The sequence below is a fragment of the Anser cygnoides genome, chromosome 1 (assembly GCF_040182565.1).
Source record: "Anser cygnoides isolate HZ-2024a breed goose chromosome 1, Taihu_goose_T2T_genome, whole genome shotgun sequence".
Lineage (NCBI taxonomy): Eukaryota > Metazoa > Chordata > Aves > Anseriformes > Anatidae > Anser > Anser cygnoides.
Window position 1 is genome coordinate 101,090,030 of NC_089873.1, and position 130,625 is coordinate 101,220,654.

Below are 130,625 nucleotides of genomic sequence, written 5' to 3' on the forward strand. Positions count from 1 at the left end.
TGTGGGGATTGCATCAAGGACAGAACTTCTTTCTGCTTAGTGCCACCAAAAGAGTCCTAGAAAGGAGGTTCCTGCTGCTACACCTCTTCAGGGACTGAACACCAGCAGCCAATAACATTTTTCTTTCTGTTATTGCTGTGAAAAAAAAAAATCCAGAAGGAAATCTAAAAAGCCAGGAAATGGAAATGAATGGCTGAACACTGTGGGATTGCTACAGGCAGCTCTGGTTCAGTGAGCTTTGCTGGGCTGCTGCTTTACTGGCCTGGGAGATACATTATAAGATGATATTTAGAAATCATAAATAATCTCATTATATTGCAGCTGCTAGTGTTCTGGGAAACATGGATAAAAGCAGTGGAGAACTGAATTAAAGAACCCCCCAGCGGCACAATTGTGGCAACAGCTGAAGGGAGAAAAAACATAGGTATTATGGATGAATGAACCTAGAGAATTTTTTAGGTTTGGATTCAAGCTCAATTGCATCTCAGCTGCTCTGAGAAATTGTGAATTCCTCACTTTTCCTCTTAGGAGCAAGTCATAGATGCTATATGTTGCATTGTAGAACTCTTGGACTAAGAAGTGGAAAACAGCATTAGCATTGGGCATCTATCTCACAGACCACCCAGGACCACTCCTGCAGTACTTTCCTGAGCTTTAGAGCTGTGACAATTCCACAGCTAAATTCAGCTTGTCAAGCTACTTTACTTGATATTCTCCCTTTCTTTCTTTCTTTCTCCCTTTCTTTATCTATTTCTTTCTTTCCTATTTTTTGAATGTTTAGAGTATTAATACAACAAATCTAATAAACCATATTATTTGATTACAGAGAGAATGTTTGCTTTCAAAGGCTGATTTTTTTTGCTGATATGATTTTTATTTTTGCAGTCAGAAGCTGAAGAATCACCGTTTCCTTTGGACTAGTTCATATCTTCCATTCAAGAGGAAGAGCAGTTTATTATATGTTATCCATAGATATCTGAGCTACTAACAGATCATCTTTCCAGATTCTATGTTGTCACTTCTCCTATGTGTGCATGTGTGTGCACTAGTTCTTTATCTTTTTTTTGATAAGTGCACTTTATTTTTTCTTTTCTGTGTAAATTTCTTCAGGCCAACAACATCCTTTTGTATAATCTTTTATTCCCCCACCCCTCCCCCCTCAGTTCACTAAAATTTTGTGTTGATATTGTCTGGTCTTCTGTAAACTTTGAGACTGCTCCCATCTTCATAATATTCAAAAAGTAAGAAGTTCAGAGTATTTTATGGATAATACTACATGTATAAACATGTTACAAAACTGAGCATAAAAGTGTATGGAAGTGGAAGTGATTTTTATTTAGTTTTCTAAAGGAGGTAACACTGCCAACTCACACAGCAGATTCATGAGCTCCAAAATGTGCACCTCCAAGTATTATGGGCAGAATCACCTGCATACAAGGGATGATTACCATTGAACCTTCCCTTCATCTTCTGGCTTTCTTCTAGACAGGTCTTTTACACCTTTCAGAAGCCATGCCCATCATAAATCTTAGATGACATTGCCACACTTTGTCTTCTCCTTCCTCATTTTGGGTAGCTTGCTATTAAAGCTTGTCTTCTTCTTGGTTTACAGGAAGATAAAAGTCACACGCAGTGTGCAGTAGTCTTGTTGCCATCCTTCCATGGCTGGATTGCAGGTTTTCTGCTGTTAAGTCATTGGTGCTGTGATGCTGGTGAAGATGACACACTCCTCAGTGTTTACCAGTTTCACTGTTGTTGATCATGTCCCTGACAATCAGTGTAGGTCATTATCTGAATCTGTGCTCTTGTACTTCTCTGGTTCTTTTTTATATATGCATCTACATTCGTACTTCCTTTTAACTAATCTTAATATTTCCATATATAGATCTTTGCATAGCAACCTAATATAAACTGTGGAGTACAGTGCTGGCCCTGCTTTGGATGGTGCTGGCAGGCTGTACTTAAATTTATGCTGAGTTAATTGCACCACAGCTTGTTCCAGCTTTACTGGGAGAGGCAGATGCAGGTAATTACATCAAGCCTCCAATCACTAGACAGTATTATTTATTTAATATATCAAATTGGCTGCAGTTTTTCTTTATGTTCGTTTCTGAGCCAGTAACACCATCTTAAAATGCAATGGTATTAACATGCAATTACCTGAATGCACATTAAGTGAAACGTTATAAAACAGTTCAGATAGGAGAGAAACTAGAGACCATGTCACCCCTCCTGACATCCTGACTCTTACAAAGGAAATACTGGGAAGGCAGTGAGTGCTGCAGTATGTCCCGAGGACTGTCATTGGTGTGATCTGGAGGGGAAAACCCATCTTTTAGTGAAGGGACCTACACTAAGATCTTGTACAGGCAGCCTCGCCTGAACCAGCACCACCTTCCTCATCATCCTAAAAGGAGGGCTAATGCTTTCTTCTCACAGGCCAGCTCTGGGTCTCTGCAGTATTGCTGAGTGCAGTCAGCTGGAAATAATGCCCTGAAGTATGCTCAAGGGGATACATGAACTAACAAGAGCCCTGTTTGTGAAAGTGTCCAAGAGGAGCCCACGGACGTCACTCAATATCAGCAGAGAAGAGTATTATCCAGCTGAATGGCAGAGCTTTCAAAATGCTCTGCAAATTTAGAACATTACTGGGATAAGAACAGCATCTGTAGGAACTTCAACCAGTGTAAAATTACACAGGCTCCTAATCCTTCTCCCCCACAGCATGCAATGAGTTCCATATTGAGACAGAAAAAGACTAGCTTCCAGAGATAGACTATTGCACAATTAGCCCTGATGTGGAGGTTTATTGCTCCTCCCTGAATCAGCTGATGCTGACCACTAACCAGCACAGGAGCAATGCTCATCACTGGGCTGTCACAAAACAATGTCAATTGCATGCAGCAATATGAGCTGCTGTTTTCCAGTCTAGTCCCCCATTCAGGCATATCAGAGTTATTGGGGATTTTTATTGAGGACAGGAGTTAATATTTAAAGAGGTGTACGTAGCATATTGCTCACACCATCTATTTGAGAGTTTCAGGGATCCTGACTGTATTCTGTACAGGTTCCTAGATAACAATTACAGAAAAACTAGAAGGAGCAGTCAGAAAACTGAGTGAGCCACAACCCCAGCAAAAGTTTTGTGGGCCAACAGCAGGCTACACAAATCCCTCCCCAGCAGAGAAATACATGTATTTGTGATTGTGTTAGAAATGGTCCTGTCAATGGACTCAAAATGCTGGGTTAAAGACCTGGCCAAAATGCCTGGGCCTGGAGGCTGACTCTCTAAAGAAGAAAAAATGCTGAAGGAGTCAGCTGTTCCTGGGGTTGGAACTGGCTTATTTATAGTAAATAATCCCTTAACCACACCAGCACACTCCTCACAAAGTTCTGCCACTGCTGTTATAGCTGCACTCCTGGTATTCCTGTAGCATATAATTGGCATGCTCAGGAATTCCTCTGACTAGTCCTTAGGTGCACTTTCATGTTCTTGTTGTTTCATTTAGAATGATGTCCAACAAGAAAAGTCCAAAAAATTCATCTCCTAGTGCAGGATAGGGTCTAACATGTTCTAGGTGAATGTTTCTAACTGTGTTGAAAAACAAAAACAAAATCAAAAAAAAAAAAAGCTGAATATGTTTTTATTATTATTATTACTATTATTATTATTATTATTGCAAATGACTGTCTGTCATCCCTCACCTACATCAGTAAAGTTTCGATTGGTATGCAATAAATCAACTGCACTAGCAGATAATCTGCTGTAATTTTTGCCATAGTATATTTAATTTATTGTCACAGATTGTGTACCTTAATTTATTTTAATGTTTGTGCCCTGAGTATCTTGCTTGAGTACACAGCACTCACATTTCCTCCAAGAACACTATGTTGCACTGGAGTGCAATGTTCACAGCTGCACTGACTGTGCTCACAGTAATATTTCTGTCCTGAGCCTGTCAGTGTGTTAAGGAATGGAGCTAAATAAGTGTTCAAGGCTTGCTTACAAACCCACTTCGATTATTTTTGCATCTATCCTCTTCATTTTTGTAACAATTTGCAAGGTTTGCATTTGGAACAACCTGTGCTGTAGAACGAAGAATCTCCTATCATGGATATTTCCACTATGTTTCTTGGCATTTGGATTGGACTTTTAGAAAAGGGCTCTTCTTCCAATATATACACGAAGTTTTGCCTTTTAAATCTGCAGTATCTAACTGGGAGATGCAGACACTTCCCTTCTGCGCTGGAAGCCAGAAGACTGCACGGGCTAAGAACAAATGGGTGGGACCCGGAACAGTGGAATAAAGACCTCTGGTTTCTGCAGTACTTGGCCTCTTGGTAGATCCTCTGGTGTCTAACAGCATGCATGTGCTAAATGAAAATTGTTGGGAGTGCATGCAAGTTTTTTGGGGGTTGATGAGGCCTTAAGCAGGTTGTCTATTCAGGAGAGTGTTATGCTGAGAGGATTTCACCTGTGCACCTGTGCATAACACTAGGTAATTTTTTTAATGTGCTTTAGCCTGTTATTTTTATGCTGCACTCCGAACACTGCTCTGCTTTTGCTTTGTTGAGTGACAACCAAGGAAAGAGTTTATTACATTTTTCCCCATTTCAATGTTAGCTTGGTTTTAATCCTCATAGAAAGTCCGTGTAACTTTCACACAGTCATATTTGTGTTATAACTCTACATCACAAAACATACAACCCTTGCTTAGCTTTTTTTCCTATCCTGTTTCAGTCTTGATGCTGAATATTCTGGTCCTGGATCAGCAAAACATATCTTCCATATACTAAGATGAAAAAATAACTAAGATGTCTTATTTTTAATGTCACATAGCTATATAGGGTCTAAATAAAAAAAAGGCTGTAAATACAGTCAATAAACACTGACCCTGAGGTCAGTAATTTTTGTACTGAGGGCAATTGGACAGAGTAACATTACCTCAGCATGCTGAAGAGCTTGGTAGGATCAGGGACAGCCTGCACAATACCTTGAAGGATCATATCCTTGAAGAGTCTAGGTGACAATTTCAAAGCTCTCCCAGTGGGTTCCTATTAAAATGCATGGAAACTGGGAGTCTAGTTCTTCATGCTAATATTGAGGGCTGTGCCCTACATCTGTCTTTTGCTTTTTTACGTGACAATTTTTGATGGAATTCATTCTTTGTTTTAATGAAGATTAGAAACATACATTTTGATATTGAGAAGTATTTTAATTTTACTTTAATTTGGTTTATGAGGCTCACTCATAAAGACTTAAATGGAATAAATAAGAAAAATCAATACTTTGGTCTTGAACAGTATGATTTCTTTCCCTGACACTCAAAAGGCTCCACCATCCAGATATATGAGAAAGTTTTTCAGCTAACTTACTAGGCTGAAAGGCAATGAATCAAATGGGGGTAAGGAAGGCACTTGAGTGATAAGCTGCCAGCAGCATGCTGGTGTTGCTTGTTACATATTTTGATCACAGCAAAACATTAACACTGGAGATCAGGTCATTCAATAACAGCTTCAAAGTTAAAAAATGCTTCTACCACTTGAACAAGAATTGAGCAAACAGCTCAATCAGCTGATTGCACTTGTAGGAGAAACCAAGCTGTAAAAGTCAGCTTTAGCAAAATTTGTTAGAAAGCTCTGAAAGACTGAGCCAAACAAAGAGAACAGGCAATACGACCGTGATGACATAAATATGAAACAATGGATACTGAAAGAAGACCAAATGTCTCATAAATCTATCTAAAATTTTCTTTAGTTTTGTCTGTTCAGAGGGAGTCTGAATGTGGCAGGGTATACCTCACTAATGACCTAGCCCCAGTGTGAGGCAGCAGTTAATCAGTGAACAGTTCTCCCCCTCTCCCCCAAAAGTCCCGAAGAAGTGAGGGTGAATAAAGGAGGGTTGCAGGTGCCACACCATGCCATGTGATAAGTGAAAAATTCTCCTGTATGCCACATGCCAAGATTATATGTGTTCATGGTACCACATCTCCAAACAGACACTGGAATCAAAGAAAAAACTGCATGGGGCAAGGAAAAGCTATTTTGAAAAACTGAGTGTGTCTTGGTGCCCAGGTTGTGAGACAAGAAACAGAGAACTTCCTGATCTGCATGTGTGTTTCATTCATTATCTTTAGCATTCATGGTCATGAAATCTTTCACGATCACGGCCTTCATACACGACTCTCTTATGTAATGCAAGTAGCCAGAAGAAGGAAATATTTGTTCATACTACTGTTAAACTGTAGAAATTGTTGCCACAGGATGGAATCAAACCCCAAATCACATCAAAATTCAATGTGCAGAATGAAGAGTATTTCTGAAAGATTCTGAAAGGATTTTAGAACAGTTTTAAAACACCCTGTTTCTAGTTTAAATCCAGAGTCAATTAGCAGGAGTAAACAGAAGACAAGAGGAGGGATGGATTCTCTCTCATAAGTAGTCCCTCCAGCTTTTTTCTGAAGCCTCCCAGACCAGACAAAGTAAAAACCACAATACAGTCAGACAGACTGGGAATGGTATTTATATATTTATTTTCCCCTGTAAAAATAAAAATGAAGAAATGTTGCAGAATTTATCTTTCAAGGTCTTTCTACCTTCCTGGTGTTGGTTTTTTTTTATTATTATTATTATTTTTATTTCTTTTTATTCAGAAAGGAAGTTTATTGACACAAGGAAAACTATAAATTCTACAGTCATAACTCTTACAGCCAGGTCTGTGGGGCTTCAGCTTCCCTACTACTTTCAGTATTAATGCCTCAATCTCATGTTAGAAATGCAATGCAAGTTAAAAGATGACAAATACCCCAAAATGACATCTTAAATGAAATAAAAATTATATGATTACTTGTAACTATTATTTTTATATATTAACTGTAAAAAATAGCTCTGAAGAGCTTTTTATTAGAGTTTAACAATCAAGATAACAACTCTAGCTGTCCTTAAGACACACTCCTGTGAAGGCAGGCACCTTACATATCCCAAGCACTCGATTTAAAAAAAAAAATAAATTGAGAAGACAGAATTTTTACTGTAATAGAGCTCCCTGGGAATGTTTGCTCATTTCTGAAGCTGATCAGATCACTGAAAAGTGTTGTTTTTAAGAGAAGTCTGATTGTGAACTGTATCGGGGGTTTCAGTTGTGTAAAGTATCATGGCTTTAGTGAAATCTTCCCAGTAAACAGATTTCTGGGCTGGTAGCTGCCGAGCAGTATTTCTGACTGCTCACACTCCTCCTGAATGGTCGGCTTACAACTTCCCAAACACACATCCATGTACATGCTTGTGCTCCCTTTAAGTGTTGTACCTGGACTTCATAATTTTGTACCATTTCCTCTATGATGTAAACACGCATGGCAGTACTTCGAAAATGTCTGTCTTTAGAAGACCACCAAGGAAGCCTCACAGATAGGAAAGAAAAAAAAGAAAAAAGAAAAATATAAAAAAAGAAAAAAAAAAAGAAAAAACCACAAATGGAATAATTGCAAAGATTTATTTAGCGCATTCTGTGCTTGGCACTTAGAAACAGAGTTCCGTGCATAGGGCAAATCTTTATACACCTTTTTCTTCATACATATTTTACATACCATTTTTATTGCCCTCTTTTATATTCATAATATTGACTCCCCCACTAGGCATATAAATACATTTATCTACAACACCTCACAACAAATCTCAATAATATCTGTATTCTGTTACTTGGTATTTGCATTTTCACACAACTTAAATGCATAGCTTGCACCAAGCTACAATTGTTTTCTTATTTTTTAAGGATTTGAAGAAGAAGAAAAAAAAAAGGAAAAAAACAGAAACGAAAGTTGTCGAAAGGTAATGATCTATTTTCTATTTGCTTAAACAGAGGTCACATGGCAGGCAGGAGGTTGGAGAATACTCAACCTCATTGTTACTGAAATGCTAATGGTTTTCTATGGCAACTCTTGCATGCAAGGTAAGGGAGGCCAGCTGTACTGCTGTAGAGCAGAGCTCTCACTTCTCATTGCTCTTCCCTGTGAGCTCAGTCTGGAGAATTTCCTCCCATTGAATTGAGTGCTAGAGGACACATGTTCCCAACAGATGCTGTCATTCTTTTGGTTTGGATGCATCCCTTTGGGTAATGTCAACAAGAGCTGAGCTCTCTCTCCCCCTGTGCATCTTTCCAAAGATGCTTGTGTGAAGCTTCCAACTCTGCTTATGTCTGAGGTTCACTTAGAAGTTAAAACTTTTCTCTCTCCTCTCTCTCCCATCTCTCTCTGCAGGCTGAGTGCTGGTAGACTTGACCCTCACAAAGAAACCAGCTGTCAGGCAGAGCTGTCATGAAAATACAGAAACCTTTTTGGGAGGAGAAGCTCCAGTTCAGCAGTGCCAATCCTGTGCTACAGTAGGAGAAGGGGTCACGGGCTACTGATGGCTTCAGAAACAGGCTGAGTGGCTCCAGCAGTGCGGAACAGTTCGGGAAGGGAAAGGCCTTTAAAGCTTTGGCCCCTCATGAGCACTGCTGCTTCGAGAGGACAAAATCTTGGGAGACTGCCTTTGTTCAACACCCAGAGAAGGCAACACGAGGACACAGCTCCCTCCACACCAAGAGCTCACACTAGAGTTAATGCATAAACTGTATATTTGGCTGCTTCACTCCAGCTTCTCACGAAGTCATGCCCTTCTCTCTGCAATGTCCAGAAAGAGCAGATGCTCCATGGCAGCTCCATTGGCCCTGGGTTACAACAAGCTGCAATGGCTGTCAGTGGAAGCTTTCCACAAGGTTTGGTGGTGCATATCTAGATGGTTGTGTTCTTATTTATCATTACATTAGTTCCTCTATAAGCTTGAAGGCAAAAAGGTACTGGGGTGGGTATGCCCATGGAAGCAATGAAGGTCCAACTACCTTCGATGCCATGGAGAGGCACAGCTTGTTAGACCATGTGCACAGACATCTGTGAGGAGGAGCCCTGAACAGCACCGTACTGTCTGTTGTCGCAGGCATTGGCTGTCTGTTGATTGCCAGAGGGGGGGCTGATCATGTGCATCCCATGCTCCATCCCTGTTGAAAGGTATTGCCTCTCTCCGAAGGCCCCCCCAGATGGGGAAGAGCAGAGTAAAGTGCTTTGGGAAGTGGTGAGTTTCTCTGGACTTGCCGCCAGCCTTGGGGAAGCTGGGAAATTGTATCCATAGAGGTTGTAGGGATTGTGCAGGGAGAAGGCATTGTAGGAGCTCTGCTGCATGTGGCTGCCACCAAACATGTGTGAGGAGGAGGAGGTGGATGCAGGGTTGCCTGCTTGCATGACATACTGAAACTGGGAGCTGGGGAAGGACCCCAGCTGGCTGCCGTAGGCCTCCATCTTGCTGTTGCTGGGCAAGGAAGAAGGAGTAGGCATTCCTGAGATCAAAGATGGAGTCCTCTGAGGCATGAAGGTTTCGGAGGGCTGTGAGGCAGAAGCAGTGCCACTCTGCAGCCGGTTGTAGCTGCTCTCACCGAGGCCCGGGTAGCTTTGCAGGGCAGCCATGTTGCTTCGGGCACACGGGGGGTAGTCGGACAGGTTGAGGTTGCAGAGCTGACTCTCCCGGCAGCCAACGTTGAAAGTGTTTGGGGCCAGATGAAAGGCTGGAGGGGAGCAGGATGGAGAGAGAAGGTGAGAGGAAGCAGAGGGTGACGGAGTCCCTGTGCTGGAGGTTGTTGGGGAGGTGCCTGTGCTGCCTCCTGCAAAACAAAACACATGGGAGTATGTTCAGAGCCTGGGATCACATGTGCAAAACAAGACAGTCTCATTAAGAAACAGCTTAGTTTAATAAAGAAACAAGGGTGGTAAAATGGCCGCTGGAAAACTCGGGCTGTCTTGGCAAGGGCCTTCATTTTATTAATAGCATCCCTTGGTCTTTCCTGCTGCTTTTTTTGTTATGATTTTGCTTTTCAATGGGGTTTTCTTTCCTTGTAAAATAGGAGAAGGAAGCAAGCAAGCCACAGAGCATTACAAGCAGGGGGGAAATCCGCAAGGAAGTACAGCTCCATCAGTCAAGAGATCTGCCTTGTCTCCTCTCCTGGTCTCCAGGAAGACCACCAGTCAGCAGACTGTATGGCCCCGCTACAAACATGCTTTATCATCTGCTCTGGGGGCTTGTGGCAGGAAGTGACTGAAAACATGTTGGACTTCTACACTGTTCAATAGCTTTCTTGGATGGCTCATGGTGCAGCGGTACTGATTTAAGCCAGAAGTAACACTAAAATGAATGGACACGGTTTCGAGCTATAGCCTGTTCCACGGAGCCAATGAAGGGGATGTGTCAGGATTTTTACTCTTGTTTTAACTTTTAAATGGATTCCATATGATGTATCACTGATGTTAACAAAAAATTGATATATATGCTTGTCTGTGGTTTCTATGTATATATATAAAATACATTATTATTGGTAGAGTTATAATGGTAGAGTTAATTATTTTGCACAGCAGGGATGTTCACGTGTTCTTAGTTGGGGAAAGCAATAGTATGTAATACCACCAGTAAAAAATGGAAGGTATGTGATATGAAGAAGCTGATGTCACAATTCTGAATTTGAGAAGAGATTATTACAGCCAAGATTATGAGTTAAAGAAAGTTTCTTTGGCCAAGCAGGAAAATCAGTTCTCTGCTTAAGGGAATGATTTCTGGTATGAAACTTTTTTTCTTTTTCTTTTAATTTTTTTTTTCAGTTGAATAATTCTCTTTGTATGAGTTTCCATTTCTGCATTACAGCAACTAACACTGAAGGTTCTTGTAAAAGGAGCAAAGAGGTGCTGGTGAAGTGAGTTGACTGGTGGATCAGTAGTATCAGGGTAACTAGGAAAACAACTGGTAAGACAGCATTTTGGGTAAGGCAGCATTTTGGAAAGGCTAGAAGATGACAGGTGAGAGACTAAGGGATTAGAAAAGAGTGGGTGACTGAAATTTAACCAAGGCAGAGGTTGCACATTGATGGTCCATAGTAAGGGGCAACTTTATCGTGGGTTGCCTTGTGGAAACAAAGCAGGATTTTGAGACCAGTCTAGGTCTGATGCAAAAAGGGGGAGGAACTGAGAACAATGGTGTGTGATGAAAGGAGACGGGGTGATGGTTGGGATGAGATGCACTAGAAGGACAGGTTCTGTGTCACTATATGGTGGTGAGAATTATATCTGATTCTTTCTAACACTTCTAGGATAAAACTTAATGGGTCATTAGGGTGAAAATGTAGCTTTCAGAAATTAATATTTTTTTTTTTTTTGAAACGAAAGCCGTAAAGAAGAAGAAAGGCAGCCTTGGGTAAGCACAGCCTGGACTGGCTGCAGTGACACAGGTAGCATCAAGAAAATGCAAGTTTCTGTGCTTCTGAGTCAAAAGTAATCATTCCCATTACCAGCCATAGGGATGAATACTTATTGCTATGCCACTGACTCTTTTGTCTTCTTTGTCAGAAGCCTAAAAGAGAAACATTGTGTCAAATCTCTGGTAGAATTAAAAAGAAATTTTCAAATTTCAAATATCATCATGAATTCTTTATATTCTCTTCTTGACAATGCTGAAATGCTCGAACCTGCTACTGCATTATAGCTCCAGAGTTCAAAGATGTTTTGTGTGTTTCTAATTGTGTATTGATTATAAAAGGTACAATTCCCTGGTTAATTTAAAGTCTCTGACAGATGATCTCTGATTAATTTTTTTTTGTGGTAGGTTAAGAGAGTACCTCCTTCAGCCTTTTTCCCTGTCTCTCTGTTATGGATGTTCAACACTGCAACAGGGTCGGCAGAAGGGAATGTGTGCCCCTACACAAGCAGTTTCATTATGAAGTCTATTTTAGTTCTGGCAAGAGGGAGGTAAAAAGGAGAGCATCAATGCCAAGGGAGTCTGAAGAAATTGCTCATGGAAAATTATCTGGGATTTCTCATATGAATGACACCACACTAGTCAATTAACCCACAACTTATCCCAAACTCCTTTGTCTGAAAGGTGCACATAAACCACACTTTGGACTCCACCACAGTGTACTTTCCTTGCTAATATTTCCAGACATCAGTTGCTATCATCATCTGCAGAGCTTCCTCCCTTCAGGGACTCTCATTCCATGAAGTCCTTACTTAGTGCACAGGAGGTGAGCAAGCACAAGCTGAAGCTACTTCAAGGCCATGCCCTGTACAACAGCAGAATCTCATCAGACAACTGCACAGAAGAGCTTTAGAGTAGTTTGAGAAATTACTGCCCTTCAGCTGATTGCAGGTAACTGCACACATGCCCAGACGGTTAGAAGAACAAGCGAACCCAGTCAGTTTAGCCTGCCTTCTATGAACAACTCTTAAACCTAAACATTGGTTAAAGAGCTTTCCTTTTAGCACCACTCACACTGAGCTATGCAACACCTGGCTGCTGCTCATCTCAGCTGAGTTAGCCTCTCAGTCCTCTACTCCAACTCGATCACTGCCATTATCTGACTGTATCAGCTGCCTCCAGCTGTTGGTATGGTTGGGCTCAGACAGACATAATTCAGTATTCCCTGTCTCTGTAAGGACAGGTGTGGCTGAGGGTTCTCAGAGCCTGTGCCATAACTTTCTAACAAGTGTGGGAACCCCAAGATGCTTTGTCTTTAGGATTTTACATTTTCATGTACAAAGTGATTCTCTCTTTGAGTGTAAATGTTTCTTAAACAGCTCAGCATGCTTCCACGTACGAGCTACTTTAGCCTAGCAGGTCTACAGATGTGGGTGGCAGGTTCAGCATGGCCAGCTTAAAGCCTGGAAGCTATATTCAGCCCAGCAGGACAGTGTTTGGCACACAGCCTCAGCTCCACCATCTTCTTCCCCCCAGATGTGAGCACGGCATAGCCTGAAGGCCAGACAGTTGGGAGCCATCAGTGCTGCCCTAGAGAAACCACAGCCCCTTCTCTGATACACACTTGACCGGCTGATATCTTTACCACATGATAGGCATGTGCCTGAGCACCTGATGGTGCAGGATAGTGGCTGTAGCTACTAGTCATTCATTTGGCTTGCAGTTCTCCTGGCACTTTGCTTGAGCTAATAAGCCCTCCTGAGAGGCAGCTTATATTCACTTGGGCACAGAGCCATGCTAATACAGCTCTCCAGCTTTCCAAATGGAGCTGGCTGGGAGCTGGCATGTGTCTGGCCAGCATGGAGCACAGACAGGGGAGCCTGCCCATGTAGATGTACCCTAAGTTACTCCTGAAATGTCTGGACGTGTACTTATACATAAAGTGTTTTTGTAAAGCATAGGAGAACTCAACTCTTCATGGGTTTTCACAATATTCTACTCCTGGACACAGCAGTAAATTAATGTGGTGGTATGCATGCAGGAAAAAAAATTTGAACAAAGAAGTAAAATTCCTTTCCCATTCTGTGTACTCATGTGTGCGTGCACTCTAAGTATAGCTTACAAATCTTTCTCTCCATCTTCCAAGTTCCTGTACCTTTGGTGGAAGAACAAAAATTAAGTTATTTGTCCAAAGATGGAAATCTGAGATTGTTATAAAGGAGAGATTGTGTAGATTGCCAGGTGATCTGACAGACTGATAGATTACGAGGCCAGAGGGAGCTACTATAAATCAACTGATCTCATGTCCTTTAAGATCCAGGCCTCATACTAGCCTGGATTTAGTCCTGTTTCATGCAGCACATGCCTCAGTCCTGGTTGATGCCTACTTGCATCTCCAGGTGTCTAAATACCACCAAATCAGGTGTCACTCCTGCTCCCATGTTTCCTGACAACTTTTGTCTTGCAAGCATAACTGACACTCTGAGGTCTTCCTCCCATTCCTGTCTTTCCTGAACTCCAATCTAAAAGCCTCAGGAGGACTGAAAGGTCCTTCTTATGCCACCACTACCCTTTCTGATTTCCCCTGTCACCACTTTGGAAAACTAACAACTTTGATGTCTCCTCCTAGGTCTCTCACTGAGGAATGGCAGGGCCACCTGGTACATGACATGCTGCAGTCTCCTTTCATTCTTTCCCAGTATCAAGGACTGAAAACTTCCCTCTTCCAGGGGAAGGAGAGCCATTTCTGTGTTCACAGTGTAGCTGCCTTTTTTCTCTCTAGAGCTTTTGGCGAATTATCAAATTATGAAACTGCTGGTAAAATCTTTAAGAGGCTCAAATGAGACCCAAAAGCAATAGCATGTTAAATTGTTGTGTTGGTAGGGGAAACAAAGACTGCTTTGTACTTCTTTGAGATATATCTCACAGAAAGAATGGTTACAGTGATAGAATTAAAGGGGAAAATACGTATTATATGGGACAAAAGTCAGGAATGAAAGGAAACTTTAAGTTCAGTAAATCAGAGAAGGATTTTTTAATAAATTTGCCTCAAATTATGGGAATCACTGGAATTAATGGTAAATCTAGAACAACTGAGAATTATATTTTACTTCTCTTTAGCTGTTATGGTTTCTGCAATACAAACTGACCAGTCAGCAAGTTAGAGATAAGACTTGACTCAGACATTCTCCAAAATAAAGTACTTTCAAGATCTAATAGTGAAAACCAACACTTTTTTCTAATGTGGACAAACACTATGAAAAGTTACAATTCAGGATTTCTGTTTTCAATTCGCATTTATATCCAGAGCACCAAGACAGTTTTCCCAAGAGCGAAAACATCCCTTTCCAAGTACCCACAGGCTAACTTTAGCACAATGGTTTCTCATATAAATATAGTTCGTGGGGCCAGCTCCACACAGTCTCAAAAGACTTGTTGGATGTGACTTTGTCTTGTGCATAGACAGCTTTAGAGCAGTATACACACCATCTTTCTGAACTGAACATCAGTTCCTACCGAAACATTTCCTGTTTCTTTTCTTCAGATACAGACAAATCAGGACTGGAGAATGATGAGCCCCCCAGTTTAGCAGAGAAAATTGCTCACCAGTGATAAATATGCACCGTTTCTCACCTGTACAACTGACATCTGGGCAGACATTGATATGTGAGTCACAGAATGGAAGCTATCCCAGAAAATGACTTTGAATTAAAAAGGATGATGAAAAGGACTCCTTATGACACACACCTTTCAGAAAATCACTACAGTAGCAAAGAACTTTGCAGAATATGCTGCAAATTTGCAGCTGAGATTAACTGACATCATGGTGATTCCTTTGGTGGTAACAAAAGTTATCTTAAACTGAATTGAGAACCTCTTCCTCCATTCTTGGTGGAGTCCACGTTGGTCCAACATAGGCCTTGGAAGCTCCAGCACATTAGATAATAAAAAAATTGGTAAAAACAATAAAACCCTGGAAGCATAGTGGATCAAAATTTCTGAATAGAGAAAAAAATGTCATGGCGCTGTGTCAAGCTCAAAGCACATACCATATTCTACTTTTAACAAAATAACATGCCACTCTGAGGAAATGGTGCAAACCTTCAAATTACCTTTGTCCTCCTTTGTTTCATGTGAAATCTGATCGACATTCATGGAATAACAGAGATTTAGGCATCAGTAATTAGGCTTCAGGGTAAACGCCTCTCTGGAATAAGAGCTTGCTTCAGGCTCCTTTCAGGTCATCATGGAGTAGCACAGACTGACTCACAGACACTCATGTCACAGCTGGGAAGGTATTTTAACTTATTTTCACTGTGAAAAATGAGATCTCGGAGCACCAGAAACACCCTTTCCCTAAAGAAAAACTGTCTGCATTTCTACCAAGATGGAGCTGGAACCATTTGTTCCCTGTTGCTTTGTTTAAATGAGGCAATCTACTAGCCATGTGAAGTATGCAGCAAAAACCAGCACTCCATCCCAATAACTCTGGCAACAACTGCTGTTTTCAGTCTCCTCTTCAAGGTCAAAAGAATCAAGAAGATAATTGAGACCAAACCCATACATCTGACCCCTGCCAATAGCCTAGACCATTCACAATTGATTTCAAAAAGGAAGCAGCATCCAGATTGTCTTGGTGGCACTGCTGAAAGAACTGATGGCTGCAGTCAGGAGGCAAGTGGCCAAGCAGATGTATTCATGGGCTTTTCAGCTTCCTTTGACATCAGCAGTTCCACTCTCTTGGGAGACACTATTTTGGGGATCTGGGGTCTCAGACAAAGCCAAGAAGAACTTTCTGCCTTGAAGTGCCTCTGATGTCAAGTTCTGGAGGGCTCAGGCTTACCTCCACTTTACACCAACACACGTTTGTGCATTCATGGTATTGTTTGCAGATGGGTGCAATTAGGGCAGCTCTCTGAACACTACGCCAAACAAGAACAATATACCAAAGGAGAAATGAGTAACAAGCAGTACAGACAAACGTTGGCAAGACAGTGGTGATGCCTGCAGAAACAGGGTAATGTTTATAGACAGAGAAGCTGGAAAAGCAGCAACACCTCAGCTCAGATTATCTGTCTCCCATCTGCTAATACATCATGCAGCCTTAAGATCTGTCTGAAGTGACCACTACTACAAGAAAATACTGTTCTTTTCCAGAAGCAAATAGGTGAATTGAACCTCTTCCACATGGAGGAGAGGGAGCCTTTTGTGCATATCCTTGTTGGCATGAGACTGCAGCATTACAATGTTCTCTCAGAGGAAGACCGTAGGAGCTGTCCTCAAATGCCAGTTTGTACACATGTGCTGCTGTATCCTACCAGAGACATCAAGAGCTCTCCTATGAAAGAGGAGCACACCCCTCTTTGCCTCTGCTCTGCCCTATTAGACATATTTCAAGCTTTAGATGCTAAGCTCAACAACCATTAATGATTTTACAGACTGCCTAATGGGTGGCCTACCTACCTGAGATCTCCAAGATAAGATCAATGTAGATGCTCAACTTGATGGAGAACAGATTGAATGTACTGAAAGCAAGCAGTAGAGGGGCATCAGCAAAGGCAAGTGAGGAAACCCCACTTGAAAGAAAAGCTGCTTTGAGAGTTCAGTAGTTGGAGCTAAGATGTTTGACTCTCGTGGATTTGGTGTACATGTATCAAAACAGTGGTTTAATGGATAAGTTAATTTTATGTTCTGTAAACCTGCGGATATACCACATCATGTGACTCTCATACTTGTCCTGAAGTCCTACTTAGGATGCAATTCTTCTCATCAGTACTTTTAATTTTACTTTTTGCCGAAGTCATCAGCTTTCATAGGAAGGATTGGATACTGATCACTATTCTAATATTGTCACAGTGTCTATCTGGTCTCTATGTCCTGGCAAAACTTATAGTCACTGATAGTGATCTGCTCATCTCAACATCGTGTGGGAAACTGTATATCGTATAGGAGCCAGCAATGTCTCTTTTTACTCTTGGAAAGTGACACAACCCAGAGTTACTGGAACTCCTATTTTCTTTTTTCCCACTCTCTCTCTGTCTTTTTTTTCTTTAATGTTCCCTGTTAAAATCAAGAAACTGAGCCACATATTTTTAATAATGAGAATCTGGATGAGGTTCAATCTAAATTTTGAAAATATATTCCAATTAAAGACTTTAATAGATTCTTGGCTTTCCCCACATCTCATTGCCATGTGTATTCAATAATCCCAAGCCCCCTTTTTCCCTAGTAATAAGTAGTAGACTGCAGAGCGGGTGACATCATTCTCCAGAAGGTCAGTCTCTCCTAAACTGCTGTTTTCTGATCATCTGTAAGGTTTTGTTTGGGGGGACTTTTATATAGACTGGCTGCAGCTCTGCTCTGACTGTGTCAAACATGGTACTTGTTCTAGTAAACCTGTGATGACTTCTGCATTGCATGCTCCAAAAGAGAGGTTTGGTGCTCAGGAGGGTTCACTGACAGAAATGATATTTTCTCCTCATTGGTAGGGTAACACAGTGACTGCAACGACCACAGACCTGCAGAGGCTTGCTGATGCTCTTGGCTACACCAGTGAGAAATGGAAATAAAGTTTGTGGACCACTAGTGCCAGCCACACCAGACATCTGTGTTACTGGTTGTGGTATCAGGCTCTCCAGCTTGTGCGGCAGCTGAAACCTATCATTGTGTAAATTAGAAAGTTATTTAATCCTTGTACGAAACAGCTGCATACAGTGCTCTGAGTATCAATTCTCTGTGTCGCTGTGGCCCTTGCTCAACATATAGCTCAGGCCAAATGAATGAGCAAAACACTAGGATGCATGTTTAACAAGAGAAAGGATAATGTGGAAAAAATTATAATACCTTTAGATAATTGTATCATGTGGCTGCATCTGGAATATTCTGTGCAGACTTGTTTTTAAAGAAACGATTAAGGACCTGGAAAACCTCCCAATAGAAGAGAAATGAAATGACTGGCTCTATTCACTGTGAGAAGCACGGAAGAGGGACATAAAAACCTATAAAACAATTATATTAAGAAGGTGGATGGGAAAGAACTTGTATTCTGCTTATCTCATTACATCCCATAAAAAGGGATGAATATTCAATTACAGTAGAAAAATCAGAGTCACCTGAATGAAGTGTTTCCCAAAGTTGTGCTATAAAAACATGGAAACCTCAATTACAGGAATCTATCAAGGATGAGTGACACGCAGCTAACACATATTCTTTACTCAGCAAGATAATATAGGCCACGAGGGTTTAGCTCTGATCTTTTTGATTAACTGTGCAAAGTGAGCTTTCATTCTCAGGCATATTCTCTAGCCAACACATTATTCTACCTTTCTTTCCACTGAATTAATTTCTTTCCATCCTTTAAAAATTCAAATGGTAGAAGACCATAGTATAACATTAGTTCCCAGCCAGGAAATTGTCTCCCAGCTGCTTCCCACTTTTTTTTTTTTCCTTCTACACCAAAGATTGCATGTCCCTTTTCATCACAGTGTTACATACATTGTACCTTTGCCTGTGCAGTGTCTTATCCACCATGACCTCCAAATTCTTGTCAGTGCCAATGCTTTCCAGCACACTCAGTAGATATGTACACCCTACGTTTTGTTCCTAGACACTTGATATTGTATCTGGCTGAACTTAAAGCCATGCTTTGTTTGAATATGTGCAGGTTACCAAGCTATCCCTATTGCTCTTCATACCCCTGTCCTCATCATTACTGATGACTTTGCAGTCTTTATGAGATTTGCACTTTTTAGCAAATGCAGTTTTATTTGGCTCTGGACCAGTTAGTCCAGGAAACAGTCTTTGCAGAGAAACACTGGGACTGCCCTCACTGGATGGTGTTTTCATGTTTATCATCAGCTTTCACATTTATTCATCAGCTTTGAGATCAGCCTGCCACTCATTTCTTCAAATACACTAATGATAACTTTTTCAAGCTGGCACACATGGCATTAAGTTAAATGTTCTCTAAAAATTCTTCACACCATTTATTTCTAACAGGCAAGTCAGATAATCAAATAAATTATATTTATTTGACAAAACTGTTTTAGGAAAGGCAGATAATACTTTTTATTTCATGAAAAAAAATATGGAAGGGGAAAAGATAAGAATCCATAGCAATCCTCAGCATGTAAAAATCCATCTGGAAAGCAGCAAAGTCACCATATCTATACTTCTGAAGTCCCAAGCTTCTGCCCCAGAAAGCATTATTTGTCCTACCACAGTAAGGGGGACTCTCCATCCCCCTTAATCAGGGCTGAATTCCAGAGTCCCTGCAGGGAATCTGTTCCAGAACTCCACTAGACTTCATGTAACTGGAGCCTGTTACTTCTTCTTCTATCCACCACAGGCAGCATTTTATTTCAGTGCTATGATGTCCTCCCCCACCCCCTCTCCAGCCCGTACAGCCATGACTTTCTCTTCATTGGTAATGTTTCCTCCTAGGCACATGGCCATTTTTACTGCTCTCATCTTGGCTCGCTGCAGTAAGCATGCACTCCTCTTGAGTTGCAGTGGACAGACACATCTAGGCTTCATGTATTTATGCTGGCCTTTGGTGGCTGTCCCAGCAGCCAGGTATTAAAATAGGGTGTGTTTGTACCTTGGCTTTGCACCGATTGCTGAGACCAAGGGTCAGCATGGCACGGCAGCCACTGGAGAGGGGAGCGCTATGATGCAGGGAGCATTTCTGATGCACTATCTTAAGGTTCTTTTGCTTGGCTAAACGCAAAGCTCAAGAGCACTGTTTTGTAGTAAGTTATTACGTTTTGAGACCGACCTGTGGACACAACCTTAGTTAGGGGCTGCCCTATTCCTAGTGGTCTGTAGTGCATTGGTGGTGGTCTGCACTGCTCTGGCTGGTCACAGGGTACTGGCTTGCTTCCTGGTTTTTCAGCTGCCAAACTATATTAAAACAAGCTAAAAATACATTAAATATTTTCCTTTCCTAATATTACCTTACCACGTAAGCAAGAGCTGGACTTGCCACTAGGATGTTATCTGATAACCAAAGGGAGGGGAGGGGAGCTGTGCAAGCCCAAATAGGAGGTGAGACAGGCCGGCCAGCCGCCAGAGGAGGGAGGCTGCTTCAGCAAGGGTGATCAGAAGGAGAGGCTGTTATGTTTCTATTTAGGTGGGTGATGAAAACCTTTCTGAATCCCTTCTTTAACCCATCTCTGACCACAAACCCCACCACAAGTGCTCCTCTCCACACATTCCCCTGAGATTCTGCAAAATATCTCCTGCCCTATGCTGTGCTGGATCTTCTCCTGATCCTGCCTGCCCAGTGGGCAGCCCCCAGCCTCTCTCTGGATTAGACCATGTCATCCCCAGGTGGATGCAAGGTCTGGAGGGAAGCTTTAGTTTGATGTCCAGCTGATGCTGAAGAGGCTGCAGAATGTGCTCTGCTACACATGGCACCCATTTATTTTTGACTCTTTAACCTCACAGGTGTTACATCTAAAGACACTTCGGGTTTGTTTCTTTTGTTGCATTTATACTGGGGGAAAGAAAAAACAAAACAAAACAAAAAATATGTTGCACCAATACTCTGCTCACAGTGATGACCGTGTTTTGAACTAGAAAGAACTGCAATGAAGTCAGTGAGTAAATCCTATCAGCACAAAACAAAAATGGTATTGCAGCCTGAAACTAGAGATGAAAGCCCTGTTTAAGAAATGAGAGATACAAAGGGCAGAAGCTATGAAAAGACACAGTACGAACAACTGGAAAATACTTGGCCTACCCAATAATTCTTCCCAGCCTCATACTGACAGTCTTTCCAGCAAGGCCCCTGGGTTTTGAAAGCAAGGCAGTGTGATCTTGGTGGGATGCGTACAGGGCACATTTCTGGTCTCCTGAAGCTTCCAGAGGACATACATTCCTTCCCCTTGGGTTCCCACTCAAATGGCAAACTCTAATTGTAAACGGTGAACAACATGCCTGACATGCTGGAACATTGCCTCTGTCTCTCTCTGCTCTCTTTGTGCTTATCTCAACTCATGCCATGCATGTGGACTGGTTCACCCAACACTGTGCTCCTTCCTGCTCCATGTTTGAGCTCTGAGGACACCAGGGAGGTGATGCAGCTGCATCACACCTTACAATGTACAGCTTGTCCCGCTTTTCCTAGCTGACATCCATCCTCTCTGCTCTGTGTCCTTTCACGGCCATTAAGAGCTCAACGAGGTGTGTGACCCCTCACCCCAGCACAAAGAGAGCTCACTGCTCTTGCACCCTCTTCCCCTGCTCTTTTTGCAGCTCTTTGTGCAGTTCTTTGCATGCCCTTTGTATGCTCACCTTGCTGCTTCTGCATAGTAGTGAAATCTTCAAAGGTGAGGGTGCGCACAGGGGGCCTCCAGAAGGCGTAGGTCTCCATGATGGCCTCCAGCCCTGTCCTGTGGAATGGAAATAAAGTAAGGAGAGAAGAACATCAATCAGCTGGCAAGGATATTGGCACCGGGGAAGGAGGGCTCTCATCTTGCTTGACAGGCTGCCAGTGGCCACCAAAAGGCCACAGTGGCATCTGTGAATTTCGCAAGCAAGCCTTCCCACACGGGTGCTGGCTGCTAGAGTAAAACAACATTTCCCCAGTCTAAGATTTCAAAAGCTCCTAACAGTCTTTCAGTGCCTTTTTCTTTTTAAAAGGATCCTAAATTTTCATTCTGCTTTGCAGGTGACAGCCAGCTCCACAAGGCACGCTTTTTCGCAGAACTGGCTTCCACACTTTATGGACGGAAGCTGTCGTACATGCAAATGTGGGAGATCAGGGATTCAGCCTACAGAATCAGAGTGTTTTTGTGAATAGCCTTTCCCTGTCACTTCCCACTTCGGGACACTGTTCTGAAGTGCTATTGGAAGTCGTCCAAAAGGGAGTCTTGTTGGTTTGGGATTTTGACTGGAAATGAAGTAAGAGGCTTTTTGTAAAAAAGGTGGTGACATCTCTGCTTTGGGTCTCTAACTCACTGTAGATAAGGTACCAAAGAGAAAAAGCCAAAAATCAAGTGAGAACAAGTTTTCCTCTTAAAGGTCCGGGGTCTTGGGTTTGGTTTTGTTTTCACTGCAGAACGTTAGCTCTGCTGGAAGTGTCTAACTCCACAGGCTCACTGAGGACATAGCTGCGTTACCAGAAGATCCCCATGTTCTTTATGAGACAACACACTGTCTCTTCTTCCCAGGAAAGGTTCTTCTTTGCAGACACTGAATTTTGCTCTGTTTCCCATTCCTTGCCTTTCTCTGCATCTTTTCCCATAGGAGGTTATAGCCCTTGCATGGGCTTAGCACAACTAGAGATGCTTTGTCAAATACGAGAACATATCCTCTTTCAATGCAAAAGTCTCTAACATCCGCAGAGCCGCCCATCAGATGTTGAGCTGATACTGGAGCTGTCTTTTGCTTCTGAAAATGTCTTTCTGCACGTGCCTCTACTCACTCAGTTAACTTTCCAAAGTCTCCCCGGAAGCTCAGATGCTTTAAATACATTGGAGTTGGCAAACCAAACTCTGTATTTTAAGAGGAGGTTTAGAAGTGAGGTTGTTGCATGGTGTTTATTAGCTGCTAAGCTGTTAGAAGTAGAAACAGAAGACATCTCTGCATAGCAGTCTCACACTAGCACTGAGCACATTACAACAAAACTATTTGGTTAATACAGTGGCCTCTGCCAGCTCATGGAGCTTGGAGAAAACAAGGCAGTGCAGAGCGTGAGCCTGTATGCTAAGCTGGGCTCTGTGTGCAGAAGCAGCTCTCAGACTACCAGTACCACCCCCAGGATTTCCTCTGCTCCCCAAGTAAGGAAGCTGCACATGTGCAGGCTCCAGCTGCTTCTTGACATGCACAGCCAGGAAGAGACGGGTACCGATCTGCATCCTTTTGAAACAAACCCCAGCCCAAATGCCGAGGGAGGATTTTCTGGTACCATATAACCCTTGAGCATAAAATGCCCTGAGCAAGTCAATGTAGCAAGATCGACTGCTGAAAGAATCTGCCTTGATGGTTAAAAAGGAGTAATCTGTCCTGAAATGAAAGCTGAAAGCTCCAACCCTGCAAATCCAGCTGTTCTGCATCTGCCACAGGGGTGGTGCAGGGGAGCAGAGAGGCCAGCTCACCAAAGCCAGTTTGCACAGTCTGGTTCAACCATGGATCCCTGTGCACATAACCTATCACTGCACCAGTAGCTGACTTCTAGCTCTGCTCTCATCTAGATGGAGATATAAATACACCTTTCTCTTTTGGGTATAGGTACAAACAATAGATACAAACACCATTAAACTTCTTGGCCTGGTTAATGGTTGGACTTAATTATCTTGAAGGTCTTTTTCAGCCTAAATAATTCTGGTATATGATTTTGCTCCCTTCCCATAAAAAAAAGCCCCTCATGGGCTGTGGCTTAGGGAAACAATAAGCTATTGCCCCTGCCTCTTCTTGGAGCCTGCATCATTCACAGCTCAAATTTAAAATTCCTAGCTCTCAGTCTACAGCTTTCCCTTGTATCAATACAGTTCTCAGAAGAGAACTGTATTTCTAAAAGAAAATGAAAAAAATAAAAGTCAGGAGATAATAAAAAGAGATAAAAGAGTAAATGATAAATAATATACTACTTTCAAGGATCAGAATCCACTCTTTCTATTCCTGCACAGGATGCCAGGGAAGAGAGGGATGCCACCTGGGACCTATCTCCTACTCCTGGACCTCCAGGGTAGCAGGTCTGAAACAGCCCCTGTGCCACATATATGGCTACTGGCCCCCCACATCCCCTCTGTAGCTGCCAGCCTCACCAGATTCATAGCTTGCCCTGCAATGCTCTGGGCAGCTCTACAGCCACCAGTATCTGAAGAATGGCCGCCAAACTCCACAGCAGGCTTAAAGACACCTCTTTACTCTTCCTTCCCCAAGTGAGAGCCCTTTGCTCCCACAGAAGTGTGCACAGGATTGTACATCTTGAACACACATGACAAAACACCCCAAGTGTGTGGGTGACAGCTCAAAGTTATGTCCAATTCTCCTACAAATGAATTTAAGCCCCTCTATAACTAGATTATCTTTTTTATCTTTTCCTTTGTGCAGAAGAAGTGTTGTGGGTGTTTTTGAAATATTACCTGAGCAGAACACATACATACTGAACTTTCAGATTCTTCCATGGATCAGACAAGATCCAAGAGTCAGCAGCCTCATGTATTGACCTGCTATGCACCTATCACCCCATTTAATGGAGTCTTGCAGCAAAGGAAAGCGCAGCTGTACAAAAACTTATTGGGTGAGAGTGCACACCACTTTAACACAACTATTTTTGCAACTCTTCAGCAGCAATCTTAGCAGTTTCTTTTGGGCTTTGGTGAGAGCTGCTGGTACCAAGCGTGCTGAACATTATCCATGTGGCATCCACTTTCTCTTCCAAAGAACTGCACTGAAAAATTGACTTCAAACTGTCTATCAGGCCATAAAGCTTCCCTTCTCACACCATCTTTATGAAGGAAGTAAAAAAGTATCAGAAGAGGACTCAGTGCCAGCTTTATTTTAATAAGGTCAGTCCTTTAAAAGGTATCCAAAATTTGCTCTTTTTCGTTCATTTTTTTAAATTTATTTTTAGTGCTATAAAGTTTTAATAATAGGCAATAAATGAAACAGTTCCATTGTCTGAAAAATGAAAAAAGATGTACAAGCTATCTGTGCACTTCCATAATCCATCCCATACGGCCGACCTTGCCATTCCTGCTGCATGCAGGATTCAGGTCATCATTTCATAGTTCAGTGGGGAAGCCAAACTATTGGCTCCAAGCATCCTCCTCACTCTCCTACCCTAGACAAAAGCTCTAAAAGCACTTCCAACACAAAAAACTTTTATTCACCTCAGCTGCCCACATCTGAAAGGAAAACGCTGTTGCTTGCCTTCAGCTTACTTTTTTTTCTTCCATCACCCTGCTGGGTTTTCAGACTGTTGCCCCTTCTGGCTTCCTCCTGGATAAGGAGCTCTCCTAAGCATCCCACTGTCGAATGAACTTTACTCAGTCTCCAAAAATAGGCTCTGGCATTAAACCTGCACCCCCACTACCCACACATTTGGCTAGCTGATCCCCATATGTCAAAAACACTGCTTCTCAATCTCTTGAAGTTCAGGAAAGCAAACAAGTAATACCTGGCTTGTAAGTACATTGCCCCCTTAAAGAAATATCTCTTTTATCTAGGCATCCTTTCACCACCAAGACCAGGTCTCTTGCTTTACTTTTACAGATGCCTCATCCAATAAGAGGTAACTGAGACTAGGCTTTCTCACACAGGCTAGCTCCCTAACCCACCAAGGCTGATGGCTAAGTTGCTGAACAACATTTGTTAGTCTTAATTAGTTTTATAAACAGTATGACCCCATAATTTCTGCATCAGGCAACGACAGTAAAACAGTATCAGAATAAGAAACGAGTGAAGGAAAATCATTCCTCTCTGTTTCATGGAAAAGCCTCACCACAAGGAAGAAAGGCAATGTCTTAGGGAAGAAATAGCCCAAGAGTTCCTCTTCTCTCATCATGCTTTGTTTTTCCCAGTGTTTGCGTTTCCTTTTAATTTGCTAGCAAACTCTAACCATGGCTCTGTTTCAGCAGACCAATATGGCTGGGATAGGATGCCCTGGAGCAGTCTCAGGTATTCTGTGGCCCCTACTGCTGCCACACTGTTTTTTTAAACTTATACAGAAAACCTTCTGGACATATACACCACTTCCGTTCTTCACAAATGGTCCCTTTCTCAAATTACCCTGTTTCTTTTTCAAAGGAGGCCTACACTTTCAGTGGGATTTTCTCCAGCTACAGTCTGATGCTCTGTAGCTGACCAAAGTTGTGAGGATGCAGGAAGCTGCAGAGCATCTTGATGATTACTGTAATTGACCAGTGATTCTGATGAGATAAAAATTCATTAGGGGAAGAGGAACCATCCAGCATAGCTAAGAAAAATCCCATTTAGTGAAGCCTTTCCACACGCAGCTTGGATCCTAATGATTTTCTCCCTCCTATGTGTACACCGACATACATGTGTCCTCTTTAAAGGCAGCAGCTGAATGTTACAGTGTCCTCTGCTAGCTGACAGCAGCAGTGCAGCCTTAGCCAGACCACTGCTTGTGAGGCAGGCGTCTGACTGCTTATATATGCTTGCAAATACCTTTGCCTGTTTTTTCTTCTGAAAGCCTCAGGCTTCTCTCTTTGATGTGTAATACCTTAAAGATTTTAATTCCTCTTTACATCAGCAGAGAGCCTTACTGAGCCCTCCCCACAGCTGCAGCCGTGTAGCAATTTCCTGCCCTTTCTTAAATCAATGAGCTACAAAGATCAGTAATTCCCAACCTTTTCAGGAAACTGTCCAAATTCACTGGGCTAGGACCTTATTAATGCCTTCCATGTTCATCTAGCCCACCATGTACCTGGAACTGCATCAATCCCTCTTCTAAGCGCAGCTTCCAGTGCAGCTGCATCTGCACACAGGGAAGACCTTGTACAGGGGGCACACGCTACTTCCCCCACAGAGGGAAGGAGAGCAGCGTAAAAGGCACATGTGCCCAAAGTATCAGAACTAATATGGCAGGGATTAAATAAGGATGGTTATGTCTTTTCACATAGCTGCTTTGAGATGAGAACAGAGGGCTGACACAGGAAGTCGCCTAGGTCAGTAGGACATTCTCTTTGTGAACATGGACAGTGTACTATTTAAATGGGTGATTGGGGGGAATTGCCCACTCACTGAAGGCTTCCTATAGCAAACCATGAATGAGGTAGCAGTCCTGGTGAAAGCACTCAAGAGGACCATGCAAGTAAAGGCTGAATTATAATGCCCCTGGGGACAGCAAATGAAGGCTGTACACACAATTTGCACTCTTGTCTGCGTGCTCAGAGCCTTGCTTTACAACCCTAGTGTTCTTGTAATGTAGTCATATATGCCTAATTTCATCATTAATTTAATGTTTAAAGGCTTCATCATGCTGATTTAAAGGATGCCCACAACATTTGTAAAACTGAAATATTTAGATCTGTTGCACACTGTTGGAGTCATGAATGGCAGAGAAAGCTGAAACTTTTTGTTTGGGCTTTCTTATTCCTTTTTTTTTTTTTAATAACACCATAATGTCTTCTAATAATATAAAAGCTTTTTCAATTAAAGTTCCTGCTTTACTATTGTGTTATTAAAATACAAATTATTCTAATAATGTTTAAGGTATTCCACTTAATCTTTTCATAAAAATCCTGACAAAATTAAGCAACACAAAGTGAAAAACTTTGACATCACAAGAGAAAAACTGAAATGGTTTAACACTAGAACATTGTTGCCCTTTTATCCCACAAATCTATGAGAAAGTCATTTTCAGAAAGTTATTTTTTCTTCTAATATAAAGTAAGCATTTGTGCTCCAAGGTTGGGAATTTCCTGTGAAAATTAACATATAAATCTGCCTTTTAGCCAGCATTATGCATAAAGGAAAAAAAAAAAAAAAGTAGAACCCCTTCCTATGGCCTTCCGTATTTTGCACAGTATTATCCTGAGACCTATTTGTTTTCCGGTCTATGGTCCCCCATTTTTCCACCTCTATTCTTCATTTTATTAACAACAACAACAACAATTTCTGAGAAACACTACAGTATCTTCACAAGTTCATTCATTTTTCCTAATGTTATAATAATGTGTACTGTAGTGCCATACCAGTAATACACGTATTTATAGCTTATCAGAGAAGCTAAAGAACATTTTAATGATGTTCTAAACTACAAATGGGAAAGTTCAGAGGAATGTGACAACAATAGAAATGAGCATATATAAATACATTATTAAGCTAGGAAAAAAAATCAACAGAACATATACAGAAGAAAATAACCTTAATAGCAGCGATTATTGAAAAGATATAGAGGTAAAAGTGAACATATAATTAAATATCTGACAACAAAAATACATGGTCACAGAAAAAAAAACAATGTTGTAAAGCAGGAAAGCAGTGTTATCTTGACAGGTATATTGTTTAAAGAGTATCTAAAATATTCTCTTGGGGTTTTGGGAATACAGGTACAAAGTTTCCCTCTGCTTCCAGGCAGAGAGAAGAGTAGCACTGGAGGAGACTTCTGAAGAGAAACAGATCAGTTCAGCTGGCTAACCTGAAAAGTATTTTCTGAGGAAGCCATCGCTACATCCTGTATCTGTTTAGACAGTTAGGCAAAGTGAAACAGTTCTGGTTCTTCTAAGAACCAGTCTATAGCAACCTGCTCCTGTAAAACTGTCTTAGTACTGAAAAACACCTTCCCTGGCCTTATGTACATTCCATGTATGATAATCAGGGGAAAGAAAGAAGATCATTAAGGACACACAAGTTCTCCTTACCTGTTTCTCCCAGAATCTCTGAAACCTTTAGCAAAAGGGTTTCTGTCAATTTTTAATCTGGTGATCTATAAAGGAAGAAAAAGAAAATTAGTAGATCTCTTTTTTTTTTCCTTCAACAAATGAAAATTATGGATGATCACCACTCTTTCTGAAGCCACCTGCACATCTTCCACACTTTTTGCACCAGATTCATGTTAAAGTCACCCTTCCATTGCGCATGAGCAGATTATCCATTTAGAAAATGAGTGGTGCCACATCGGAAAACCTGTCTTTGCTCTGGGCTCTGAGAACCCGCTGGGTGCTGGAACTGAAAAGCTGTTCCTGAGGGAGAAGCACAGGGGACCTAGGACAAAACCCTCGGAGCTACAACCCATCAACAGTCACAGGTTTCAGGAAGTAGGCATACTACTCAGGTTTGCCTGATATCTACAATATCCCAGCACTCCCAACACTCCCAAATCCCAGCAGCTGGATGCACTCATGGACCTTCAAACAATGCTGAGGAGAAAAGGCCGAGCAAAGCACAGGCTACAGCCTCCAAAAGACAGCAGCTGGCCACCTGGTCACGTGCACAGCTGCTGTTCTGCTCAGCATCTGGGTGGCCCTTCAAGAGTTTTCTGGTCTGGAAACCATTTTTTTTCCTCCTCTAAACAAAGAAGATGGCCAGACTTAGTGCTTATTGGGGGGGGAATCTTCCTTCCTGCTTTGTATTTTAACATAAATTCCATGTTGGCAAGAATGGAAAATAGTACTGATGTGTTGACCTTGCAGCCTGTGCTATCATGCTCTTCCTCAGCCACTACTTAACCTGCTACAGCATGACAGCTTCCCTGTGTCAGCCTCACCTCATCCCAGATACTCTGTCTCTGGGGTGAAAAGGGACCAAGACACCCCAGATCATGTTGCATTTGAGGTGATTTTGCTGAAACTGCTCAAAAGGGACGAGTCTGATACAGACTGATTTGAAGTAGATTTGCAGGTTGTTTGCTTCTGTCAGAATAAAGCCCTTACTCCTGGATATTAGCCTCAGATCTGGAATGCAGCTCCTATTTTTGCAGAAGCTTAATTTGTGAACTTAATTTCCGCTAGCCTGTCTTTGCAGCTGTCCAGGGACTTGTGTGTACAGAGACAGATATGTTCTGTGGAGTATGGAATTACAGCAGAGGGAATCCCTGTGGTGGATTTGCTAAAATTTTATGACTGTTTCCAGGGACACTTCTACCAGTAAGGCAAAGTTTTACAACCACTGGAGGACATGCATGTGGATTCAGGGGATTTAAATTGATTTTTAATAAAATAGTTTTTCCAACCTATCTGAATCTCGTTTACTGATGTCATAAAAATGCCACCCCAAAATATATTTTGGAAAAAAAAAATGTCAGTGTTTTTTTACAGTAAGGTGTCTTACAGAGATTCTTCCTTTAGCATCCTACCCCTTGCCTGTGAATTTTGTCTTCTAGGTCTGGTTATTAGGGAAGAATTACAGACTTAAAAAGGCTGTCCTTTTTTCTCCTTTCTCTATCCTTTTTCCATGTCTGGTCTACAATTAAAAGTGCTCAGTATTTGTATCAGAGAGGGGAGAGGAGGGGCAAAAAATTACACAGTGCTGCAATGACAGCAAACCTCCCATTGTAGTAAAATACTTTTTTCTTCTGCTTGAATAATGTATTCCATTTTGGATCCTGACTAAAGTCAGTTCAAGGGGACTGAGAAAAATTAGGAGTAGGTTGAAGCAGTCACAGAAGCACCATAAGCATGTATGCTCTCTCTTATATGCAACAAACTAAAAACTCTAACTGATTAACTGATAAACTCTAACAACTCACTGATTAAATGTGACAATCTGCCCTGAGCTCACTTGACATGGCTCTGTCCAAGAATATCAAGTACAATGATGTTCACCGAACTCATGAGGGCATTCTACAGAAGCTCAGATGCTGTCATGTAGAAATGTTTACCTCCCTATTTTTGATTCAAGATTCCTGTGGAGTTTGTGGCAGAAAACTGTATGAAGTATTTTCCTAGCAGACTTGCTAAGTTATTTTTCTTCTAAGCTGGTTTGTGCCATCATTCCACCTCATGACAATACCTTGCGCAAACTGGACACTACATTATTAACACAGCAAAAAGCTTCATCAACTGAGATTTTGTTTGAAATGGCTGGGAAAAAAAATCCTTTACACAAACCTTATAATGCTGTCATAGCCTCCCATATGGAGGAGGATGGCAGGAAAGAGAAATGGGATGTGCACAGCACCTCTCACCTGAGGATAAGATAGACAGTATGTATGCACAAACAAGATAAGAGGAGCATGCTGAGCCCAAGGCATGGCAGAGGTGGTGTGAAGACTAGGGGAAACGTACAGAGGGTATGTGCGATTATGTGGATATCTGAATATGTACAATTCTTACAGAAACAATGAAGCAGGCCATGTCCTTCAAAGACCAGGACATCTTTCAAGAGGCCACTGAAGGAAAAGAGGGAGTAAACTTGTGTAATCCACACAAACCATTTCCCAAACTTCTTTCTTTGCTAGTATCTCAAATGCTCACATTTTCCTGACAATTGTTTTCCTCTCAAGGATATATTATCTTTTGATAAGATAAGGATAGACAGGGAATTCTGTAAACTAATGCTAGCGTGGACTAAATTTACATTTTGGGTGCAAAGAAGTCTAGTTCAAGAAAAAGGGCAGATCAGTCACAAAGATCAGTAGCCAGTGCCTCTGCAGATAGGATCCCACTGTGGCAATATCTTTTCCTTACATCTATAGTCAACAGTAACACTCTCCACTGGAAACTGTGCAGGATCTGAATCAAATCTGAATTATGCATGAGAACTTCATTTAATGTGCAATAGATAGACTGCTCTTGCTTATGTTCAAATGTTTTTTTTGTCAGCAAACTGATGACACTCCTTCTTTAAAACTTCTACCTTTTTTTAAAAAAAAATAAAAAATAAAATATTTTTCTCTGTGAGATAATGGATCTGGACTGGTAGTACTATCATAAAATTGCAGTGCAATCAGGACACCGGGGTTTGTACCACAAGGAAAATTAGCAGCAAGGAAAAGCAAACACAATGCACCTCTTTGTGAATGTTCTCACACACTTATTTTGCAGAAGAAACATCAGTCACCTTACCTCCAGGATGGTTTTCTGGCTAGATACTTCATGTCTATTGACTACTCTACAGCAAACATTTTCTCTTTGTACAGAAAAACATAATGGGCTTGTGAAGTGGACAACGTAACTCACTTCTTGAGCTACATTTCTCAGAAAAAGTTAATGTCTCACAAACACAAAGAACACACTGATATCTTTATGAACACCCAACACAAAAGGAGCTTGAAGGCACACAACTTTACCTGTTGATTTTGGTAGGCTGTCACAGTGGTGAAGACAGTCTCTGGGAAGTTGAAGGTTTTCACCCCATCTCCTGAAGGAACTGGCTTTGTAGGAGAAAGTTCACTGCTGAAATCCTTTCGGATGACATGAACACGGGGCTGGTACTTATGCATTGAATGTAAGATTATCTGAAAGGGCAAAAAAAAAAGAGGAGGAAGAAGAGGTAGTGGGATATTTGTTTGCTTTTTTTTGTTTTTGTTTTTCTAAAATTTCTGCACTACATCCAGAAGTATGAGGAAGCAGGGGAGGATTAAGAGCTAATGCAAAAGAAGTTACTCTTGTCTTACAAGTACGTATGAGACAAAGTTCATGCTATGTGCAGATGCTGCGTCAAAGCGGACCATTTGAGAGAGAAAGGGAATTTACTGCTTTAGAGGGCCAAGCAACATTTTAAAGAAAAGCACTGAAATAGGGAAAAAAGCTCAGCCATGGAGAGTATCTACAGCTATGTGTGGCCATCAGGCCAGAGGAGCATTACAGCAAGAGCAGCACCCTTCTCAGTCTGAGATGAGTGAGGCTGGGGCAGGAGGTGCTAAAATTAGCTTCTAACTTACATGGCCTTGATCATCAAGTTCATTGTTGGTCAGCTTGAGTTTGTCAAAACTGACCACCTGCCTCATCCAGGTGTCTCCAGAAGCCAGCGAGTCAGGGTGGATGTAAACCCTCGGGGGCACTGGGGAGTCAGCATTGCCAGCCACCATCCACTTGGAGCTGTGGTACACATACCTAAAAGAAAAAGGGGTGATGGCTAAGGAAAGTTGTCACTCACTCACTAGAGGAACAATTTTAGGGCTTCTCCTCCCCTGCCACCTTACCACACACACCTCAAGCTCTCATTTGCAGTCAGGGGGGAATGTGTTTTATTGCAACCTCCTACCTTCTAAATGAAAGCCAGATTACCCCTGAGCCACTTGTTCAGACCTGATTCCTTATTAAAACCATCTTTGCAGTTATTTTCCCTGTAAAACTCTGCCACATGTGCCTTCTCAACTCCTTAACCCTGTCTGATCCAGAGGATAGAGAATACTGGTAAACAAAGTCCTCTCTGAAAATATTAATAAATGCCTCGTAATTTCTGGAAATCTGCACTGGCTGCCATGCCAGAGTGTATAAAACACGTGTGTTCATCCAGACAGGACAAAATCCTATGGATACCACAACAACAACTGATAAAACAGAATTTCTAATTTAAAATGTTACAAAATAGGAAATTCCATTTAGTATTGCAAAAGTAAGGATTAGAGAAAAAAAAATTAAATGATCTTTTGTGTTCCTGACCTAACCACCATCCAATATGTGCCATAAATTACTTTCCTACAGCTTTCTCTGGAGATTTTGTTTTTCCTTCTGTCCTGTGGCTCCTTCAGCTTAAGGTATTTCACAAACAGTCCTGCTAACACTTCTAGGTCGTGCCCTATGCTGCCCTTCCTTGGGTCTCTACTCAGCTCTGTGAAGCTATTTCAGTCCTTACCTACAAACAGTGACTCATTTCCTGTATTTTCAAAAGAAATGCAAAGAAATAAATCCATGCCTCTCAGTGCTAGCTTGTTCAATGTGGCTGAATAAGCTAACAAGGACAGAAACAAAGAATAAGACAATATACACATTTTCAACTTTAGCACTGAACCACACTGAAAGGAAGAGACAAAAAAAAAAAATGTCTGGGCATCAGGTACCACCCTCATACCTCCCAGGAAAATCACTTTCCTGAGAAACCCTCTGGATGATCTGAGAGCAAAATGCAATATTTAGCATTTGAGGCATAGTTCTTGAATCTCTGAAGTTTGGTACAGTAAAGACTATTTGGGGAAAAGACTTGCTCTCAAGAGTCTTTTAATGAGTCTAGATAAAACACCTCTGTCTGGATAGTATTCTGGGATGCAGACCACCATGAGTTTTCCAGCATACTTTTCTATGGTGCAGAGTCTGTTAATACCAGAAAAATCTCCTCATCCCATCTTTCAGTTCTGTGGTGGCAATTCACCAGAGGTTTTCTCAACAGCTCCATGCTGTAGATCAGGATCTTCAATCCCAGTTGCTGCTGTGCTGGACAGTAAATGCTTTTAAAACAAAAATCACCCAATTTGGTTCAGGCTAGACCTGAGGTGTCCCCCATTTGTTCACTGTCCACTTGCCCATTCTTTCTTGCTGAGGTAGGTAGTTTTAGAGGATCCAGACTCCAGTGACCAAGCCCCTCAGACAGTCACTGTTAATTGTGTTATTAATAATTTCCCATTAAAAACTGATTACTATTCAAAACCACAGAGCACGATCATCTAGTTCCAAGGCCCCTGGCTTAGACAAGGACACTTTCCACTAGACCAGGTTGTTCAAAGCCCCATCCAATCTGGCCTTAAACAGCTCCAGGGATAGGACATCCACAGCTTCTCTGGACAACTGGTTCCGATGCCTCTCCACACTCATAGTAAAGTCTTTCTTCCTAATATCTAATCTAAATTACATTGCCAGTTCGTATTCTGTTTTTCATCCACCAATACCCCCAAGTCCTTATCAGTAGGGTTGTCCTCAATCTACTCATCTCCCAGCCTGTATTTGTGCTTGAGATTACCCCAGCCTAGATGCAGGACCTCACACTTGGCCTTGTTGAACTTCAAGAGCTTTGCATGAGCCCACCTCTCAAGCCTGTCAAGGTCCCTCTGGATGGCATCCCCTCCCTCCAGTGTGTCAACTACACAACTCAGCATGGTGTTGTCACCAGACTTGATGAAAGTGCACTCAATCCCCCTGTCCATGTCACTGACAAAGATGTTAAACAGCACTGGTCCAGTACAGAACCCCGAGGATCACTGGATCACCACTCTTCACAGGTCATCAAGACCTAGACATCAAGCTGTTGACTGCAACTCTTTGAGTGTGACCAACCAGCCAATTCCTTATCCACCTAGAGCTGTATCAGTCTCAGATATCAGTCCAAATGTGCAAGAGAGTATATTAAACCTCTGTTTTTTTGTCTTACAATTCTGGCCAAATCAATTAATCGTGTAAACAAACAGCGTGTCCTCCAGCATACTTTTGCAATAGTGTGTAATGGCATATGTCTTTCATATGCTTTCATTGACACTGATTCATCACAATGTTTCTATCTTTACACCTAAAAAGCTTACCTGTATCTCTTGTTATCCACAGGCACAATATCCATGGCAATATAATACTGCTGATGGGGATCCAAACCTGTAATTTTCACTCTCATGGCTGGAAACATTCTCCTAGAAAAAAAGAAGAGTAGAAATAAGGAAGAAAATTGTGAATAAAGAAGCTGAAGGGGCTCTTACCCCTCTCTGACACCAGGAGCACACTACTTTACAAAACCCACTTCTTGGCATGACTCCTCTGGGTTTGGTGTACTTAGCAAAGATTGTGCTGGTGGTGCTACGTATCTTCTTTTTTTTATCTTTTTTTTTTTTTTTTTGCATTTAAGAAAAGGAATAGCAAGATAACAACCTGTGGGTTACAATAAATCACTCCCAGTCAAGCAGTCTCTGCTCCTGACTCCTAGCAGACAGCTCTGTTATACTCCGCACAAATTGTCCCTCAGGTCAGGCCTCCTCTCTAGGTATTTCAGTACACAGATGGGCAATATACATTCTTAGTGCTGCTTTTCTATCTAGAATTATGCTTTCATGTCATACTAAATGCAGGATCATTTTTGTTCTGTGTTTTTGAGAAAATCACATTTCAGTATGGACTTTGACAGCGCTAGAAAGCAAAACCATCATCCTGAAAGATCCTCTTGCTTTTATGCTTACAGATACTTAAAAAAAAAAAAATCCCTTAAATGAATCTGCTTATTAGGCCTATATTTCACACTTAACAAAAACACCGGCCTTATCACCGTGGTTTCCTTGAAGTCTAGTCAGTATTTTGTGAAAAATCTTTTGTAAGTGCTGTCTTTTCTGTGACATATGATCCAGTTCTGTCTTAAGATTTTTCACTTGATAGGTAAGTTATGAAAATTTTCACCAGCAAAAAATTAGTTTCCAGCCTTTCTTTTCTTGTCTGAGCGCAAGTTTAGCTGTGTTGTGTATTGGTCACTGTTCCAGAGGTGTGTATTGCTAGACAATTATTTCATAAGACAATAGCCAAGAACAATGTTAACCTCAAAATATATCAGTATTGATGTAGCTATGTCATAATTCCTTATTCTTCAGAATTCTCTGGTTGCCAGTAATATAGATGCCATTCTATACTCCTCAACCAGCATGGCGAGTAAATCATTTATGTCATGTGTTAGGAGTTAGAGATGTACACATGCCTGCAGGGCTATGACCCCATTGACATTATGGAGACGCGGTGGGAGCATGATTGATGTGAGGCTCCTGTGATTGAATTCCCATTTTTAAAAAGGAAAAAAAAAAAAAAGAAAGACCTAGGGAATTACAGGCCAGTCAGTCTCACTTCTGTACCTGGCAAGATCATGGAGCAGATCTTCCTGGAAACTAAGCTAAGGCACATGGAAAATTAGGAGGTGATTGGTGATAGCCAACATGGCTTCACTAAGGGAAGATCATATCTGAAAAATCTAGTGGCCTTCTTATGATGGAGGTACAGCATTGGTGGATAGGGGAAGTGCAGTTAATGTTATCTACCTGGACTTGTGCAAAACATTTGACATGTACCCCATGTCCCCACTGTCTCTAAATTGGAGAGACATGGATTTGATGGATGGACCACTCAGTGGGTAAGGAATTGGCTGGTTGGTCACAGTCAAAGAGTTGTGGCCAACAGCTCAATGTCCAAGTGGAGATCAGTAATGAGTGGTGTTCCTCAGGGGTAAGTATTGGGACCAGTGCTGTTTAACATCTTTGTCAGTGACATGGACAGGGGGATTGAGTGCACCCTCAGCAAGTTTGTCAATGACAACAAGCTGTGTGGTGCAGTCGACACACTGGAGGGAAGGGATGTCATCCAGAGGGACCTTGACAGGCTTGAGAGCAAAGCTCTTGAAGTTCAACAAGGCCAAGTGTGAGGTCCTGCATCTAGGCTGGGGTAATCTCAAGCACAAATACAGGCTGGGAGATGAGTAGATTGAGGACAACCCTACTGATAAGGACTTGGGGGTATTGGTGGATGAAAAACAGAATACGAACTGGCAATGTGCACTTGCAGCCCAGAAAGCCAACCCATATCCTGGGCTGCATCAAAAGTGTGGCCAGCAGGTCGAAGGAGGTGATTCTCCCCCTCTGTTCTGCTCTTGTGAGACCTCACCTAGAGTACTGCATTCAGGTCTGGGGCCCCCAACGTAAGAAGGACATGGACCTATTAGAGAGAGTCCAGAGGAGGGCTACAAAGATGATCAAAGGGCTGGAGCACCTCTCCTATGAAGGGAGGTTGAGAGAGCTGGGGACGTTCAGTTTAGAGAAGACTCCAGAGAGACTTTATAGCAGCCTTCCAGTACCTAAAGGTGGCCTACAGGAAAGCTGGGGAGGGCCTCTTACTCAGGAAGTTTAGTGGTAGGACAAGGGATAATGGTTTTAAACTAAAAGAGGGTAGATTTAGATTGGATATTAGGAAGAAATTCTTTACTATGAGTGTGGTGAGGCACCAAAACTGGCTGCCCTGGAAAGTTGTGGATGTCCCATCCCTGGAGCTACTTAAGGCCAGATTAGATGGGGCTTTGAGCAACGTGGTCTAGTGGAAGGTGACCCTGTCTGTGGCAGGGGCATTAGAATTAGGTGATCTTTAAGGTCCCTTCCAATCGAAACCATTCTATGCTTCTATATTATATTTGTGACTAATGCAGTATTTCAATGTCTTAATAAAATCTGTGGAAGAGAGTTGAGTGATGTGCAAAAGGAATCAAGAGCCTCAAAGTAGAGCACTGAAAGAAATCCTGTGTTGTTTCACTAACTGTTTACTCAAACCTGAAGTCTACCTTATTTTCTTCTCAGTCCTTATCTGAGAAAACCTTGTGCTGAGGTCCCACAGGACGGTATTATTCAATCGCACTACTTCTGCCCAGAAGATACAGAGCTTTGATATGAGAAACTGAAAATACTGAATGCTGATATGTAACTATGTTCTGCTCCTCTGGTAAGTAGATGTCTCTATAAGTAATGAGGGTAGGTTGAATGGAAGCAGGACATTAAAAGGGAATTAAATATCATTAAAGTCATGATGAAAAAATCCAGAAAAGTGTACAATAAATCTTTGTCCACTGTTTCTAGGGGGCCTCCCTAGGAACCATCATGACATTTTTCCTTCTATTTAGCAAAGAGTAGTGAAATGTCTGAGAAGATTTACATCTCCTCCCAACATTTTTGTTTCTCAAAGTATGGACATAGCCTGGAGGAAGGAAATGGGAAAGTTTGTGAACATCTCCAAACATGTCTTTCAAAAATGTACTCAAGGGATGCAACCATGAGAAGTTATTTTGTTCTTTCCCATCTGGACCACATGCAACCACTTGGAGAAGGGGATGGGAAGGAGGAGGTCAACGCTCAGCATTCACCCTGCCCATAGCTCTTCCTTTTCAGGCCATAGAGAAGCAAAGTTCTGATCTATTAGTAACTGAATCTGCCTTGGAAAAGGGCATTCATTGAGGGGGCAGTGAGAACATCACCCAAAGCTGCCAGCACACAGCTAACCAGAGTTATGAGAGACATAAAACTGTCAGAAAAATTGTCTGCAGAAAGCTTTCAAAGAGAGACATTTGTATAGCTGATGGTGTGAGTTTGCTAGCGGAACAATTTAGAGGGGAAGAAAGGAATAATGGATTAGTCTTCAGTGGCTTGAGGACATTACCTTGTTTCTACCACAATGGCTCATTAAATCTACCAAGCCAAATGGGTACAGGATGTGGCATTTTACAATCCAGCTCTCATTAATTGGATGGAGGTGGCTTGGGAGCAGCTTAAGAGGTAGGTCATGTTTCAGAGGACTGATGAGAAATCCAGGATTAATTCTGAGTCTCTGTGGGTCTGTGTACTATATTCGGAAAACTGAACACTGTGTGTTCCCAGCAGCTCTCTCCAAAACTGCAACCCCATGTAATGTTGCAGTATAGCTTATGGGGTTGTTCACTTATGAAATACCTTGTAAAAGATTACCACAGACCATTCAACAGGCTTAGGGGCTAATCTCTAAAATGATCAGAGAGAGCTCAGCTGATCCCACTGCTTTCTCTAATGTTTAAGTGTATTTTAAAGTTTTCTAAAAAATTGCTGTTTTGTTTTTCTGTGGGTGTAAAAGTAACTTAGGTTTCTTTGACATAAGAGTGTGGCCTGGAACTACCACAGCAGGTTTCCAGCAGCGCTGCTGTGTGGAAAGGGAAAAATGGAAAACACAGAGATAAAGAGTAGTGACTGAGTGACATAGGTGGAATCTGGGGTAAGTCCTGGTGCTCTGTTTCCTGTTGGCTGGCTCTTTGTCTCCCTAGGCACCAACCCTATAGAAAATAGAGGGTTCAAAGATCTGGGAGGAATTCAGGTCATTTGAATATGGCTGTATTCATAAACAGTCAAGAACCTTTCATCCAGAATAATATCAGTTGTCTTTATAGTCAGCAGCTCAGACACAAAGGCTGTTAGTTTTCACAGGGAACACACGACATTTGATACAGTTCAGGAGGAGGTTTTATATCAACAGCAGTTTGGGATGGTCAAGTTATTTATACATTAGCTTTACCACTCAGCAGGAAAATTATCTTGCTAAACTTAGGCTGGAAATCTGTACACATACATGCAGCACCCATTTAGGGGAAATATGACATGATATGAAATAAGTTATTTCAATTGATTTAGAAACACTTAGAAGAGTTTTAAAAAGCATTCTTGTAAGAACCATGTGTCTCAGCCTACTCAATTCCTTACTTCTTCTATAATGAGAAAGAGGTTTATTAAACTCTGAATGCAAAGAAAATTAATGATACATATAGATCTTTTCATTAAAATAGTAATTGCTAGCACAGCAGTGCACTGATTTTAAAAACTGTTTGTGAACTTGCAGAGATAGAAAGAAGTTGGATTGCAGCAAACAGCTTTTTTTGTTGTAGTTTAAACTTTTTATTTAACATGAAATCATAGTTTTCCTTTAAGGAAACTGTTCAGAGAAGGAAATTTACATGTATATCCCCAAACTGGATTCTTTTTCCCAAGAAAATAATCATTTTCTAACCCTTAGGACTCTCAAATGAGACAGCTCCTAACCCTGCCCCTGGAACTAGTACATGTAAAGCTTTTGTCAAGTTGAATCTATCTACAAAGTTGGCATGCTCTGAGTGGGTTCACGGGCAAGATTACCTCCAAGTATCCTTTCCAACATAAATTCATTCTCTGTTTCACAGTTAAGTTTTAGAGAGGGCATCACTCATTAAGTGGTAAGACATTAATGGGTACCTGGATGGTTGTCTCAAAATACAAGTGCAATTCCTTGAAGCTGTTCAGACACTGGAAATACACCTGTACAGACAGCTTAGTGAGCTGAAGTCAGATGACAATTTAAAAGGATCAACACAATTTACTTTTCAGTTTTCATGACTGTTCAGCTTAATGGTTTACACACCATGTAAACAAAAACTTAACTTAAATGGGATTAAATTTGCTTAAGGGTGACATCTGCTAAATGTAAACCATAAAATGAAGATATATATTCTTCAGTTGTACTAAAAGACTGTTTGTCTTTTGCTACAGACTTATTGACACGAACAGAAAGATTAGTCACTTCCCAGTCATAAAAAATGGGATTAAGAAACTCTGAAAAATATTCAGACTGTTTCAGGCTTACAGATTAAGTGTGCATAGTGTTCATGCCTGAGTTTACAGTGTTACCTGAAGTTATAGCTATTTTATACCTCATATTTCCTTGTCTTTAAGTCTGGTGCCAAATGTATATTTGTTTATAAAAACAAACCTGCGGAAGTGAAAGTGAGGGACAGGAAGGGAAGGGAAGGCAAGAATGCTTCCTTGTTTCCCTCTGCAGTGTGAGAATATGTAGAGAAGATATTTGTGTTGAGAGGAAAAGCTGATGCAGGGCTGGGAGAAAAAGGATTTATTATAAGGCAGAGGGAGTCCAGCAGATCTTCCCAGCAGCTCCCCAAAGGGACGTTTTCTAGAAGCTGGAGAAAGCTTATCTGGTCCACTGGGCCAGGGCCTCTGGGCAGCAGTCTGGTAGTTGCATCCTGCCAGCCCTTGCTCTGAGAAGTCCTCTCCACAAGTCCCTTTAGCATCAACAAAGCTTTGAAACAAAATCACTGGTTTTTACTCTAACTGAAGAGGAACATGGGGCCCTTCCCTCCTTCCTTCCACTGGAAATAAAACAGCCATTCAGTAGTGTAAACAGCCCTAAGTACATGTTTCAAACAACTCTGGCTCATAGTTTCTGGGAGGGAAAGAAACTTCAGTCAAAATACCATTTAACCTACCAGGAGGCACTGAAGAGTCAGGAGATAGCAGGTCACCTCTTCCATTCACTGCTGTGGGGTTTTTTTCACTCTTATTACTGAGCCTGGCCTCAGCACCCAGGTTTGAGCCATCCCTCAGCACAGATATGATAACTTTGATAAGACTCATGTGTTATTTCCCTTACTGCTGAGAAGAAATCCTGAATTTGCTACAGGCAGAACCTATGTCCCCAGAGGAATACCTCCCGTCTGTGTTTGTGTGCTGTCAACCATCTCCATAAGAGGTGGCATTTCCCTTGCAAAGCAGTACTCCAAACATTCACTGCAGTGGAAGTGCACCCCTCCCTCAATAATAATTGCACATTTCTTTCCCGTTTGGGCAGCACTTCTATCAGCAGTTAACTGTTGGACCTGCAGCTCAGATGACCATGGTCTTTAGCTAGAGAATGTGGGGAGGGATTCAGATTCCTCTGCTAATGTTGCCAGCAAGCATGCATGCATGGTGGAGGAGAGTAGAGAAAAATAGTTAAATATGTTTTTAGGAATAGTTGCTTTAAATCAGTATGACCTGGGGCTTAAGGTGAGTTCATTTTATTTTGTACAGTCTAAGGATGCATTTCAAACAAAAAATAGGTAAGAAATTGCAGTTTTGAATGCACTGAAGCTGACAAAAAGCCATTTGCATCTTTCGCACAAAGAAAAAAAGGATTCTTGTTAGAAGAATCTTTTTAAATTCTGAATAACAGAGTTATGGTAGAAAGAAAGAAGGGAAAAGTTCTAAGAGAACTTTATGAAAACAGAAAAAAAAATACAGGTTTATAGAAGCAGATCAAAAAAAAAGGCATCTATAAATACAGCATCAAGAAGGAAAAAAATGAAGCAGAATTAAATGTGAATGGGAGTGGGAGTTTGAAAGCTAAAAAGTGTAGTATGCTGGACATAAGCAGGATATAGCTCCAGAAATATGTTTGAAATGAAAATGTAGGTTAGAAACTAGCATTAAACAGTAAGAGTAAAAAGACAATGTGAGGTCAGGCAGGAGCCAAACAATGCCTTACCAGTTACATAAAATTAAGGAGCAGCTGTAGTCATAGGCAACTGAGTCTGTAATTATAAAGGCTTTCAAAACAAGAAGGTCTTGCAGGACTCAGACAGGGTTTCTGTAGGGAAAGTGGCAAGAACAGAAAAATATTCCCTTGGGAAGGAAAAATTTGCAAAGAAGCTGCACATCTCTCACTATTTCAATAAATAATAGGAAATCCTCGGGAGATAACAATGCAGCTCTCTTTGCCAGAAATCATGAAATCTCATCTATTGCATGCATCATGAATCATGCATCTCATATGGAGAAACAGGACTGCCAGACAGCTTTCATCCATCACAGACACATCCTCTCTGAAAGAAGGTTTAACCAAAAAAAATTAAACATTTAACTTGTGCATTTTTTTTTAATCTATAAGAACTGTCACAAATAAATAGATGTACTAAGTAATGAAATCATTAAACTTTGTGATGGTTAAATAAGAAACGTAGTCTGCAGAAAAAAAAATCCCTTCCCATACTGTTAAACTAACCTCTGGAGAAGAATATCATCAAACAGAAATATATATATATGTTTGGTAGCTAACATAGAGTTTGTGTGGGCAGCCAGTGATGAGCCTGATGTCCATGAGGACTAAAGTAATGATAAACATCTCCTTTCACAGAGAAAGAATATGATTTAGGATTGTAATGAATATATTATTTGCTCTGTAAGTTAAGCTCTGTATTATGCTACAACTTTTTTTTGTAAGTGGAAAAATTGTCAAGACCGGAGCTTGAAAAAGCTCTCAGGCTTGGCACTTGAGAATGCCATTAATGGTGTTAAAGAAAAAATTCTTGAAAAGATAAATATTTCTTGCAGTTCTTACATATTTCCCTGCATCTATTCCCTACCTACATATATATATATATATTTTTATATGTATGTATTGTTTTGGACTTCTTAAAATAAAGTTAGTGTCTCTGTCTTCCCTAACATGTGCTGTTAAACATATCTGAAATGTGGCTAAAATAGAGACTTAGATATTTCATCAGAAAATGCAACTAAACAAGACCTTCCCCAGAGCTTGTAAACTTCTCTTCAAAAACATGAAAATCAAAATATTTGAGCCAAAAACTTAGAAAACTAAAACAAAGTATCTTATATTGGACTAGTTGAAGAAAAAAAAAATCAGGTAGGGGAAGCGAGTATGAATATGAAGCGAGATGCTTCTTCACTAAATGAAAGCATTTTTCCTGGTGTGGGGAAAATGGAATTGGAATTGCAGTTAACTGGATCTGTTTTTCAGCTGCATCATGTTCCCACATGGAAGGAACTAAGTACATCTCACAATAATCTTTAATCAGCTTCCTGTTATTACTGTGCAATTAGGGATATGTATCTATTGTTCATTATGATGATATGCAATGTGGGAAACTGTATTTTTCAAACAGAAAGGCAGCATGCATGACAAGTTCCATGAACAATTGCTGACATGAAGCATCTCAATTCATAAATGTCAGAACAATAGTTTTATATCACAAGTGTCAAAATATATACTTGAGACTGTTCCAAGCAACAAAATAGTGGTTTATAGCTTGAAGACAGCAGAAGAAGAATTTCAACAAAAATGTTTTTGCTTTTTTTTAAAACGAAAACAAAAAGACAGCAATTTATTCAGTACTGTAATTTTCTAAAAACTTTGTAAGAAAATATATAATCTTTTTTTTTTCATATGTGTGTACCAATCAGACCTAATAGAAATTCTTCTTTTTTTTTTTGAACTGATCCAAAGCATTTAGTTTAATTATTTGATATCTCCCCAGAATATTTCAGTTTTTTTTTTGTTGTTGCTGGTTTTTTTTTTTTTTTTTTTTTTCCCATAAATCCTTCCTTCTCTATAACCTCTGCAAATACTCTCAAGGCTTCTGCGAGAAGATGTTGAACAATTTGTAAAACTGCAGTGGCATTGATGTTTCAACTTTTTTGGTTACTTAAAAAAAAAAAAAAAACTGTACATAGCATATAGCTTTTTAAGTTTCCAGAAAGGTTAACTACTTCATTCAGAAATGTATGAACTGCTGAACTGCTGAGGTCATTTTAGGGGATGATTAGGAGTCTGAAACACCTGTCATATGAGAAGAGGCTGAGAGAACTGTGCCTGTTTAGCTTGGAGAAGAGAAGGCTGAGAGAGAAGCTTATCAATGCATATAAATATCTGAAGGAAGGGTGTCAAGAGCATGGGGCTGGACTCTTTTCAGTGGTGCCCAGCAACAAGACAAGAAGCAATGGGCACAAACTGAAATGCAAGAAGTTCCAGATGAATATGAGAAAACACTTTACTGTAAGGGTGACAGAGCAGTGGAACAGGTTGTCCAGAGAGGCTGTGGAGTCTCCTTCTCTGGAGATATTCAAAACCTGCCTGGACGTGATCCTGTGCAATGTGCTCTAGGTGATCCTGCTTGGCAGGGGGGTTGGACCAGACGATCTCCAGAAGTCCCTTCCAACCTCAGCCATTCTGTGATTCTGTGATTCTATGACCTTCATATCACTAAGTTCTGGGTATTTTGTTGTGCGCTGGTGTTGATGGGATTTGAGATATTTATGCTGCTCTTAAGCCTGTCCACTCCATTTATTGTAAGAGAATGAACTATAATTAATCCAGCAGGTAACAATGTATTCTTTTCATCTTCAGATGCAGTGTAGTGCAGGCAACAGGAAGGAGGGAGGTGATTGTTTCCCGCTACTCTGCCCTCGTGAGGCCCCACCTGGAGAACTGTGTCCAAGTTTGGGGCCCCCAGCACAAGAAAAATATGGACCTATTAGAGCAAGTCCAGAGGAGGGCTACAAAGATCATCAGAGGACTGGAGTATCTCTCCTATGAAGAAAGGCAGAGAGAGCTGGGTATGTTCAGCCCGGAGAAGAGAAGGCTCAAGGAAGGCCTCATTGCGACCTTTCAGTACTTAAAAGGGTCTTACAGAAAAGATGGAGAAGAACTCTCTACTCAGGTAGAAAATTATAGGACAAGGGGAATGGTCTTAAACTAAAGAGGATAGATTTAGACTAGACATTAGAAGGAAATTCTGCAATGTAGGGGTAGTGAGGCACTGGAACAGGTTGCCCAGAGGAGCTGTGGATGCCCTATCCTTGGAGGTGTTCAAGGCCAGGCTCGATGGGGCCTTGGCCAGCGTGATCTAGTGGGTGGCATCCCTGCATATGGTGGGGGGGTTGGAACTAGATGATGTTTAAGGTCCCTTCCAACCTGAGCCATTCTATGATTGTATGAAAACAAACTCAGAACCAATAAATTTGGTTCTTCCAGTGTCATATTTAATGATACTAGACAGATTATTTAACCTGTTAAGTCTCAATTTCACCCTCTATGAGAAAAATGAAAATTAGTAGTTTTCTTCCCTTCTGTTTTGACTTCATTAGTGAAAAGATGTTGGATAACAGCAAGTGTTATCGTTTCTGTTACTTTGCCTTTTCCATTTGAAACAAAACCAGCAGCCCATTCTGTATTGATTCAAAATGTTTCATTTGCTAATGAGACGACACATAAAAAACCAGGAGCTAATCTGGTTCTCATAATCTTTGGGGATATCTGGGTTGTTCAAGAAAACTTTCCTCAAATTAACTGAACTTCCTGGGGCTTCTGAACACTAGTGACCACTTCACAAGAACATAAAAGAGTAAATCCAGCAGTTCTGGCAAATTCTGAGATCACTGACATGAAACTTAATTATGAACAATCGAACACTGAGGTTGTTTTTTTTTCCCCACAAAACTACGGAAAAGTTGCCTTCTGCATTTCTGTGGATTGGTGGGAAAAACTCCTGTGATAGACACATGGTTTGCTCTCGTTAATCAGCCCTGTCCATGGTGCTGACTTTCTTCGTAACAAGATTATTAGGAATTAAAATCTCATTAGGTGGAGGTAAGGATCTTTACATTAATGCAAACATGACTAAACAATTTGGAATCTTTAATAGCTTGAGGGATCTAGAAATTTTCAGTTTTTTTCAAGTTGTATTTTGGTAAGCAGATTTCTATCCATCATTTAATAGTAGAGAGCAATGAGGATATTATACTCAGCTAAACATGGCAGAGTGAGTTTTATTTAAAAAAAAAAAATCTGGCTTATTAGTGACTCTTCCTAACCGCAGCTGGCATGGGATTAGTTGCAAGAGCAGAGGGAAACACTAAACTTGCACATTTTTGATACAGGAAGTCATTAGCATTTTATCTATTTAGAATTGCAGGAAGACATTCCTTTGGTGCAAAGGTGAATTTGAATTAAGCTAGGCATGAGATTAAATCAACTGGCTCATGAAGTGCTATGGGAACTTGAAAGGAAAATCAAATGGCTCTCTCCCAATTCATAACTCATCTAAAATTCAGTACAGCCAGCAGCACAATGATTATTTCCTGTTTTATTTGCTCTAAGGAGAGTCTATCCTCAACTACTTCCTGCAGCTGCCAATTCTCCTTTGGAGATACTGATTTAAGTAGTAACATGGAACTATTTTATCTTTAAAAAGATGGTAGGACATACAGCTGTGAAAATGTGACAACCATTCCCCACTCACCCCCACCCCCCATATTTATTTCCATGGACATATCAAGAAGAAAAAAATCTTTCTTTTTTCCTCAAGGAAAAAGTTGGTTTTTTTTTACTTTTTTTTTTTTTTAGCTAGACAGAAAGCCAGATATCTTACCTGCCTGCTTTCGTGATAATCATCTCTGTCCCAATGTCATGAAATCTTTTCCACAGGTCAGCACACTGCAGTTCTACCTGGATCTCTTCCATGGATGAAGATGGAGGAGGCTGAGGACCTGTTCCACCGGATGTAAGGTCAGAATGGGAGCCAAATGAACAGGATGTCCTTTCTGCCAACACCTCTGTGTCTGACCCAGTGCTCTGCTCTGAGTCTGTAAAATAAACATACCAGGTAAGACACTGTGATTCTACCTACTGTGAGTAGAAAAGGGAGGGAAGAGGAAAGCCAGTAAAGGAAGTGCTAAAGAATGGTACAATTGGCTTTGGTATATATATATATATACCGTATATATATATATACGGTTTGTTGTGATTTATGAGCTGATTTTTGTCTTTGGGTTTCCAACATGACATCTGGCATTTTTATAAAGTTTAGAAACAGCTGAAAAAAGACCCTCAACGTAAAATATAAATAGTAACAAACACCATCACAATGCCAGGAATGGAGCACAAAATATAGATGAAAAAAAAAAAAAACAAAAAAAAGGACTGAAAAAAATAATAATTCAACCCATAGTTTTAATCCAAGATTAAATTGTCTCACTGGAAAGCTACATTCCATTTAATTGAACATCCTCCCACACTACTATTGAAGAATTGGTTATGTTTAAATATTTTTCCCCTTTTAATACTCTTGTCATCAAAAATAATGAGCATTTTCTATTTTGCTATTTGGCAATACCATTTTGGAAATCTGTTTTATTTGCTTTTATAATATTTTTTTGGAACAATGACATTTCCTGGGAAAATAACCATGCAGCATTTGGTGAGGAAAATGCTCTAGGCTATTGAAGGACAAAAAGGAAAGATAGTAAACATATGGAATATGTTACCAAGGAAAGTAATTGAAGCAAACCACATAAAAGACCACATGAGACAACCACCTCCCTTTATGGGGGAGAAGAAGAGAAAGGCTTGCCTAAAAAATAAGCAAACAAATAAAAAAAAATGAGGTCAGACTAGTGTAAAAGCACAGGCATGTTGAGCCAGGTAGCCATTTATTTGCCAAAATCTCTCAGATATATATTTTAGATAGGTATGGTATATATATAAATATAAATATATATATATATATATATATATATATATATATGGTCCTAGATCTCATATGATAGGGCTACGGTGGAATTTTGCAAACAGTAGTGTTACTTTGCAACAGGGTGCACACCTGAATTACATCATTATTCACAATACATTCTGCAAAGCAATGCGCTTACATTTGGAATTTGAGTTTTAACAAATTGGCACCAGTATTAAATAGATGATTGATGGAGCAATAAAATGGTGTGAAGTGCTCAGTCAAATGGATCAAGAAGAGCTCTGTAGCTTTCAAAAATAGAAACAATGCCGTAGAGTGTCCTCACTGATCACCTGAACACAAGCATCACAGTGAATGAATAGAACAGCTATCATATAGAAACTTAGGGAGATAAAAAGTAACAATCTATGTTACAAATGTGGTGAAATCACCCCGGCTAAAATTTCTTCCATATCAAACAAGTGCCAGAGACTGTCCACTAACCCTGAGGTCATGCAGGTTGGGTCTCAGATTTACAGAGTTTCTGAGAGTTTCAGTGAAGAGTGCCACAGCTAAGAAGCTGGTGAAGATGAACCCCTGCAGAACCCCAAGCCCCAACTCCTGCCATGTAGGAATGTTTTTGGAAAATTTGTACTGCTGCAATGGCATGGACATAAACTATTCGGCTGAAGATATTTGAGAAACTTACAGCCCCGAGTACCACCAGGAAGCCTTTATCCTCTAGAGAATCCTAGGAGAATATGACACTGGATAATGGACTTGCTTGAAGGATACTTTCAGTAAACTTTGACAAGAAGTTTCTGCATGTATAATGTAGAAATTCTATAGGACATTAGAAAGGTTTGGTATGCACTGCTCTCAATCCATTTTTGAATATGTGGTCCTTTATGTCTCCCACTGACATCTAAGATGGGCTGAAGCTGTAAGAAGTCCACCCCTTTAAAAGAGTAGCCAACCAAGAGAGGACTATTACATGGAGACCAGTACTCCATCCAAAACTGATATCAAAGACACAATCTAAGATAAGATAATATGAGATAACCTGCTGGGGTTCTGTGCCCACAAGCTAGAGGATCAATCCAAGATTAAGGAGGCATTAAGATATTTGGTGCTTGCATAAGAAGCCCAGTGATGCGGAAGCAAAGTTATACTTACCTGCTTCCTCTAGCTCAAATGATTCCTCCTCAAAGGGTTGAAGGGGATAAGCCTGAGTATGTATCACTGCACTAAGGACATTAGTTTTAGTAGTAATGGTTAATCACTTTATCCTTTAAGAAGAAGCAAGATAATACTTCTCAAATTACTCTAAGACCTTTTTGTATGATTACTCATGAAATGAATCATTAACAATTGTCTTATATCTTCTTTAAGCTCCTAAGAAAGTGAAGGTAAACTACCATGAGGGTCTGAAGAGACTGAACCTAGGGAAAAGCTTCTATTATGGAGTCCTCCTCCTGCAGTGAGGTACTCAACTAAGGGTTTGCATACAGAGAGTCTATTTTAGGCTACACCATCTGTGCTTGGTTCAGGCACTCACAAACTCTGTATGTCCTCTGAAGCAGTATAGTAAATGGCCAACAGATGGCACCTGGCTAGATACTGTATCAGAATCATTTCAGCATTTCCCAGACAGCCTTTCAAAATGGGCATGTGGATGGAGTCTCAGGGATCCCTGAGAATTGACTGGAATTGCATGCTGCAGAAAACTAAACATCACAGACCTAAGTCCCCTCTCACTGACTTTATGCTGACATCACTAAACTGACTTCAGCAGTCTTGGGAGACATTTTTGACAATGATGGAAGTGAAAGAAGAGGCACATCCTTGAATATGAATTGCCCTGTTGGCACAAGTCAATAACTGCAAAAGGAATTGCCTAATTACTAATATGCCAGTATCTACCCAACTCTGCAGTACCACACAAAGGAGGGGAAAATAAAATAAATAAATAAATAAATAAATAGAAACTTTTGTTGTTGTTGTTCCAAGGTTGATTATTTTCTGCCTTGAAACGTGATCTATAATTACTTCCAGATTAATGCTCAGAACAGCAAGTACCCCACTTTACTCCAATTTTGGAAATGAAAGAGATGGAATCTCTAGCATTGCTGCTTTTAGTTCAGTCTCAGTAGCTCTGTGGCTCTTAACTGGAGTCTCTATGTAAGTTAGGATTCAAAACTGATGAAGAGACAGGTAGCAACATCTGTAAGTGAGCAACATGCAGAGGGGTGCAGAGTGAACCAATCTCAATGCCTCATACTTTGTGGTGGCTGGCAGCTAGCACAGCTCAAGCCACTCTGCTGCACTTGCAATAAAGCAAGACAGGAAGAAGATCCGAGTTTTGTTCTGACAGTCAAACTTGGAGGTTAGTTTTCTTCATGCATCACTTTCAATGGGATGCAACTTCACTAAACTCAAAGGCACTACTTTGACTTTATATTGGTGTAAGCAGGGGGGAAATAACGAATAGCTCCTGAAGTTAAAAAATAAAAATAAAAAAATAATTTAAAAAAATTGTCTGTGAACTCACTGAGGAACAGGCTGTGGCTGGTACTACATATTGTGTCCAACTGAAGGACAAACAGAAAAAAAACTGAAGAAGCTTTCTATAGCTTCTTCTGGCTCCAAAGGGACAAGATAATATTCCTTGACTTTCCTTAACAAAGTGCCTTGTAAAAAAGGCCATATTCTGAATCCAAAGTCTAGCCATAGGGAAATGCAGAACCAACATGGACTGGTTCCCTTCAGAGTTAGGAGACCTCTTCTGACTGCTGCCACAGGAATTCTGGTTCTCTGGTGCCGTGTTAGGTTGCAAACTTTGTCACTTTTGGCATATGTTAGGGAAATGATGTTTAAAAGAGTTCCACTGTTTTCTCTTGCTAGGATAGAGTACAGTCCATGAAGAAGGATGCCCCAAAGCCAAGCTCTTCCATTGATTGCAATTAGCAAAAGTGGGAGTAGATGCAGCTGAGGTTTCTAAAGCTACGGTATTACACTGGACTTTCAACTGAAATACTCTCAGGTCTATATGTTCCTTATTGCTTTTATGGGCATCCATGAACTTCCACCTTCTGATCTTACATACCTTTCTCTACCAGCTCCTTCCTCTCACCTGAATGTTCGAAGAAGGACCCTTCCTGCTGCCCCATAGCTGTTGAGGTGAACATCTCCAAGCTCTTGCTGACTGAACAGTTCACATCACTCTACCACTTTCATTTTCCCCTTGTTATACATCTCTTTCAAAAACATCCATCCATTTCCATTCCTGCTGTTTTTATTTATTTATTTATTTATTTCTGATGTTTCCGTCATTTATTTCTGCTCTTCTGTGGAGTGGTATGTAGCCAGAAGAAAACACAGCCATTTTGGTCTGTGTGGAGAACAATCCTCTGATCACAAGGGAATGCCAATGATCAACCCCTCCAGACTATATCACTCTCCCCAGAGGTGATACAGAGTAAAGTTTATAAAATTTTGCTCCTTGTTACAGGCATTTTGCTGGACAAACAAGCTGACCAGATGGTTTTGATTGTGGGACTTGGCCTGATCTGTCAAAAAGAGACAGGTTCTAGCAGGCACTATATTTCAAGGAGCTTCAAACTATCTAGTGTGACACTACTAAAAAGTTAGGGGAGAAGACTCATGGTTTTTGGAAATGTTCAAAATAACTTTCTAAGACCTGAAGCATAACTTTCTCTCACTGCCACTGTGCTCAAGGCTGTTCGCTTTCTATTGCCCTGTTGGATGGCTTCTTGTTATCTCTTGTTACCTCACTAACCACATATCTATCTGGTGCAGTTTAATAGTGCTGAACCTAGAAGAACAGAAATTTCTTGGCACTTTCAGCAACTTGCAGTCTATCAGCAAGACCCTAGGGTCACTTTCAGAGCTTGTAGGGATACTGTGGCCATTGCTGAGATTATATAGGAACAGCCAGTTCAGATTTTTCTTTCTTAATCCCTTTCCCATTTCTGCTATCTCCAGATCACCCTGGGAACCCTCAGCTCATGATTTCTTTTGTTCCACAAATTCCCAGGCTTCTTTTTGGCAGATAGGAAGGAAAACACCATTCTCAAAAGCATAGTGACTCTAAGATCAGCTTCCCCATTGAGTGTCCCAAGATGATGGCCAATAACCCCAACCAGCTTCCTGCACCAACACTATGTGTCCTGGGATAAAAGCTGTCTTATACAAAGCAGCAAGCAGCTACTGACTGCCTTATTTTTACAGTTCAGCTGCCTAGTATTCCTCATGTGAATTCGCTCTCTTTTCATCAGTCTCGTACAAGAGGCAAACTGGTATGTGAGACATTAAAGACATTAATTTTCTAAGCAACTTCATACTTGGATCTTCAGCAGAATTTTCTCTGCAGCTGGAACACAGCAGGGATACTGTGCCCCATATTTAACCACTAAAACAAAAAGAGTTCAGTTTAGTCTTTGACCATATCATGCAGCTCGTGCACTCAGCACATATTTTACTCCAAGGTATCAAAGAATGTAAACTACAAGAGTGAGAACAATGACAAAAACTTTATATACATAAAATACCACCTACCCAGAGAAGCCCAAAAGTCTTATTTTCTTTCTCTGTTTCTCTGTTTCTCTCTGTTTCTTTCTCTCTCTCCCTTTCTCTCCCTCTCTCTCAGTTCCCCCCTCCCAAATTTGTGTGTAGATATCTGATGTAGATCCTGTCAGATTCCATTAGCATAAAGATTTCTCTTGAGTGGAATGTGGCAGCTGTTACAAGCTGTTAGAGGTTTTTTTTTTCAACTGTTTATTTTAGTTTGCAAGGTTTGTGAACATTCAGTACAACAGGTGGTCCTTCCTTCATTCCTGCAGTCAATTTTCTGGCAACCAGGATCTGCAGACTACAGAGATGGTACAAAATCACGAACATGCAGAGCCAGATAAAACTTGGGGGTTGACACTTTTTTATCTATGAAGTCAGCAGAAATATTAGAGAGCTTTGCTCTTGCAGATGCTGCTGCTACCCAACAAAGTCAGTAGCATGGGAATCATGCATATAGATGTATGAAATTACTGGGATCTGGATACAAAATGTAACAATCCTATGGAAGTGAAAGTGTAGAAACACTAAGTCTGAACAGTCCAGAAGAGTGGAGGTTGGCCCGGCCATGGTGTGGTGGTTGCTGATGCAACGACTTCAGATATACAGATGGCTTCTCCTTGATAACTAACACTTGGGTGAAAGCTAAGCAAAGCCCTCAGTAACCTCAAAGTTACACTAGAAGCTGTGCAACAGCAAAGGCAGCAGGAGCAGCCGAGGTGAAGCAGGCTGGGGTTCAACAGAACTATTCAGATTAACACGATTGCATTTTACAAAGGTGGTCCAGCAATAATATTTGCTGCAGGCAAATAATTCTAAACACTTTCTGGGTGATTTTAACCATATGCACGTGCTGCACTAAGCAAATAACAAAGATAATTCTGCAAGTGTCCTTACATATTGTCTTATCCCCCTCAATTGTTTTCCAGTCCTTCACCTCCCCTACCATATTAGTTGTGCTTTCTTTGAGCATTAGGTTTGTTAACTACATGCAGCTAGAACTTGTAACATTTTTATTAGTGATAATACTAATTTTTTATTACATTATTGATCACAAGTTGAAATGAATTTCAGGATTTACCGGTCTGAGGGCGGTACAAGCATGTCCAAACTGAGAATTTCATTGATGCTAATGCTACATTGCAATCTCAGACAGCCTAACACTGTATTCAAATAACCCATTTTCAGCCTAAGACCCTTTTATGAAACCACAGCAAGACAAAATGGCCTTAACATCAGGAAAAAAAAAAAAAGCACGCACACACCAAGTCAAAGCTAGAAGACAGAATTATTTTTTCATTGTATGGATGGGAAACTGTGATATAGATAAATAAAGAAACCTGATGTGGTCAAAAATGAAAACAATTAAAGACAAGCTAGTTCTTAAGTGAAGAGTTCCTCTGGCATTTTGACACTAAAGTTTTCTTCATCCTTCTAAATCATAATTTTAAAAGGTGTTTTCATAAGACGGCCTGAACCAGTGAAGCTTGTGAAATATACTCAAGCTGATGTCTCTCCTTACTGAAATAAAGACTGAGTATAAGGCCTGTATGACAGGGAATGATTACATATGTATACGTTTATCTATGGCAAACACTACTAGTGGAAGACTATAAAAGCAAACACAAAGACAAAAAACACAGTGGCTTTGGCTCTAAAAGCAAGTCTTGCATCAACTTGACTTTATACTGCCAAGAACAGACTGCCTCTGCCTTGGCTTATTCCAATTAAGACTCAAAAAAGGATACAAGCCCCAACAAAGAAAAAATCACCGTGATTCACTAGTATGCTCTGAATGCTCTACTACACTCCAGCAATGCAAAACAGCTGTAAACCTGGTTTAACCAGCAAGTTAAATTGGGTTTATGGCTTCTCAGTATTGGCAAAGAAGTACAAAGCAGCTGGAGTTTACTAGTACACTTAGCCCTGGGGGTTCACCCTCTAAAGTTAATTCTTACTCCAGCCAGGAAAAGGAACATCAGTCACAGTTAAACTTTAAAGTGATTTTTAATCTCACAATCTATTGTTTTGTTTTGTTTTGTTTTGTTTGTATGTTTGTTTTTGTTTTTGTTTTTTAGGATACAGAGATAAATGGGACTTGCATATTTTGCCCACATACAGTTTAGGACCAGGCAGTCAAAAGTCCAGCTCCAGTTTCAAGCTTGATCATCTAAGGATGGAGATGTTGGCTGCTGGGCTCTGAAGTCATCCTTGACAAATATAAATTCTAATTAGTGAAGTGTAAGCTAGGTGACCAAGACTGTTCTGAGTAGTGTCACAGCACAGGATTTCTTTGAATACTTCTCACCCAATCCAAAGAAATTCTCTTAAGAAAACTGCCAACAACTCATCAGTCTGTGCTTTAGACTGTCCATTACAAGCAAAATATCTCATTGAATGGATGTCAAAAAAAGCCTGTTTTATGAAGTCTCCTATTTCTGGATTGAGCTATCTTGTTTGCTTAGAAGTATTTCATAAGCATAACCTTTCTCCAGCAAAGGTTTCTGGCAATCATGTGTCAGGAGAACAAACACCAGTAAGTAACGAAACTTGAACTTGGCATATGTTGTTGTATTATTGTCTTCCAGAAAACAAAAATTAGCTTAGGTATTCAGTATCTCAGACTATTTTTGAAGAAAATGTAATTTGAAATTTCGGTATAGAAGAAACCAAGAGAATCCTAAAAGTCCCTGAGGAGATTTTCTGCAGCTGTCACTCAGTATTTCCTTAGGACAGGAAACAACCAGCACAGCTTCACTGAACACTGCTCAGTACCAAACATTCAGAAAGGCCATTCATAAAATGGAAAGAAAAAAAAAAAAGTATGCAAAGAAATAAGATTCAGCTAAATCAACAGATAAAATAAAAGAGCATAAAATTCAATAAAATGCAGAAGAGCACAGAGAATGGCAACTTTAAAAAATGTAAGAAATACTAGGGAGAAAGTGGGATTATTAAAAGAAGAGGGAGGTGAAACCGATGACAACTTTAATCTGGACAAGATCCTGAACTGTATACACTACAAAGAATTTGTCTGGCCAATGTCCAAGAGTTTGTGTAAAATTAAAGAGTGAAAATGCACTTGAAAGTTAGGGAGAGCTAAAATCATGAGAGACCAGGCATTAGATGTATTATATGCTGCGGCCTGTAAACATAGAGTCATTATTCTTATAAATAAAACCGTACAACAAATGTTTAGAGACCAGCCTAAACCAAAATGTTGGCCCTAAATAACCACAAATTGTGCAGGAGTTTGAAACTAGATCCTAGCCCTGTGTCAGGCCCCTCCCTGATGGGAACAGGCACAAGCTCTGGGACAGTCTGTTTCTGGATTCTGTGGCTTGGACTTCTCTCTTCCAGCCGGGAAAAAAAAAAAAAAAAAAAAAAAAACCAAAAAAAAACAGAGAGAGAGAGAAAAAAAAAGAGAGAGAGAGAGAGAGAAAATCATTTGTGGGGGAAAAAAAAAAAAAACACAGCTCAGGGCACCATTAGCACACAGAATTAATGCTTCAGAGGTATTGATTCTCTCTGAGACCAATGTGATATTGCCAAGAAATCTAAACTGACTGTGAAGTCCCCAAAGTATTGCCATCTTTTTTGTAGGTATGAATATAGGCCCCCCCCAAAAAAAAATGAAGACTAACATTTTAAATATATGCTAGCTGAAGGTATTTTGTGGCCTACAAACCACAGAGAAAGAGACGTTACATATGTTTCCCGATACCATGGTGGTTATCATGACAGCAGTATCAGGGATCCAGCTGGCAACTTCATAATGAGAAATGTCCAACCCTTTCCTGAGTCCTACTGAGCTACTGGCACTGTCATCATACAGCAGTGAGTTCCACAGTGTAATTATGCACAGAAGAAGAGAAAGAGTCCTTTTCCACTTTAAAAATGTATTGCCTTTTTAGTTTGAGTGTCCTTTTGCCCCAGTGTTATAATGAGATAAATACCACTCTATATATTTCTTGTATTGCCTTTCAGGAGGAAATAATTAGGAAATTCCCATGGAAATGGTTTTGCAAAATGCAGCTTCATTAAGCTGAAGTTTTGAGTTTAAATTGTTTGTTTTGTGCACAATCTAGAATTTTCTTTTAGGAAAAATAATTAGCAGACTGGTTCTGTTGAACTGATGTTTGGATTTGTAATAGTTCCACAAATCATTAAACTCATTTTTTTCATCCACATGCTACTTTATCCAAGCTTTCTTTCAGACCACTGACCCACCCACACACTCCTTTCTGAACCAGACTTGGGAGACTATCTGCCCTAGTGCAATTCTGATTACCCTCTATCTAAACTTCTCAACCATAATCCAATATTTCATTCATAAGGGAGCACTTCCATAGCTCTTAGTATTTTAATTGTCCACTCTCTGAATCCATTCTATACATACACACACACGGAGACAGGTAAATATGTGTATGGGGTTGGTTCTTAAAAATGCATTTGGCTTTTAAGTTAGTGACCTGCCACTGGCTCACATAGCAGAAATTATAGTATTTTCATTGTACTTTCTGTAGGGATATTTCTTGCAACTTAGCATTCTGTTCACCGTTTTGATCACTTCTGCAGAGTGACCAGATGTTTTCACTAAACTATTCACAATGAGCCTGGGTTATTTTTCACAAGTGATAAACATATTCTTCCTTTCATTTGCTTCACGTAGAACTGACTTGCATCCATACCAGATAATTTTCCTTCTTCTGACTCTGTAGCTGTGTAGGTAGGGTTGAGAGAGAAGTTTTTCCAGAAACACTTGAGTATAGTGCTGACTTTTTAATATCTATGATTTCAATACCCATCAAGGAACAAAAATTTCTTTACAAAAGAAAGTGACAAAACAGGGAAAGGAATTGGTACCATTTTGTGAGAAACAGAACCACCACAGAGACTGAACAGGTTACAGCACTGCATTATGACAGTATGGTGCACAGATTTTGGCATTACGTGTTAGGGCCTTCAATCCAGCCTGTGTTATGAAAGGCAAACGTGTCATATAAAAACAATTTAATTTGAAATCTGAAATACACGTGGCAAGACATAAACAGAATTTTCCCTTCAACTATAAACAAGAAGGTATCTCATATCAGTTTGAAACAATTATCTTAGTAACTTAAAAATAATCAGGGATCTTGCAAAAGTGAGCAATGCTTGTGAGGATGACATCATTCAAAAAGAGAGTTAAAACTGTAAACACTCTCAAGGTTGCAAAAATTGATGCTTCACTTCATGTCTAAGGATTGGTATCAGACAATGATGTTAAAGAACTTCTTAATGGTTAAATTGATGCAGGGATAAGCGGAAAGACAGATGTAAGCAGCACATCAACAGCAGCTGTAGTTGGTAGAAGACAGGTAAAGGGATGCCAAAAGTGACCTTGGGGTAAGAGAGGGCAGATGAGTTGACTTCCATACTGTGCAATTTGATCAGTCAAAATAATCCCATGCAATTCTGGGCTGCGCATACAGAGACAATGATTCCACGAGAGCCAAGATGTGGCTCCATTTAGCAACCAAGATGTAAAGAAATCCTGTAGCTAGAGACTGCCCTTTCATGTACAGCAGAGGAAGGAGGCACTGAGTTACATTCCTCCTCAGTCCAACAGAAAGGCAGGAAGAGAAAGGGAGAGGGAACAAATAAACTCAGGCCTCATGCCCATGCCCAGCATGCCAGACTGTACTTCTGAGGTGAGCCAAAAGCAAGTGTAATCTGTTCCCCAATAGAGCCACAGCGCAATGAGGTCATGGCTGAGAGAGACTTCAGGCCTGCCCCAGCTCCACTACAACAAGGGCTTGGAGGCAAAGAAGAGAAAGGAAATAAAGTTTCTTGCAGTACTGAAGTAGAAAACAAGGTAAAGTTTCATCTCTCGCATCTGAGCACCTTGTGAGGTAGCACAAAACACATCACCCACACTCAAAGATTATCATCTCCCAGTCAAGCCTTCGATGGGCAACTATCCTTCGCAAAGCACAGGGGAGAATCAGGATGGAGCACTGCATGGTTTCTGAGTACTTTGCTCATAAAAAAGTGGGGAAAAAAAACACAAATGTTAAGAACAGAGGCAGAATAAGTTTTAGGGACTAACCATAGTTATTTTCATAGGAAACAATTTAAGGAATTAAATGTCCAAAATAAAGCTGGTTTATAAATGATTGCCATGCATAAATACTAAAGGAAAAGAACACCAAAGGGACAAAGAAAGACCAAGACTTTTATTTAAGAGGCTATAATCATATTGGGAGTGTATGCCTACACTAATGTTTCAATTCAGATCAGGAGAATGTTTTTGAAGCCAATTTCATGATCATTCCCAGTCACTACTCTTCAGTTCACATTATGGAGGAGTCTTGGAGCACATGATATTAGTTCCTTCTGGGTGAATCTAAACAAAAAGAGGTCCTTCAAAAGTACCCAAAGCATCTAATGCTAATTTGTACCCTGTCCACAAAAACAATTAGAGACAGTATAAATTAACCCTCCTCAAAAGTCATACAGCATGGATATCAGGTCTTGAACACCAAGCATTTCACCCTGCAGATCTGCTCCTCTCTGGCTGCATGGGTTGTTAATGCAGACACTGCTAGTAACTGAGTTATGTAGAAGATCAAATTCTAAAATCCCATAGCTTCCATGTACTTCACTGGGGAAGGAGCAGCACAAAATTGGTGTTTTATCCTGGAGGATAAGTTCATGCAGTCTTTCCTTTTCCTTTAACATCCGTGCTCCTTGGATGTGTATTTGTGGCTTGGCTTTTTGTCTTTTCTTTTACTGTCTTCAACCCAAACTCCTTAAGTCACATCCTGACATACTCTGCCAACCGCAGTCCCACACATCAAAACCCCTACATGCAGTGGAACTTACTGATTCCAGGAAGTGCACACGGCTGTACTTTGCTGACTTCCACTGAGCCACCCTGATTTACGCCTGCTGAAGTTATGGTCCCGAGAGTAATAACACCTACACTGCACAGTTGTCCCCCATGTGTATATGCTATTATCCCTACAACAGACGCACTATCGTGCATGCACACACATATCCCAACATCTGGCAGTCACAAGCTAGCTGTAATAACTCCATGAACACCATTCATCTTTACAAAACTCACAAACACTTCATCTATATGTGCACTAAAGAGGTGCATAACCTCTTCCACTTCTCTGGAAGAACTATGTGCTCTTAACCTGGCATTCACAGTCACACATGCAGAAATACAACCAAGCACTTGCACTTAGTCCTGAAGCACACGTTTAATCTTTCTGAATAACATGGTATGAATGGCTCTTGACATAAACACTTCACAGATGTTGCACATAATGTACATATATATATACCTCCTTATTTCTCAGCCATACCTGTACATGTGCCTACATGACCTTACCAGCTATGAGGCTCACATTTCCACTTTCTGGCTAGAAGTCATGTCAGAATAAAACTGATAAAAGGAAATGAAGAATCAGTTGCAAACATCCAGATGCAAATTAACTTAAAAACATCCCACTGCTTAACACTAAAACTGGTACTTTCATTATTCAGCATTTCTGGATGTTGGATATTTCCAATCTGTTTTACTTTGCATCTCTCATCCAAATCTAACCTAAATGATATATTCAGGGAGAATGTGGGCAAAAACTTCTGATAGTTTGGGTTAGTGTTTTATTAAAAATACTTTAATTCAGAATACCTTTGCCTGCTTAGATGTCAGTTCTCTGGACTGGAAACAATGGGATGTTCCCCTGTGATCTTCTCAACAAACTCTAAGTTACAGCAAAATAGGCTGGACAGCACACAGTCTGGAAGCAATGAAGTTGTGTAGGTCTCAGGTTTGCCCAATTTCCCCACCACCAATGTCAATGCGTAATAACCTATTGGCTTCTGTGACCTCAGATAGTATCCTTTATGGATGTCACAAACAGGGATAGTAATTTTCTGTGTGTATGAATACCCACACAATTTCAACCATGCAGAACTAAACTGTTTCAGAACCCATTCTTTTAAAACCTTTAAAAGCATGTACTACACTTCGAAAATTATATGCATATTTTGAGTTTATTGAGTTTTTTCCCAACCATCTTCTCTCTAAAAAAGTTACTCTTTTTTTCACAGTGGGAGTAGCTGGCTGTATCTTACTGCAGATGAAAAGAAATATAATACATTTTACTGATTTTTTTTTAAATACTGCTGAGAAAATGAGGATGAAGTTTTCATGTGGAAAGGAAAAATTCAAAATTCTCAAAATGTTTTATCTCAAATACAGATAAGAAAGTAAATATTCCATTTATTTATTTTTTTAGAAGAAAACAACAAGAATTTCTGTCTTCATTAATTTCTACTTTAGCTTTCAAGGCTTGAGTTTAAAGTAATGAAGTTTCCAGGCCTCAAGTCTGCAAAAATCCTTTCCAGCTAAATGAATATAGTCCAATATGACAGCAGTTTCTCAGTATTCTAGGCATCTTGGAGTATCAGCTCTGAATGATATGATTTGTTCCACATATCTCACTGTGCTGTTAATTATGAAAATTAAGGGTAGGTTTAATGATAATTTCATTAACTATTTCACTAATAAACAGAGATATCCAGATAATGCACTGATTTCACAGTCTTCTTGCACCTTGCAAAATTCCCTGTTTGGCCTCACTCTGTAGTCCAGCATTAGAGCTTGCACACTGAGAAACTTGTCCTGTGCTTAGTTTTCCATCACACACACACACACACAAAAAAAAAAAAAAAACAAACTGTGGCACAAAGAAAACTGAAAGCGTGCAACTGCATTAAAAACTGCACTAAAAAAAAAAGAATGAAAATTCAAAATAATTCACAAATTCAAAATAATAAGCCCAGAGATGGAATAATAACCATGGATACTAACACACCAAGAATCCTGATTTCTATCAATCCTACAAGTGCTTGTTACCATTTAGCATATTCCTTATGAAAGATCTTAATGAAAAAGGCACAGTTTTCTGATATGCAGATGATCCCTCACATCCTTGCCAGGTGTTGCTGTAGATTTGTCTTATTGGTCAGCTCAAAAGTCTCTCAGAAGAGCAAAGAGGAAAAGGAGAGTTTTAACTGCCACTGAGGTTTCATTATTAGTGGAGTATAAGTGCACAGGCAGCCAATTACTGCATCTCTTTTCAGGCCTCTAAACATATTATTTCATCACTCAGTTTATTATCTCTGGTGTTCTTGTGCATCCTCCCATGTCCTCCTTATCACTGAAATGCTGTCATCTGTGTCTCAAAAGTTCCTTTTAGCCCTTTCTCCCCTAAAGCACGCAGTAGTTGAAGAGAAGCACTAAACTACAATAAGAGATCCATCGGTTCTCATGGAGAAGAGAGAAGGAAAAGACAGTCCTCCCCAACTCATCACCTTCTCTTCAATCATACTTCCACCACCTTCTTCTTGTGTGGTAAGATTTGATGTGAAAAGCAGCCCAAGCTTGTCTCTAATGCTGCTGAGCTTGACCATGTGGCTACAGGAGGAGGTAGCAATTTCCTTTCCTAGTGCAGTCACGAAGCACCACAGTGATGCTTCAAAGCAAATCTGTGATCCACCCCTTCCAGCCTGGAGCCCATCGGGGTCTGAGAAGCAGCTGGGCTGCTCTTCAGTGAAATGCATTATGGAAGGCAGGGAAAGAGAGAGAGGGAGTGGAGGAAAACAAGGGTAAAACAGAAGTTAAACAAATGTACAGAGTAAGAAAGGAGAAGGAAGAGGCTGGGGTTAGGATAGTTCATTGGAATTGGCTTGTTGACACTGAATGATGTAAAGCTTAAAGAAAGGATAGTTCAGAAACCATTGCAACCCTGTACCCTACACCTTTTTCACAACCAGGCTAATGCCCTTAATGCGATACAATTCTTTTTTTCCCCTTTCTATGATGCTTATCAGACAGTCTTGCTTTTTATTGCTGGCTGCAGGTCTGACTTGTTCAAGCAGATCAGATCATTTGCTGCTGCGTGTGTCAGGTAAGAAGGGACCTTGCAACCCATCTCAGCAGCTGGCTTGCCTACTTCCATTTCATGTCAGAGGAACATAAGAACAAAATAGTGAAATGTGGGGTTATTTCAAGAGGTTTCCCTTTGTTGTAGGAAGTACCCAGATCCTGGCTGGTGGGTCTGTTCTTTGTTTAAATCTTACAATGTTTAGGTGTAAAGAAGACAGCACTAAAAAGCCTTTTGCCCGTCTGCAAACTCCCTCTTCACCCAGCTCTGAGCAGTCAGGATATCGCAATGCTTCTCACTAGCAACATGGTGCAATGTAGATAGGTTCTACTGGGGCATGGAGGAAGCAAAAGCAAAAAGAAGCAACAACAACAACAACCAACAGCAATAACAACAACAAAAAAAAAAGAACCAAATAAAATAAATGTGGCTGGCTGAAATTAGATGGTTATTTTCATGGCTGCATCTCAAGGTGCCTTTGCAAAATGGCAGTTTTGCAGCCACAGCTATCTTTTTGCTGCTAAAACAAGTCAGGATATTTAGAGAAAGGTAAACTAATGCACTTTGTCTACCTCCTACTTGGAAAGTCGGAGCAAGGAGTTTCCCCCAGAATGCAGCAAAGAAAGTATGTTACATCCCTTCTCTGTATGATTTCCTCTGCAACTGGGGCAAAAGCCATGCAACACTATTACAGCAAGTATTTTACATAAAGATAGCTTAACTTCCTTTTATGTGTCTTATTGTAACAATGTGCTTTTCTTGCAGGGAAGACAGAGCTGGAGAATAACGGACTCCACTGGTTACTGCGTGGGAGGAATCGAGAAGGTCACATTCATGAGCCATACTTTGTGTAATAGCTCTGGTGTTTCTAAATTGAGAGGCATCACCAGATGGCCATGGCCATGGAGGCTTTTGTATTACTTAGGTAGCAAGCATGATGAAGGCTTTTGTCTGTTTGTTTTTGTTGTTCTTGTTTGGTTTGGTTTAGTTGGTGGTTTTGCTTTGTTTTGTTTTGTTTTGTTTTTTCTTGAGTAAAGGACACCTTATACTGAATGGAAATCACAAAAATTCGGTAAGAACCTTCCATGCAGAGAAGTCCTTCAGAGCATAAAGCAAGTGTCCTGTGCAGTATATTGCTAGAGCAAACTGAGGTGCCCTTCCCATTTCCATCCCACCCTCCACCCCTGCATTCATCTACCCTCACACCCTCAAAAATTTCACAGCCCAGGTCTCTTCTTCCAGCAGCAAGCAGCCATTCTGCACTCTCCTGCCCTGAGGGAGAGGTGGCAGAGCGCTCCCCACTCCTTGACATATCCAGGAGCACACATTGTCCCCCTCAGTGAAACCTGAGCCACAGTGATCCCCTCCTTTGTGCAAGGCTGACACAAAGAGCTTTCCCACACCCCAGGAAAGACAATGGTCCCCTCTGCAAGTAGCATGGGACACAACACTCCCTCTTCCACTTCATGCTACAGCACACCCCTACACAACCAGCCAGTTATGGCATCATGCCGTTCCCATGGTACCATGCACCTAAACACGTCACGCAGTAATAAAAGCTGTCAGCTGAACATAGAGAAAGAAAAGGAGAATGTATACCAGAGAGTGCTACAAGACAGCTGTTCCTGCCATTCAATAAAGGCATTAGTTATTTGCTGATTTGCAAGGCTCTCCCTCCTTTATGAAACTCATACAAAAACTTCAAAGTCCTGCTCAACAGACTTCAGCAAGTCCACACAAAGCTTTGTTCTGAGGTCCACCACAAGCTTGCTTCTTGCCTCTCTGCCCTGATACCCAGTAGGTGTCTCAGTACTATCAAGGATGAACCACGGAGAAACTGACTAGGAAAAGCTATATTGGTATATTAAAAACTCACCCTAAGAATTTGCTCTCTGAAACTTTTCAGTGGCATAGTTTACATTGCCTACCTCATGAAATTATCATGTGAACAGTTTTCTGTAGGCTTTGCATCTGTTGTGGAGCAATTTTGGTCCTGGTAGGAGCTCCTATATGAGTGTCTACCTGGAACCAGGCAACTGAGAAGCACACAGAAAGAGAGCATCTCCACTTCAGAGGACAAGACCGGCTAACTGCTTTGTGAAATAGGAGGAGAAACAGAAACTCATCAAAGTCCTCATAAAGAGGGACTAGTGTGTATGTAGGAAATGTTACTCCCTTTGAGCTGGGCTTTATACAGATTCTGATGTGCTGATGTAAGACCCTGCAACCCATTAGCTACATTCTAAAGGCCTACTGATGCTAATGTATCTTCAAAACTGAGACTAGATTTCTAGAAAGAATTCAACCAAACAAAAGCTGAGATCTTAACAGCCTACCAAACATGGTCTTCCATTTTGTCTGCATAACCGGCAGCATCCTCTTCCAGTCCGAATACTGTTTGCCACGTCCATAACCTTAAATGGACGCTGCACATATGCAAATAAAACACATAGCACAACATTCACATATTTATGGGGAAAAGAAAGAAGGAAGGAAGGGAGGAAGGGAGGAAGGGAGGAAGGGAGGAAGGGAGAAAGGGAGGAAGGGAGGAAGGGAGGAAGGGAGGAAGGAAGGAAGGAAGGAAGGAAGGGAGGAAGGAAGGAAGGAAGGAAGGAAGGAAGGAAGGAAGGAAAAGCTAATAATTATTGCATGAATATTACACTTTTCCTTTTTTAACATAAATATACATTTCTACGAAACTCAGGAGGATGGAAAGAGTAGAAGGGCCTAAAGTCAAAATGTTTATACTTAAACACACTTTTATATAAGTCTTAGGGCAAAATGGATGTGAGAGCATTACGTAAGAAGTATGTTGATACATTTATATGCATGGACCAATACCACTTTCTGCAATAACCTAAGAACAAATCTGCTAGTAGAAGATAGTAGGCATCAATTTTTTAGTTTCTATCCGTGGTCTAGTATTTAGCGCCAAAATAAGTAAACATAATAATGTCCTATTGAGGTTGCCAGTCAAGAGTTCAAAGGAAGCCTCTAGATGTTTGGGTTTTTTTTTTTGTTTGTTTGTTTGTTTTTTTTAAAAAAAAAAAAAGCTCAGGTCTACCATCTGAGCTGAAAAATCAGTTGCTTTTCACAATGCCATAAGACTTGAGAAAAGCCATGTGTAAGTCAACTCACAGAGGATAATACACAATGTTAATGGTTATTAGATAAGAAGATAATTAAATGAAAATAAACACTTCATCTGTAATGCTCATTCTAGAAGACTGCATGAAAAAAAGAATGAGACTGAACGTTGCTAAGAGAGACACCTCAATTTATGTCCAGCTCCGACAGGGGCCCACTCTGCCTGTGAGATATGTGTTGAGCCATTACCAGAGGTTACTCATAGCTAGAGGTGTGAGACCCAGGCTCATAAGGAGTGCTGGAGCTTCCTCTGAGTTTCCTGCATAATACATTTCTCTGCAAGGCTCTGAGCAGTATTTTCTCTTTGACTTTGTTTCTTAAAAAAAACACGTACAGTCAGTAACTTTTCTCTGCATTGTGAAACTGATGCTGAATGAGCAAAATCTGTGCCTTTTTTTATGATAAATTCATAAGCTTTGTTAGTTTTGCCATTTTGTTTATTACAAAATCATTTTTCCTGGGACCTAACACAGTCTTGCCACGGTTACATTTGTTTACAACACCATTGCAAGGATAAGCTTCCATTTGTCACCTGATCCCTTTGCTGCATCACATCTCTTCACTCTACTCCCCTTTTCTATAACACCATACCAATATGAAAAATATTCACCTCTCAAGGACCTGCTCAACCTTTTCTGTCCTCACTCTATATCCACAGAAGCCATTAAATGGCTCAATGCCAGCATTTATTTCCAGCATGCTATGGGTCTCAGCAAGCACGTCTATGCCTATTCTTAAAACACATTTTGCACAGGGGAAGAAACATTTGCACATCCAGGTCATTACTCACCCTTCAGCTCTTCCTTCAGACTTGACTACACCATAAGGACTTGAAACCCATGAGATTAGTTACAGTACTGCTGTGCTCACGACGATCACCTACTGAACTGATCAGTGTCATCAAATGGGGCAAATCCTCTGGCATAACAATACCAGTTGTAATTATATTCTAAAGTTATCTCAGCACAATCCTACACACAGCCATGCTTACACCAGAACAACTGTGTCTTTTTTTGGCCTAGTTTACTTGTCATTTCCATAAACACACATGCATGCAAGCAAGTGTAAGTGTATAAGATCAGCTGGAAAAAAAAAGTAATCACCTCATCTCATCAGTTGACAAGTGACGTGGTGATTCTGGGGTCACACTGTAAAGCACAGGCACCAGGGGGCAGAGCTGAGACCAAACTTAAAGATTTTACTCTTATTTTCTGCCTTTCACGCCTGTTTCCCTGTAATATTCCACTGATGCAAAACCACTATTTTCTTGCAGGAGGCAATTTATTTAAAAGATGAGAATAACTTCCAAGTTGTCTCAAGGAAGTAAGGAGATGCTCCACAGACTTCAGCATCCTTTTGTGGTTTCCCCGCTCTCTCTTTATACAGGACTGCACAGAGGAGCTTGGGAATCGAGCAGTAACTCCAAACACGAAAACCTTACTGCAGTGAATACTTCTTCTGTCCCATCCCCAAACACTGACCCACTGAATGAGTCTTGTAGACTGCCGATGAAAGGACTGTGTACTACTATTTCACACTCAGCAAGAGTGGCACAGCACTCGACTTCAGAGGAATGAGAGTATGTGTATCTCCACCTATAAAATGTTTGTTTAACTGCTATATTCAGCTGCTGGAGTAGAGCAAAGCAGCCTTCATGCCGCTTAGCACCTGACCTACTGTTTTTCTGATTTTGTTATATATCTTTAACAGTATCATTGCTATTTCACACTTTATTTCTTTCACAATTCTTACCCTGTCTGTGCACTCCTGGTGATTTACTGCTTGTGATTTCCTCCCATTTATTTATGCACTCAAATACTCCACAGCTTTTTATTTCAAAGGTTTGCAGGGCACTCAAATGAATCTGGCAGAAACGTACAGCTCTTGAGAAGAAATTTCATACAAATCAGCCATACAGGCCAACACAGCCTGCCTAAGAATGAACAGAGCTTTCAAACTTTATAGGCAACATGTTTGCCTTGATAGTACAAACCACGAGGAAGCAAAAACCCCTGTAGAAACACAGGCTGTTTTAGTGCAGGTTCCAGTAAGTGCTTTAATTTCTGCATACAACTTAGAGCAATTCCACGCAGAATTTGTCACAGAGAAGTATTATATTCTGGCTTCTTCAATGAGCTCAGGCAGTTTCATACTTATTTTAGCCCACCATTGGTTTGAGAGGACTTCCACTAGGGCTTCACATTCCCAAGCACAGAAACAGACACATTTACTTCCATGCAGTGACCTTAAACCCCAGTCAGGACTATTTCTTTTTGCCTGTGCCAGGAGTGTCCTGAAGAAGTCCACGCTGAATCACACTTACCAGAATTGCTCAGATCTGAGCCATTCCCTCACAGGGTCCTATGATTAATTCACAGCTGCTACCTCCCAAGTAACAGTAAACCTATTAACATTCAACATTGTCCAGACTGCTTTCCTGTGTAAACTCAAAACCTTCACACAGAAGGCACAGTTAGGCTTGTTAACAACAAGTGGGGACTTGCACAAACCTTCTCAATGCTTGCAGTATCACTATCAGCATTACAGGAGATAGAGCTGCCATATATTCATACAGCAGCTTCACCTTGTTAATGCTGGCACCAACTCAATACCTTTTTCAGGTACACATTTTCAGGATGTCCTGCCCTGCACAGGACTCTCCTGGGTGTGAAAACAAGACAAGATCCAAAGGGAAGTGATCTGGAAGCCACAGTTGACAGGAGGAGCCTAGGCAGTAGATCCTCCTCCTCGCCTGTGTCCCTTCACACTCTTCCCCAATCTCTTGTAAGAGGCAACAGCAAGTGGCAGCTGCTGATGCTGCCTAAGGCTGCACGCTACCTGAGCACTCAGCAAAGAAATGAGATGGGAAGTTTACTTGCTCTGCTCCTAAAGTCAGAGCATCCAGCAGAGGCCATTACAGGAGAAGCACAGGTGAATTTTAGGTCCAACACAATTACAGTCTCAGTTAAAGTAACCTTCAGACTTCCTAAACTGAATGCTCCACTTTGATATTTAGTATCTTAAAAACCTGTTCCTTACAGTCATGCGACTCTCTCCTTAGAGCACTTTTTAAATGAAGCAAACAAAGTATGATAAGGACAATAAGGACAAGGAGAATACAAAGAGAAAAAAGGTGGAAGAAACGAGATGAAAAGGACCTTGGAGGGTATAGCAGATGGAAATAGAATATGTTTGGTGGTGCTATGGAGAGAAAAGTAATATAAGGGAGGGAAAAAGAAAATAAAAACAAAAAGGCAAAGGCATAATTAAAGAAAGGAATAGAGAAAAAGTAAAGCAAAAAGAGAAAATCTGCCCACACGTACACAAAATAATTCAATAACTGCAGACTTGCTAACGAACAAATTGAATCACTGAAAACATTCTCAAGAATTTCCTATGTGGCTTGGAAGCCAAGTTAAACAAGTTAGGAGCCACCTCTCCCGCACAGGGAAGACTACAATACTTTCTATTTACTAAAATTAAGACTTCGACTACAGGTTTCCCTAAGAGATCTGTTGGCTTACACACACACACACAAAATAAATAAATAAATAAATAATCTCTTAAGACCTTCCTGAGTCTGGAGGTTTTCAGAGGAAATCGGTAGAAACACAGCAGATTTCACAGAAATAAGAAAGAGGAAAAAGCACAAAAAAAAAAGAGACTGGAAGAAAGCTACATGTATCAGGGGAAGAAGCCACTAGCAGAATAAAATAGAGTAAAAAGCTCTACAGAAAAACATTACAGAAACTTAGCTCAAACAAGGAAGAAAAATAAACATAAACACATGAAAATGACCTTAGAAAGACATATAAACATGAAGAAATAACATAAAGGGGGAATAAACTATAGAAGTTCAAATTCAGAAATGACTGACACTGCTAGATGGTTTGAACAGCTTCCCAGAGTTCCCCAAGTATAATTTCTATGCTTTCTTGAGATTCCCACATTGCACAATACATGCAACAACATTAGGGTGGACATAAAGCCACATATGCTGGGTTATGGAGGAAATGTATGAAACTCTTCTAATCTCAAATCTTAACCCACCACTGTATTTCCCTGTATACATTTAACTCAGTGTGAAGTAATTCCAGTTCTCTTCTGAATCACAACAGTTACATCTGTCAATTTTGGTGGCATTTTTCCTCATTTGCAGTGACGCTAGAGATTTATAATCATTCTCCATCATGCTATCTTTTTGCACAGGTCATAGCTCAGTTACAGAGACAGCAAACCAAAGGAGAATAAGCTCTCCAGTGCAATATCCAGTCTCAAGTTCACAGGCTCTTGCAGAGAACCTACTCAGCGAAAGCCAAGACTTTAGCTACTGTCCTGTGGAAGCTCAGGTAGAAGCAGTTATGGATTTATTTGGAACATACACAAAGCAAATGTTCAAGAGAACAGATGACAGCATGAAACCACTGCCATACCATTGGTCTGAAAGTATTGTATACTGGATGTTGTGCCTTTCCCTTCTGCAACCTCTGTGCCCAGAAGAAAAACTATGAGGAGCAATTCAGAAGAGTTTCCTCATGGTCCCTGCATGGGAGCCCAATGGCACCATGCTGGCACCCAGAACTGACCTCTGCTGTGCTGAACGTGAACAGGTTGAGGGACTACCAGGAGAAGGCTTGGCTGGGACCCATGGTCCTCAAGCATCTTTCTCTTGAAGAGAAGTCTATAACCATGCTGTCTTACCAGGCTTCACAATTGCCCCACCCACCTTCATGTTGCACCAGCTGGGAACTTTCAGTAGAAGTGTTTAGGAGCATTTGCAAAATGAGATAGTGACTGAAATTTCCAGGATGCATCAAATGATCTCTTTATCCAAGCACCTTCAGCATGGTGCAGAAGCATGCGACCATGAACTGCAGTGGTCTTGCTTACCCCACATAGCTACCCATATAACACAGTACCAAAATAACTTCAGAAGTCCTGCCCTGCCTTTGAGTGGAAAAGGTGAGATAAGTATCTGACATCTGCTTTCTTCTTTAGTTTTTCATTAAGCTTGGGGGAGAATTAGGCAGGGATCAGGTGACATTTCTCCTGCAGTCCCTCCTCCTGCTGCCTGGAGAGGAAGGTGGAGACGGACCATGACACAAAGTTGGTGGACCATGACACAAAATTCCTGTCATCAAGCAAGACAAGAAGCTAGCTGGTCGTCTGCTGCCCAACCACAAAGACTTGTGCGTGTGTGCATTTGTACCTACAGAAAAGGGTCCTCTGAGAAAAGGAAGGCAATGGGGAGGCTGGACATTCCTGAACCCTAATTTGTTAATACACAGAGTCAGCACTTTTCTTGACTCTTTGCTGTTCTGGTCCACACAATAAAGTGATGGTAAAATGAAACTATGACAGAAGGTGGTCAAAAATGCTGATGAAATAGTGTTTCTTCAGAAAATTCAACTTTTTAAAAGAAGAAGCCTGTCATAGAGTTATAATTATTATTCATAATGGAAAATAAGTCAAATTCCCTGTTTCATTTTGATGATTACAGCCCTTCTTGTACTGACATTTGCAAAAAATATCAGTATTATCATGTCCATATATTTTCCTGAAATGTCTCGTGTATTCCCACATAATAAAATATTTTACTCAGTTCTACACACAGTGATGTAGGAAAGACAACAACACTATGGAGTAAGAATAGACAACAGAAACAATCCTGCGGATGGAGGGAAAGGTGAGCAGCTCTTGTTCACTTTCCTCCATAGCATGATTTTGCAGGTACCCTGCTCTGCTGCAGAGAGTCTATGTGGACACACATCGGTTAGTGTGAAATGTCCTGAAAGAACATGACCTCTCTGAAAAGCTAACACAAACAAAGGCAGCAAGGGCACTTGTGTTCCCCACTCTTCAATGATTCCTCATTTCAATCCATTACATTTCTCGATTTATCAGCAAAGCAAATCTGGGAAGGTTTTTTTGTTATTGTTTCTCTTGGTTTTGGTGGTGGTGGTGTGTGGTGTTAACCTTGTAATCTGGCCTGGGATTTGAGAACCAAGCTGAGTTCCTTCCACTGAAACAGATTTTATTCTTGCAATTGCAGCAACACTTTTCCTGGTGGGAAAGCAACCTCCCTCACTTCTCTCATAACAGAAGCTCTCCTGCAGCAGCAGAAGTAGGAAGCTACAAAAAAAATACTTTTTTTTTTTTTTTAAGAAACAGAAATTAGTCTAAGAAAAGAAGTGGTTTTCCACAAAATAGAGGTATTTGAACCCAGTGCTCCTCAAATTACAACAGATTTGTAATTTTAGCACACGTTTATGTTTATTTGTTTGCTTATTTGCAGAGGTACAATTTATAAGCTGCAGCTCTGCCCTCTGACTAAGAATCACTCTGAAACGGCCTTCATGGCATAACCACAGAAGTAAACAACAGTTCAGAAAATACCAAGTCATTACCCCCCAATTCCTGTAAAAACCTGTATGAAAGCATAATCTTGAGATAAACAGACAGTCCCCTCTGTAAGGGTACACTCATGTAGCCCAAAGTCTGAAGAGTATTTCCTTTGCCGTTAGCAGTAAAAATCAGCATTTCAGTGCCATTCACAGTCATTTCTTCAGAGTTCCCAAAGCAGAGAATCCAGAGAACCCAACAACTCCTCCTATAGAGCAGGCAGGCACAAGTCAGCCCAAAGACAATCTCCTGTACTGCTGCCTTTTTTTTGTTTGAGTTAGTGAGGGTTTTTTTTTAGCATGAGATTCAACGGAACTGAAAATATCTCATAGCGCAAACTCTGCAGCATACTATGAGTAATTTACAGCTGCCAAAACCTTCTAAATCAAATCCCATGAGGGATTCTGGGATTATTCTTTCTTCAACCCATGCATGTTAGAAAACAAAAATGGCCAGCAGCCATCGTCCTCCTCTTTCTCTGAGCAGAGTCCTGCAGCTGGAGCAATGTCATTAGAAGCAAGGCATAGTTTAGCAACACAATTATTCCTTTTTTTTTTCTTTTTTTTTTTTTCCTTACCAAAGGAAGGGAGAATTTGAGAGGTGAAGTATGTGGTCTAAATTTTCAGTACTGAACAATATCTTGGCTATAAAATTACTTGCAATTACAATTCATCCAACTGCATGCAAAGGCAGCTCAGACTTAAGTTAGGATTTAACGTCCAACTGGTGTTCTGTCCATACATTATTGGTGATTGTGTTTGATTAGAAGAGGGTTTTAATGCAAACAATAAGAAATGTATAAAACACAATACAACTCAAATATGCACATGAAGCATTTCAGGTTATTGCTCCAAAATAACTCACAGGCAGTTTCAGAAAATCTGTGCCTTGATTTATAGATTGAGGAAGTTGTTTCTAAGGAGACTTTTTGCCTGCATTTTTCAATTTTCAGCTTCCAAAGTGAAACCTCAGGACTATGTATGAAGGCTAGTGCATGTAAGGTGGGGAGTTCACCTTCCATAAAATTTTGGAGTACATCTGGGTGAAAACCAGGAGAAGAAACAAAATATTAGAAGAATTCCTTTACCATAAAGAAGACAGATACAGCAGATATTAACTAGGCTGACAAAATGCTAGTTTAGGTAGGTTACCAAGTGAAAATAGCAAACTAAAGCAGAAAAGCAGCAAAAAGAAACAATGCAATGAGAGGCATCAGGAAGAAAAAATTGATTTCAGAAGGACTTGGTGAACCACAAATGTCACTTTTCATGACTTGAGGGCAAAATTCCCCACCCAGTGCCATCAATGGGCTTGATCAGTGCAAAAGGAGCCCAAGAAGAGACGTGCACAATCTGGCTCTGCGTGGGGTCCTGTGGCAGAGCAGACAAAGGTGGCAAGGAGAACAAACAGGGACTCTGCCAGCAGGGCATCCTCAGATGCTGCTTGCTAGAAAAGGGGCTGTGGGGACTCAGAGGAGAAGCTTCACAGTAGTTCCCAGGGTTTCTTCCCTTCATTTCTCCCCACCCACTGCTCAGGCCAGGTGCTAAATATGGATTTAAGCCTCTGCACACTTCAGTTTCTTTACAGCAGTTATTCCAAATTGCTTGTACTCCTAATTAAAGTTATTTTGTGCACGCTGACAAAAAAAAAATGTTCTGTTCTGAAAATCTATATGAGCACTATATTGCGCAGCCTGGTTCTGAACTCTTACTTTCCTATTTTTCCAACATGGTAATGTTTTCCCCAGCTAAAATGTGGTGGGGCAGGCTCTCCCTTGTGTTGTTCCTCTTCCGGAGGACAGAAGGATTTCAGCCTCAACTTCTACTCTGCCTTGGAAGACTGGAGCAGTGACTTAGTCCTGCAGAGCAACTTGTGACAGTTAGTTTGCTTACACTTTGTGTTTCCCACAAATGCTGCTGCCAGTGAGAAGATACCCGTCCCTCTTCCACTGCACGTTGTGAATGTACAGTGAGAGATGTTGGCCAAATTTCCATGGGGAATGAGTCCCATAACCAGGTCTTGTTGTCAGTTCCTCAACAAAAGTCAAACTTGGGTTGGTTTTTGGTTTTTGGTTCTGATTTTGTTTGTTGTTGTTGTTGTTGTTGTTGTTGTTGTTTTGGGAGGATGTTGTTGTTGTTATTGTAGTTGTTTTTCTTTTTGTTTTAAGAAGCTTTTCATTGTCTTTGGAATCCCTCAAGCCAAAAGCAATTTTCTTCAGAATTCTTAGTACCACCACCCGCATAGCTTGTGGTAAAAGTTCATATACTTGCAAGGTCCTATTCAGATATTTTCAGTGCATCAGAAAATGAAAAACAATTAAATAGATGAGGAAAAAATCAGCAACATATTAGCTAAAACTGACTTGCAATTTAGATACATCAGCAACTGTTGGTATAGTTAGCACAGAACACATTTCCAGTTCAGGTTTAGTTCTGCTCTGTAATTCACTCTTACATAGTCAATGTGACCCGAATTATGCCTTCTTAATGCCTTCCTCATACGGGAATAATTTTGCTCTGCCATCTTCTCAACCCCCGTTCTCTGTTATATTTTTGGCTACATTATTCTTCATACCCCTCTACATGAAGTGTTTGGTTTTTCTATTATTATTTTTTCACCATGAAATCTTCTGTACATGTTAATTACAGTGATATTGATGCCTCTGATCCTTTATCAGAACAGTAAAATGCACTTTCAAAAGAAGGGCTTTCTGATGAGTGTCTCATTTATCCTCCTCCCTCCAGCATCAATGCATTTTGAGCAGATTGCTGTCTTGCCTGTATTAACCCTTCTTTTATCACCAGAAGTTTGTCTGGATGTGACCTGTATTTGAAGAATCCCCTCTTTGGCTTTAGAAAGCATTTATTAGAAACAATCATATAATTAATGTTAATAAAAGAGGCAAAATTAAACTTTACAGGGAACTCTCCAACATATGTAAAGAGTATTCTACTTCACTTTACTCTAAATCTACTCCTTATTTTTTAAACCAACCTCAAGAAACCTGATTTAAACTGGAAATATATATATATTTATATATATATTCATGCTGCTTTAAAACTTATCATCTTTACAAGAATTCCTCTGCAAGGGACTGTCTACACAGAGACATCAAGGGAAATTATACTGAACTAAATGAAGTTGTTAATTTAAAGGGAATTTGCTAAACTTCATTAAGCCATTTATGGGGCTGAGAATTAAGATGACCCTGATCTGATTTTACTTGCTGTATCTCTAAAGACAATTTACATGATATTTCCATGTAAATTAGTTAATATATTAAAAACTAAAACCAAAAACTGTAACACAAACACACTGTTTTAACCATGACTATTTCAAAGAATTCTTAAATCCTGTCACCTGTGGTGGTGATTATATATACTTCCAACTTCTTTCAGCAGATCAGAAACCCATTTGTCACATGAACTAAATGCATTGGATGGAGGAAGGAGGAAGACAGGTCAAAGAAGAAGACTGCAAGGTGGTAAGCTGCCAAAACAGGTAATTTCATCCACAGCTCACTCCTTGCTGAGGTCACAAGGATCTTTGGAAATGCAGCAGCAGGGAGGGATTTCCAAACAGAATCACTAGATGTTCTGATGGTCCCGATGTGGTCAATGAATTCCTTAAATTGGGCTGCCACTTCCACAATTCTTCCCTAGTCCCTAGTCCCTTTGGGCATGCATTGTACCTGCATGATTTCTGTACAGAAGGCATCAGACTAGTCCGGCCATGCATCACACTAAATCCACAGCTAGGTTTTTGTGCCTGCTGTCCCACACTCCTGACATGTGGACATGCAACTTTTTTCCAGATCTTTTTGACATCTTTTGCTTTCTTTACACTGTCTCTTACCACCTTGTGAACATAATCCCTGCATACCAAGTTGTCTCTATATTAACAGTGTATATGGAAAGTGTTGGGCTGTTGTTCAAGTTTCGGGTGTTGGACACATTGGAGTTGGCAGATCTGTGTCTGCCCATGCAGCTTCCCTTCCAGCCTATGTATGTCCACTGTTACTCACTCTGGAAGACTTGGGAACCTTTATAGTTTTCTTGGTAGTATAAGGATTTTCTCTCTTACACTATAGGAGTTATACACTATAGCTGCAGTAAGTGGCTATAACGGCTAAGGGCGATGAGAAAAGACCTAGGTTGTGCTGTCATTCATGATTTACGAGGAAATGCAGATGTGTGTTGTGAAAAACTTACATTCTGGATCAGTTTTAGTTTATGCTGTTTTCTAAGGTGAAATGAATGAATATGAGCAGAACATGCCTATTTCTAAAGCGGGGGGTGGGGCGGGGGGGGAAGAGGAAGGGTTGAGGTGTGTTTTTCATGAAAGAGAACTGGCAAATGTTTGCTTTTTAAAGAAGCAAGGGAAAAAAACTCAGAAAATCTACTCGTTTCCCTATATTTTGTTTTTCTGTGCACACATAAATGTATGTAGATTCATATGCAGTGACACCACAAACATCACTCAAACCAAAGAATGCAAGGGATGCTCTGGTATCACCCATTTCCTTTACTCTAGATCTTGTCTTCTCCTATGTAAAAGGAGAATCAGCAATAGTTACCCCCTGCTGCAGCTGCATCTTCCAGAGGAGGGAGACTGCTGTTTCTGCTGTTCAGGACCTGCAAATTGCTTACTGAACCCTCACCTTGCCCATACAATCAGCTGAACCATCTCCTCCAGTTTTGAAAAGTAAAGAAAATTACCCTTGGGCTAAGAGCAAGCCACACTGAATTTCAGAATTCACTCAAAGATTACAGTAGAAATCATGATGCTACCCTATTTAAGCATTCATATAATACATTTCATACAATTACATACTCACATTTTAAACCACTTCTTGTAGAAGAAATAACTAAATAAATAAATAAATAAAGCTATAGTCTATGTTTTATGCACAATTTTTTTTTTATTTTTATTTTTTTACTGCAGAAGTACCTGGGGCTCTCAGTTCAGTCATGATCTCTGCTACAAGCACCAGGAATTTTATTCTTAAAACTTTTCTCCCTCTGTATTACCAGAAGCTGTTACTAGAACCAAGAATTTGCCCTTGCTATCCTATTTGTTATCTTTTCTCTCTACGCCGGGTAGTTGCAATTCTCCAGTATCTATGCTTCTAAAGACTTTTGAATGTCAGAAATATTTTCTGTTGCCCAGAAACTGCTTTTCAGAGATTTTTTTGTTTTTTTTTTTTTTTTTCCTTCTGGTGGGGTACTGACCAAAACGAACATGAACCCCCCAGGTGGTTGTCACTTGTAAGTGAACATTCTCCCTATTTCTTCCCTTCCTCTGTCATCTTCCTCTAACACTGACCTTGAAGAACAATGTTTTCCTCCTATAGGTGTATAAATACATGCAGTTATAGTGGTACTCTGTTGCCCAGACACACTTAGACTGAGGCAGACAGGAACAGCAAACTCAGGACGAATTCAAACTTACAGAAACCACTTTTGGTTCTGCAAACTGAGCAAACATCAGGATCTCCTCCAGAGCCTGAAGACAGAGACAGCACGCTGCAATACATCGTGGGTGATATGCACTGCCAGTCCCAGGTCACCAGTGCATGTGCAGGAGCAAAGAATGAAAGCCCTGTGCCCCTATGAATAACAGCAGGATCGAGAGCCCCTGGTCCAGCAGCAGCTGCAATTCTAGTATTACAGAAAACTCTCAGCATGCACCAAAGCTTCCTGATGGCAGGTGTGACTGCTTCCATCCAGATAATCACTTTCATAAAAATAGTTTGCTTGAGGGACAGGGCAGAAGATTAACACTTTTTGTGGTTAATAGTTTAAGGGTCAAATCAAGTTCTCAGGCATGACTGAAATCTGGTTAGAACTGCACAGGTATTTGTATTTAGAAGTGATTCATTTCAATGTCCCTATACAATTTGGATTTGCACAGAAAAAAGCTGAGTCCATAGGAACTGATAGCATAAGTGAAGCAATGGGCAAAGGAGGTGATTTTGGCAAGAGTTTTGAATTATCTGAGTGAGTCAAGGGTGAATTAGCCAAAACCAGCAAGGAAATCTGCATTAGTAAGTAAGTGTAAAATGTATCAGGGAATTTACAGGCATAACATTCTTCACCAGAAGACAGCAATAAATGCTAGCTGATAGCCTATAAAACTGAGAATGTTGAATTAATAAGATCAACACACTCAGATACACTTATAAATACAAAATAACAATTGCTTATGTCTGGGACTCAGAAGTAAGGCTAAGTAAGGCATTTAAGAATGATGAAGAACATTTATTTTTATTAGTAACAGAGGAGGATGCTAGATAAATTCAGATCGGTCCCCTAGGAATAAGTATTTTCAACTTGGCAGGCTGAGACCACTTGTGCACAACAATTCTAAATGATTTGGCTGAAGAGATCTCTGGCCTGCTGTGATGGACTTGAATGCATCTTGCAAATGCAGGGGAATGCTAAAAGACTAGAATAGTGTTGGTATTCAGTGAATGGGATGAGAGGAGTGTCTCTGATGATGAGCCTGGTACCACTTCTGGGCAGAAGAATGCTAAAGCTAGTAAGGGGTCCCATTCATAAAACAACCAAAGAATGAAGATATAAATAAAGCTATATCACATGATTTGATGGAACATAAATCTTGTCAAATAGGGCATGCTAAAACAGGCAAATGCAAAATTATATATTTAGGAACAAAGAATGAAAGCCAAACCTACCAAGTGAAGACTGTGTTTTTAAACAGTGCTGTGTCTGGAAAGAGTTTGGGGTCACAGTGACAAGAAACACACTGTAGACACACAATGCAATACTCTGCCAAAACCAAGTAACAATGTTTAAAGTGGGTAAGGGGAAGCTGAGGTAGTTTTAATCCTGAATGCAGTACAGTGTTACTACTTCTGGAATTCCGTATGCAGTGCTGTGCACAAATTTTCTAAAGGATGTTTTAAAAATTAATGGGATGGAGAAAAGAAAGAGCAAGATTACTTTAGGTCTGGAGAAAATGCATTAGAGAGAAAGATTCAAGGAGCTCTGCCTGCTTCATATACCAAAGGACGACAGGGCGAGTTTATTACAGTGCAGGAATATGCTTACAGAATAAAACATGAAATAGAAGAGAATTATTTCATTTCCTGGAGGCAGGAATGGCAAGGATCAATGCAGAAAGGTGAAGCCCTTTTCAGAGGGAAAGACATCTGTCCTAACAGCAGGGTGATAACTCTTGGAGCCAACTGCTACAGGCTGTGCTGAAATGCCCACTTTCTGAAGTTTTCAGGTGAAGCCAATGTGCTTTTCTAGAAGACACGCTTTAGCCAAACAAAAATGTGACCGAGTAAGATGCTGCAATCTGTGATACACGGAAAGGTAATGAAACAATCTAATGGTCTCTTTGGTCCTTATGCATCTCAACTGCTTCTGTCTCTTATAATTAGGAGCTAGCTACAGAATCACAGAATCGTCTAGGTTGGAAGAGACCTCCAAGATCACCCAGTCCAACCTCTGACCTAACACTAACAAGTCCTCCACTAAACCATACCGCTAAGCTCAACATATAAACATCTCTTAAAGACCTCCAGGGATGGTGACTCAACCACTTCCCTGGTCAGCCTATTCCAATGCCTAACAACCCTTTCAGTAAATAAGTTCTTCCTAATATCCAACCTAAACCTCCCCTGGCACAACTTTAGCCCATTCCCCCTCGTCCTGTCACCAGGCACGTGGGAGAATAGACCAACCCCTACCTCTCTACAGCCTCCTTTAAGGTACCTGTAGAGAGCGATAAGGTCGCCCCGAGCCTCCTCTTCTCCAGACTGAACAATCTCAGCTCCCTCAGCCGCTCCTCATAAGACTTGTTCTCCAGACCCCTCACCAGCCCCGTCACCCTTCTCTGGGCTCGCTCGAGCACTTCGACGTCCTTCTTATAGCAAGGGGCCCAAAACTGAACACAGTCCTCGAGGTGCGGCCTTACCAGAGCCGAGTACAGGGGGACAATCAGTTCCCTAGTCCTGCTGGCCATGCTGCTTCTTATACAAGCCAGGATGCTGTTGGCCTTCTTGGCCACCTGAGCACACTGCTGGCTCATATTCAGCTGACTATCAACCAATACTCCCAGGTCCTTCTCTGCCAGGCAGCTTTCCAGCCACTCATCTCCCAGCCTGTAGTGCTGCCCAGGGTTGTTACGCCCCAGGTGCAGGACCCGGCACTTGGCCTTGTTGAACTTCATACAGTTGACCTCAGCCCATTGGTCCAGCCTATCCAGATCCTCCTGCAGAGCCTTCCCACCCTCGAGCAGATCGACACACACACCTAACTTGGTATCGTCTGCAAACTTACTGAGGGTGCACTCGATCCCCTCATCCAGATCATCGATAAAGATATTAAAGAGAACTGGCCCCAGTACTGAGCCCTGGGGGACTCCACTAGTGACCGGCCTCCAACTGGATTTGACTCCATTCACCACAACTCTTTGGGCCTGGCCATCCAGCCAGTTTCTAACCCAACAAAGCGTACGCCAGTCCAAGCCACGAGCAGCCAGTTTTTTGAGGATAATGTTGTGGGAAACGGTGTCAAAAGCCTTACTGAAGTCAAGGTAGACCACATCCACAGCCTTTCCCTCATCCACTAAGCATGTCACTTTGTCATAGAAGGAGATCAGGTTCGTCAAGCAGGACCTGCCCTTCATAAACCCATGCTGACTGGGCCTGATCGCCTGGTTGCCCTGCAAGTGCCACATGATGACACTCAAGATAATCTGCTCCATGAGCTTCCCTGGCACTGAGGTCAAACTAACAGCCCTATAGTTCCCCAGGTCTACCCTCCGACCCTTCTTGTAGATGGGCGTCACATTTGCTAGCCGCCAGTCTACTGGGACCTCCCCTGATAGCCAGGACTGCCGATAAATGATGGAAAGCAGCTTGGCCAGCTCCTCCGCCAGTTCTCTCAGTACCCTCAGGTGGATCCCATCCGGCCCCATCGACTTGCATACATCCAAGTGCTGTAGCAGGTCGCCAACCATTTCCTCATGGATAGCGAGGGCCACATCCTGCTCCCCATCCCCTTCCACCAGCTCAAGGTACTGGGTATCCAGAGAACAACTGGTTTTGCTGCTAAAGACTGAGGCAAAGAAGGCATTAAGCACCTCAGCTTTTTCCTCATCCCTTGTAACTAAGTTTCCCCCCGCATCCAGTAAAGGGTGGAGATTCTCCTTAGTCCTCCTTTTGGTGTTGATGTATTTGTAAAAACATTTTTTTTATCTTTAACAGCAGTAGCCAGATTGAGCTCCAGATGAGCTTTGGCCCTTCTAATTTTGTCCCTGCACAGCCTTGCAATAGCCTTATAGTCCTCGTGAGTGGCCCGCCCTCTTTTCCAAAGATTATAAACCCTCTTTTTTCTCCTAAGCTCGAACCATAACTCTCTGTTCAGCCAGGCCGGTCTTCTTCCGCGCCAGCTCTTCTTTGGGCACGTGGGAACAGATTGCTCCTGAGCCATTAAGATTTCCTTCTTGAAGAGTGCCCAGCCTTCCTGGACTCCTCTGCCCTTCAGAACCACCTCCCAAGGGACTCTGCCAACCAGTGTCCTGAACAGCTCAAAGTCAGCCCTCCGGAAGTCCAAGACAGCGGTTTTACTGGTCCCCTTCCTGGCTTGCCAAGAACAGAGAATTCTACCATTTTGTGGTCACTCTGCCCAAGACAGCTCCCGACCACCACATCTCCCACCAGTCCGTCACTGTTTGTGAACAGAAGGTCTAGCGGGGCACCTCCCCTGGTAGGCTCTCTAACCAGCTGCATCAGGAAGCTATCTTCCACGCTCTCCAGAAACCTCCTAGACTGCTTTCTCTGGGCTGTGTTGTGCTTCCAGGATATGTCTGGGAAGTTGAAGTCCCCCACAAGAACAAGCGCTGACGTCTCCTTGGATTTTCATTAAAGTAACAAAGAAAGCCATTAGGGCCAAAGACCATTCTTTATTCCACACTAAGATACTATGAAGCTACAGGCATCTCAGTTCTTTATGAGTCCCTGAGCTCATTGAACCTAGAGGCTTTTGTATTAAAGCATTAAACTAGGAAGAGGCTGTTGGCTTTGGATAACACTGATGACTTCAAGGGAGCTTCTTGGCCTATTTGGGGTGAGGCTTTAACCTTCTTAGTATTAAAAAAAAAAAAAAATAAAGAAAGAAAATATTAACTAAAAGTTCAACGTGCATTTTTCCTAATGCCATATAATAGCAAATAGAGAAATGGTGGATATTGCTTTGTATTGTAAAGGAAGATGTTAACATTTTATAGTGGTTTAAAACAGTAAAATAAACTAGCTAATCAGAAAATAATAAAAATTAAAATAAAAATAAAAATGAAAATGAAAATAAAAATAAAAATAAAAATAAAAAAATAAAAATAAAAATAAAAATAAAAATAAAAAAATAAAAATAAAAATAAAAATAAAAATAAAAATAAAAATAAAAATAAAAATAAAAATAAAAATAAAAATAAAAATAAAAATAAAAATAAAAATAAAAATAAAAATAAAAATAAAATCCTACAAAAACAGTAGGAACCATCAGTATGTTATTAAGCCCACATTTGTCACCTGCAGCATATTCCTGCTGCTAGTGAAAAAGGTTTGAGGTGCAGTATTAAAGTACATTTTGCACTTGTCCTGGTTTTGGCTGAAACAGACTTAATTTTCTTCATAGTGGCTGGTATGTTGCCTTGTTCTGGATTTAGAAGAAAAATAATGTTCATAATATAGTAATGCTCTAGTTGTTGCTGAGCAGTGTTCACAGTAAGTCAAGGACTTTTCAGCTTTTTCTACTGCCCAGCCAGCGAGGAAGTGCTGGTAGGGGACACAACCAACACAGCTGACCCAAAGCGGCCAAAAGGGATATTCCATACCATGTGGTGTCATGCTGAACAATAAAACTTGGGGGAGTTGGCAGGGGAAGACAGCCGATGCTCGAGGACTGGCTGGTCATCAGTCAGCAGGTAGTGAACAATTGCATTGCAAATCACTTGTTTTGTACAAATATATATATATTACTGTTATTATTACTGCTGGTGGTCGTGTTATTATCTTCCCTTCCTTTTTCTGTTCAACTAAACTATTTTTATCTCAACCCATGAGTTTTTACCTTTTTTTCATGATTCTCTCCCCCATCCCTGTGGGGGAGTGAGCGAATGCATGTGTGGTTCTTAACTGTCAGGTGAAATCACAACACTTGTGTTCATTTGTATGAAAAATAACAAGTCATTACAGTGAAAGAATGTTATTAAAGCTAGAAAGACAGAAGTAATCTCTGAGTTTCACTACAAAAAAAACAAAACGGGAGGGATCAGTTATCCTATTGAGATCCTCTGAGCTTCAAAACCAGGAGGAGTTTGGACCAGAAATAAAGCTGAAATAAAACTGAGGGGTAAAGCAGGTTCCTTTTCCTTCAATGCAGAGGAAACAAATTCCACAATGCCCTTCACCTTCCCCCACCAGTGGCATGAATCCAGAGAATCTCTGCTGACAGAAGAGGTGTCAAATGGGAGTGCATGTCTGCACCACATCCTATGCTAAAGACATTTTTTTTAATATATTGATATGGAAAAAAAAATGCAGCAAAGCCTGCAAGAGTAATGTAATGATTGCATAAAGTCCTGAATTTGGTTGCATTGCTATTCTTCTTTGCATCCCAGAGCATTTATTGTTCTAGCTTATCCTATACTCTCCTCTGTAGGCCCAGATGGAAAGACCAAAGAGAGGTATTTTTCTACTTGTACATTAATTAGGTTTTACATCTTGCAATGTTTATGGCTTTGATGTGACTTTTTAAGCAAAAGCTTACAGTGGGCTTTGCGTGGGCAAATTTGCCACATTCTCCCACTTCATGATTTCATCTAAACCATACTCCAGAAGCTCTGGTTTTAATATCCTATTGCATTTTTTTAGTTCAGAATCACAGAAAAATCAATGCACAGGAAAACAACACCCTCAAACTATATAGAGTGCCTCTGTTAAATAACCATCCTCAAACTCTCTTGATCAGGTCCGATTTCCTCTTTAAACTCCTTTAAAATCTCTTATGAGCCCTGGATATCTCTGTAGAGCATATCCTGCTTTCAAACATGCTTTCACAACAGCTCACAGTTTCAAGAGACTTAATAACAAGCAGCACTTCCCCCGTCTGGGCAGCAGAAATCTCTCTAGCAAGGCAGGGTGCCTTCCTTGCCTTGACTTTCAAAGAGAGAAAAAGCTTTTGGGACACCCAAGGTATTTTGCACTACTAAGTTACCCCGGATGATGAGGCCCCTTCCATCTGTAGGAAATAAAACTCTGAGAGGACACCCTCCTCTTGGCAATGTGTGGAGACACCATCTCGGACCGGGCACACCTCCACTTGGGTAAAGGCAGCGCTTTAAACCATGTCCTTCATTTGATTTGAAAGATACAGCTACAGATGCACAGGCAAACAGCTGCAACTTGTGTAGGCTGTCAGGCAGGACAGCAGACAGCATGCTGGCCAAACCAGCAGAGCTTTTAAAATAACGATTCCCTCCTGACCCTGGTATCTCCCTTTTGCAAGCACCTTCCACTGTAGCGGTCGGTACATTTTGCTAACAAATAATTTCTGCTCACTCTATTTTGCAATTGTGCTAGGACTCCAAAAGGCACAAGATATATGTTTGGAGATCTGGGAGGGTAGTAATAGGGCATTTAAGAGAGAGATGATGGGCAGAAGAAATTCAGAATGATTAGCCTGGAACTAAGTGAATGTTACACAGTATGAAACTGAGGATGCAAGAAAGTAAACCACATATAGTAAGGAGCCTAAAAAGTCATCTGAAGGTTTGTCATCTCTTCCATAAATAAGAAGGGATGGATATCTGCTATTGTAAAAGGTAGCATTGAATTGGTTATAAAAGTATCAGCTCAACGGAGAAGAATAACATACTTAAAGTATTTTAGAAAAGCAGTGGCTGGAAACCTTGCAGAACAGATGAACCAATTCAAATAATGTCTTTAAACTTTAAATGGTTGACCAGCTTTGGGAAAAGAGTTTTATAAGAAGAAAAAAAAAAAAAGAAAATTATAATAACACTACTGTGCAATTACAAGAACCTACTTTTCAGATCAATTATGAAAGCTGCTTGAGATGCAGTATGAGAACAGATATCATATTGCTCCTCAGGCCATCAAAAGGAAAAGGAGTGGCAGTTTTATTAGTCAAATATCTTCTTTTCATCCTAAAAGAGTGGTGTTTGAAGATGGCAGTTATATTCTGATCAAAGACTTCTGAAGGATAATTGTAAAGAATGTGTAGTCCATACCATTCCACCCACAGACAACTTTCTTCCTCTTTCTTTCTTTCTTTCTTTCTTTCTTTCTTCTTTCTCTTTCTTTCTTTCTTTCTTTCTTTCTTTCTTTCTTTCTTTTTTCTTTCTTCTTTCTCTCTCTCTTTCTCTCTTTCTCTCTTTCTTTCTCTTTCTTTCTTTCTTTCTTTCTTTCTTTCTTTCTTTCTTTCTTTCTTTCTTTTTTCTTTCTTTCTTTCTTTCTTTCTCTTTCTTTCTCTCTTTCCCTCCCTCCCTCCCTCCCTCCCATCCCTTCCTTCCTCCCTCCCTCCCTCCCTCCCTCCCTCCCTCCCTCCCTCCTTCCTTCCTTCCCTCCTTCCCTCCTTCCTTCCCTCCCTTCCTTCCTTCCTTCCTTCCTTCCTTCCTTCCTTCCTACCTTCTTTCCATTTCGTTTCTATTTTTTTAAGAATATTTAGTAAAATTGAAGATAGGACAGACAATTTTATTTGGTTCATGAATCCAACCCTTGATAGGTCATAGTGATCAGGATTTGCTCAGAAGAAGGTAACAAAGCTAGTCGCCTTGTTAGATCCTGATAATGTTGGAAGGTGGTAATGCTCATAGCTCAGGGGATATCAATTCAGTGAGTAAGGGTGTGTTTAACCCCACTTACTATCATCAATCATGTTATACGTGTTCCAGCACTGATGTGTTCCCTGTCACCAAAATCTTGTTAAATAATGCTACCTTGATCTCTCTGGAAGTATTCGTTAAATATCCTCACTCCTTGTGCTTAGATTTTAAAGGCTGAATTTTAAAACAAATTATATTAACTTCAACTGGATACAGCTCTGCTTATAAGCCCGGAAAAGAAATATTTCAGTTATCTAACAGAAAATATTAAGCTCATTGAAATAAGAAAATCCTGCAGCACACTTATAAAGCAAAGATTAATATTAAAGTTACCAGTAAAAATTTAATAAAGCCAGGAACCAGTGAAGAGGTCCTGATGAATCCCATTCAGTCTGAGATAAGCAGAAAGGTTCTAAAAAGTTTTGTGAAAAAATCTAGATGGATTGGAGGGACTGGATTTCCCACAAATCTGTAAAAGAGAACCAACCTAAAGACAAACAAAATGCTATGTAAGGGAAAGATGGTGGACAGGCTTATTTTTTGTAATATGTATTTTGTAAGGTAATATGACAGTTTCTTTAAAAGGGATGGCAAGGGACATTTGGTAACATGTTGAGAAGAGACACTGGGTGATTTGAGACCAAAACAGTTATTGATTACAGGTCAACTCTCCAAAATCCAATAACTTCTAAACCACTTGAAGGACTTCTTTCCCACAGAATCACACAAGGAATACAGAATTCTTGGATAACCCACTTAACAGATGGAAGGGAGTAATATTATTGAAAAAAGAGGCAGCAAAAACAGATGGATTATGACCAAATGCTGTGTCATTAAACCTATTTATCAAGATTGTGCAGAGTCCATCTTCCAGAACAAACAAATAAATGAAAATTTTAAAACACAGAGAGCTGCAAAGCTTAGAAATGGTATGGGTTCAACATCTTATCTCTGGGTATAGAAGTGTATCTGATTAAATAGAACGGGAATTTATAGTCAAATAATTACAACTATGATTTTGAAGATATGTTGAGGATTTGCATTATGCTCGATAAAGATCCTACAGCTTGTCTATTTGTGGATTGGATGTCTTCAAGGGGAAGACAGTTGACCAAAGTCTTGCCAAAAGCTCACAGCTGTTTGCTTTGGCCACAAGGCCACAATCAGAATTCTCAGGATAAAACAACTAGAAGATGGATCAGAGGAAGGACCTGAGATAACTTTTTTTGAAACTTTCTGCACAGGATGCCTCATAAGCAGAATTGTTTGAAACATGCAGGTATAGCTCAGCTTCTATACACAAAATTGTTAGTCAAGATAAAAGAAAAGTGTTTCATTTCTGTATTTCCCCTCCGAAAAAAGGTCAGATACAAAACTGTTGGGCATTAAAGGTTCAGTGAGATACCTGTATGGCTCAGATCTTTTAAAATATAATGGTATATTAATCTGGTCCAATATATAAAGTTCAAAATGAAATAGATTTTTTAAAAACCTTAAAGAAATAGGACAAGAACAGAAAAAAAAAAAAAAAACCACTTGTGAAAATGAATATACCACCTCACTTTCTTTTCCTGTTTCATTGTTTACTTGTGTGTACCAGACATCACTTTAAAGACTTGAAAAGCTGTTGTCATGAATTTCATCTGGCAATACACAGAGCCAAAACCCAACAGCTTGGTACTATTGAGGCCTCCCACAATGGGAAGTCTTACAGTCCTAAGAGCATGGCATATTATTTCAGAGCTCAGTCGAAATAAGGAACCCAGCTGAAGTATGTTTTATACTTGTGGGCAAAGCTATATTCGTAGATTGATACAGAATGAGAACAGCATGAGGAAATTTCTGAGATCACTGCTGCATAAGAAAGAGATTAAGAACAACAACAAAAAATTTGAAGTCAGTTCTTTATTTGACCTACCTTGGTATACACAGATAAATAGGAAAAAGAAAGTTTCCCTTCATCTTTCTACATTTACCATCTTGGTTAGAAATAAACCATTCTTCACTCAATCTAATATATATATATATCTATTTGCATTATGACAGCTGTCACCCATTTAGATTAACTCTTTCTGAAAAGGGTGTCAAATCTTATGAAGAGATTTGTAATAACAAAGTAAGAATTCCTCTTTTCTATCAGCCATAGCCATCAGCAATAACCACATAAGAGCTCTCATCTGGCATTTTTGCCCTTCTGAGTAACTGCCATATATAAACTCAAGGAAAAAAAATGAATAATTCAGAAAATATTTGTAATTCTAATGAAGAAGTAGATACATCAGCACAGAGAATGAGAGTGGGGGAACACATAGGCTATTGATCTTGCCAGTATAATTTGCTCAAAGAAAACTTTAATTAAATATAGTTCTGCATTGAAGCAGTAACAGTTCAACATATATTCTGTAACGGTGGCTTTTCCCACTGGAGGACCTCTTGAGAGACAAGATTCGTTTCTGCCATCCTGGTTTGTACCAAAGCCCAAATATTCTGAGTGGACCTGACAAGAGCCTTAATCCCTGTGGCAGGCAACAATACCCACTGGACCCTCTGGGCTGCTCCTCACATGGAGTTCACCTTGTGCAGAAGGAAGAGAGGATATTCCTCTTGCTGCAAGACCCTAAGTGTGAAATGATAAAATGTGGAAGATACCATTTCTCCTCCTTTAACCAGCACTGTACTTTCCCGCTTAAAGCTGCAGCCTGCTAATTCTGGAAGACCTTGGTAAGAGAGATGGAGAACACCATCAAAGTCGCATTTCTAGAAAGGAGTCAGGATAAGATGCTTGTAAATACAACTTCAACTCTTTGCTTACACAAAAGACAGAAAATAACCAGGTAATGAGTCCAAGTCCCTAACCAGTACTTTCTTTTCATGTCCATTAATGAATAATACTATTTATGTATGAATTATTATATATAGGCATAATAAAATATCATATTAGAAATAAATTATTCATTTTGCATGTGTGTGTGTTTTAATGTTTGTTAACAGGCATAATTCTTACCTTATGTGAATTGTGTCATGCTAATGTTTTCATGAAGCTTGAATATTTTGTTTTGCAATTTCTGTTTGCTGTAGTTGTGTTTTGGTGTTGTGTTTTTAGTTGTCTAAATAAAAAATTGTCTTTGTTTTTGTTTAATGGAAGGTAAATATCTTAGGAAGTGCCTGGCCTAAAGATTATGTGCCAGACAACATCTGGACAGAATTATCAACAGTAATGTTGCTGTAGGCAAGATGGTCTAAGAGTATAGAGAAAAAGCAGAGAAAGGGAGATCTGAAACAAAAAAGAGACACTGGACTTTTAGGGAAGAGATACTAGGAAACCAGCTGAACAGAAAGAAGCTTGAATTGGCCAGGAATAAGCACAAAGGAGCAGACCAAATAAGCTATCTGTTTTAATAATTGATACTTCTTCCTAGCCAGGCAGGCACATCCTTGACAAAATGGATACCTCTGTCCAGGAACCATTTTCTGGGCATTTCATCCCATTTTTCTTCTCTGTCAAACCCCAGGGTTAGTAGAAGAGATCCTTTATTGTCTTAATAGACCAAGAAATTAAAATACAGTAGATGTGCAAGGTCAGATTAAAGTCATGTCTCAAGCTCTTTTAGATTACTAACAGGAAGTCATAGGCACACAGAGGAGATGCTGCACAGCCTGACCTCATCTGTATGGCTTTCACTGTGCAATTCTTGCTTTTATTGAACAAAAATAAAAGGAATTTATCTCAGATTACACAGATAATGCCTATCTCACTGCTGTTCTGCCCAGTTGGCTACTGCTTTCATACTTCTGTCTTTCTGGGTCAGTCTCACATAGTATCAACAAGTGAAAATTCACTCAGGTCACTGGAATTGATTTATAGCCACAAGAATGTGGATTTTGCCTTTGTTTTCCTTTGTACTACTTCCCCACTCCCCTTTTCATCTTACATTTTCTCAACAGTAATTTTTTAAAGATTTTTTTTCCCTAGAACTCTGAGGGTTCATGTGCCTGGTAGTGCAAAGGCAGATACAACTGACTTCAAAGAAAGGCCCAACGGCAGAAGTGGCTTGTGTTGTATGGGTTTGGCCTGCTGAGTTCATGAAAGCAAAGTTTCATCTGTTTTTTGGATTGGGCTCTTGACCTGCCATAAAAATAAATGATATCTTCTACAGTTATTAAATGGTAGACTGTTTCTTGTTACTACTGTTGTAGAAGTGTCTCTTCCATATGCCTGTCATTAAAAATAATAAATTGGGCTCCCTTATCTTATGGAGATCTCTTACTTTACCCCCTTGTTTTGGTCTCTTGTTCATTTCCATTTATTGTTGCTGACAGACTTGCACAGTTTGGATTAAAACAAACTGCAGCAGCCCTTCTCCCTCTTACAGAAGAAACACTACCAATTCACACCTTCTTCTGATATGTGCTTTACCAACTGTGCTCTAGGAATGTGTAGTGGGAGTAATGTAAAAAATCCTGCATAACATGGGAGGACTTCCGTACAAAGATGGTATTCCTGCTACTCTTCACTATAGTTAGAGCATTACTCAATTTCTTTTTTAAAATGCTGTCATTTTGTGTTGCTTTTTGCTATTTAATTCTTAAATATATATGTTATATATATTTATTATATATTCTTAATGCGCCATGAAACTGCAAATGTCTATTTGTACCGTGCAATAACTAAGCAGGGTCTTGAGTGTTTTAGAGATTGAACACCACCAACTGCAAGGTCACTTTTCTGAAATGACCAGTTATCAATTATTACTAATATTTTCCCTGCAGTCACATTACTGATATACAGCTGATACCTAATAGCAGTCATGGTCCTCTAGATTTAGTTCTTATGCTTCCTCCTACACTGAGCTTTGCCCTTCATAGTGACTGTACAACAAGACACAGAACTCTTTTTGATTATTTATCAAATAGTTGCAACAAATTCAGCAGACCTCCTTCAGTTTCAACATGTAAATTGAAAGAATTTCTTATTCTAAGGCTGGGAAATCACAGGTTTTGCTGTACCAGAGAAGAAATCCTTTATCATATCCCACACCCAGATGACAGCTATTAAGAATATTGGCATTAGTTTCCTTCTAACAGACAATCAAAAGCCAAGTGCTGCAAACACATATTAATGGGTATGGTGATTAAAGCAGGACTTACTCAAAATAGCATGGGAGCAACCTATTCAACAGGCAATGTGACACTTTGCACTAATGTCAAGGTCCACAGAGGTCCACAAAGACACCTCACACACCCCATTGATGTTACACCTTTAACTCTCATGGTTAAAAGTCACTCGTGCACTTTTCTAGATAGCAACTCATCCAAAGACACCTTCCATCTTGAATTTTTGTCATTTCCATCCTTTTGTTGTGGTTAACTTAGTCCCTTTTTCCTAAATTCTTCTTCTGTGAAAAAAAAAAAAAAAAAAAAAAAAGTAAATTTTAAAGCCCTTAGTTCCTTTCTGTTTGACAAGACACATTAAGCTATATTTTAGATTGTCTTCTTAAAGTAGCATTATGCTGTTTTAAATCAAATTTGAAAAGCAAAGCTTCTCAGGGTATATAACTGATCACTGTGGTCATATTTTTCTTTTATATTAGCCACTATGATCCTATTTTCATGTCAGAAATTACACTGTTTCTGATGTTCTGCTAGTCAGACATTAAAATGCTCTAGGAAGTCATGTTGGAGAGTACAATACGAATGTATTAGTCACTTACATGTGCTGAAATGTTATCCAGGAACATTTCTCAACTTCTTCTATATAATTAGCCACTCAGACTCCTCGAAAAAAAAGAACAACTAATTCATGGACCAAACAAATACAATCAACAATGGTTTTCCCTTACAATCAAGTGAAAAAAAAAAAAGGGGGGGGGGGGGGCAAAATATTTTACTTTTATTTTTTACTTCCATTTTTCACATTCTGCTTTCTTGCTCTCAGCTGTAGTTGTGTTTTCAGTGTGTTTGGCAAATGATCCATAAGCTCAGTCCCTCTGCTATCAAATATAAGAACTTAATCTTGCTACCATTAACTGGAATAGGTGTGTAAGCTGGCTTAGTTGCAATTACATGGACAGTCATATGAAAACAAACAAACAAAATAAAATGTAAATTAATATTATCCATGGTTTTAGCTCTGTTTATATTGAATTCATCTGCTGAGCATTTCTTTACATTTCCTCTGTGGCATTTCCATGCATTGTTCCACTCTCTCCCTAGTGTTCAACCAGAAGGACAATGGGAGAAAGTAGTTCCATATTTCAGCTCTCTGTACACAAATGGAACCAGCCCAGGCATTTCTTTTTATTTTATTTTTTATTCCCCAAAAAACTCCCAGGGCAGGAAAGGAATGCTGGATCAGGCCTGTCCATAGTCGTGTGTTCCCGAGCATCCCACAGAGGGATGTTGTTGCTATTATTTTAACAGCAGATCTTTGCTGTTGTTGCTATTTTAATGGCAGATTTTAAAGCTTCCGCTGACATTGGTACAGACCCTGAAGCTCAGCTAGAGAAACAGAGGTGGTGAGCAGATGGTGATACAAAGGAGGAATGTTGTATCTATAAATATACTGGTGAAATTCATATCCAGTGCTCCATGGAGGAGCCAACAAACTGCACTAAACCCTTAATGCAGGGTTTAAATTAGTCTTATGTGGTAAGTGGGTTCTTAATCTGGGTTTCCCTGCCAGGGAGATTTTCACTCATGGGATCTAGCTATTTATAGAAAATCACTGGAAAAAAAAAAATGCAAGTTTATTCTGCATTATCATTAGAAAAATGTTAGCATTTACCAAATAAGGGGAAACATTTCCCTCTGACTTGTCAGAGCATCTAAAGCATCCCAAGGGACACGGCAGTGGTGAAGGCACATCCATCTCCAGGAAAATGTTCCTGAATGGACTGTGTGAATCTACATTAAGACAATGTTACAGTGAATCAGTTGAATGTGTGACAACTCAAACCTTCTCCCAGAAAAAAAAAAGCAATTAAAATGATATTCAATAAAACTCAAGACTGTTTTGATGATACAATTTAATACTCTGAACTTCTCAAAGCAAGAATTAAGCCTGAAATACTGCATTCAGATGGTATTCTTAATTTTGCCATATTTAAGTACATTTTAGTTATAGGATGATGGGTCATACATACAGAGTTTTACTTATCACTTATTTATATATCACTGATGGAATACTCAAATGCTGCCTGAAACAAAATGAACAGGTTCCTATACATCTTGGCTTGGGGCTGACAGTTCAAGCAGCCTGTAAGTGGCAGGACCTGAAGCCAAGCGCAGCTCCTTGCTGTCCTCACCCCCCTTCACCCCCACCATCAGGACGTGCAATTTCCTCTAACCTGAGCAGCACAGCAGATCTGCAAGACATGTCATGGACATCTGTGTGAATCTGCAGATCCTAAACCAGGAGTAATGAGTTTGGTCATTTTGTTTATATCTCCAGGTGCTGATTTGATGGCTAATCATGGTATGCTGCACTTCATTAACTATTTCTCTACTTGTCAAATATTATGAAAGGAAATCAAGTATTGTAAAAAGGAAATCATTTGTTTAGAAAATCTTTGTCAGCAGCAAAAGGGCACAGAGGATCAGTGGGTACCATTTTACCAGCAGTGCATTAGCATTACGCAATTGGTTTTGTTTCCTAAAGTGGCACTCAGATCTAAACATTGAAGAATGAATCTGCACAAATAACAAAAGCTGTGTGGAAGTGTGAAACTTTTTTTTTTTCACTGTCCTTTCATAAGCACATAAAATAACTCTAGCCTAAAGCATCTCCTTTGAACCTCTAGCCTAAAGCATCTCCTTTGAACACTGGAATGAAAAATCTAAGAGGAGAGATTGTTCATCTATGCATCAAATACTTTGGTTATATTTCTTTGGAAATGAGGCTCACAGGGTTCCATCAGCTGGCCAGTTTTCCCTTTCCTCTTAATTTTCTGGACCCACAGGTCCAGATTGACTCACTGGTCGGCTTCAACCAAGTTTGACAGAGGGACAGAGGTCTCAAAGCGATACAATTTCTGCAAATTCTGTGAAAATCAATGGCTAAACCAAAGAAAAAAGAGTACAAATTAACACCCCAGCTGAGAGACCATCTTAGCTTCTTGCTCTGTGTACTCATCCAGGCAGGACATGCCGAGACAGAGAAAATGCTTATTTTACAAGGTCTAAATACTAACATCTTGTCTGTGCTCTGCAAATGGCTCTCAATAAAACAGCTGCACTACTACACTAGAAGAGACAACTGGGCATAAAGATTGCTTCACTTCTCCATAAATTTCCTGCAAATTAAGCCCAACAACTGAGTAATAGCAAAACTCCTTTTCTCAGTTTTTATCTCAGGTTGATACCCAGAAAAAAAAAAGAAAAAAAAATATAATTTCTCACCTAACAGCTCAGTCCCCTATTATTGCTGTTCATCATGTTGGGTCTGACGGAATTTTGTGCACTGTCTGTATCCAAATCTGCCAGATGACAGTGGGTTTACACTCAACCAGCTCTAGCACAATTTAAAGTTAGTATGCTAGACTAGAATTTTGCGTTATGGTCATGCATGCTAGTATCATACTTAAAATCTTAATATCATTTTTGAAAGTATATATATATATATTTTCAGTTTCAGGTGCAATTTAAGCTTACAGGTTCAAGTAAATGCATGAATTGCATCTGATGTATTTTCCAGCTCCCAGTGACTTCAGTGAGATAACTTTTCTGAATAAGGACATACGACTGGACACAGTTTCACTTTGCTTAACATTCTGTCTTGTGCTGCCACCATGGAAGGTTTATAAAAACAGGCAGTTTCTAAATGAACTTAAGTTCCTGCACCAGAACTGTCAAATATGCAAAATTAGATCACACACTAAGAGAACTAAAATCAAAGTCCCACTGCCATTCAATGGCAAGCAACAAAAGGGCTCAACAGTTTTATGTTGAAAGGAAAATACAGAATGAAAATAAGGAATCTGATTCCTCACCTCACAACTACAATCATTTCGATACACATCGTTTTAATGGTTAGTTCTGCTTAAAACTATGTACTTACAAGATGAAAAATTACATTCCTCTCTGACGGGTCTGTCTCTTCCTATAGCTACACATCTAGAGTTTCTATAATTTAAGAATTAAAGAAATGTATTTCACTCTACATCCTGTATTGCGTACTTTGTGCCACTGACAGAACTCTGTGCAGTTTCCATTTCCCCTACAATTAGGCGCTGATCCTACAAACACATAAATATGAGCTCACCTTTCCTGCTGGGAGTGATTTCAGTGGGAGACTCTCAGCAATGAAGGACATGAATACATTTTGGCAGCATCAGGGCCTCAGATATCAAGGAGGAAACTGGCTAACAGAAACCACCTTTGCAAACACAATGAGGGGAACAGGAAAGATCCCAGGAACAAAAATTAAAGTTTAATACACTTTTAAACGCCAGCCAGTGTATTTAAAGGGAGTGTTGGCAGAAGTTGGAAGATTTCAGAACAGATCAGGCTTTCTTAAGTGCAAGTCGAGGGTGTCCCTTTAAGGATTTATGGCATGGCACAGACCAGGGTTTGCTTAGTTTGGCTTTTACTAAACTATTATTTTCTTTTGCTAAGAGATTCAGCTACTAAAACCATAGCTTTTTCTTCTTCACAGCTGTTTGCTCCCATACCATTGAATATTTTCCCTCCAGCTTTTGCCCTTGCCTTGCTCAAGGGATGTAAATGATGCAGGAATTTCTGCTGCTCTGCTTCAGTTTAGCCGAGTGATAATCTTAGGCAAACGCTTGAAATCTGTCTTTCATTAAAAGAGGTTTTTGCACTTCTGTTTAACATGGGGAATTTTTTGAATTGCCCTTCTAAGAGAGAATTTCACCCCCACTTTTGCCTTGAGGGAAACCCTTACTGCCACAAATGTATCTGCTGGATCCATGGGAATACTGTTGTTGTTGAGAGGCTCCCACCAAACACAGCAGACAGTTTGACATTCGTGTCCTAGGTCCTTACTTTAGTTACTTGCTGCAAACTAAAACGGATAAATTGATGGATAAAACAATGCTTCTCCCACTGAAAAACAAGGCAATGCTTTGCTGCCATAGACAAAAACAGGTGTTCAAATTCCACAGTAAAATGAATGCCATTGCAGGAAAGAAATGGAAGTTGCTTTCATTACCAAATGCCTGAAACTTCTTCCAGAGTAGGAGTCTCCTACTTCTAGCCATCAAATATAGTACTAGTATTGAATAGTTATTGCCATAGTAAACTGTAAGTGCAAAACAGGAACATAAAAGATAGGGATTTCTAAAATGTTTAAAATAAGTTAAAAGTTTAAATTCAGGACTTTAGTCGGCCCAGAAAATGATTAGACTACAATCTTATTCAAATATATACATAGATATACACTCAAAATATTATTAGTATAATATACTTAGTATCTAATATTAAAAGTCTACCTATATAGAGAGACTTACACACAACTTAAAGAAAGTGTATGACAAGTAAAATGGTATGTGAACCCAGATGATTTGCTGTTCACTCTTGGACAGTCACTTTTACTGAACTGGTAAGTGCAACAAGAACTTCTTTCCTGCAAAAAAATCCCAGTTCTTAACAAAAAAAAATCAGAGAGAGAGAGAGAAAGAGAGAGAACGACATTCACTAAAAATGGGTAATATTAGGTATTTGGAAAAAGTCGTTGCCACTGTTAACCTTCTATTTAAATACAATAATAGAATGGGCTAGAGTTCTCAGCTGTTTGCTGAATCTAGCCCAAAACAGGTATCTATGGATCCCTCTGAAGAGAAACAAAAGAAATTGAAAATTTAAAATAAGTTTTTAAAAGTTGTGCCCTCATTAAAAAAAAAAAAAATCTATGTCTAATTGAAGAGAACAAAACTGTTAGATCTACAGTTTTGAAAATGCTGCATGCACAGGGTTCAATTACTGACTGATTCCTGCTGTTTTCTTACTAAATCAGGAAGAATTTTGGGCCAACAATTTGAATTGGGAATTCTGTTACTTTTAACCAAAGAAGGAACATGAAGAGAAAGATATAACGGAGCTCTGCAGACTCAGCCCTCTTGCTTCAGATTGCTGTCTGCATTCACAAATGAGAAATTACTGCTTTCTATTCCCTTGCTTATTTTTAAGATATACGAGATGTAAGGGTTTTTCTCCCAGTATCCGAGATAGATTAAGGGGAAACATATCTCAGGAATTTTCCACTATATTTCACAGCATATTCCTTTATAAAATGAAGATCTAACCTGTGATTCATTGTGCACTGAAACAACACAAGACCTCTGTTCTACTTCAAAAATCTGTACTTTCATTATTTCTTCATTCTTCACTTAAGGTTTCCCCTGAGCTGAATTCCGAGTTCTTGCTCCAATATCATCAGGGGTCCCTTTGAATTTTTTACTAAATGATGTAAAACTCAACCCACAAGTAGAATAATGACAAATTCTGGTTGAAGTCCCCATTCTCCTCATGACAGAGATAGCAGGGAAGAGTTAAGAACATTTGACATGCTGTGCTCAAAGCAGCAAAGTCTGGCACACTAAATGAAGATCACATCTCACTATGTACATGGGAAAAAATTTAGCCAACCACAGTGTAAACGGCTGGTGTAAATGCTGTCTTATTAAAGGAAGGTGACTAACCAGCAACACCTTCAAAATATTATTCTTTTTACAACTGCAATGTCCAAAAGCCCTCAATGTGGATTGACACTCCACAGTAATGTTAAACGCAAGCAAAACAGAAAATTGGGCTGTTCCAAAGAGTCAACAGCCTAAGTATGTGTAACATCCTAAATGCTGACAATGAATCATCTCTTGCCTCACAAATAATGTGAGATAAGCATCCCGAGTTATAGAAGAAAAAGTGATTTACGTCATGGCTCAGACTCAGAAAATATTGACTGTGACTCTGTCATAAAGAAAAAGGGAAGGGGAAAACAAGGGGAAAAAAATTGTAAAGAGAAACACTTGCATTTTTCAAGAAAAAAAATAACCAAAATAACTAGTATATGCTTCATTTGATGACCATGTTAATAATAAGCTTTTCCTTCCCATTTATCTGTAGAACAAACATCACTGTGTCATTGCTATAGTGAATAGCAACTATTTGGTTCAGGACTACCAAACATTTTCATGAATACTCAGCAAGTGACTGAATTTTCATAAATAAAATAATTAAGGGTCAATTCTTGATTAAATATTTTCATTTGGCTAGAAATTATTGTAATAAGAAAACTTTATTGCTATTCATAATTCTTCATTTATATTATGAGGCCATCATCAGTCTACATGAAAGAGCAACATTCCCAATAAATTCTGCTGCTGTACAAAAAAGATGCCTTCGTCCTCCCTCCACCCTCACCCCCAGGAAAGACACACAAATAAATACAATAACAAGTAGAAATTCAGAGCAGAGGGAGAGCCTGAATCATCTGTAGTAGTTGATTGTCGTAAGTTTAATCGCTTCCTTAACAATAATAAATGTGCTACGCATAATTTAATTAGCAATCATAAACTGCCTGTAGGTATATCTATATAGTAAGTAGCATTGCAAGAATGAGTAACACATTCTGAAGGGAACTTAATAACTCTTCCGTATGCTGATAATTTAAATGTGAATAATATAAAGAACAGAAATACCTGACTTTTATACACAAAGAAAATCAATATTGTACAGCCAATGCACCAGCATGATAACGTAAACCTAAAATAATTTCATGTGAAACATAAACTCCTATGGAGTTCACTGTAAGGGAAAATGATTAATTTAAAGGACTCCAATTTCTCCTGAAATGCCTGATTTTTTCACATCAAAACACGGACAACAAAGACCATGAGAAGAAAACTTAATTGGTTGTGTTAGTTTTTTTGTTTCCTTCTTTCTTCCCGAAAGCTTCTGCCTCTTTGAGAGGTTTTCTCTTTTTCCACAGGCCTCTTACATATCTAAGCTATACCAAACGATTGTGCATTTGTCTAGTATAATGTATTCAGTTGCTTTCCGACGCCTTCAGAAACTCTTTTGGACCATAACTGTATATTGCATCTCAAGGAGCCATGCCATTCAGTATTTTGGGGGAAGAAAACATGAGACTACCCACATGCAAGCGGTAAGTCTGAAAAGTCTCTAATTTCTCCTCGTGCTGCAGCTAGCTGCTGGGGTAGAAAATGAAACCCTGAACACTCCCTTTCTTCCTCTGACCTTTTCTGCCTTGTTTCTCTCTCTTCTTCCCAACAGCACTCCCTTTTTCCAAAGTTTTTTCTGCCTTTTCCCCTGTTATCTCCTCTCCCTTATTTCATGACCATTTTATCCCTGCGAGGCTCATGCACAAGCACGTCTCGTCGTTGGAAGGAAGCTACCACAGCGGCCACCAGGTTCATTCACTGGCACGTGACATCCCTTGTCTCTTGTGCCACATGGCAAGAGGACAGAGGAAACAAACACCCCAGGCATTTTCCATTCCCTTTTGGGACTCATACGCTGTTTGGTTAAAGGCTACAACTGCACCAGGTTACTTGCTAGTGTGTCCTGTGTGCAGTCAACCCTCTCGCCATTTTTTTAAAAAATCAATTATTCCCCAATTACTCTGGATAAATGATGCTCAGCACCTTAATGTTACTCAAGCAATCAATCTTGAAACACTCTTAATAACATGCCACCTTACAATCAAATCTTTCATTCCAAGGAGCAGAAGGGGAGTTTTTTCCTCAAGCTTCATTATGTGGCTGTATTTCCACAAAAGCTATTAATTATTGACCATTTCTGTAGCTGCACACTGCTGGCAATCTCCACAGCCACCCTGCCTTTTCCCAGCCCAGGCGCAATTTCCTGAGTCCTGGAATAAACAGAATTGGTATGTACAGAATAATCCCAACAGTCTCTGCAAGGGCAAAGTGAGCTTTCTGCCACTCAGCCGGGGCTGCAGGGACCTGCACAACAGCACTCTGATGTTACAGTCATGTGTGGGTAATGCTCTGCAGCACTGAAGTGAGTAACGTGACTGCCTTGTCACTAGGCAGATGGAGACTTTGCTGGAGCTGTTTGATGATAAATGAAGACTTTTTTTTTATTTGCTCCAAGGAGCCTGGCACAGGAAACCCCAAAATCCTACCATAATAAATCTTCTATTTATCTTTTAAATTCTGAAGCAAAATAAAAACCATTAGGCACCCACAGCCATGCATTGTATTCTACATTTTCCGGTCTTTCTGCACCCCTCCAGCATAAACAGATTAAGTTTTCTGAAGCAAAAAGACAGCTTCTCAGTTTAAAAATAACACCCTTGTCGTCTTGTATGGAGCACTACTGTATTATATTACACAACAAAAAGGCAAGAACACTTAGAAACTGCAAAGACGGGCATAGTCAGAAGCCTTTATCTGATCCAGTCTGACAGTTTTCATTCTATCAAACATTTGAAGGAAAACTGAAGATGAAAGGAAAACACGGTCCTCCCACAGCATAAAAGTGGTCATCCCAGCATTAACCTCACAATCACAATTATTTTATTCTAACAGACAGTCACAGTATTCCAACAGACGAAGAAGAAGCTCCCACAAATAAGACACAGTGATCCCAATCCTGACAGCCCTGGTGTGGGGAGGCTACTTTCTGGCCATAACTGCCCGGAACGGGCATCCCAGAGCAGAAGAGCCAGAATCAAGCTGGGGTTCCAGATCCCCATGGCAATTGCACATTCTCTGTGCCACTGAAAACAAGATCACAGAAGCTGAGCTCTCAAAAGTCAGCACCATAAAGTGCTTTGAAATGTAGATGCTGAGCATCTTTCAGGATTTAGGCCCTAGTTTATCAGCAGCCTAATAAGTCTGCTTCCACATAACCTTTGCATTATTATATTTTGCACTGTCATAGGACACTTTCAGTGCCTTTGTTCATAATCTGGCAGATACCTGATAAATAAAAGAAGAAACTCAGGGAAGATCACATATTTGTAAAAGGATTTATCAATCAGAAATTTAGGATCGCACAAACCAATTATTGCATGATATTTTATTACAAGTTAGGGCATCAGCAGCAGAATCCAGACTTCATAGACAAAGTCTGCTTTAAAAACAAACAAATAAAAAAAAAAACAGCAGGAGTGTTTCTGTCAAGGTCTGAGCAGGTACAAGGGAATACTCGACAGGTCTTCCCCTACTGCCTTTTCACCCTGATAAGAATGACTGCTTAAAGCACAACAAACATACATTTTCATTTCACCAGTGCAAAGAGCATTTACATGCAAAACTGACAAAGGGATGCAAGGCAGCTCTGGGATAATTTTTTCATCAAACTAAGTGATGATAATAAAAATCATGACAGTAGCACCTATGCACAATTAATAACTGATCTTTTAAAGAATCACCTCAGTGGGATGGAGGACTGTCAAGTGGGGCAGATTGGTGAAAAAAAAAAAATCCATCTGTGAATCTCTCCGTCTGTTCCCAAGCTCCCTTCCTCCTCAGCAAATCCAAACCTACAGAACCGTTCTGCAGACATTTCTGGGATAAAACAGCAAGAACCTGCTTTTGAAGACTCCCTGACCTATTCATCCTGCGCACCATATATCATTAAATATTACCATATATTTCCTTAGAATTATTTTCTGTTTGTAAGCATCCACACAGTCAATCAACACTTTCAATATCTTAATTAGGAATACTGCTACTAGCTGATGTAGCTTCTTAAGATGTCTCTGATACACAGTTCTTTACTCTCATTAAAAGCAAAGGCATTCTGATATCTTCAGTTTCCCCTTCAGTTTTGGGGTAGATTTCTGATCAGGAAGTTCTCTATTTTCCAAAGCTTCAAAAATGACAGGCTTGGTTTTGTTAATTCATTGGTCATGGGAAAAATGTTCATGCTAGTCAAGAGTGAGTCCAGTAACAGCGTGGAGTTGCAGAACTGTAAGTCATTCATAATTATTCTATGTGCTCTGGCCCAGTGATTTTCAAACTACTTTTGCTGTGAATTCCAATAAAAGTGCTATAGGATATCGCACCTTTATATGTGCTATACATGATTTGCCCCATGTTTGTTCTTTTATTTATCGCGTATCTGCCAAATTAAGAACAAAAAGCATTGGAAGTGTCTTATGACATTGCAAATTCCCGTAATTTGTGTCAGTTCTTAAACAACTGGTTAAATACTCTTCCCAAAATCTTTTCCAAGAACTACATGTATGGACACCACTGAAAATGTCCGTTTAACAATACTTGACTATTTTCCATACTTCACAAAACCCAGAAGCCTTAAGAAGAATGAGCAGGTGCAGATAAACAGCAGTGAAACTGTCCACTGTGACAGGGACTGAATTCCATACTGCCAGAGTTTAGCTGGACTTTTTTTCCTTTTCTTTCTTTTTTTTTTTTTCTTTTTTTTTAATACAGTGAATTGACCAAGAAAACATGTCTTTGGAGAAATGAACTTATTTATGCAGAATTTGGCAAATAACAGTGTTAAAAGAAGAAAAACTGCTAAGTGGTTTAAAATGCCCAAATGCTTGATTTCATTATTACCTAAATCAAAAAGTCATATTTTTCCATTGCAAAATAATTTTAAAATGTATTTTTACATGTATTTTAAAATTAATTTAAACAAGGAGTTTTGGGGAACAATGTTAAATATGGTTGCATAATTCAAAAATGTGAAGCAGTTTGATTATATAAAAACAAATTTTTAAAGATTGACAAAAACCTGAATTTTTCTAGGAAGGAAAGAAAGGAGAAAGAAAGAGAGAAAGAGAGAAAGAGAGAAAGAGAGAAAGAAAGAGAGAAAAAGAGAAAGAGAGATAATTTTCACTTTCTTTTAGTTCAATCTCCACATGCAAAATCCTTCAGTGATGCAGCTCCAGGCAGGAGATCCCCCCCTGAATTCCTCTGGTGCTGTGAATCAGCGTGTGTGCTGACCCAGACATTTGCTATGTCCAGCCTACCCTCTAGCAGCTGTAATTTTGCACTTACACATATACAACAACCATTGGACAATTTATTGTCACAGGGGGTTGTTTCGAACAGTCCTTTCACCATCTACACAATACTTTCAGATAGATAGCTCAACTGAGCAAATGGCAAATGGAAATATTATTGTAACAAGTGCTTTTGTCACTTCTTGGATTGATTTACTAATTCATTGTATTCTGATCTTGCAGAATACGCAATTAAAAGATGCCACTGGCATGAATATTGCTGCTGGAACTTGAACTGGCACTGCATTTCCTGTCAGTTTTCAAATTTCTTACTCGACTTCCAAAGTGATTTCCATTTAATGTTACCATAACACCGCTGTATCTTTCCATAGCCCTTCTCACCAAAGTGTGCTACAGCTATTACCACAGGGAACACTTTATATTCTGAGAGAGCAGGTGCTTAGCAAGCAGGAAAGTTGGAGTTGTCACCTATACTAACCTGTGTTGGAGCTAAGCAGCGAAGAGATACACAAATCTATTTGGTGAAGGAAAAAAAAAATAAAGAAATAAAAAAGAAAGGAAAAAAAGGAAAAAATAATCTCAGCCTTGCTCTGGGCAAGGCTGGGCACTAGAGCGCTGTGGAGCCCCCAGATGCTTCCCCGTGCACCAAGGTGCCCACCGCCGCTCCTCCTGGGTGGACAGAGCTGCCACATCCTGATCACCTGCCTGAAAATCCGCCGTGCTTTTGCTGTCTGGATTCAAGCATAGCCTCCCAGCCCATTACTGCAAGGTAACCACATTGTTCAGTAAGATGTCAGAAAGCTAAGAGCGAGTACAAAATCCTGTAATTCCCTTAACAGGCACTAGCGAGCTTAGCCTCTGGGAAACTATTGATCTCTAAAACTTTGTCAGTTTTAGAAAACTTATGCCTCTTTCACTGAGCTTGATTTTATGTCACCAGTTCAAACTACAGATCTCAATACGGACATTTGGGGTGATTTAAATTGCATTTGAACAGATTTTACTTACAACAGGAACTGATGTAAACGCCATATGAGCTGTTCTCAATACATCCAGAAATTTTCCAAGTGCTCTCAGATTGATTTTAGTACTTTTTTAAACTACTGTATGCTTATTAATCTAGACCAGGATGCAGAAAAAAAATACATTAAAAAAAAATCTTTGAAGTTTGAAGACATAAGACTGCAAGCGTAGAGTCATACCAGAAGTCAGCTGATTAAAACAGGAATACTGATTTCTGTGAACAGGGGTGACTTGAGCGGCACTGACTGTGTTGTAAAACAATGCAAATGCTCTTTCCTGGATGTAGCACTCTTGGAAGGTATCTTTCGACTTTTCCATCTGAAAAAAGCATCAGTTTTCCTTAAAGACAGATATAGATAAAGCAGGACACTTCTGCCTGAGGAAAGGCTAGCCGGGCTGATATTTGATATAAGCGCTCAGTCCCAAGTGGGAGGAGGGAGAAGTGATTGATGGTTTGTAAGGAATTACTTGACTTTTGCTTGTAACAGAAGCTTTTTGGATTCTCCCAAAGTTCTTGTCAAAGACAAGAAATGTCTTTGGAAATAACAGCTTTTCCCTTCCCCGCAGATGCAACAAACCTGCGTAAGAATGGTGTAGATATAAAATACCTTTAAAAGAAAGGGAGACATTGTTTGACACGCTGCCTCTTCCCGAGTACTCTGCTGCTCTGCCAGGTTTGTCCCCGGGATGCTCTCTCTCACCTGCCGCCCGACTGCAGGGCGGGCAGTTCACCTCTTTGCAGGACGAGCTAAACAGACCCAGCGGCAGGAGCTCAGCGATTCAGCAGGACGCGCACCACCGCAGAGCCAAATCCTTCCCTCCCGATGACTCCTCGGGCTCCCAGGTCAGCGCTGACCGCACTTGTCCGGACCCCGGACCCTGGCTGGGGAGGGCACAAGCACCAGCCCTGCGGCCCGGGGGATTGACGAGGGTCGGGTTTTCACATTTCCTACCATGGGATGCGCAGACACTGCCCCTCGGTACCCCCTTTTCGAGAGGGAAGCCCAGCAGGTGGAATGAATTCACGCACACGCACGTCTGCTAGAAAGTCGTCGGGTAAATAAATCCCCTTCTCGAGCATTTCTGCTCAAAACTAAGCTAAGGCTCTCCGACTTACACCTCGGGGGTAGGGGGCATTTCTCATCAGCGAGTCTCAAGCACCACAATTTGGTATTATTGATAATTTGGTATTATTGATAACACCAAATCGCCCCACCGCAGGAAAGAGGTGACAAAAAGCCCTCTGCCAGCTCTTGAGACCCTCGCCCCATTCACCGAGCACTCCAACAAAAGCTTCAGCGAGAAGCTACCGAACCTGGCCGCTCCCTATTGAGCAGCCACTGGTCAAAAAATGGGGATTCATCTACACGAACCTTCAAAAGCACGTATATTTAAACAAACAAACAAACAAAAAAACGCATTTCCTCCACTCTTCCGACGCGCCTGCCCTCTCCAGCGGGTGGAGGGCTCCGGGCGCCCCGAGCCCCGCATCTCCGGGCGCCCCCGGCCCGCCGCCGGCCCCCGCTCCTGCCCTAGCTCCTCTGCGCCGTGCGGGAGGAGCGGAGCTCCGCAGGGGAGTGCGGGCAGGGCAGGATGGCCACTTCTGCCTCACCTCCGGGCCGAGGCAGAGCTTCGAGCCGCGAGAAGAGGAGCGGAGGGCTAGCTCTTGCCAGCAACGCGAGGCTCGCTCAGGCTCTCGGACTTCGAAGCGATGCTGGTCTTACGGATGAGTGGCTGTGCTAAACACGTTGCAGCTCCTTCCGTGCATGCCGGATTGTTTCCCCTCGCTGCAAAGCTTCGCGGCAGTTGATTAACGGCGCTTCAGACAACACACGGAACGAAAAACCATTTGTAACGCGATGTCTTCGCAGACCGACAAAAATAAAACTCTAGAAAACGTGCTGTGTTTGGTTTTTGTTTTTTTTTTTTTTTTTTGTAACCCGCGTGTTGGTTTTTTTTTTTTTTTTTTTTTTTAACACGCGATAAAAAAATAAGGATGGGGTGCGTGATGCGAAGGCTGGACTGGCGAAATTCGTTTCCGTGCACACCGCCGTGTTTCTCCCTTTGTGCGGAACGTGAGGGCGAAAAATTGTGTATTTTTATTCCCCACCCTGTGCTCTGCCTCCGAAGCGTGTCTTCCCACCGCCCGGGAGAGCAGCCGCGCTTCGCGGGGGGCTCCCCTAGACTGGGTCGGAGGGGGGGAAGCCTCCACCATCCCGCGCTCCTTTCCGCTGCTTCGCGATTAAAATCCGCACACGTGATTAAAATCCGGCTTTATCCTCCTTTTTAAACGAGCCTCGTAAAACAGCACGTTAGCTCTGGTGACGAGATTCACGGCCGGGGCGTAAATCACTCGGATGTGCTGGAGATGTTTCTTTTACAAACCCAGGCCATTTACCCGCTCGCTCTTCTCACCTCTCCCCACGCCACCTCCAGCCCGGCACCTTCCCCTCGCCTCTGCCGGGAGGCTCCCGGGCCCCTCCCCGGGCAAAGCGCTGCTCCCTGCGGCCGTGGGGCATGGGGAAACCCGTGCGAGACGTGGCAAAGGAGCCGGAGCCGTGCCGTAGAGAAATCTCCACGCCCGGAGCAGAAAAAGGAGGACGAAGCCTTCGTCTTCCTCGGATGGTGTTTGGTTTCCTGGGGCGAATGAATTTCGGCTTTGCGGTCCCTCATCAGCTCAAATCCAATTTTGGGGAAGGGTTCGATAAATCGGGCTGGACCGATTTGCTGTTTCCCACGCAAAATCAATCCCTACTTTTCCAGTGGTCCCTGTGATCCATGGGGCCTCTCTGTAAACCCGCCCGTACCAATAATATTTTCAGCATAAAGAGCAGCCCTGTGGTATTTCCTACGCTACCCAGAGCAGCGATTTTGAGTTTCGATCGTTTGGGACGCTAGAAAAACTCTCCTTTCTAATTTTTGGCATATCGCTGGAGATTTGGCAAGATTTAGATACTTTAGGTGTAAAGTTTGCTCTTAATTGGGTCTTGTAAAGATGGAATTTGGTGGCTATTATATGGCCGCTAATCAATTTTCACCCAGCAGCAAAAGTACGCTGCGGAGGCTTTGGGTTTAATGAAGTGACTGCGCAAATTACAGTCGGGAACTTTATTTAAAGTCTATCAACCTCCTAAAAAATGATTTCTCAAACTGTTCTTGATTTCCTTTGCTTTATGAAAAACATCACGTTTGCTTTCTAAGGTTTCAGGCATTTTAGCAGCTATTCTCTCCCGCTCTCCAGTCTGGCGCAGAGGGGAGTTTTCCGTTCCATTTTTTTTTTTTTCGAATTTATGGAGAAATGAGAAAAATTAAACTTCTAGATCAACAAAAAAATATATATCCCGTAGAGGGTGAAAATGAATGAGAAACGACTCTAAAAATAATAATAATAAAATAAATAAAATGAGGAAGATTAATGCGCCTGTCTGCTCTGTTATTGCAAAGCCGATTTTTGTCGTTTCGTTGGTGTATTTGTGATTTTGGACGAGGAACAATCTGAAGCCTTTTTTTTTTTTTTTTCCCCTATTTGGCGTTTGCTCTTTTGATCCTTTTTGTCCGTTCTCCTTCATGCCCGTCGCTCCGCTGAGCGAGGGGTACCAAGCGGAAGATTTTACCTCCGTCTCCTTATGACATGCACAGGGAAGAGCTGGTGCTGTTACAAGCAAAATGAAATGCCGTTCCTTGAGAGCGGAGCGGGGCGAGGTCTCCGCAGTTCCCGGTCTTTCGCTCCCTTCAAAAACACTTAACAGATTTTTTACAACAGCCTTTTTTTTTTTTTTTTTCCTCGTCGATCTCTCTGTTTTTCACGGCGGGCTGTAGGCAGCTGGCACAGTAATGTCGCGGGGAATCTCATGCAAAAATAACATATATAAAATATAGCATATATATATATAAGCATATATATATGTATATATATAAAAGGTATTTTCTTCTCCGAGTGCGGCGGAGTGGATTTGGGACGAGTGGAGGAGACCGCTGCCCTTTCTCTTATGGGGCGGCGAACAGAAATCGCTTGACCTCCCCCCCTCACCCCAACTATAAAAAAAGAAGTAAAGAGAAAATATTTGAAGTCCCCTTTTCTCCGCACACCACAACTGCGGGAGCAGCGCTGCTGGCTCCGTCCCTTTTCGCAGCGCTCGGGAGCGGGGCGGGGGACCGGGGGCGATGGGGACAGCCCGGGGAGAAAAGGACAGAGGACGGGGGGTGAGCAGCTCTAGGGCTTTGCTCTAGCCAAATGATCGCTCCACGCTACCGGCTCCCTTTCAAATAAAATAGTATTTTTAATATTATTGTTTTTCAAGGGGAGTCTCGTGCTCTGTCCCCACAAACATCTTGCAGCCGGCCCAGGGTCCGCGGCCCCGGCGCTGCTCCCCACGCCCCGGTTCCTCCCTCCCCCGTCGCCACCGGCCCCATCCCGGCCGCTCCGGTCAGCCCCGGCGAACCCGATCCCGGCGCTGCGGGAAGGATCGGGCACCCTCCCGGGGGGATGTGGGGGCTGTGTCCCCCGACCCAGCGGGCACCCAGCCGGTCGGAGAGCTCCGGGGCAGGGCGAAACGCGTGTCCCGGGACAGACGGGAAGCACCGCCGCGACCCGGCAGGCGCGGAGAGGGAGGAGAAAGGGAGAAGGAGGAGGCGGGGGGGTGCGCTCCGCTCCCGGGAGATCAAGGAGTCGGGGGGGAAAGAGCCGCGGTGAGGAGGAGAAAACTCCCTGTAAAGCTAAAATAATATAACGGTAATGGTAATAATAACAAAACCCGAGAAATCTCCTCAAAACGTGTCGTCCCGTCCCGTCGTCCGTCCCCCCCACCCCAGCCCCGGATGTTCTCGTGGAGCCGCAGCTCGGCGGAGCGGGGGCTGCCCCGGCCCGGGGAAGGGAGAGGGGCTGGAAGGCACTGAGAGGAGAAAGGAGTTGCACTAACCGGGGTTGAGGTCCAGGCACTGAGTCGGGTCTTCATTGTCCCCTAGCTGGCCATTGGGGCTGAGGCTTTCCATGGACAAATCCAGCCCCTTGTCCTCCCAGTCTCGGAGTTTCCTCTTTTTATTTGTCCCAATCAAGGCTTCTACCGAGAAAGCGTGCGCTCGGGAGCTGAGGGCCACCGCCGATCTTCGCCTCTCACTCATCTTATCCCCCAGCCCGGACCCTTGGGCAGATGAGCAACCAGTGGCTGGGAGCGCAGAGCTCGGGGACCAGAGGCAGAGCCTCTCGCCTCTTTCTCCCCCCACCCCTCCCCAGCTGCACCCCCAAGAAGAACCAGCCTTCAGTCTCCTGAAGGAACTACATGAGGCTGCAGATACTCCGTAGGCAGAGCCGGGAGGGTGTGCACAGCCCAGGTCCCCAGCACTTGCTCAGAGGGGCTGCAGGCTGGATTTCATCTTTTTTTTTTTTTTTTTTTTCCTTCTCCCCTTTCCTTCTGTCTCTCTCTGATTGATCCAAACTTCTGTGTTTTTTTTTTTTCTTTTTTTTTTTTTTTTCCTCCGAGAGTTGGGCAGGCTGCGTGCGCCTGTCAAGGAAAAAAATTAAAAAAAAAAAACGTCCCCGGCCAATCGGAGAGAGAGATCGGGAGAAACCCAAAAGCTGCAACCCAATGGGGAAGGGAGGGAGACTCGGGCTTCGGGGCTAGGAATTTTGGCCATCTGAGTCCTGGAGCACCAGCCGGGAGAATTAACTCTTTGAAGAGCGGGGAGCTGTTAGGAAGCACATAGCTCTAAATGCAGCGACGGAACAGCTCCGGCACTTCTCTCCGCCGCACCCACGTTTCCTAGGGGCTTCTGGTAACCAACCCCCTCTCAAATTATATATATATATATATAAACAAACAAACAAACAAAAAGTACTCGAAAGGGGCTGGGGGTGTTTTTAAAGCGTCATTCGTGCCGTGTTTTCCGAGAGCTTGCCGGTATTTGGCACTGCAGCGGGGACTTTTGCGTGTGTTGAAGCGAAATTTCAGCACGGTGCGTAGCCGGGCTGCGGGGGGGCAGACACCCAGACCCGGCAACACCGGCACGGGGAGCCTTTGGAAGGAGGGGTCGTGGTCTTTTATTTATTTATTTATTTATTTATTTATTTATTTATTTAGCTCCATCGAGAACAAATCGTCTAGGTACAGATCCCGGGCAGCTGCCTGGATGGTATCCAACATTTCATTTCGGCTCCCTCTCTTCGCTCTGCCCCCAAACCCTTCGGGCTGCTCACACACCCCTGGGTCGTGCGGGGCGCTGGGGGATCGCAGTGAAAAGGAAAACGGGGCTGCATTTGGAAAGGGGAAGGAAGCACCGTGATCGGACCACCGAAAAATACACGCGAAACACCGTCCAGAGAAAACGTAGTGGGGAAAGCCGCCGGGAGTTAAATCGATCCCAAGGATCGAGTAGAGAAAGGTTCAAAATAAACAATAAATAGTGATACAGTAAGGGGCGGAATTAGTATGGATCGAGCGACTCCGGAAAACCGGGAGAGAGCGCATGGCAGATTGAGGAAGAGATTATTGGGGGTCGGTGGCTCCCAAATGCTCCCCGAAGGCGCGGAGCTGCGCCGGGGCAGAGAGGAGGGACACAAGGGAAGGGGGTAGGTTGGGGGGTCAGTTCCTTTACCCCAGCCTCCCCACTGTGTTTGCGGGGTGCTGCAGAGCCGCCCGGGCGTCTCCCCCCGGCCTGAAGCGCGGGGTGGCGCTGGCACGGCCCCAGCCTGCCGGGGCGAGGAATTTCGGGGCGAGAAAGGAGCGATTTCTTCGGGAGATCCCGGGAAAGCTGAGAGTCGTTATCTAGGCCGAGGAGCAGGTTTTGTGCGTCCCCATCACCAGCCCTACACCCCCTCGTCCCCCCACCCCCACCCCCGCCGCTCCTTTCCCCTCCCCTCTGGAGCATCGCCTTTGACAGGTCGCTCGCAGAGGGCTCGGCGCCGGGCACGGCGGCCCCCCGGCACGGGGGTGCCCCCCAGGAGGGCCGAGGGGAGCCCGGAGAGCCGTGCCGGGGCGGGGGAGAGGGGAACGAAAGAGGAAGGCTTTTGGAAGGAGCCCGCGTTTTAAAGCGGGCTCCGGGACCGGCCGAGGAGCGGGGAGACGGGGAAGGGCGCACGGCTTTCGCCCCGGTCCCTCGGCTGCGCGTCCCACGGCGAAGGAGTGTCTCCCAAACAAAAACCCGTTTCTCTATTTCCGAAAGCCTCGGAAACACCCGCCTGGGAGACGGACAGCGAGGGAGGCTTTTATAGAGGCTGGAGGGAGAATTTAGAAAGAGAGCCCAAGAAAACAGATGATTATTTATAGCGTTTTAGCGAGAGGAAATGGTGTTGGAAAGGCAGGGCGATATAAACGAAATTCGGGGGCTGATGTAAGAGCTCAGAAACACAATTTTCCCGGGTTTAAGTGTGGTTTTACGGGTCGACGGTTTAAAGCAGCCCCGAGCCCTTTTCAGTCTCTTACCGCCGGCGCTGCCATCCGTCCGTCTGTCCGCCCAGCCGGGACAGAGGGACGGAGGCTTCGCAGCAGAAACGCGACCGAACTCCCGTGCCAACACGCCCCCTGACCGGTAGGCCCCAGGGAGCAGACCCCCTTTGCCGGGGGCTGGAGGGCAGCTCCCCACGGTGCCGGCAGCGGCGGCCGGGGGCGAGCCTCTCCCTCCCCGCCGCCGCCCGACGTCTCTCCCGCCCGCTGCCGGTGCCGGCGGTGCGAAGGGCAGCGGAGAAATGCGCCCGGGGAAGGGACGGGGCTGTCCCCTTGCAGGAGATTTCTGCCCGTGACCCCCCGCTGGAAATCCTTGGTCAGCCTGGAGCCGGCCTGGGCTCAGGCGCGACGCTCAGATCCTGCTCTGACCCCTGCAGAAGAAAGCACCCCCTTTGCCTGGCCTTTATTCCAGACCCGCACTCGCAGGGGTAGCTCCCATTAAATCCAGGAAACTGCTCCCTGGAATAAAGTGGCGGGAGCAAGGGTCGCAGGGCCAGGCCCTGGGGTTTATAAAGAAATCATTCACTCCTGCTTCCCGGTTGTCGCCGAGCGAGCCTGAAAATATTTGTTTATGTATGGAAATATTTGCAAAAGAGAGAAATAAGGGGAGCCGGCTGCGGGGTGGGAGTGCTGTCCAGATGTTCTGCTCGCAGAGCCTGAGCGGAGCCAGTTTCAAACCCTGCCGCACAACAAGGGAAACGTTATCGAAGGTCCTTTAGCCAGATCTAGGGGATTTTTTTTTTTTTAAGTTAGTAATTGAAAACAATGCTAAAACTAGTCAGTGGGTGCGGGCTGAAGGCTGTCTGATAACGCGAGCGAGTGATTTACTGGACTTTAACGCAACGCCGATCGTCCTTCTAAAACGGACCGGAGGATTTCGGGGCTGGCTCTCTCGTAAGAGGCGAGTGTAAGGCGAACAGAGTGGCTGCCTGGAAACGCGAGCGAGGTGATGTTCCCGGGCTGCGCGGGGTCATTTACTGCGACTGCGAAAAAAAAAAAATCCGCCTGCAATTTATTTTTATGGTCTGCACAAACGGTATTGTTGCGTATTATTAACTAATTCATAATTATACCCCCATTACGCCGTCGATTCGTTCCCCTCCCCTCCCGTTCCCCCGGTTTTCTCAGGCTTGGAGAATTGAACCACCGCAAAATATTTACAGTCTCGAGTGTTTTTAAATGGGCTTTGTTTGTGTTTTACAGAATAAAAATCTCTATTAGTGTTTAAACAAACACCATGCCAGTCTCTTAAGCCTTCCAGATGTTTGCAATAAAATGTCAGGTTTTGCCTTTGGGACTCGAAATAAAATTTAACTACCTTCACCCTGTAATTATTCTCTTAGCTCTCCCTTCATAAATTTATCTGCTTTCTATCAGGAGAGAAAAAAAAAATCCGATTATACACTTGGGTTGTAAAAAACAGCCACTACTTTCCCTCCATTTTACCAGGACTTCTCCCTCGCTCGTTTGGGCACCACAGCCCAAGGCGCGTTAGCATTATTTCTGGCTCTCCTGCTTTCCGGGCGGCAGAAGGAGAGCGGGCAGAGCAGAAGCGCATCGCCAGCTTCCCTGGGCGTAAGGCAGCAAAATGCCCCGTGTCCCTGGGCCTGCCCCTGCATCCCAACCCGGCCACCGTGCTCCGGGAGGGGACGGGAATGGGGAGCTCAAAGTGTCCCCGGACTTCCTCCAGCTCCAGGCATCGCTTCTTCGCGGGCACTGATCAGACCTGACTGCATTTCGGAGCCTCCCCGTGGAGCTGTTTGGAAATAGGCAATTATGATGAATAATTCAAACAAAGCAGGTTCCCCTCACAAAGGCGAAGGTCCCGGGTAGGGAGCCCTCTGACTTACTAGCTACTAACTTGGAACAGCGAAGGCAGGGTTAAAAGCCATGCATTTTTGTATTTACCACCCTAAACTTCAGAACAACCCAGATCGATAAGCGAGGCTCCCGATATTTTTTCTTTCTTCATCTTTTTTTCTGCCTACAAGCCCTCTTCGTTCGGCTTTCAGGGTTGCGGAGTGTCCGCGGTTTGTCAGCTATTGCTGCTCGAACAAAAAACCCCATTCCCTTCCCCTGCTCCTCGCTCCAGGAGCACTGCAGTCCCCGACACAGCCTCGGGGTGCTCCCTCCTGGGACTCCCCGCTCCCACCCCACAGGCGCCCCGGGGGTGGCTGCTGCTGCTCCTGTTGCCCCTTATGTTTTAATCCCCCCACCCTCCTACTCTTTCCTCTGCAGATTTTCTACCTGCCCCGTGCTGAGGTCTCCCTTGGCAGGTGAATTCCCGTGGCCGCTGCTCTCGGGTGGCGAGAGGCCAAGGGCAGGGCCGGGGGCAGCAAGCCCGGAGGGGAGCGGGGGTCTCCCCTCCCCGGGAAGGCTACGGCGCAGCTCCCGGCCCCTCCGAGTTCGCCACCCACCTCGTTACCTTCCTGAGACTTTTATCTGTCCCCCCAGGGAGGGCTGGCACGGCGAGGTGAGGAAGGCCTGGCGCAGAGGGGAAGGGGAGGTTGGACTCCGCGGCCTCTCTGCTCCCCCCCTCGCCCCCCGACCCCATCCGTAGTGGGTCTCCGAGATTTCCTGGTGGCCTCCCATTCCCCTGCCCCCCATTTGCAGGTGTACTCAGGGAGGGAAGAGACTAAACGAGATCTCAGAACGGTCCTTGGTGTTTGTTTGGTCGTTTTCTTTCTTTTTTATTTATTACCCCCCCCCCCCCCCCCCCCCCCCCCCCCCCCCCCCCGAAATAAACCGCCCTGGCGGGGATTTGGAGGAGAAAGCCTAGAGGGTAAAGGGACCTTGGAAAAAGCAGAGGAAAAACCGGCAGCGGGGCTGTATCTGGACAAGATCCTGACCTAGGAGCTTTAGCCAGATTTACCATCAGAGCCAGGACACGCGAGCCGATCCCAAGCCACGGGAGATTTTCCGCTGGGGCGGCCCCCGGGAAGGCGGCGGGCCAAGAGGCAAGCATCTCACAGGGGCCGGGGGGCTTAGCACGGCTACGCCGCTGAGCACGGTCCCGTCCGGGGAATGGGGCCGGGGCTGCCCAAGCGCAGCCGGCGTGGAGGTTTCTGTCCCGAAGTAGCTGCTCCCGGCCGAGCTCTGCTTTACCGCCGTGGCAGAGGGAATGAAAAAGGGGAAAACCCACGCCGACAGCAAACAGCACTTTACACGGTGGTGCGCTGAAGAGCTACAGGTTATTGCCGCTATTACAATTTTGGGTGGATTTTTTTGTTTTGTTTTGGCATTTTATTTTTATTTTATTATTATTTTCCCCCCAAGCGCCACGCACACCTCGTCTCCCAAGCCCACAGGCACGGGGGACTCGCTGTGGTAGGTAGGGAGAGGTGGTGGTTCTCCCACGCGTGGGGTCCACGGCACCTCGCAGCCACCCCAGCTGCAAGGGGACAGACCAAGCGAGCCTTCCCCTCACCTGGCAGCCGCCTTCCCCCCCTGTCCCCACACCTAGAGCACGCCAAACAGACGGCGACCCCAGAAAACGCTGCGGGTTTCGCACACAATGGCTCTCGTATGGGGCACCGTAGGCGGACAACTGGCCCCTTGTTACCGAGACGGGATCCGAAGTCCGCTTTTCCAGGGAAGAAAGCCGAGCTGCACAGAGCATTTCAATGTGTGTTCAGTCAAAAAAATAAATATAAGAGGATTATTTTTTTTCTTCAAGGCACAGCTCTTTGAACCAAGAGAGGTCTGTGCGCTCCCCTACCTCAGACATGGTGTGTTATACTGTAAACAATCCCGTTTAGCGCCGATCCTAAAACTCGGCAGACTTTAACGGGGCTATTCAAAAGAGCGGGGGGCAGAAGGATGTGATCACTCTGCTGTCGAAAGCAGGCATTTTCCGCGCCCTGCTATCAGCGCTAGGCACGGCCGCAAAAGCAGGAGAGCGGTCCCCGGCCTTAGCTTCGGGCAACGTACGCGGCACAACCGCAGCCACTTCAGACCCCGCTTCTTTCCCTCCACGTGAAATGCGGCCGCTGTGTAAACCAGGCACGCCAGAAACCCGGCTTCGATCCGCACGGGCCGGCCGTGGTCCGTCGGGGCCGGCCGGGACGGGGCGGGAGGGAAAGTCCGCGGTGCCCATCACCGCCGCGCCGGGCCCCAGCCCGGGCTCCCCTCCTGCACCGCAAACCTCGCTCCGCGCCCGGAATTTACCCAGATTTATTACTATTACTCGAGCTGTGATTGCCGTTTTTATTAGTTTCCAGTAACCAAAAAGCTGCCGGGGACTGGGCTATCCAGGACGAAACCCTGGGTTATCCCGAGGCAGTCTGCTTCTACCGTTTGCAGTGTGGCTTGCCCGCCTGGCAGGGCGATTTTTATTCATTATTATTTTTATTTTTATTCCCCCGCTTCGAAGATCGAAACCTTTGAAACGAAAGGAGAGCGAACCTTTCCTCCCCGCGGCAGCTCGGCCGCTCCCGGCGGCTCTCAGCAAACAGGGAATCCCGCTCGGTGCTGGCTGCTTTTCCCCCGGGTCACTTTCTATAACCGTATTGATATTACAGACGGATTTATCTTCTCCTCCGTCTCCCGGAGGAGGAGGCATCACCGCAAAACTGCGACCCCGAGACCCCGGAGCGTGTGCGGCCGGCCCCGGAGGACTCTCCCCTCTGCAAGGCCTCTCCCTGCCCCCGTGCACGCTCCCGGCGCGTCCCCACCGCCGGGGCACGGAGTTACCAGGGACGTGTGGCAGCACCGGAGGAGGGGCAGGAGGGGTGAGACGGGGAGATGGGGGGACACGGACCCCGGTCTGCAGGGGGACACCCCCCCCCACCCCCCCCGCCCGCGGTGCAGCCCTTCGGGTGCTCGGAAAGCAAGGTTTTGCGGGCGGGAGGCAGCAGCCAGCTGCTGACCACCGGGGCTAAAAGCTGAGGCCCCTGTGGCGGGGAGAGCGAAGTCCCCCCGGGAAGCAGCGGGGGGACAGCCCCGGAGCGCTTCCCGAGGCTGCCTCAGGTGGGCGCAGCCGTCGGGGGGATCAGTGAGAGGTTTGCTTCAGCAGCGGGGGGGCTGGCTGGGGAACTCAGGCGCTGGCTGAGGGCTGGGTAGGAGATTTGGGTGGGACAGAAGGGGCACAGCGATTTTAGAGGGGGGCCGACGGCTCCGACCGCCATGGTCTCCCCGAAGGGGCGAGCAGCCCAGCGAGGGAGACCTGGCTGCGGAGCTCGGCCCCGCTGTCCGTGCAGGAGGACGTTCAGCCTCCCGCATCCTTCGTGCGTGGATGGCAGGCGGTCAAGAGGTTCTGCCGCCGACTTTGGGCTTCGGTGAGCCGGGATCGGCGCGGCTGGAGCTGCCGCACAGCAACCAGCCAAAGCCAGCCTGTGCCACACTGCAGCCTCGCTCGGGGAATAGCAGCCCTGCCTTCGGAAAACAAAAAAAACACAATAGCAATTAAACGCTCGTCTGAGTGTGACTGCTTCTTTGGCAGGGGCTGACCGGAACCGGGAGGCTTTCCCTCGCCAGCACACACATTTGCCCCCCGCTCCCCCCCTGCACCCTTGGCCGCCCCGCCAGGGAAAAGCTCTCCAGGGGCTGGGACAAGCCCCAGGCCTCGGGTGCCCGCAGCTCCCCCGGGGGGAAATGCGCAAGGGGGGACAAGCGTGGCCTCGTCTTTAAAACAGCGGGTCTGAGCGACAGCCAGAGTCAAAGATGTCCCCGTAACAACAAGGAATTGAAGTTTTCTTCTTTACAGATGTGTTGTTGCAGATCAGACTATTTGCTAAGATCCCCCTGTGTCTTGATAATGCTGCCCTGCTGCATTTGCTCGCTGTCCGTTGATGTGGTTTCTCTTCTTGCCTTTCAGGATTATAAAAGTCTCTCTCTCGCCCTCTCCCTTCTCTTTTCTCTCTAAAGCCGGGTTTCAGAGGAATGTTGGCTAAACCTCCTCATCTGCTGCTTTCTTTCCCCTGTGATGGCAAAACCGGCGTCATTTGTGGACTTGCCCAATGCAAACATTGCATTAAGAAGTATTTCAAGGCATTTTATTGTTGCTCTGCAGTCCTTTGATGTGGTCTATAGGCACCAATTGTTGATTTCTCCCTACGACTCCTCAGTGTCAGCATCTCGTTTCTGTCGCTATACCCCCACCCCCTACTTTACTCCCCCCAGCTCCCTGCCCCACTTCTCCCTTTAAAAAATACATGGTTTTGTACGGTCCCGACAGACCCTCCCAGCCTCCCTCGCCACTTCACCCGCTGGTCAGCGCTGTCGCACCTCCCATTTCCCAGAGGAGGGCCACCTCTAGCGGTACCGGGATGCCTTCTCCCCCTGTAGACCAGGGATTTCTTCGCTCGCAGCTCCCCACCGAGGCTGCAGGGGGGGGACACCCGTGCCCCTGGCTCCCCGTGTCACGGGACCGCGCACGGCCGCGGGATGGCAGAGAGGTTTTCGTGGTGCCAGCGGCTCCCATCGGTGCAGGCGGCTGGCGGGGGCTGCTGGGGTCCAAGAGGGAGCATCCTCCGCGGGCAGGCGGGGAGCAGCCTCGGGAAACAGCCCCGCAGGGGCACGATGAGGGGGATGCAGGGAAAGTGGGGCTGATCCGAGCCGACACCTTCGGCATGGAAAGGCAATGGAAGGGCATTGGATGGAAGGGCAGAGACTGCCCAGGGAGAAAATCACCCGCGTACTGGCAAGGTACAAGACGAGCAGCGCTGGCACTGCACTGCCGGAGAGTCGGCCCGGGAGGCCGGCGCTGTTTTTGAGATGGCAGAGTGGCTGGACCAGCGTCTCTGGGGTCCGTCCCCCCTTCTTCCTCGCATTTGATTTCCCTTAGCCAAAAAAACGCCCGCAGCCAAGCTCCGCACGGGTCGGTCCCTGCCCGGAGCCAAGTCCTGGGGCAGGGAGGGGGCGGCCCGAGGAGCCCCCAGGCCCTCCCGAGGAGGCAATTGAGAATCTCCTGCTCCCGTCCGGGAGCGCTTAGCGCTGCCCCTGGCCGGAGGGACGGTGAGGTTGCCAGAAATGTGATGCTCGAGGTTTTGTCTGGGGCGACCGCTGCTGGGGAGGACTCACAGAGACGGGCACGCACCAGCGACAGCAAGGGGCACCGCCAGGTGCTCTAAAGGAGAGGGGCTGGTCCCCTCTGCCGCCTCGGGTGCTGGACCTCGCCGTGTCACCCCCGTTCCCCTTGCTGTCCCCCAGCCACGCTGCCAAGAGCTGCCGGTGCCGGGCTCCTGGCAGGCCGACGTGCGTGCCCCTCGCCGAGGCATCGCGAAGGGAACATCGCTCGCACGCTCCAGCCAGACCCATGTGCACTGGCAGAGACTTTTCCCTTGTGAACAAGCGTGGATGTAAAACTTAGCCCTGAGCAGATGTTCCCGCAGCCAGGCTCGTTTGGAGAGCAAGCCCCCTTCCTTCCCTGCCTCCTCATTCCTGCGCTCTCGGCATTTACTGTCTGCCTCCCCGCCCCCTCCCCAGCACTGCCCAATGACCTCATTCCCTGCATGTTTGCCATTACGCGCCGAGCTACCCAACCATTTTTTAAAAAATTAAAAAATATAAATTGCTGCTTTGTGAGATCAAAGTAGAGATTTCTGTTGCATCTGGAGATTGGAGAAAAAAATTGGAGCAGCAACAGTTGCACAACTTCAAAGTGTTTTTAACAATGATTTTTCTCCTTCCTCTCCTCCCCAATCTTTCAAGCATCAGATAAAGACAATGGGCTCCGTGGCTGTTTTCCAAAGAAATAACCTGCCTAAAGGGCCATACAAAATCTCAAGTAGACAGGAAACACCTTACACGGCTTTCTTCTTTCGATCAAATAGAAATAATACAAGACTCGTCTTTCTGCTCGCCCCAATCCCTTCGCTACCAAACAGCGTCTGCGGACTGTGTTATAACGTGTAGGGAACCGAGTTTCAGGCTCGGGCTGCGACTGAGTCTTTATTCTTTTATAGAGGCTTCTAAAAACCCTGCACATGCCCCATATAACACAACAGCCGAGTGTAACCCAATAACTTGTAGGAAAGGAGCACAAGGGAGGATTTCACCAGCAGACGTCGTCGGCCCGACAGGGGATGGAGAGGACAGAGACAGGGTGCAGCACAGGGACTTTTGTTCCCTTCATTACGCGGGATTTGTCTGCCCCGGGACCCTCGGGATAAGTGGTCTGAACACGGGAGAAAAAGGAGGACGAGCAAACCACGCTCTCCTCCTGCCAGCCGCGGTGGCCTCTTCAGGGGCTCGGTGGCCTCCAGTGCCATCCCATTAGCCCCTTTCCAACGAGAAGATCCACGACACTTTCCTACCCCGCTAATCCTTCCCCCAGAGTCCCTTAAACCGCCGGGTGCTGAGGCGGGGGGCTGGAAACGCCGAGGCCGAGAAGGGCAAGCCCGCCGCGGCGGCTGCAGAGGCCTGGAGGCTGCACTGCTGCCCGGGGGACGGCGAGGACATGGCGGGTCACCCCTCCCTGTCCTCCCGTGGCCGCTGCTCTCCACCGCCCCTGGCTCCGGCCGTGCAGGTCGGCCTGCGCGATGCCGCTCTGGCACCACCCGCTTTTATCGCTTTTATTTTACGACTTTAGCTCCTCTGGTTTCCGCGGTTTTGTGTTTTTTTCTTTTTTTTTTCTTTCTTTCCTTTCTTTCCTTTTTTTTTTTTTTTTTTTTTTTTTTTTTTTTTTTTTTTTTTTTTTTAGCGCACGTCCCGGGAGGACGCGGTCCAGCCGCGCTGTTACGGGATTAATCCTTGCTGCTGCAAAGATTTCACGGCTCCCTGTCCCCTCTTTAGGTTTCACCGCTCGGTTTCCAGGTTCGCACGGCGCGTCCCAATAAGCCACGCTTCAGGAGGCCTTTTCGTTTTAACCCCGGACTGGAAAACAACTCGGCACACGTTTCCCCCTCCCACGAGAGCGGCAGCCTCGCTCCCCCAGCCTTCCCGCACTAGCTGGGATGGAGCACGAACCTTCAGCTTGATCACGAGAAAAAGCTCCCGAGCTTTTTGGGATGGGAAGGTCCGCGGCAGCAGAGCTGAGCCCGGCCGCAGTTTCACGGCTAAACGCCGAGCGGCTCTTCCTTTCGTGGAGCGACTTCTCTTTAGGGTATTGCCATTTCCCAAAACACGTCTGTCCAGAAACAGAACTGGGGTGGTTGCATGAACTCGTCGTCCAATACACGGTTGTGAAATCGCTCATGTCCCGCTCGCAACCGCGGCTACATCACGGAAACGGGGGAAATGCCGGTGGAAAAAAACGTAACTGTTTCGGAAATCAGATCGTGTTTATTCCCGGAGAAAAAGCAACATCAAACTGGTAGCCTATTCCAAATGCGCCTACAGGGAGACGAATGTTACATCCTTTCACACCATCCAGGAGCTGACATTTCTCGTTTACACATTGACACGGCTCGGGAGCTTTTAACAGGTCGATGCCCATGTATACAAATATAAATACAAATACATTTCCATTATAGAGGCCCTCTGACTTTTGACTGCTGTGATTGGGCTTTGGTTTGGGGGCCTTAGGTGTTCAAGAATAAGACGGATCTCTCTGTGTTTCATAACTCAAATAAGAACGAATCGGGGGTGGAGGGAGGGAGGGAGGGGGATACCAAAACAAACTGGTAAAAGAATGGACGTATACCTGAACACTCACTGATTTAATCTAGGCTGCCTCTCCCAAGAAGTTCAACCCCAAAGGTAGACAGACAGACAGACAGGCGGATAGACCGGCAGGCAGGGGACAGACAGACTTCGCAAGTGAGAAAAGGAACTTGAGCTCAGCATGGAAAGGGCTGGCACAATTCAGAGAGCAGAGTTTACTCGGATTTATTTATTTGGATGGAAACATATATCGCGTTTGCAACCACTGTCTCGCACAGAGTAAAACCGCACCAACTCTTTCCTGGCGAGTTCAGAGCAAGAAGGAGGACGCGGAGTAAACTGATGCTGAGAAGCTGGTGGCTCAGACACAGCGCAAAGAGGGGTGACAGCCCGGGGCCACATCACTCATACTCACCCCTCTGCCTGGCCAGCGGCTCGTGGGGACACCGGGGACAGTGCTGCCGGGATGCCTTCAAGCAGCAACCGCGCACGGACAGAGCAGCCCACGGCACACACGCACACGGAGGACGCTCCCACGCACACGCACACACAGCGACACGCGGGGCCGAGAGGCGGGCGAGCCCCCGCTGCGGGCTCCGGGCTCCTGCGAGAGCAGCGCGGGGGGAGCCGAGAGGGGTCCCGGCGGCACCGCCTGGGTCCGGCTGCCCCCCGACCCCGCTCCCCGGCCGGGGAGCCGCCGCCTCGCCCGCGGGCGCTGGCACCTGAGGGCGGCGGCGGGGGGGGCTGCCTGGCACCTTGCCCCCCGCCCCGCGGCGCTGCCTGCCCCCTGCCTGCTCCCTGCCCGCCCCCTGTTAAGCAGCCCCCGCCTGCTGCGCGCCCCGGAGCTCCCCCCCGGCATCGCACTCACCCTCTGTTACCAGCAGCTTTACGCGTCCCTTCCCTCTCTCTTTATTTTCCTTTCATTGCTATTCATTTATTTTTATTGCTTTTTGTTTGTTTGTTTGTTTGTTTGTTTGTGTCACACGGGATCTTAACTTAATTTTCGATCTGTTTGCTATGGCAATCGATCGCTCAGTGTTTCGCCCGTTTTCCGCGAGATCAACCGCGGTTTTCCGAGGCATTTTTAACTCCTTCTTAAGGATGGAAGCGCTTCCTCGGAGCCCTCTTAACAGCGCTTTTGCCCGACACTTCGTTTAATCTCTCTGCCCAGACAGATCTCCCAAACCATCCTACAGCACTGCAAGCCTTAGAATGTGGAAGGAGTCAAATTCTTATAAATACGCCTTTCCCAACTCAGAGCTGCCCAGCTCGCAAGAATTAGAGGGAAAAAACTAAACCATATGTGTACAACGCCACATTCCGTATCGCACTATAAGATAAAGAGCTTTGCAGCATTGATTCAGTGGAAGTCACTACAAAGAAAGCCCAGAAAGATTATATCCGTGTTTGGGAGGCACACGGCTGCTCGGAAAAGTTCTTTTGGGCACGGCAACGCTTGGGAAAAGCCGCTTTGGGCGTCGCAGTGGCCTGAAATCAGGCAGAAAAGCGGCTCGGCGGGGCCGACCCCCGGGGCGCCGGGAGGAGCGGCGGCGGAGATCGGGGCGAGCCGGGGTGAGCAGCCGGGGGCGGGCGGCGCCCGGCTGGGGCGAGCCGCGGGGCGATGCGCAGCGCCCACGGCACCGCCGCCGGCTCCGGCTCCCGCGGCCGCCGCTGGAAGCCGTGGGGCTTCCCCGGGCTCTGCCGAGGGAAAAGCAGCAGGGGGCCGCGGAGCTGGCTGCGGCTGCTAGAGCTGTACCGCTCACGGAAAGGTGTCAGGCGCTCAGGGCTTCATGGCTCGGAACAGATCACCTGCCTAACCATTTTTTGTTTCCTCTTTCTCCCCTAAACTGGTTTTGCTCGTCGGGAAGTTGCTGCGATTTTCCCCGCTGAGATGCTTGAAAAGCAAGAGCGCTTGCAAGAGCACAGCGTGCAGCCGCTGCCCACCCGCCAACCTGTGGTCCCAGGGGGGCTGCAGGGCCCGGGGTCTCCGGACAGCCCCCCTCTGCCCGGCTGCTGCCCCTCTCCACGCCGCGCCGGGGCTCGCAGACCTGCGGCGCCGGGCCCCGCCAGGTTTAGCATCGCTAAAAACATCGCCCCAAGGCTGGGATACGCGGCCGGGAGCAGAAGTGGCTTTCCAAAACCTGCGTCTTTGCTTGTGTTTCGAAGGCACAGCTCTAACTGTTTTTTTTTTTTTTTTTTTTTTTTTTTTTTTTTTTTTAGCGCAGTTTTTAGCTAGTCGGCGGGGAAGGAGAAAAGCCAGGAGGAAAAGGTCGCGGATGAGAGCAGAGCCCGTCCCGCAACAAAAGAAGACGTGCTTCTTTATCTGCCGACACCCGCGTGGTGCTGTGGCGGAAACGTGCAGGATCAGGTGTATTTTGCCCTGCTGATCCTATTTAATGCCCTCTCTTGAACGTGAAATAGTGGAAGGTCTCCCGAGCAGCGCAGCACGATTCTCCTGCTCTCCCCGCGTTAGGGAGGTGTCGGCTCGGGCCAGCCTTCGGCTCGGCTCGTATTTTGGTGCTTAGGGTAGCAAATGACCTTCGACGAGCGGATGTGACCGCGCCTGCACAGTCCCCTCCCGCACGCTCTCAAACCGCTCGGCCACCGAAATCCTCCCCGGCCTCCGGTTCGCTTTAGGGAAAGTGCTGAGGAATAATCCCCGGGAGCGCGTCAGAGAGATGGGGCCTGAGCCACGAGTCGAACCTCGTAGCCCCTGGGGGGTTTCCCCACCCCGACGGCGGGGCAGAGCCTACCCCGATTTCTGCTCTGAGAGCTGCGGGAGGGGGAGGAAGGCTCCCTTCAGGCTGCCGACACCTCGGGGCTGCCTCCGGCGCATCGTCCTAGGAGGGGCAGGGAGGGAGAGGACAAGGCGATGCGCGACTCGAGTGCCGGGGCTCCTCCGGGTGGCTTTGGGCGTTTGGGAGGGCTGGGAAACGCTCGGGGCTGGACGAACACCCCGGGGCCACGGAGGAGCCCGGGGCGGGGGTGGGAGGGGAGGACGGACACACGGCACAGCCTCAGTGCCCAGCGGGGGGCTTGCGTGAGCCTGGCAGAGCTTCCGTGTCTCTCGGAGCCCCACCTCGCCTCGCATGCAAAGCCACAGGAGGGCCAGGAGGGGAGGGGAGGCCCCGATTTCCCCCCCCGCCGCCCCCGAGCCCCCTCCGCGCCCGCGGCTGCCCCCTGGCGCCCTGCGCCGCGCTGCGCCCCCCGGCCTCTGGGCGCGGAGCCCCCCGCGCAGGGGCAGCTCCCTCCCGCCCGCCCCACCGCGGCGGAGCTCCCGTGGCACGTCCGCAGCCCAACCTGTTTTCTTCATTGGTGGCTACTTTCGGGACGGGGTGGGTGGGGTAGGGGTGGGGAAGAGAGTTGCAGCAGCAGCAGCAGGCAGAGGCTTACCGCCCTAGAGACATCCACCAGCACAGCGAGGGCCAAAACTGCTCCTAAAAAAAAAAATAAAATGGAAAAGAAAAAGAAAAAAATACCAAGCCCCAACTGTTTACTATTCAGGAAATTTAGTAATTATTTTTCCCCTCCCTGTAGTGGCATTACCCTTCTTTTGATATTAGATCCTTGCTAGAGGCCCTCAATTTCAGGCTGCAGGGAAGAGACAAAGAGCAAGGAGCTGCAGCAGAGATTGTAGTGCAAGCTGCTTTCGGGATATTTTCAGGCATTTTTGAAGCAGAACAAAAAGTATCAAGTTAGAGTGGAATAGCCTACAGGTTTCTGTGAAGCAGACAACTTTGATGCTTTCATTGGATCCGTTATTTATTACTCCGGATTGAACTGGCTGCCCTCTGGCACATTTCACTATGTTTATTCATGCCACAAGCACCACTAATAGTGCATCTCAGGAAGAAATACTATAACTCAAAGCCAAGTGAGGGCATCTTCAACTGGAAGGCTCAAAATGCTTAGCAAATATTAGCTTAGCCTTCCTATACCTCTGCAATGCAATCTCATATGCCTCATTTTATAGCAAAGAAAACTGAGACAAAAAAAGTTAAGCAATTTGTTCAAGGACGTCAAAGAAATAAAAGGCAAAACACATTTTAAGATTTTCTTTTCTTAAGAAGAGAGCAAAAATCTTCCCATAGAAATAACACTAAAACAGCAGAATACCAGAAGGCAGACAACAAAGACACAAAGTAGATTAAAAACTACAGACCACAATGGCCTTGCTGATATACATTTTGTTGTTTTATATGAAGTCGTGGAAGAAAACATTCTACAAAGTTGATAGGAGATCTCTATTCTAATTTTCAGCTGATGATATTCAGTTGAGGATACATTAAGCATTTTATTAAACTGAAGAGAGCTAAGACAACTCCCCCAAACCTTCCAGCATCCATTAAATCTTCTCAGGCCACCCAGAGATCTCCCTTGACAACCCACTCATCATCCACTGAAACATCCTCATAAACCACAAAGACGACATTCACACTTCAGCTAATCCATCTCTTCAAAGGCAAGCAGAGAGGAGAGTGAAGCCCTTTGAGTCAGGGCTTCGCTGGCTTAAAGAAGGAAAAAAGTGGAGTTTCCACTCCAAGGCAGTCTGCCAGCATGTGATGTGGGTAAGCAAAACGGATTAAAATAGCAGTGATGCTCACCACCTCAATTCTGCTGTTATTTTGTACACGTATACAATAAATCTAAAGTCTATTTTAACAACACTGTGTCTCCATAGGAAGTAAGACCCTTAGAAATAAGAACCCTGCAAAAGCACATTTCATCTTCAGTGGAGCCAGAATAACCTGCTCTCACATATAGGTCAGCAACACACCTGAATCCAAGATCTTCAGAATCCCAGCACATCCCTGAACCATTTCTGCAATGGTTATTAAACCCCAAAATGGCACTTTCCCAATGGGTCACAGCAATCCTATGCAACATGCAGCCTTCACGCAGTCCATGTGGTATATTCATCTATTTCACAGTTTACTTCTAGGGGGCTCAGGTTGCTGGGCATAAGCTAGGAGTGTTGCAACTTGGATCAGTTTTCTCAATGGTAGCAGTAATAATCCTCTGCCAACCAACATTTTCCCAAAGTCCATCAAGGCCCTTCTGCCTCGTGGGTCAATGGGCATGCCTTGAGAATGCACATGCTCTGAGAAAGAAATAGGTTATTCATTCAGGTCCAGTGCACTCAGCCTGCAACTAGACAGTACGTCTAGTGCTTCTTGAGAGGTGTTCTTGACATGATGGGGAGGCATTTTCTGTGCATCAGAACTACAGTCTAACTGTGGTCCTTTGAGTTGCCTTGTCCACATGGACTCCACATATGTCCCAGGAATGAATGACTGGATTCTTTTAAAAGAGGTGCAGCCATTAAAATTCAACATTCACTCTGCACAACTTTCTTTCTCTTGCAAGAAAAAAAGAAATGTAACCTATTTTTAAGAGCAAGAATCTCAAGAGCAACTTTCTGATCAGGACAGAAGGCAGGACAGCCTGCACATGCGTGTAACAAGTCTTCAAAAACCACAGCCACTGTAAAGTAAATCACAATTTTTCCTTCTATTCTCTCTTTTTCTCTTCCTCTCTTGCTTCCTTCTTTTTTATTTTTCTTTCTCCCTTTCTCTCTTTTTCACCCTTTCTCTCTTTTTCTCCCTCGCTCCCTCCCACCCTCCCTCCCCTTCCCTTCCCTCTTTCTTTCTCATCTACACAATTTCAAGTTTTAAGGGTTGGCAATCAGTTCCATCAGTATCAGAAAATAGATGAGGGTAGCTTAAAAAGAATGGATGCCACACCACCACTCACAGGTTACTCGTGGCCCACAAGCCTAAGCAGAAACAGAATATTGATATTTTTTCCCATTCTTGCTGTAGGAACATCTGCCAGACAGACAGTGAAGGAATAAATGTGGGCAAAGAAAGCCCCAGCCCACTCAGGAAGATCTTTCTTGGCTTGAGTGCTCAGTTCAAGAGCCACTTATTGAGGTCTTTGTTATTCATTCAGCAAACACCATGAAGAGTGTCTTGAAATACATCTGAACAACTGTTTCCAGTCACAATAAAAAGTCAGTTCCATAACATTCAAGATCTTTCTTTACTCAGAGAGGGGTATGGTTTAGGGAAGGAAACATGAAGGTAAACAGGGTGAACGAAGTCAGAGACCACCTACACCAGAAACACTGGATAACATCAGAGAGTAACAATGTTGATAAATCTCATCTGTACTTAGCTTAACAATATGTTTTTGTAGATGCTGGGGTATCATGAAAGAAGTTTTCACCAAAGACAGCAAAAAGAACACATGTTCAACGCGTCTAACAGAAGTTTCATTGACTTTCTCAGTACCTGACCATTGCTTCATGTGGATGGATGACAATAAAACCAGACTATGACTGAAGACATACTTAGGAGAACACATAGGACAACTGATGTTGTCCACACAGGATCTCATGCTTCTGCTTTGTACAACCTGAAGTTCCCACCTAAACTGTGAGCATCTTGTTTCAGAATGATTTACGGCAGTGAGAGAGATGTGATTCCACCTTACTCTGTTGTAAGCTGCTGCTTCCCAACTGTGGGAGTTAATCCATTAACCCTTCAGATTAGACGCACACAGTCTTTATTTACACTGATTGTATAAAGGAAGCAGATGGCTTACTTCATCACAGACTTGTGACTTGTCATGTCAGCCATATGAATGAGACTATGACCATGCTCCCATACCCAGGCTTTTACAAGCATGCTGTTACTACCAAACTTTTAATAACTTGTAAGGACTTCAGTGCTGGAACTCTTGTCCTGACATTTCATCTTGCAGATAGGCCAAATATAGCACATCTGGAACTGATCGAACCTTCTAGTGTGGCATAGATTTGCCGTTCCTGCCTCACAGCCATGTTGGAGTGCTGAGAGCATGACAGCACAACAGACATTAAGCTCAGTGCTTTGTTTCATGTCCACAGTCTGTATGAGACCATTCATGTAGTGTATAATCTCATCTTCAAGTCATGGTGTTCTGTGACAGCAATTTACCACAGCAGTAAAATCTCTACCCAGATTTTTAACTGTCCATTGCAACTGGGCACTTACGCTCATCCCTCAGTGTAGGTTGGCATTCCATTTTATATGAAATAATTGTTGAAAACAAAGCTGCCTAAAAGCAAAATAATCATCAAATTGTGGTCTCTGCATAACAATATGGAAGCGTTGCAGGTAGAATGATTTTTCATTGGCACAAAGCAAAATAAATACTGTCAAATCTTTCATAATATGAGCATTAGCACATGCAAAAATCAATAATAAAACAAAAAACATCATCAACAACAAAAGCATATAGAAAAGATGGTGAGAATCAGCACAGAATCTTTTGTGACAAGAAAGAATTTTCTGTTACTTCAGATGCCATTCAGTCACCAAAGGACTATGAGATAGAGAGCTTGGTTGGAAATTCAAAGTTAAACAGAAGCCTTGTCTCACAACCTATTGAGCTGAAAAATAAAATAGAAAAGCTTTAATTAGATGGATGAATGTCACAGAAGATCACAGCTTTTCCATAGCGTTTTCACTGAAATTGGCTGACACAAACAGTAAAGTCCCACAATGGAAGGTACTTCTGAAATAATGAGAGGAGATGCCTGGGTCCTTCCAACACTTTTGACTACACAAAAAAGTGCCATTCTTCTTATAGCTATTATTGCCAAATTTACCCAGGCAGAAGAAACAGACCAATAATTTAAATGAAATCAGATAGTCCAATATAGGAGATGGAGGGTTTCCTAGCATGAAAACATCTCTTGTGAGCAGAAAACCTTTTCCACTAGACGCCCTATGCTACCTCTTTCTCTCTGTGAAGCAACTGTTTGTAAACAGGTAGCCATCAGCCAGTAATGCAAACAGAGATATCAATAGAGTGAAAGATACATCTGTTGTGCTTAAAATAAATCTAGACAAGCTGGACCACTGAAAGAGTATGCTCATTAGACATAAGACTCAAACCCACATGGGTCCATATTGTTGCTATTACCAGAACCACATCCAGACCCTTTCTGAATTTTATCGTCATCTTAGAGACATATTTCCCAGTAAATTTCATGGTCTAAATTGGGAGCACAGAACTCTGACTCACATACAACATCTTCTTGTCAGTGGTAAGAGGACTTCCTTGGAACCATTGTTGGCAAAGACAAATGTCTCAAGCGTATAAACATTTTAGTTAGATCTTAATAAACTGTTATTTGTTGGGGAGTTGGTGTTAATCTCTAAATGTAAGTGGACCTCTTCAGTTATTTGGAGACGCTGGGTCCATCTCTGTTCTGATACTGTGGTCCTAACCACCATCGTATGTACTTCCCATACAGTAAACACACAGGAATGAGAGAGGAAGAGATTTAAGTACTAAGACTACAAATTACTGCATGTATTCAAGGAAGAAGATCACTGAAGAAAGGGAAGCTGAACAAAGAGCAACACAGAAAGCGAGGGTAGTAAGGATACATCTCCATCTTTCAACTCTTCTTTCTTCAACCAGGAAAGATACAATTTGATCTTCTACCCACCCAGTCTGGGATAACACCTGAGGTCGACTTCCACAGCAGCACAAGCAGCATCTACACTAGCACCATGACTGGGCGCAGGAGTGTCCTTTTGTAGAAACTCCCCATTGTCCCCACTTACTGCAATTCAGCAGGCATCAGAGAAGTTTCATGGTTCATGAATTGGATGAAACCAAACAAGAAAATGCATTTCATGAGTGTACCTACTGTACTCCAGTTGTAAATAAACCCATGGGACCAGGCTAGAGTTAGTGTGAAACAAGTCCCTCTGAGATACATCACATCAGGCCCTCCACAAAAACTGTTTTGCTCTAAAGAGCTGTTCTGAGTGCTCATCTGCACTACTTTGTTAAAGTAAGTACTGCCACAGAACACCATTTAGAATGGGTGCTTACAAAAACATTCTGAAGAGGAAGCAGGGAGTTCAAAGAAGAGCAAAGAGATCACAGTAGCTTGGTATCAAACAACTTTTACTGATAGTAGCAAGCACATGTTGCTTCAAGCTCAGCTTCTTCCTGCCAAGCTCCTTTGGATGCCAAGTAAATGGTTCAAAGAACGCAGAGGCAGTCAGGCTAGGTCCAGCCAGACCCTTAACCTGAATGCCAAGATGGTTAACTTCCCAGAAAAGACATGCTTTCAGAAAACTGTAATAGGCAGCACACACCTGCAAACACCTACATTATAGTTGTCTCCTCTCAGGGGACTCTAAAGATCGTGGTTGTTAGCGGTATTGGGATTACTCTACTGTGTAGATGCAGCTTTTATTTTGGGAATTCCTGGGCAAGAGCTACTAAAATAAAAGCTACTAAAATAAGTCAACAATTGGTAGGTGAACATATTCATTTTACAGAAGTCTGAATTTCCTGAAGAAGAAAAGAAAGGCTTATTTCCTTACTCCAAGGAAATAGGCCAGGCAAGTAAGATTTGTTTAATTGATAGGGGAAAGAGAAAAAAAAAATATATATATATTGTTAAGCTAAAGAGAAAACCCTGAATTTGATTGAAACATTGCTAAATAC

At 42.8% G+C, this 130,625-nt stretch overlaps 1 protein-coding gene and 1 long non-coding RNA gene across 2 annotated transcripts; one reads left to right on the forward strand and one right to left on the reverse strand.

Moving 5' to 3' along the window:
* Window positions 1-7,475: 7,475 nt before the first annotated feature.
* TBX15 (T-box transcription factor 15) lies at window positions 7,476-109,514 on the reverse strand. The gene is made up of 8 exons (XM_048047647.2): window positions 109,044-109,514; window positions 47,113-47,326; window positions 35,141-35,242; window positions 32,570-32,741; window positions 31,976-32,143; window positions 28,608-28,672; window positions 21,565-21,662; window positions 7,476-9,691 (listed from the first exon to the last, which is right to left on the reverse strand). Exons 1-8 carry the CDS (start codon window positions 109,243-109,245, stop codon window positions 8,907-8,909), a joined length of 1,806 nt encoding a protein of 601 aa, XP_047903604.1. The 5' UTR covers window positions 109,246-109,514; the 3' UTR covers window positions 7,476-8,906.
* Window positions 109,515-109,533: 19 nt separating this feature from the next.
* LOC136791761 (uncharacterized) lies at window positions 109,534-110,529 on the forward strand. Its single transcript, XR_010834344.1, has 2 exons — window positions 109,534-109,896; window positions 110,202-110,529. It is a non-coding gene; the product is annotated as an uncharacterized lncRNA (long non-coding RNA).
* Window positions 110,530-130,625: the final 20,096 nt, after the last annotated feature.

What these genes read in the sequence shown, in the direction of transcription:
- TBX15 (XM_048047647.2), bottom strand. Translation starts at nt 109,245, where the DNA reads ATGAGTGAGAGGCGAAGATCGGCGGTGGCCCTCAGCTCCCGAGCGCAC. An exon ending in GTGCCTGGACCTCAACCCCG is followed by an intron (nt 47,327 to 109,043) that starts GTTAGTGCAACT and finishes TTTATTTTACAG; the next exon opens with ACTCAGAGCAGAGCACTGGG. An exon ending in CAGCCTACCAAAATCAACAG is followed by an intron (nt 28,673 to 31,975) that starts GTAAAGTTGTGT and finishes CTTCCTTTATAG; the next exon opens with ATCACCAGATTAAAAATTGA.